The sequence below is a fragment of the Tubulanus polymorphus genome, chromosome 9 (assembly GCF_964204645.1).
Source record: "Tubulanus polymorphus chromosome 9, tnTubPoly1.2, whole genome shotgun sequence".
NCBI lineage: Eukaryota > Metazoa > Nemertea > Palaeonemertea > Tubulaniformes > Tubulanidae > Tubulanus > Tubulanus polymorphus.
Window position 1 is genome coordinate 820,580 of NC_134033.1, and position 144,179 is coordinate 964,758.

At 40.5% G+C, this 144,179-nt stretch overlaps 6 protein-coding genes, 4 long non-coding RNA genes and 1 pseudogene across 14 annotated transcripts; 4 read left to right on the top strand and 7 right to left on the bottom strand.

The window, feature by feature from the left end:
* Nucleotides 1-792: 792 nt before the first annotated feature.
* On the bottom strand, nucleotides 793-13,388 carry LOC141910814 (uncharacterized). The gene is made up of 9 exons (XM_074801646.1): nucleotides 12,431-13,388; nucleotides 4,360-4,455; nucleotides 4,187-4,277; nucleotides 3,716-3,828; nucleotides 3,549-3,630; nucleotides 3,384-3,452; nucleotides 3,039-3,105; nucleotides 2,756-2,918; nucleotides 793-2,023 (listed from the first exon to the last, which is right to left on the bottom strand). Exons 1-9 carry the CDS (start codon nucleotides 13,199-13,201, stop codon nucleotides 1,886-1,888), a joined length of 1,590 nt encoding a protein of 529 aa, XP_074657747.1. The 5' UTR covers nucleotides 13,202-13,388; the 3' UTR covers nucleotides 793-1,885.
* Nucleotides 13,389-17,682: 4,294 nt separating this feature from the next.
* LOC141911183 (leukocyte elastase inhibitor-like) lies at nucleotides 17,683-18,740 on the top strand (annotated as a pseudogene).
* Nucleotides 18,741-19,606: 866 nt separating this feature from the next.
* Nucleotides 19,607-26,242, bottom strand: LOC141911171 (secretory phospholipase A2 receptor-like). Its single transcript, XM_074802150.1, has 8 exons — nucleotides 26,180-26,242; nucleotides 25,898-25,960; nucleotides 23,759-23,911; nucleotides 23,176-23,255; nucleotides 22,441-22,582; nucleotides 21,332-21,481; nucleotides 20,667-20,743; nucleotides 19,607-19,987 (listed from the first exon to the last, which is right to left on the bottom strand). The coding sequence occupies exons 1-8, from the start codon at nucleotides 26,238-26,240 to the stop codon at nucleotides 19,841-19,843; spliced, it is 873 nt and encodes a 290-aa protein (XP_074658251.1). The 5' UTR covers nucleotides 26,241-26,242; the 3' UTR covers nucleotides 19,607-19,840.
* A 1,841-nt stretch (nucleotides 26,243-28,083) lies between these two features.
* LOC141911375 (lysosome-associated membrane glycoprotein 1-like) lies at nucleotides 28,084-38,763 on the bottom strand. 3 transcript variants are annotated; one of them, XR_012620027.1, is made up of 9 exons: nucleotides 38,635-38,763; nucleotides 37,679-37,965; nucleotides 37,074-37,266; nucleotides 36,437-36,619; nucleotides 35,677-35,864; nucleotides 34,863-35,109; nucleotides 34,324-34,494; nucleotides 31,044-33,500; nucleotides 29,235-29,374 (listed from the first exon to the last, which is right to left on the bottom strand). XR_012620027.1 is itself a non-coding variant. In XM_074802374.1 (8 exons), exons 1-8 carry the CDS (start codon nucleotides 38,678-38,680, stop codon nucleotides 29,226-29,228), a joined length of 1,464 nt encoding a protein of 487 aa, XP_074658475.1. In that variant the 5' UTR covers nucleotides 38,681-38,763; the 3' UTR covers nucleotides 28,084-29,225. The 3 variants fall into 3 exon arrangements, 2 of the variants coding, with proteins under 2 accessions (XP_074658475.1, XP_074658476.1); XM_074802374.1 differs by lacking the exon at nucleotides 31,044-33,500 and having other exon boundaries at nucleotides 28,084-29,374; XM_074802375.1 differs by lacking the exon at nucleotides 31,044-33,500 and having other exon boundaries at nucleotides 28,084-29,374; nucleotides 37,679-37,794; nucleotides 38,635-38,755.
* Nucleotides 38,764-39,215: 452 nt separating this feature from the next.
* On the top strand, nucleotides 39,216-40,550 carry LOC141911073 (COP9 signalosome complex subunit 9-like). The gene is made up of 3 exons (XM_074802037.1): nucleotides 39,216-39,357; nucleotides 39,491-39,563; nucleotides 39,933-40,550. Exons 1-3 carry the CDS (start codon nucleotides 39,271-39,273, stop codon nucleotides 39,968-39,970), a joined length of 198 nt encoding a protein of 65 aa, XP_074658138.1. The 5' UTR covers nucleotides 39,216-39,270; the 3' UTR covers nucleotides 39,971-40,550.
* A 2,612-nt stretch (nucleotides 40,551-43,162) lies between these two features.
* Nucleotides 43,163-54,911, bottom strand: LOC141910715 (transmembrane 9 superfamily member 2-like). The gene is made up of 17 exons (XM_074801450.1): nucleotides 54,692-54,911; nucleotides 54,241-54,308; nucleotides 53,193-53,286; nucleotides 52,515-52,642; nucleotides 51,691-51,820; nucleotides 50,958-51,100; nucleotides 50,420-50,537; nucleotides 50,027-50,103; nucleotides 49,490-49,598; nucleotides 47,794-47,926; nucleotides 46,873-46,992; nucleotides 46,269-46,326; nucleotides 46,013-46,172; nucleotides 45,731-45,882; nucleotides 44,929-45,040; nucleotides 44,226-44,397; nucleotides 43,163-44,126 (listed from the first exon to the last, which is right to left on the bottom strand). The coding sequence occupies exons 1-17, from the start codon at nucleotides 54,842-54,844 to the stop codon at nucleotides 44,059-44,061; spliced, it is 1,995 nt and encodes a 664-aa protein (XP_074657551.1). The 5' UTR covers nucleotides 54,845-54,911; the 3' UTR covers nucleotides 43,163-44,058.
* A 2,782-nt stretch (nucleotides 54,912-57,693) lies between these two features.
* LOC141910844 (uncharacterized) lies at nucleotides 57,694-91,994 on the top strand. 3 transcript variants are annotated; one of them, XM_074801689.1, is made up of 12 exons: nucleotides 57,694-57,811; nucleotides 59,523-59,802; nucleotides 60,581-60,679; nucleotides 61,109-61,273; nucleotides 61,710-61,979; nucleotides 62,321-62,511; nucleotides 62,929-63,106; nucleotides 63,500-63,599; nucleotides 87,645-87,751; nucleotides 89,664-89,795; nucleotides 90,225-90,326; nucleotides 90,407-91,994. In XM_074801689.1, exons 1-12 carry the CDS (start codon nucleotides 57,723-57,725, stop codon nucleotides 90,419-90,421), a joined length of 1,728 nt encoding a protein of 575 aa, XP_074657790.1. In that variant the 5' UTR covers nucleotides 57,694-57,722; the 3' UTR covers nucleotides 90,422-91,994. The 3 variants fall into 3 exon arrangements, with proteins under 3 accessions (XP_074657790.1, XP_074657789.1, XP_074657791.1); XM_074801688.1 differs by having other exon boundaries at nucleotides 90,225-91,994; XM_074801690.1 differs by lacking the exon at nucleotides 57,694-57,811 and adding an exon at nucleotides 58,445-58,495 and having other exon boundaries at nucleotides 90,225-91,994.
* Nucleotides 91,995-93,568: 1,574 nt separating this feature from the next.
* Nucleotides 93,569-95,385, top strand: LOC141910845 (uncharacterized). The gene is made up of 2 exons (XR_012619930.1): nucleotides 93,569-94,784; nucleotides 94,871-95,385. It is a non-coding gene; the product is annotated as an uncharacterized LOC141910845 (long non-coding RNA).
* Nucleotides 95,386-100,012: 4,627 nt separating this feature from the next.
* Nucleotides 100,013-102,496, bottom strand: LOC141911334 (uncharacterized). The gene is made up of 3 exons (XR_012620018.1): nucleotides 102,445-102,496; nucleotides 101,232-101,661; nucleotides 100,013-100,221 (listed from the first exon to the last, which is right to left on the bottom strand). It is a non-coding gene; the product is annotated as an uncharacterized LOC141911334 (long non-coding RNA).
* A 1,021-nt stretch (nucleotides 102,497-103,517) lies between these two features.
* On the bottom strand, nucleotides 103,518-105,926 carry LOC141911287 (uncharacterized). The gene is made up of 3 exons (XR_012619999.1): nucleotides 105,875-105,926; nucleotides 104,708-105,137; nucleotides 103,518-103,697 (listed from the first exon to the last, which is right to left on the bottom strand). It is a non-coding gene; the product is annotated as an uncharacterized LOC141911287 (long non-coding RNA).
* Nucleotides 105,927-106,751: 825 nt separating this feature from the next.
* Nucleotides 106,752-108,889, bottom strand: LOC141911286 (uncharacterized). The gene is made up of 3 exons (XR_012619998.1): nucleotides 108,802-108,889; nucleotides 107,793-108,145; nucleotides 106,752-107,127 (listed from the first exon to the last, which is right to left on the bottom strand). It is a non-coding gene; the product is annotated as an uncharacterized LOC141911286 (long non-coding RNA).
* Between the last annotated feature and the right edge of the window lie 35,290 nt (nucleotides 108,890-144,179).

The following is a 144,179-nucleotide window of genomic DNA, read 5'->3' on the forward strand; positions in this document are numbered from 1 at the left end:
CCTGACATGCGGTGGCTCACAGGACCGTAGCAAGAGTTCGACCTACAGTGAGTTAACTCATATTCAAACTGGAGCACGAAATTGGAACCCGAATTATAGAACTGGTTCCTGAATCGAGTGGCAAACGCGACTATGCTTACAAAGGCCATCTAACGGATCCACCAGGTGGCTCTAGTAAAGTAGGATTTAAGAATTTGTTTAAAAAGCCTAAAAGCGATTTAAAGTTTATGTATCACTAAAACTCATCACGATATTTTTTAACCATCCAAAAACTGCCACGCGCCGAAAATAACTCCAACAATTATTATCAGATTCATCCCGTAGATGGCAGCACTGTTACAATAGTTGAAATTCTTGCAGCATTTCATCTCGAGTTTAGTTCCTTCGCCATACCGCGTATTGATTTCTGTTTCGTCACATGTCACATGGCATGCAACCCCGTACAAAGTGTACATGGGTTTTAGGGTCGGACATTTCCTGAAATGGAGAAGGTTTGTAGGTTGGAAATCCCGATGAAGAAATGGCTTCACAATTCGTCGTCCAGAGGTCGTCCTTCATCAGTCAATTAAGGATGCGAACTCGCTAAAGCCGTTCCGCGAAGCAAGTTCGGGGAGCGATATCGGACCCCTGGCTAGCGAGGATGGTCGAGAGTTCATCGTCACAATGAAGCGGGCGGGGTGAGATTCGTTGCAGGAATATCCGTTCTTCAAACTAATTGTGACTTCATAAAAAACCGTTACAATAATGTTTATATACATTGATACCTAGTACGGGTTCTCAATGAGTCGATGTGTTCTACGTCATCAATATTGTCGTTTCAAAACCATCACAATCGTGGATTTCGACGTTTTATTTTGCGCACTAGCCCGCGATATCGTATTAGTTCGTAGAAATTCCGCTAGACGACCGTACGGTGCTGCCACCTCGCTAGTAGAATAAGGATTGACAAACGATTAGGTGTAATTTATGAATGTCTTTATTAATTAACACGTTTGAAAGTGGAAATTTTTCAATATTACACCGATTCATTCATAACCAGCTGAGAATGTTGCATAGATTTGTACAAAGTGAGAGAAAGAGTTTACAGTACGATGTAACAACGATTTTCTTTCTTTTTACATCGACGCACGCGAGTTGTAACGAAGATTTACTTTCTACGCGACGGAAAACACGTCTGCTCGACCATGCATAACATATTCCATTACAAAAAACAGATCAATAATCGTATTTACAACAAGACAAGGCACTCATAATAACGTTTATACAGAATAAACCGTATCTCTTCCGATTCAAAAATCCTCCGGGACGATTCGAATTTCCGATAAATCTTAATTTTTTTCATACAATCAAAGTAACTTTGAACAATGTTAACAAACAGACAAACAAACAAATGCAACGTTGTGTGAAGAACGATCCTGAACCTTCATTCAAACACATTCATTAATATCTACAAAATAGAGCAGTGGCTCCCTCTGTTAAGAAAGGGTCGCACAATATTTACAATTTCTTTTAACGAGAAACTTTAGGAAAGACATTTTAGTTCAATTTTATAATCATCATCAGTTTAGTAATTAAAACAATTCAACGAATTCATTCACACCAGGCACGCGCATCCTGCGCACTAGGTTTAGTAGTTATAACTACAAAAGAAAGGCATATTGACAAGGCGCCTGTGGCAATGGAGGATCCACCAGAGGCGCTATAGTATAAGCTCATTGTTCATACGTGTTATGTACAATACTCCTGGTGGCCAATCGAGAAACCAGTTCCACAATATAGACACACTTAGATCTAACTCCATTATAAGTGCGTTTTGATGATATTTACATCGAAAGATTGGCCATAGTACAGCGGCTATCTACAACAGTCCACCTCGAGTGTGGAATTACACAATTCCTCCACCAGCCGCCATTTGTATTTTGACAATTTGGTCGTATATTTTCAGCGCTGGTCCTAGTTTTAACGACAATCCGGTGAGAACGTCGTTTCGTTTCATTAACAGCAACGATTTACCGTCGATCTCCTGAAATTATAATATAATCACAATATTCAGAGGTTCCGATTCTTTACTCTCGGGGAGGTTCCGATTCTTTGCTCTCGGGGAGGTTCCGATTCTTTGCTCTCGGGGAGGTTCCGATTCTTTACTCTCGGGGAGGTTCAGATTCTTTGCTCTCGGGGAGGTTCCGATTCTTTACTCTCGGGGAGGTTCCGATTCTTTGCTCTCGGGGAGGTTCCGATTCTTTGCTCTCGGGGAGGTTCCGATTCTTTACTCTCGGGAAGGTTCCGATTCTTTGCTCTCGGGGAGGTTCCGATTCTGTACTCTCGGGGAGGTTCCGATTCTTTGCACTCGGGGAGGTTCCGATTCTTTACTCTCGGGGAGGTTCAGATTCTTTGCTCTCGGGGAGGTTCCGATTCTTTACTCTCGGGGAGGTTCCGATTCTTTACTCTCGGGGAGGTTCCGATTCTTTACTCTCGGGGAGGTTCCGATTCTTTACTCTCGGGGAGGTTCCGATTCTTTACTCTCGGTTGGGGTAAGGCGTGATGCTGTTGCATTCGCTATCGGTTCTGAACGGCAGGGACCGCAGGGGCAACACTTCAATGACTGGGGTGTCGTCGTGAGGTTAAACGAACAATCCAATAGGGGTTAAAGTCTGGGAAACCAAGATCCAAACGAAAATGAATTAAGTTAACCCACGAGTTAAAGTTAATACCAGTCTACAAAACCGGGTCCAGGTTCTTATATCTTATATCTGACCTGATCTCTGAAGTTTTCTGCCTGCACCGTGAATCCGACCTTGGCGATGAACTCGGCTACGTCATCGATCGACCAATCAGCGATTGACACGTGGCGCAGACGTTCGACGTCGATTCGGTTTAAAAGTTCGTCGATGAATTTCTGTTCGGGTCGCGCTTCAACACTAAACATTCAATAAAACACACGTCCGAAATGAGATCACGCATTTGTCTACGACAGTTCGGAGAAGTTATAACAGAAATAACATACCCGCAGAAATAATATCCCCGCGAACTTTACTTACCTGTTGTTTTTTATTTGGAAATTAGTGGGCGAGTCACAGGGAGTCAACAGACACGAGGAACTTGCAGCTACGAAGAAAAACAAACGATTTTTATTTTTTGATCTTCTTTAGATTCAATGCTAAACTGAGAATTATGGAACTGAATCTTGATCTGTAGAACTTGGTGCAGAACTGTGGAACTGAGGCCTGGTCTGTGGAACTGGATCCAGAACTGTGGAACTGGATGCAGATCTGTGGAACTGGCTCCAGCAACAGTAGAACTGGAACTGGATGCAGATCTGTGGAACTGGCCTCAGTAACTGTAGAACTGGATTCAGGAATGCGGGATTGGGTCGCGGGTTTTACCTCCGTTACTGTCCGTGGTCTCCATCAGATCACATCCTAATTCTGAGCAATTCTTACAAACCCACTGCCCTGAAATAACGTTAAGTCAATTTCATTTATTCAATTAATTAATCTTAGATGTGAAAATAGGCTGGAATTACAGCGTTTGAACGACTTGTTTCTGACCTGTCGGGTTTTCATCGATCTTTGGTTCATGGCATTGCATATGATAACCTTTATCACAGGCATCGCAGAACAACAACTCGGCCTAGAATTTAAAAAAAATACGATTTCTTTGAGCCGCAAATCAGCGATGGATTGATTTTAAGGGGGGTGTTGGATAAACTACTGACCGCATCGCCAGCCTCTGAACAGATACAGCACGTTTTACAGTCGTAACACTGCCACGGTGAGTCACGTGCTCTCCTCGCTAGATCTTCACTGTAATTCATACATGTTGGATGCACTGAAAAAAAACATAAATAACATTCAATAATCAATAATCCAGTTTCACTTTTGATAAAATAAACATCAGTTGAAGCTTATTGTCATAATCAGTTCATTTTCTGGGATCCAGTTCCACAGTTGTCTGGGTTTTATATCAACCTAGTTCCACAGTTGTGTGGGTTCAATTTGACTGAACCCAGTTCTACAGTTGTGTGGTTTGATTCTGAATTCAGTTCCACAGCTGTGAAAGCTTTATGTGACTGTGTATCCAGGTCCACAGTTGTGTGGATTTAATCCAACTGTGGATCCAGTTCCACAACAGCTTTTGATTTTAAGAATTAAAACTAAATTTAGTTTTCAGATGACCAAATCTCTACCTTCTGTTTGACAATCGGAACAGGTTAACATCTGTTCAACAACCCCGAATCGATTGCATTCCGCCGTCAGGAAACACAGCCGACATTTATCCTACAAATATATATTACAAAAACAAAAATTTAAATGAGATATCTGTTTGATCAAATTGGCCAATAGAGGGCTCTGCACTCACCTCGCCCGTGTCGACAGTCGCAGGCAGATTTTCGGGTAGCTGTGATGGAACGATCTTTCCAGATACCTCCCCATTTTTCTTCAAATTTATTAACTTCTAAAAATATGAATGTAAAATTAAAGGCTTAAAAAGTGTTGACCCGGCCGGCCGTTTATGTATGTACCCTGTACATTACTTTTTAAAAATCATGATCAAGCTAACAATAACAGACCCGGCAGTTATAGAAATGAACTGATTACAAATTTTATTGCAGTCTTCAAAAGTGACCCGGCAGATTAGGAGAAACGATAAGAAATAATTTTCTTGCCTCAAAAAGATGTTTCTAAAAGTTTTGGACACATTAGAAATATCGCGTGAACCACACGACACATTTTATATATACGTGTTGATATTTTCAGAACAAAAAGAACTTAACGCATCAAACACAAACCTTATTAATGCCCTTATAGAAAACAGATCGATAAAATATGGGAGAGAGAGATATATAACTTCCGGTTTGCGTTGAAGCGCAGACACAGGCTGCGCGCGCGGCGCTGAAATTACTGTATGTTCTAACTATCAGTCAGCGAGCGAGCGAACGTGTACCGTGTGTTTAATTCGATTCGATTTTATCACCTTATCACCACGTGACGACTTAGCCTAGTAATAATTCAATACACAAGAATATAGATCTTAATAAGATATAGCTATCTATAGATAAAATAAAGAGTTCCGTCTCCCTAAACATGGTACTTCTGAATCAAGTCGACATATAACATAAGTTCTGTCCACCCTACTCGGTACTGGTCAAGTTCTGTCCACCCTACTCGGTACTGGTCAAGTTCTGTCCACCCTACTCGGTACTGGTCAAGTTCTGTCCACCCTACTCGGTACTGGTCAAGTTCTGTCCACCCTACTCGGTTCTAGTCAAGTTCTGTCCACCCTACTCGGTACTGGTCAAGTTCTGTCCCCCCTACTCGGTACTGGTCAAGTTCTGTCCCCCCTACTCAGTACTGGTCAAGTTCTATCCCCCCTACTCGGTACTGGTCAAGTTCTGTCCACCCTACTCGGTACTGGTCAAGTTCTGTCCCCCCTACTCGGTACTGGTCAAGTTCTGTCCACCCTACTCGGTACTGGTCAAGTTCTGTCCCCCCTACTCGGTACTGGTCAAGTTCTGTCCACCCTACCCGGTACTGGTCAAGTTATGTCCACCCTACTCGGTACTGGTCAAGTTCTGTCCACCCTACTCGGTTCTGAATACTCGTAAATCAATAAAATTCAACGCCAAGAATAGAAAGTCTGAAATGTTTCCTTGAGCTAATGTAGTTGATTCAACGTTTCGACTTTATCCGAATAGTAATCTTCAAGTTTACCGTGTATTCGAACTAGTGTAGTTTCGACTAAAGTTTAATTCATATACAGAATTCTACTGAATTTTCAGTCGTCTTGTTAGTATACAGGAATTTTGGGACGGGGATTTAAGCCATTACAGCGCGCTAGTAACAACCGGCCTAGGCCTATTATTATATATATATATATATATATATAAATACATTCGTACATAAAACCGGGAAAATGAAAGTTCTAACAGCGATATACACCGTGCGTGGCGTATATAGATATTATTGAAACAGCGAGTACAAGTTGTTGTACTGCGAGTCTCTACAGTGTCAGCACAGTTATAGAGAACCCGATCATTGATTGGTATATAACCGCTATAAAACCGCTTCTGGTTTTACCTCCAGAACATATCAGAATAAAACATTTGGAATATCTATCGGAAAACACTTCCACCGGACGGACCTAATTTCATGAATTTATATACAGGGGATGCCGAGGGGTGGGGGTACGCAAGGCCCTCCCCCCCGCGGCCCGGAAATCCGCACGGTCATTGCGGTCAATTCGCCCACAGATCGGCGATATTGTAGCTAGCTCCCCAAATCACATCCCCGCTTAGACATTCCCCGAAACATATATACAACCGAAAAATACTACCCCGCCCAGAAATACAACCCAGACATAACATTATGCGTCGGTTGTATTTTTGTATATCTGATAATAAAGGCTAAATATCGGGGATATTTTCGAAGAAGGAGTTCATCGTTTAAACCGCTAAAATAAAAAAAAATTAAGCGTATTCGAAAACAGTTTAAAATTTCTCGGTTGAAGGCGAGGCGCGAGCCTCTCCGCGCCTCTCCGCGCCTCTCCACGCCTCTCCGAGTCTCTCCGCGCCTCTCCGCGCCTCTCCGCACCTCTCCGAGTCTCTCCGCGCCTCTCCGCGCATTCCCAGAAATCAGGGTTTTATTTCTGAGCAGCGGCTTTACTCAATAGATTGAATTCAAAAACCTCGAACCTGACTGGAAAAATATCGAAATAAATCGGGGGCGATATTTCTGAATCCCGATTCCTGACTCCAATATACGAAAAAACCGTGGCGAATAATTTAATATCTTCAATTTATTTTTCCATTTCAACCTTGGGCTGCGGGGGGTGCTGCACAGAAACACCGTAACAAACACGTTCGATCTCGGAAAAATTGTCACCGAAACAGCATGTTTCTTGTTTCCGCGCCGTTGATACGACCACCACACGACGGGTAGAAGCATTGTAGCGGAAACATTGTTTCTGTTTCCTGTTTCTGCGTTTCCCCGCGTCGAGTGCGTTAGTTTTTATACCCAAAAGGCGGATCTCAGGATTCTTTGAAGTGGACCTTTAAATTTGGTACCTTATTTGAAAAGGGCACATAATATGGCAATACGAGGGCAAGCAAAACATTGATGGAGGTTCTGGTGGTCCCCCCCCCACGGAGGATTCTGGACAAACAGAGGCTTTTCTCGCCCTTATCTCTCATCACGGCCCATCGGATTTATTTGTTAGTCTTTTAAAATTCTTTTGGCCGATCACCTGCTTCATATCACGCGGAATAGTTCGCCGCGGACTTTGCCAACACGACAGACAGCGCTCCTTGTTGTACAAAGACCGGCCGCATAATGTGTTGTAAAATTTAAAAAAAGCTCGATTTTATAGACGCGCGACACAGACGACTTCAGCTTGTACGACGCGTATATACCCAGCGTTCAGAACGGACTGTAATAGTGCGCGTCATAGCAATGAGTAAAACATGCGTCGTCAATTCGCATATTCCCTCAAGAGAATTAAAAAATAATCCAACTGCAATAATTCCTATATATCACATTCCTAATTCCCCTCACTCCCTCACTCCCTATTACTCTCCCCTTCCCTAACACTCTCCTCCCCCAACACTCTCTCCTCCCTATTCACCTCTCTCTCTCTCTCCTTTCTCTCGCCCTTTCTCCTTCCCCCTCTCTCAGTCTAGCCTCCTCTCCCACTTTCTCCCTCTCCTCTCCCCTCTCCTCTCCTCCCTCCTCTCCCCTCTCCTCTCCCTCTCCTCTCTCCTCTCTCCTCTCTCCTCTCTTCTCTCCTCTCCTCTCCTCTCCTTTCTCCTCTCCTCTCTCTTCTCCCCTCTCACCTCTCTCCTCACTCCTCCCTCCTCTCCTCTCTCCCCTCTCTCTTCTCCCCTCTCACCTCTCTCCTCACTCCTCCCTCCTCTCCTCTCTCCCCTCTCTCTTCTCCCCTCTCCTCTCTCCTCTCCTCTCCACATTCCACACTCACCGGGTATACGAATCGACTCTCGCATTATTTATATACTTAATTATTAAATCAATTTTTGAGAATGAGCGCATAGTAAAAATAAATCATACATAGGCTTTTTTAAAACGAAAATGGAAAAAACCAAATCGACTGCCAAAACATCCCCATAGTGTTGCGGGTCAGGTTCGAGAGATTATGGGTTGTTTTTCTCTTGTCGTCATAGCGTCAGCGTCATAGCGTCTGTCGACGCTTTTCAATATTTCATATACACGCGCGACGGTGCTTTATTTCGTTGTTTTTTTTTTTGCTCGGCAATGCAACGTGACAAACATCCGCGACTGAAGAGTTGTTTTATCACCCGCAGACGTAGTCATCGTTCGAAAAGGAGAATTTCAGCGCGCTGCGCGGCGATAGAAAAAAGGCATTTCGTGAATATTAGAAATTCGAAATTTAGGGAATAAAAATAAGTCTTCGACAAAACTCCCGATTCAGACAAGATAATAATAACCGAACGCACTATAGTTCGGTCGTAACGTATTTCACAGTGTCGGCCATCTTGAAATCGGTGCGAACTACAGCGATCGCGCTCGATCCCGTGGTCGAGTATTTTCGGACTATTATCACAGTTCCGACTAAACTGACATTCGGTTTCATTGGGGAACATGCAGAATTCACGAATTCGGCTATTTCCTCGCGACGTGGACTTGTGTCGTTCAAAAACAGTTGAAATAACAACTCGAGCCGCACTCGAATGTGGTTCATTATCAGATTTATTGGTGTCATAATATGAAATCAATCGATGAAATAGAATGAGGGAAATTGTTATCATATTCTAAAGGAGGTATACAACAGACTTCATATAGGCCGCATGAATATCTGCCCACGTCGCGGCGAAATAGCCAAAGTCGTGAATTATAAATGTTCCATTTCGTCGACTTCGCGGTTCCGATAACCGAAGTTCGCTCGAACTGTTGAAACTGGGGAAAACCCAATCGTCTATACATAAACAGGACCCAGTTGTTGCACAATTGCTGAGTTTACGTTAGACCACAAATTCTTTAAGACTTAACGTGTTGGTTTTGTTGTAAGGGACACCAAACCAAAACGAAATCAAACGAAATCTACTTAACAAATACTTAACGGGATCCATCCCTATTTTCAGACCAAAAAGTAGCTAAACTCATAGAAAATGAAATGATTTCGGCAACTCTGGCGAAACACTCGCAATTTCTACTCGAGAGTCCGTTGCTCGTATGGTACCACCAAATCGAACGGAACAGTTTTCCTATCTTTTTTTTTTCTCGCGCATTTCAAAACGGCGGCCGAAATCGGGGACGAATAATTTCGAAAGTATTTTCGTGCGACCGTTCTTTTTTCCTCGGTTGTCGTAGAGAGTATATATATATATACGTGTAAGCTAGGAAAGCGACGGCTTTTAACACAGTATATAGTTTTAGTATCGGCGGAGTTCGAGAGCCAGCGATATCGTACACACCACGCGTATAGGGAGTGCATGTATTGTACACGGACTCGTATAGGCTTTAATAGGACGACTTATCATTTACCAACCAACAGATTCTTATATATCAGCGAATATAGAAATCCCATACTAGGAAAGTCCGCAATTCATACAGTCAAGTCTCTATGTATAATTTCGGAAGTGATAGTAAAGATGTTACGAATGACAGAAAAAGTCGGCAATAATTCCTTGAGCAGAGTTTAGTTCAATTAAATTTATGGTATAATTTATAGCCACGTCTATTTATTTTATAGATAGTTTATGTACTGCCGAAGCTAGTACATTTTGGTAGATTTTTGTTTTGATTTGGTGTTCCGTACAAACCCACCACGACACCACGCACGAGTTGGTAACTAATATTTGCCCATATATTCAAGTATTCACGCATTTATATCTGATGAGTTTTTTCTGCGCTCCAATTGAGGAAGCGTCTTTACGCCGAGCAAAATCAAACTAAATCCTCTGAACTTTAGAATAGGCCACCTTACTCAAACGCGCTACAGTCAACCCCCAGATTTACCGCCCACATCGGCGCAGAGCGATTTTGGCGGTATAGAGAGTATGGCAGTATATCGGGGGTATTTTACTATTGAGATGTAGCCTAAATTAAGAAAACCTCGTGGTAGGCGGGGTGGCGGTATATGGCAGGGTGATATATCGGGGATGACTGTATTTTGAAATAAAGCTTCTCGCTGTTAAAATTGTTAGACTTTATATACAAGTTAGAAAGAGAATTCATTCATTCAATCGAATTAAAATTCAAAAACACGCAACGTTTCGATCTAACGCTATATAGAGATCGTCGTGTCAGGTGGAAGTGTATATAGTGCAGGCTTTCATCTTAATCACTGATTTTCGACCGTTCAGGAAATACTTTTGTTACGGAATAACGGATTTTTAAATGCCCAAAACAAAGACGCTGATTGCGTAATAAGATTTGGACACAAACTAGGGGTAATTTACAACTTAAAACAGTTACATATTATATACTAACTAAACATATTAAGAGCAGAGTCAAGCTATAGGGTATAGGGGGATACTCTTATATACACTCTAGTGCTGAAAACGTGTTGTAAAATTCAATGAAACGTTGAATTATAAACAGCTTGACGCGGGATTCTATATACCATTTACAACACGGACTCAGAGTGTTTCATCAATGGTTATAATGAGGACAACATCAGTATTCCTGAAGATGACTATTATGATAAATTTAAATATATATATAATTCTAGAATGGAAACCTTAAACATAGTCGAATAAACTACACTAGCTCAAGGAAGAAATTTCATAGTCTTTTTATTTTCAGAATGGGATCGTATATTATTTAAATGTATAATTCTAAAATGGAAACCTGGAACATAGTAGAAACGTCGAATAGCTCAAGGAAACGTTTCAGACTCTTTTTATTTTTTTATTCTTAGCGTGCATGGGTTTCATATTAGCTTTACAACACAGACTCAGAGTGTTTCGTCAATGGTTATGCTTGTTTTTTTCACAGAAACTATCAAAACTTAAAGATCCTACGCCCGCAAACCAGCTCCCCGACCTCTAACCCCCCGCCTTTAAGATCAGGTAATCCGGGAACCAGCAAACATTTTCTATTACAAATTTCAAACTAGTTACATTCATGAAGAGAATCTTATGAAGAATGTAAAATTGATTTAACACTGGACCCAGTTCCACATGTGGGTTAAAGAATTTTAAAAATTAAATCATTTTAACTCTGACGAGTCCAGGATAATTCACAATACAGTGGAACTGTTTAGAAAAAAAATATTCGTAGCGCAATATTCATATGAAAAGGAAAAACCCAACGGGATTTAATTGCACATTTTGCGGTGGTGTTGTGAGGTTTGAACGAAGACCAAGGTATTTCGATTCAAGTACGAATTCAACCCCCGGCTCAAGAATTTTGTCATTTTAGAATTTTTTTTTTGGGTTTGAACTCGTTCGCGACGACAGCGAAGTCGAATTCAAAACCGATAACTGGGAAACACACTGTGGTCCATTGTCAAGTTGGTTCTAAAAATACCGAACTAAATTTCGTTCGAGTTTCGCTTTTATATTTTTATAATTCAATCAACACATTTTCACCAAAGTTCATGTATTTTTATCTGGATCCAGTTCCACTGCCACTCAAGGCCGATTCTTACTAACAGCGAATTTCAGCCGAATTCTGCGGTGTATTTAGTAGGCCAGTTCCACGGGATTTGTGAGATTTGTATCAAGTGTTTTTTTAGTCCTGTTTTGTTAACAAAGATAATTAAATTGGCACATTCAGCGTGGGAGTTCACCTAATACTGACTTTTTGGACACAAAAGTACCCTTTTGGAATGTGGCAAGCCCTCCGAAATTGGCCTCTAATGATCCGCCCCTTCGGTGGCTTTTCCCTGTCCAATATTCAGCTTAACAGACGGTCCATTAGGCCCTTTTCAAATCAAAATATTACCACTTTGGAATAAATCAGTTTTGAATATAATCAGTTTGGAAAATGCCTCATATAATTTAGTCAAAAAACGCTAAGACCCTTTTTGATTGTAGAGAGGGTATAATCAAATAATCTTTTAGTCTATTTCGACGATTGACTGCATTTGGATATTGCTGCCCCTAATCCTTGAGTGTCTGCGTTGGCAGAAATCTTCTACAGCCAAGAAGACACGCACGCAAAGGCCCCGATAGTTTGTCTTCATTTTCGAGTGATCGTTCTTCGATGTCTAAATAATGAATTAGGATCCAGTTCCAAAGTTCCCAGTTAACATAGAGTTAAAATAAATTGATTTCAAATAAACTGATTTTAACTCAGAGTTAACTCACAACTGTGGAACTGGATCCTGCGTTCAGAGTTAACTCACAACTGTGCAACTGGGTCGAACGAATCAGTTTTGAATAGCATTGATTCGTCACTATTTTCTTCATATAATTTGCGTGTGCAGTTTTTTTTCCCGGTAAGATACGAACCTTCTTTTTACCTGAGCCCAAAGGGCGGCCTTTTTTACCCGTGGTCAACTTCCTCTTGAAAGCGGTGTTGGCGGTCGTCGGCGGCATTTCAAGTTGTTGTATCGAGTCGTCTGCCGCTGGTATTGTTTGTAGCGGTTTGTCTGGCTCGGCTGCTGGGGGAGGAGTTGTCGGCGGAGCTGACGGAGTTGCCGGTAGTTCATCGTGTCGCAATACGTATCGGTCATTCGCTAACCGTTCGATGTTACCGGACTCGACCTCGCGCGCCAGGGCCATACTCAAATGCGTTTTCAACCAGGACGAACTTTCCGCGTTGCCTTCCAACCACTGTTCTATTTCTGAGTAACTGGCGCCGATTTCTTCCTCGTGACGGTTCGCGTCGCGATCCGGGCCGGCGTCCGGGGGATCCGACCCGATCGCATCCCCGCCGTCGTCGTCAACAGACATCACTTTACCGTCGCTAACAATCGCTTTGATCGCCTGATACAAATCAGACCGAGTTTGAGTCGAGTTTATTTTTTCGTCGGCCGACAAATATTTTTTCTTCCATTTCGCCGCATTTCTATAACTGGCGCTGCCCTTGTAGTCGACTTTTATCGCTAAACCGAGCGAAACGAGCGATTCTATCGCGTTCTGCGTATCGACGAAACTCAATCCGTACCGACGTTGAACAAACCGAGAAATGTGTTCCAAGTCCGGTCGCGCTTTTCTATTTCGCAACTGGTCAATAGCGCCCAGAATAAACTCTTGCTGTTTCGTCGGTTGCGGCGTCATCTTGTTCTGTATCCGCGGATTTTTTTCGGCGTTAAAACCGTCGCAGTTTTTAGCAAGGCGACTCGTCACAGGTCCGACAGTATTTACCGAGAATGCGCGGCTCTCGTTCTATCAATCTGCGTTGTATATCTTCGATACAGGCACAAGCCGCGGTGGTTCAATGCCTGTGTGTGTGTGTGTCTGTGTGTGTGTGTGTGCAGAGTGTCTGTGCGAGGCGTATAGCCAGCTCTAGCTTTACTCATGTAACGGAAGATTGGCATTGCGCACGCGCATACGCGGTTATCGTCTGCTGACGGCTGTTACACGCAGACACATGTACGCGCGTACGTACACATATACCGATCATTAAAAAGTCGATTTTTGATCCGCAGTTTAGTCGGATCTGCACCAGGAAGCAGGCCACTTATTTGATTGATTCTGTTTGCGAAATAATAGTAATAAGTCAGAGAGCTATGTGTCACACCACGGGGAGATATACAAGACACGGACACGCGTCTCACTCACCCGCGCCGCGATCTGCATAGGTATATTTAGACTTTTCTCTCCGCGCGTTTCAAGTCGTCGACGCTCCATATTCTGAATTGTCCCTTATCTTTCCTTTTATCGCGAGCTGGCGGTGGGTTTTATTTGCTAAAATCTCTTTTCATCGTCTCGACGCGATCCCGGTTTGTATGTACGTACACCCGGCCTCTCGGATCGGAATGTCGAAGGGTGCTCGCGGATCGCGGCATACCCGACACCGACTGTTTTAAAACATCGCTATAATAAACCAAACATCAACTCACTATATCCGACATTCTACGTTTCGTTAAAAAACGAGGAAGAAAGAGTCTATTGAAAACAAAACGAATCGGTCTAAAAAAAGTGTCGATGTAATTCGATTTTGGAAAACTGATAGAATATGTTTGAGGACCTCTTTGTGGATGGATGGATGTTGAGAAACTCGGAGACGTTGCTGAATGAAATAAAACGAATATAACTTTTAGAAAAAATACACCATTTATCAACTTGACAATAAAAATATCGATTATTCGTGCATAGAAATATATACATATCATTTGAGGTATGATTATCCTATGCTTGAAAGTTGCGTATTGGTAAAAAAGGATTTTATTCGAAAAAAAACTTATTTTTTATTTTCTACTTGTAAAATATTTTTCTAGAAAAGATTCTCGCGACTCGCGGCGGTTTATTTTTTATTTAGACGAGAGTCTCCAGTAGACTGGACGACCGATCCGCTGACGTCACTGCGCTCAAAACGATGACGTCACTACTATCCGAAGCCGATCGATGATGATGATGCACGTCAGCCACTGACGTCACTATAGACCGTTCCAGAAGTTCGATAGCCTCCAGCGAGTTGGAACCGGAGTTACCGGAGCCACCCGCTCCCCGAGTCAACATCGTTCTGACTCCACCGCGTTTACCGGCGATCATATCCCTGATCTTCGACGAGCGATCGCGTGCGCGACCTTTACGCTTGCCGTCTGCAATTGCCAAGGTCACCGCTGCGGCGATCTGCTTACCGGAAGTGTGCTCGTCAGCGCCACCTGTTTGTTTAGTAGCTAACTGTTTAGGCGGGCGCAGAATTTGCGCGGATATCGACGAGGAACTGGACTCGCAGGGTATCGAATACTTCCAACTAAGCAACTTTCTCATCAACAATAATTCGAGTTTTTCAACTGCCTTTTTATGTTTCAATAAATCCTCCATCAGCCGATTCCCGTCGTCTTGTTTTTTCAGTTTTCTGTATCTGCGCAACAGGTCCGACGACGATAGATTTTCACCTACGAATTTCTCAATCGTATTCGCGTCTGAAATAAACATGATATGCACATTGATTAATGCCTAAGTTGTTTTCGAATCAAAATATGCGCGAAGAAATGATTTCCTCCCGCGAGAACTGAATAAAATATATATTAGGCAGTGAATTCTGTGACGCCAGTTTCTTTTCACTCTCGCTGTATGTTACATCTTTATAGATGGATTTCCGTCAACCCACACCTGCACAGGATTGTGTCTTATGGGTCTACGTTGTGATAAGTGAAAATACTGTAGTCAAGTACTTTTGTTACTATCGGTTCATATGAGACTTACAGTCTGTCACACCTACTCTCCGTGCGACGTTTTGGTCCGTAATTTCGTTAATAACCGATTTATCTACCTTTATTATGCATCAATTTGTTCAGTGAGGAATTTGCATTCAGAAATAAACAACAATTTTCACTTAAGTTGTTTTTGTTTTCATTTATGAGCGATAGTTTACTCAGCATACGCTCGCGTAATGCTGAAAAATCCGCTCCGCGGACGCTCGGAAACGTTACAGTGACGTCATCACCTGCTCATTAGCATATCAAAATACAGTAGGTGGCGCCACGTGACGGGCCATAAAAGCCGTTTTTCAGCATTACGCGAGCGTATGCTAGGTAAACTATCGCTGATAGAAGAAAACACAAACAAATTTCTGCCAGTTCATGATTTATTTCTGAATGCAAATTCCTTACTGAACAAATTGATGCATAATATTTACAGATCAACCGATTATTAACGAAATTACGGACCAAAACGTCGCACGAAGAGCATCTTACATGTTTAAGACCGATCTAAGCTCATTCTATTTCAATAGCCAATTCAAAAACTCAAGCCCAGTCTATTCCTATTTTGATTTGACAGCCTATCTAACAACTTAAGACCAATCTTAGGATTCAAAAAGATCATTTTTTATCTTAAGTATTGACTATGGAACCTGGCCCCAGTGATAAAGTCTGCTCTACAGATAAATTTGGCTCATAAGACACGTTGAAAATCAGCCAATAATAACGTATTAACTCTACAGTCAAACTTTACCGACACACACTGTTGATGTATATCAGATTAGAATCTCTTATTACCTGTATCTATGGTTTTAGCGATTTCGATGTGGGTTGTTTTCTGGTCTAGTTGTACCGCTAATATTGATCGGTTTACGAGGTTCATCTGTTGTACGACCGCGCCCAATTCCTTGTGCAACATTTCAAGGCGTTTTTGTTCTTGCGACAATATGTTACAACGACCCCTATATTCGAATAGAAAAAATAATGTTAGGCCTACCCTTTCTATCTTTCACTTCATCGCCCTTTTTCATGAATCATGATTTCAAAAATGAATCTGAAAAATAATTTTGCAAATCTTGGATTGCATACTTGAACGATTCTAGATTTTTGTCGAGGCACTTTTGAGCCGCTGCCAAATCATCTTCCAGTTTTTTCAAAATCGATCTAATTTCGGGATTTTGTTCGGCTTCGAGCCAGTTGTAAATGGAATCGTTTTTTATCGGGTCGACTTTAACGCCTCGACGATGATGATCCGGACTCTTTTTCTTCGCGTTGTCCTTTTTGTTGAGCAGCATATTCTGGTTAGTATTCGACTTTAAGGTTAACGTCGGAACGCGGGAGCCTGGACCGCAGTTTAACCACCTGAATTGCTGCAGAAATTCCATTTCTAGCCAGAACCGTTTTTTGGTTTGGTAAAATTGAGCCTGCTTTCGAAGGGAAAACAGTCTTCAATTGTTGAATATTGCAAATTATGGAAACCATGGTTATTCACTATGGCCTGAAAACTTTGGAGGCAGCTCCAATAACGTCAACAATAAAAGTTATAGTCCATTCATGGTGAAGCTGGTCCGTCAACTCCATTCGTGGTCAATATACAGGTCAAATACTGCTGCGTCTTTGGTCAGTAATTCTTCATCGTGGAAAGTTATTACAGCGTATAATATACACATTTAATGTTTTGAAATTGCAATGTGGACACATAATAAAGTAGAACAATATGATACATACAAGTAGCTGTTTTTTTAATGATTTCATATCAGATTTATCGGGCAGTCACGACATTTATTTTCAGATAAATTAATTTCATATTTACAGCAGTTTTTACATCGCGCGGTGTAGACACGATCGAGAAGCACCCGATACACCTACTCTATTACTGTACTCTAGTAAGTAATCGCACATTGAAGGAAATGATGTCAAAATACCCTTTTTCAGTATAGGCTTCTTCGTGTCATTTTGAAAGTCTGGGCTGACCACATCTTTGTGCGTAGGAATTCACAACCTGGGCGGTGTGTCTCGTGACCACTCTCCCAGTCTGGACAGTGTCTCCTGGTGGATAGGAAACCACTCTTCCAGTCTTGACGGTGTCTCCTAATGGGTAGGAGACCACTCTCCCAGTCTGGACGGTGTCTCCTGGTGGATAGGAGACCACTCTCCCAGTCTGGACGGTGTCTCCTAATGGGTAGGAGACCACTCTACCAGTCTGGACGGTGTCTCCTAATGGGTAGGAGATCACTCTCCCAGTCTGGACGGTGTCTCCTAATGGGTAGGAGATCACTCTCCCAGTCTGGACGGTGTCTCCTAATGGATAGGAGACCACTCTACCAGTCTGGACAGTGTCTCCTGGTGGATAGGAGACCACTCTCCCAGTCTGGACGGTGTCTCCAAATGGGTAGGAGACCACTCTCCCAGTCTGGACGGTGTCTCCTAATGGGTAGGAGACCACTCTCCCAGTCTGGACGGTGTCTCCTAATGGGTAGGAGACCACTCTCCCAGTCTGGACGGTGTCTCCTAATGGGTAGGAGACCACTCTCCCAGTCTGGACGGTGTCTCCTAATGGATAGGAGACCACTCTCCCAGTCTGGACGGTGTCTCCTAATGCATAGGAGACCACTCTCCCAGTCTGGACGGTGTCTCCTAATGGATAGGAGACCACTCTCCCAGTCTGGGTGGTGTCTTCTAATGGGTAGGAGATCACTCTCCCAGTCTGGACTCCATCAATAAATGGGTCGAAGAAAAAACGTCCGGTAAAATCAAGGACCTAATCCCGCCCGTTGCGCTACCCGTATTCACTAAACTCGTCTTGGTGAACGACATCTTATTAAAAGGTAATTGGGACAAGAAATTCGAGGTCTGGGCCACGCGTAAAGGCGAGTTCAAGGTCGACGGTGCCGAATTGAAATTCGTCGATATGATGAATAAGGAGGATCGATTTCCGTTCTGGTTCGATCGTGAATCCGGATGTAAAATACTGGCTTTACCGTACATGAAAGAGGAGCTCAGCCGGAGGCGGCCTAGCCGACGTGGAGCGCCGCCTAACGGTCGAATTCTTGAACAGACTGGCGAATAGCGTCGGTGCCTGGAAAAGGAAAGTGAAGGTCTCGCTGCCGAAATTCAAATTCGAGAAGAAGGTTGCGTTGAATGACGTGCTGGATGCGATGGGGATCAGGAAGTTATTCACGGAGCCGACCTGAGCGGTATGGACGGTACTGACAACTGTTTGTCAGTCGCGGCATTCATAAAGCGTTCATTGAAGTGAACGAAGAAGCGGAGGCCGGAGAACCGTTTTTATAATTACTAGTTATTCCTTGCCGCCTGAATTCAGAGCTGACCGTCTGTTTATGTTCTTCATTCGTGCAGGGAAGTGTGATGAGATAGTGCTGATTCGTTATAGTCGCACGAAGGCCTTACTGTTTATGGGAAGAGTGACAGACCCGACTGCTTAGAAATATCTAAACCAATCCGAACCAGAAATTTATCAGCCTAAACCGATATATAATTCACATTGAACAATATCATATCAAAGCTTTGATGATAAGACGACCTAAAATGAAATTGTGCCGAAAAAATGGATAAGACTATCACGGTTCTGATTTGGGGAGGGGCCTGACTCGCGAAAACGATTGATTGACGCGTAATATAACAATGCGAGACCAGGGGCTGATTGAGTCTGTTATCCTGAGTTTGAAGACATTATCACAGCACCATTTTTTTCTACATGATTGTGGTCGTATTCGGCTCCAGATTTGTTTGCTGCTTGTAACCAGTGTATGACTAATTATTGTTTCATTCTAAATAGATATATAAATATATATATATATCAAATAATTTTGATATATCACATCGATTATGAAAAGAGAAGATGATGACTGATTGTAACCAATAAAGCATTCCATAAACATTTGTTTTGTCCGATTCTTTTAGAAAATCTTAGTTTTGTTTGGAGATCGTTGAAGAAAACGTCAGAACAGCAGCAAAAATGACCAAAACAAAAACAACAGGACCCAGTTCCACAGATCTGAGTTAAGATTTGACTCTGAGTTAAGTCATTGAAAATTAACTAATTCTAACTCAGAGTTAAGTCTAACTCACAACTGTGGAACTGGATCCTGAAAAGCAGTAAGAAATGACAAAAAAACAACTCTTGAGTTTAGAATGATTTTTTAATTCGTGTTTCTTATATTTTTCCTTCCAGGGCATTTTTACGAGTCACTCACTAAATCACACGTGTATAAGGTATATACCATAAACCATTCCGTTAATGTACCCTAAATTAGTGAGAGATAACCACGCCCCACCCCCCCCCCCACCGTGTCAGCTAAGAGAGAAATAAATTGAAATCTAACCCGTGACATTTGAATTGAATATTAAAACCAAACACGAAAATTGTAGTTCTAAGTGTAGGCAGACTTTGAAACCATGTAGTAACGTTATGAAAAACAATTAGGCACGATGCGTTAGATCGAACTACCGAATTGTAATTTTGTAATTTCGACCAGAATAAAGCTTCTCTCCACTAGGGGGCGCTTGTGCCTTGGGTTTTTGATTATATCTTCAGCGGGTATGAACAGAATGATACCAGCTTTGTGCAACAACTCAGGTCGTTCCACTCCCCGACTTGTCTCATCTCCACGCAGTCCTCGTTACCTCCGCGATTGTTCGGTGCATTCCGCGCCCAGTTGGTGTACCGATCCTGCGTGAGATTTGAAATTAACATCACGAAATTAGGGTTCAAGTCGTTAGGCTACTGGCTGTTTCGTTCTAGAGTCGAACCTCGTTAAAACGACCTCACACATACCGATTTAGCTGTTTCTACAAATCACTCGTCCAAAATCGCACAATTCTAATAATTTCATACTGAATTTAAACGAACTATCAGTTATAACGAACTGATTTTCTGGTCTCCTGAAGTTCGTTGTAACGAGGTTCCGCTGTATATAGAACTATCAGTTATAACGAACAGAATTTCTGGTCTCCTGAAGTTTGTTGTAACGAGGTTCCGCTGTATATAGAACTATCAGTTATAACGAACAGATTTTCTGGTCTCCTGAAGTTCGTTGTAACATCGTAGCTCCACGAAAAGATCTCGGCGTTATTTTCCCTCACGACCATCAGTTGACTGCCAGTGCAGAATTGGACACAGTCAACCAGTTTAGGTTGATGTGGGACATAATTTTTGTAGTTAATTCATGGCGAAAAAGGATTTGACATCCTTAAAATATGGTTTTTTTAAGTCGCGTAATTTCATAGTGTTGTGCATGCCCAAATAAACTCAAAATCTCATAAACTCAGGACGTTATGAACTGGGGAACTCGGGAACTCAAGATGTCGTCTCAGGGCTTCCATACTCACGTTCTAAAAGCGATACTTACAGCGATTGTAAAATGACCCTCGTTTACGATGTCGTCCAACCCGATTCTAATGTGGTGTCTTGCCGGCTTTTCGAGACCTTAAACGAGAAAAGCGGAAATGAGGCACCGGCGCACCGCTACTGTGGTAAGCGAGGATTATGTGAGCATCTTCCAGGTGTCGCTAGTGGCACTGAATTAGCACGCTTCGATTTCTTGCTAACAAACTTGACCATAGTCATCATCTCTCTATCTATCCAAAAATTAGAAAGGGCACTTTTTGAAGGCGATGTATTTCCAACAGAAAGAAATCATTCTTCAGGGCCTGGTTTCATAGACTGAGTATCAAAGTTATCCCTTGGGGTAAATCCTCAATCTGGGTGACAACCACCATAGTAACAATGAGAAACTATGGTAATAACTGACAAATTTCAAAATGTTCCCAGAGACTATTTTTCTTCCACATCTATGAAACCAAGCCCAGGATTTTATCTTTATTGCCTAGAAACTACATCTCAATGCGTAGAAAGTTGCGCCGGGACTTCATTCATTGCTTGGAAATTGCACCAGAAAGCAGTAAATTTCCAAATGTCCTGGGAAGGACCACCAGACCCCCTCGTTTGTCGTGGATTATGTCATTAATAAGTTCTCCTAACCTCAACACCGGAATCTGTCCCTACTTCACTTACTTCTAATTAACGCGTCCTCTTCAGAGCTTTCTACCTCGACGATGCGACCTAACTGTTTTTTACAATTGGCCCGAGCGGCGCTGTAAGTAGTCAGAGCCGGGAACAGTTTCAAACTCTTCGCGCCGTATTTCACCCAACCGGGCCGTTCACCTGAGAGCGAACAACAAGTATAAAGTCTATTTATTCGATGTAGAAAATGCCTTTTTTCCAGTGAATACCGGGACCCGTTTCTACAGTGAGAGTTTAGTTAAAATCAGTTCATTTTCAATTTCATATAACCCTAAAGACAAATTTAACACAGAACTGCGGACCAGGATTCTGTCTTAGATGCAGAGGCTATAGTATAGACCAGTTTTAACTCAAAGTAACCCACGGGCTAAGGGTAATTCATTCACTCGACCGGGAAGTTTTTATTTACCGGGTGCCATTTTGAAGCGGTCCCGCGGGTCCCGCATTGTCGGAGTTATAACGCTAAAACGTTCAACGCGATTAAATATCGTCCAATTAATGGAAATTTATTCAGATTGACCTAAATTGACGTATAAAGGACCGATTCAGGACCCCCTAATTCCACAGCTTGGTTCGCAGAATCCAGAAGTTTTAGGGCGAAGTGCCAACTCAGTCCCCTGCAGTATAGCCGATCTCATTCGGGACTGAACTTTTACTCCTCACAGTCCTAGCAGACAAATTAGTTCAAAGCTCATTAAAAATTATCCCTTGTGCCAGTGTTTTATAGACTAAACTTTGAAATAAGTAACGAGACAAGTAGATTAGAACTTCATCAGGTAAATGAAGCTGATCAGAAGCTTCTATACATTAGTATAAATTTAAAACCTCGAATTTTCGATTTCATGCTGAAAAGCATTTTCACTCTTGAAAATGGTTTTTAGCATATAACCGAAAATTCGAGGTTTTAAATTCAATTTCAATAGTTTTGATGTTTTAAAATCTTTTTCGATCATGTGATTGTGGGACTTATATTTCATTCGTCTCTCCCGATTCATTGCATAGTTTTATCTATCATTTATTCTAAACCCGGTAAACACCAGGCTACTCTACGATGGACCAAACTTTAGAATTTTTAGTCCATGGCGTCATATACAACGTACCCCATATCTGACAAACATACGGGTATTTTCCGTTCACGTTGATGTCATTCCATTTCGCAGTAGTTAAAATATGAACGGAGTCTTCTACGTTTCCGAGGTTATTCGGTTCACCGCGATTCCATTGCCCGATGAAAATGTTACCCTGGAAATAGAATCAACATTAAGAGATTCAGGCGCGGATCCAGGATTTTTTCAACGAGGAATAAAGAGTGTTTATGTTGAACCGCCGTCTAAAATATCTGATGCCAAACATAAGATGATATGATTCTGATTATTTGGGACTGTTCGCCCGTTTTGTCTTGAGTTCATTCCTTCAAGAAAACGATTAAAAATTTTTTTTGGTGGCCGAGCAGGGGATGGGGCACGACCCCTGAACACCCCCACTAGATCCGCGCCTGGAGATATTCAAACAACTCGAACCCTACATTGTTACATAATATACTGGACCCAGTTCCACAGTTGTGAGTTAGAGTTAACCCCGAGTTTAAGTTAGTTCATTTTCAATGAGTTAACTCAGAGTTAAACTCTAACTCACGACTGTGGAACTGGGGCCGTGATTTGAAACTATTGATTGAGTTCAGAGATCTCAAGCCCGCTTAATCTTAGTTCCTGGTAAAGCGGGCAATAGATTATCTGTACGTCCTATATCTGACTATCTTATCCCTTACGAGTCAATTTACCCTCAAAACCGTTGTGAAGACCGACTATAGTGTGCCCGGATGTAAGTATATTTACCGCATTAGTGAATGTTCCTTCCTTGTTTTTATCATTGAACACTATCCACGCTGAACCGGCATTGTTAACAACTAATGTGCCTGAAACAAATTCATTCATTCATTCTAAACACGCCCGTATGTTGCGCATATTTGGGAGTATGGTTTAAGCCCAACGCACACGGCACCGACGTTTTCGATGTTTTTTGTTGTGCCGTGTGCGGGGGAGGCAAAACACAAAACGCCGAACTGATATTCGTCGTGGATTCGAAGTCCGCGGGCAAGGCACTTATCCTCATTGCCTCTTTCCACCCAGGAGTAAATGGGTACCTCATGCTTTAATAGATGACTCCTGAGCGCCTAGCAGCAGCTCGGTGTTACTTCTCCCCAGGGAGAGATGACTGATATATTGACTAGAGTTATAGGCTGGAGGTCATAATACCAATTATTCATGGATAATTCCGTTGCACATTTTATCACAGTGAAAAGGGCGCTATATAAATTGAATAACTTAAAATCCCTAAATAAACAATATCTGGAGGGGAAGATGTCGTGTTGTTCTATAGAAATGCAGTAAATGCCCTCAATGTTGGATATTATATTACCTTGTAATGCCTCGTGTTCAATGAGGCTGCTAACCCGTGCCAGTTTAGCCCCGTAACGGTGACAACTAAGAGCCGCTTCAGCGTTCGACATCTTCCTCTTTTGTAAGAGGAAACATTTATTGCCGGCGTGGAACCAACCGGCCTTACACCCGGCTGGAAAAAAACAACAACATATAAGAACATCACAACCTCATGGAGTCGACGAGGACCAGTTCAAACTGATTCTAACTCTGAGTCAGGCCTCACTGTACAGAACTGATTCCACGAGGACCGGTTCAAATTGATTTTTACTCTGAGTCAGGCCTCACTGTACAGAACTGATTCCACGAGGACCGGTTCAAATTGATTTTAACTCTGAGTCAGGCCTCACTGTACAGAACTGATTCCACGAGGACCGGTTCAAATTGATTTTAACTCTGAGTCAGGCCTCACTGTACAGAACTGATTCCACGAGGACCGGTTCAAACTGATTCTAACTCTGAGTCAGGCCTCACTGTACAGAACTGATTCCACGAGGACCGGTTCAAATTGATTTTAACTCTGAGTCAGGCCTCACTGTACAGAACTGATTCCACGAGGACCGGTTCAAACTGATTTAACTCTGAGTCAGGCCTCACTGTACAGAACTGATTCCACGAGGACCGGTTCAAATTGATTTTAACTCTGAGTCAGGCCTCACTGTACAGAACTGATTCCACGAGGACCGGTTCAAATTGATTTTAACTCTGAGTCAGGCCTCACTGTACAGAACTGATTCCACGAGGACCGGTTCAAACTGATTTTAACTCTGAGTCAGGCCTCACTGTACAGAACTGATTCCACGAGGACCGGTTCAAACTGAATTTAAATCTTGAGTCAGGCCTCACTGTACAGAACTGATTCCACGAGGACCGGTTCAAACTGAATTTAACTCTGAGTCAGGCCTCACTGTACAGAACTGATTCCACGAGGACCGGTTCAAACTGATTCTAACTCTGAGTCAGGCCTCACTGTACAGAACTGATTCCACGAGGACCGGTTCAAACTGATTTTAACTCTGAGTCAGGCCTCACTGTACAGAACTGATTCCACGAGGACCGGTTCAAATTGATTCTAACTCTGAGTCAGGCCTCACTGTACAGAACTGATTCCACGAGGACCGGTTCAAACTGATTTTAACTCTGAGTCAGGCCTCACTGTACAGAACTGATTCCACGAGGACCGGTTCAAACTGATTTTAACTCTGAGTCAGGCCTCACTGTACAGAACTGATTCCACGAGGACCGGTTCAAACTGATTCTAACTCTGAGTCAGGCCTCACTGTACAGAACTGATTCCACGAGGACCGGTTCAAACTGATTCTAACTCTGAGTCAGGCCTCACTGTACAGAACTGATTCCACGAGGACCGGTTCAAACTGATTTTAACTCTGAGTCAGGCCTCACTGTACAGAACTGATTCCACGAGGACCGGTTCAAACTGATTTTAACTCTGAGTCAGGCCTCACTGTACAGAACTGATTCCACGAGGACCGGTTCAAATTGATTTTAACTCTGAGTCAGGCCTCACTGTACAGAACTGATTCCACGAGGACCGGTTCAAACTGATTTAACTCTGAGTCAGGCCTCACTGTACAGAACTGGTTCCACGAGGACCGGTTCAAACTGATTTTAACTCTGAGTCAGGCCTCACTGTACAGGACCCAGTTCCACAGTTGTGAGTTAGAGTTAACTCTGAGTTAAAGTTAGTTCATTTTCAATGTTTTAACCCAGGGTCAAATCTTAACTCAGAACTGTGGAACTGGATCCAGAACTGTTTCCACAGGTACAGATCCCTGTGGACAAGCGAGACTCTTGTAAAATTCCATCAACTTTTCGAGTGCCATTTTCTATTTTTTCAACAACGGTGATTAATGTATCTCAGTGCAGGGTGCACGTGATATTGTCTTTTTGGACATCAAAGTGCCCCTATGGGATGTGCCAGGTCCTTGAATTACTATCAATATACAAGTCCTTCAAAATTGGCCTCTGGATCCACAACGCTGCAAACTGGGTCCTGAACCGCGAACTGGGTCCAGAATTTCTACATTTTGCGACATATCTTTTGTCTCAAAGATTAGGCCTAACGAAATGGTCTTTGAAGAAAGGTTTGGAATCTTACCTCGCGCGACAGCAGCCAGTGCGGCCACAAATACCAGAATAACCAACTTCATTCTGTAACTTCCTAAAATTGAATAAAAACGCAACGCGATATGATGAAAACGCGAAGGAAGAATTCGCCCGAAAAATACTGAATATTATATTTCCTTGATTCCAGTCAGAACGATTCAATTTCCTCGAGTAGGAATTTCTCTGCGGTTAGAATATTGAGTGTAAATTAGATTTTTGAAGCAGAAACTGAATTCCTGGATCCCGGAATGGAAAGAATACGAATAGAACTTACTGTTTCGACAGCTGAAGTGAGACGGGTTGGGCGTAAATAACAGATTTATATAGATACACATATCTGGAGTAGACAGCCGTTAAATTCAAATATTCGAAATAAAACCGGCGGTTATAAACGTTTGAACTAATTCCGACGCTCAATAAACTGATAATTAATAATTTCAATTTTGTAATTCGGTCAATTTTGATATCGCTGTCGCACGCGGCAATGACATTAATCTTACTATCATAAAAAACGGATATTTTTGAAACGGTAGGCCTAACATCTGTACAATAAATAACGTTTTGCATATAGTGTCAACGTTAGTTTCATTTTATTGCCAAAACATTCTATAAACCGAAAAAAAACGTTTTTATCAACACAAGGTCTAGGATGTTTCATTAAAAACCAGCGGAATTTCCCGAGCACCCTCAGCCCAGACCAGCGATGACTATGTAGCGATGACTTGGGTTAGGCCTATTTCAATAATTAAATTTCTAAAAATATATCCTCATGTATTCTCAGGCGTGGATATATCTCAAAAACAACCATGCGAATCACACATTGTATTAGTTGCAGACATTTTTGGAGTTTGAAGTTCGAAAAGTATGGAATGCGTGAGTCCTTTCTTTATAACGCTACTGTTGGGGCCGATGTACAGCATGTCGTTAAAAAGACATTTGGCAAAGTTATTTAATAATGATAATTTCATTGATTAGGCAAATTTGTCCTCTGAACAATGATGTTATCGTTTTGTGAGCAGTGACATTACGGACGGCAGCTTTACAGGACTTCGTAAGGGTAAGCATGGACCAGGGTTCACCACAAGAGCCCTTGTGTCTGATGATGGTGCCACAAGACAACTTGAGAGCGATGCCTGTCTCATCGCTGAACAGCGCATCATTTTTGTATCTTAATTTTATCGTACTAAAATCAGCTTTATCCTCGAACAAATATAATGGACAAACACAAAGCGTCATAAGGTTAGTGTAGATAGTTTATTCAACAAAATCGGTTGGTTATTTGCCGAGATGTTGCAGTTTGAACACTGCCTACCGAACAGCAGTCACGCGGAATGTCTGGGCGCGTGGGTACACTAGGATCGTAGAGAGCGACTAAGATCACTGAGGAGACATCCACACTGCGCCATCAGGACTGAGTAAAGGACCAGCAGGGTAGCTCAGCCGTTTTTTGTTCCAGCCGCCAAACCTCAGTTGACAAATTGCAGCAGGTTTGGGAGAATATTCCGACGAAAAAAACAACCCCAAGTGAACTGAAGAACTATCTGTTTTTTCATGTACAAGTCTTGCGTATTTTTTATTATCGAAAATCAACGCGCAAAGAAGCCACAGAGTGAGATTAATATTAATATTCAATTATTATTATTATTTACTATAAAAAAAGTTTACCTCGAATAATAATTCTCGATCAATATATCGATCATAATTACACATCTTTATCACAAAATATTCAAACTTGGATCCGGTTTCACTGAAGCGACTCCCAAGAGTCATCATGCATTAGTTTATCGACTCGGTCCCCGACTCCGAAGAGTCATCGGCGTCGACTCAGAATCGGATTCAGTTCCTCAGTTTCAGTCGCGTCCGAGTCTTATATGGAGTCGAAATAAGTTTATTGTCAATGGATCCGACTCAACTCAGGATCCAGTTCCTGAGTTAAAATCAGTTATTTTCAATCAGGGTCCAGTTTCAGTTCGGAGTTAACATTTGACCCCCGAGTTAACTCATTGAAAATGAACTAACTTTAACTCAAGAGTTAACTCTTAACTCGCAACTGTGGAACTGGGTCCTGGGTTATAGAATAGAATACTTTAACTCAGAATGGCAGAATTGGGGCCCGGGTGGTAAAATGTTCAAGCGAATTTAACCCAGAAACTGATTCATATTGTCAGTTTATAAGTGTTAACTCAACTAGAGGCAAATATCACCAGTAAAACTGGACTAAAAAACTCAATGACTCTTTTTAAGTCAAAATGGGTTAATTTCCGATAAAACGACTCCGGGAGTCGCCAAATAACCACGAAACCGGATCCGATGAATTGTATTACGTATTTGCGAAAATCCTAATTACAAAATCCATATCCGCGTTTTTAGGTTTTCAAGAAGTCGCGAAAAATACGACGATTTCCCGTTCGGCAAAAATGTACAGTTTATAGTTTTCTCCTCCCCGTAAATATTTCCACCACACCGCCGCCGACAAGGTCAAGGTCGACCGAACTGGAAATAATTTTTTCGGAATTTTTGAATGACTTTGTTATCGTACATTGATTCTGTTATATATTATTAAACAATTAATTGCCTCTCAATAAGCTCAACCGTTTTCAACAGTTAAACACATTCCCCGGTTTCATGACAAATATTCGATATAACCACTTAACCTCCCCCCTCCCCCCCAGACACACAGTAACACATAAATAACATCTTACACGTGAAATCATTGCAAATTTGTGCGACAAAAATCACCGAACAGAAAAACATCCAAAAACTACAAAATCAGCGACATTTTTTTCGATTATCGATGATTTAAACTTCTTATTTTTTTCGAACTCAAAACTTCATGTAAAACATTTACAACATCGAAAATTGTCCCAATTACGCTCAACCCTTTCAGTGCGTCTACACCGCAGTGCGGTGTATAAATCAGCGATAGAGTTCGCTGGTACACCGCACTGCGGTGTATTGATGTAATTAGTAAATTAGTTTTTATCTCTATTCAAAGATGGCAGCACGTGTCTAATGTAGTGAAATACTAGTAACTAACGATACACCGTACTGCGGTGTAGATGTGATGTAGCGGTATTCCCGTTATTCAACGCACTAGGGCGGAATTTCTCAAAATTTTCAAATCATCTCCATCACTACAGGGTATTAATTTTAAGTCAGCGCTGAAAGGGTTAAACAAGTTCATCAAATAAGGAACCAAAAACATCGCAGCAGAATTTAATACAATCTTTCGTCGTCCACCAATCAAGAGGTACATCCGGTTTCCGCACTCTCTCGACCGATCCGGGGCAGACGGACTCGCTGGTCGTCGTCGCCGTCGGTTACACGGTTTCGTAGCTGCTCTTGGATCGGCGGCGACCGATGATGTAAGCGATCAGCACGATGACGACCAGAACGGCTAGAGCGATTCCGACAGCTATCGGTACGATATTACTCGTTTTATTTTCAGCATCGGCCGGGCATATTTGATCTGTCGGAAGAAAAAAATAATCATTTGATCAAAAATCATAAATTCAATTCCGCTTTGAAACTATCCTTTTCAACGTTTTACAAACTGCCTCTTAATCTTGAGGAATCAAGGTTTGTTTTTTTTTTTTGTACGACAAAAAATTGCTATTCTCATTTTTGGCGAAAGACATTTTACTTGAATGTTCACATTTTTAAGAAACTAATCTAAATTTAGACGAAATATGAAAAAGTTTTAATAGCGTGCGTGTGAGTTTAATAGAGAACGGATCGTGAATTAAAGAGGCTTGAAATAAAAACAGCTTAAAACTAAAACTATCAGTTATAATTTCTAAGACTCTGAAAATAGAAGCAACGGTTATAAATAGAAATGACAGTGAAACTCGCAGCTGCGACGAGATCATTACGTCGACGACATCAAAACGATTGATTGCGCTTAGAATTGAAATTAGAATTTAAAATATTTAAATCGAGGTTCAAACGTAGAGATGACTTCCGTTAATGTGACGACTTTTCAAATGAGTTTCACTGTACACACAGCAAACGAAGGAAAAATCCGAGACCACATCAGGGGCCCAAACATGATACACAGAATCTAGTTCCACATTTCCGGACCCGGTTTCACAGCTAATCTACCCAGTTACACGGTAGTTGGTTAAGTCGGACTGTTAAGTCAAAATTAGTTCATTTCTGGATCCAGTTCCACAGTTCTGAGTTAAGATTAGACTCCGAGTTAACTCATTGAAAATGAACTAACTTTAACTCACAAATGTGGAACTGGGCCCTTATGTTTAATTAATCCTAGATTCAAAATCATAACCAGAACCGTGGAACTTGGTCTACAAACTGTGGAACTGGATCTACAAACTGTGGAACTGGATCCAGTATTCTAGGGTGATATGTTTGGACCCCGAATCAAGTCAAACGAAATAAATGTTAATTTATGTTAATGAATGAGCGATTTGCATGCATAATTTACAGTGAGTTTCATAAAATTCGACCGCGGACTCTTTGAACCCACAAGACTTCACTTAAATGGACTCAAACAATTTACCAGGGTAAAAGAGTAATTATAAAGACTACCCACTATTAGATCATGCATGCAACATCACCACGAACACAATATAACAGTAAACACAAGCGCATTACATTTCAATTCAGTTAGAAATCGTATTTTTGGAAGTGAAAAAGTGGAAAAATTCATCGAAGATTTGCACGAAGTGTCGCTCAGAGTTTATCAGCAGAGTTTACTATACAAAAGTACAAGACAAACAAACGACAAGAACCGTAAAACAATAGTTTAACAGTTCACAGTGTCTACTACTCCACAGAGACTACAGTAGGGGTTCACATTAGGGGTGGATCCAGATACTGTAGGTGGTATTAAACTACACCTGAAATATCAGGCGCTTTTTCGAAACCAGCTTGGTGCCATTTGGATTTGAGTACTTTAAAATTTCATAAACGTTTTCCCTTGGAGAATGGAATGGAGGATATATGGTTTGTGTTGGAGGACTGGATCCGCCCGGCTGAAACCTGTATTATTGAGTTATAGATTTAAGAAACACACAAATAACATAAACATAGAAAATAAAGCGAAGCAGCAAAACTGAATACGGACAATTAGAGATTGATATATTGTAGATAGATATTTGAGGGGTTTGGATACCTACCCGAGCTGTGTGTGGTGGTGTGAGGGGTTTAAACACTGCGATCGGGAGATATACGAGAGACTAAAACTATTGTATTTTACAATATTCTCGTGCTGCATGTCGCACAGTATGTCAGTGCATACTGCTGCATGTAGGAGCATGTTTCCGCATACTGCTGCATGTAGGAACATGTCGCCGCATGCAGGAGCATGTTACCGCATATGGCTGCATGTAGGAGCATGTCATCGCATACTGCCGCAATGAAGAGATAAATTACTAACGAAGCTCTTTAAAATGAAATGGAAATTAGTGGCAAGTTCTACAGTAAATAATATCAAATAAATCGTAATCACTCAGAAATAAAAATTAAATGGTTCAGTGGGAAATAATATCAAAACAGCATCACAAGATGTGGGACTGGGTAGTGAGTAACCTGTGGAACTGGTTCCACAGCTTACTGTAAAATAAGGTGCCTTGCATATGAGTTTGTAATGGTAGTCTGGTAATTCATACTATGATGAACTGATAATCGACCATAATCTGATGACATCAATTCTATTATTATTTCAGGTCACCTGCTATAATTATAAATCATTCTAGATTGAATCATCTATTCAATGACTCCCGTGTGACTGACTGACTTTCACATGACTCCCACGCGACTGACTGACAGTCTCTCACTTGAGTCAATGAGCCAACAGTCACATTTTAATTTTAAGTTTGTGATATATCTGCGATAAAAAGTCCGAAGCAATTCTTAACATGAAAAAGCGCCACCTACGCAATATTTACAAAAGTTTTGAAGAGCAAACGGGCAAAATTTGCCCTTGACCTCGTTACAGGCATTCACCTAAACGGAATAGCCAAGGTCAACAGCTCAACCAATCACATGTGTCAAGAAATTATATATATCATTATATTATCATTAAGCGCTTTGTCATTTTATACAAATTTACAAAAAAATTATTTGTGTCGTTTATTACTTGGGAGTTATTGTCAAGATAATTACTCCAAATTCATAGCTAGCACATTTTTGAAAATATGGGGGCCACGCGTGCTTAAAATGTGCACAGGAGTAACTACCGTCTGTTTGTACCTATATTAAATGTGTTCTTAGAAAAGTGCTCGAAACAAATAATCCTTTCTTCATCAAAATAACCAACAATCTAAATTGAGTTTCTAAAATCTGAATTAATATAAACTATTGGAAAAACCGGCCCGCCCCCCAGATCCAGTCCGACTAACAGGTATTAGCTAAGCTTGGTTAGAAAAATAAGTTCATTTCAGCTGAAATTCTAACCTTACAGTAAAATCCTAACCCAAAACTGTGAAAGCAGATCCTGAATTGAAATCATAAAATCCCCTATTTCATTTCAACCAAAACCCTCCCATAAATCCCCTAGTTTGCTATTTCGACCCAAACCTCCCGAACCGCGTCTGTCAATCGCAGTTCGGAATTTCGAAATACGGCTTGATTTTTAGATCGCACACTCGACCGAGAATGTTTTCTAATATCGACCTATCCTATGACCAAAAACGTTATCGCACAAAATATTCGAAAACTCGATACGTAAGAACTAGAATTCGACCCCTAAACAGGTTAAAAGGTTTCTATATAATATCTTATCTTCACCGTTTAAAGTTCAGTTGCTTTTATCTATCGAAGTGAGTCGCCAGAATATCAAGCGTATGAAATACATGTATTATCATCTAGCGCATGGAGTTCCTCAAAATATAAAGCAACCTAAATGAACGACGTACTATTATTTGTTGGGCAATCTAGCCAAGACTTATATATAAATTATTATCGCCTAAAGACTGCCCCCCCCCCCCCAAGCAAAACATCTGATTTCAAACTGCTGGCCGCGTCATTAACTTATAAAACAAAGTCAACAAGTAAAATTAATATTTGATTTTCAAGTGCAGGCGTCCTACTACTATTAACCTGGGAAAACTACAGGAGCCAGTAGCACAGAGTCATGGCTTACGATTTACTGGTCCGGGACCAACTTAGTTCCATATAACAACTTGGACCAATCTTTAGATTAAGGACCGATTTTGGACTTAAAGAGTCATGACTCAACGACTGACTCCTGGTCCCGGTTCCATAGTCAAGACTTAAGACCGAAAGTGGTATTAAACCTTAAGATTGGTCCAAGTTGTTAGATTGGCTATAGAACTAAGTTAGTCTTAAACCGATCTTTAGTCTAAGCCTTGACCATGCAACCGGCCCCTGGTTTCACGAGCATGATCTATATCTAATGAGGTTCTATTCTCAGATCTAAATTCTACGACGCCGACAGCGATTGGGGAGGAATGAAATTAGCGGAATGTTTTAAAGAGCTTCGTAGCCGGTGTATTTTTTCCGACGACCGATCAAATAAGCGACGAGCACGATGACAACGAGCGCGGCTAGGGCGGCTCCGACTGCTATCGGCACGACGGTGCTAGTCTTTTTATCTCCCGCGCAAACTTGTTCTGTAAATCAAGAGAAAAAATAGAAACGTAACGATTTTAGAACGGGATCGAATCCGAATTCGATTCGACGGTTTTCCGTTTCCATTCAAAAATGTTCGAAACGCAGATTCAGAAAACTGTCGAAGCGGAATTCGTTATTCTTTTCGCGGTATTTGAATCGCTTGCAATGATCATCGCGTACGAAGGACGGGTTGAATTTCAGGTTGTAAAGAATTTCGCGACGAAAGATTTCAGTTGTAAATTTCGAGTAATCAAAGTTCATTTCGACTAATTACGCGGTTTGATTTTGAGGGATGAAAAAAAATGTTTTCCGTAAGATTAAAAACACAACAATTCTGGAATATTCACATATTCGTGAGAAGCAAAATTATCGGTGCAAAATTATCTTGGCGAGATAAGATTTAACCAAATTTCTTAATTTCTTCGTCGACTTGTCATACAGAGGCTGGTTTTGATTTCAAGACCGGTATTAACTTTAACCGGGGCTGGAAGCGGCAACTCAATTGTAAATGAAAAGTTATCCCGGGATTAGTTAAAACCAGTCTATAAAACCAGCTCTGGGTGTTAAATTTAGGGTCAGAGAATCAGCTCATTTCCAATAATTTGACCAGTCAAATCGACCAACTGAGTCCAAAACCTTCTCCAGTGGAACCTCCGTCAGAGGAACTCGGATAACCACAAGTTTAAGAAGACAATTTTGATAATTGGGTTAAAACCGATAAGAATTCGCTGGTTCCACTGCTAAACCGCTTGCGGACCCTAGCGACTTGCGCCCGGTTTTTTCGCGCAACCGGGAAATACAAATATTTCGAAAAAAACTTACTTCCGCCGGTGAAAGTCGTGCTGTTGTCCGTTTTGAAAGCCTGTGCCGTTAAATTGAACGTATCCATTTTAACGCCGTCCAGTTTGATTTCAGTTTTCGATACGCACGTGAACGAATTCGCGACGCCCGTTTTGAATTCGCCGAGGTTTACCGCATTCACAGTTCGTACACCTGTAAACCGAACAATATATTATTGTAATCCCCGATCATTTTTTTAACAGATTTTCTGATGATTTTAATTTTTTCATGGAACCCCAAGGAATTCAGGAACCAGTCATATCACTAACTGCCAATCAATAGGTAAGACATAGACAGAAGCTGTTCAATTTCACCCGCGATCTAATAACAATCGAAATAAATGTCCCTAAAGTTTATTTTTCAGCATTCATTTATACAAAATTCCCGGCGACGTTCTCCAAGTTTGAATATTTCCCTGAATTCCAGGAAGGTGGCCCCGGCAACCTATCATTATGAGCATGGTATACATCTGATGGTCGACGTGAACCGATATCTAAGCGCTCCCGCCGCCCAAACCTTACCTGGCGATTTAGGGTCCTTGAATCTAGTCGCGTCGACGACGTACGTCATCGTGATATTGTCTAAAGCGTACTGTTTCGCGGTGGCGCCAGCGGTCAACTGATCAGTCACGACCTCTCCGAACTGTAGCTGTATCGACCATTTATTGTCGAAGAATTTCAACACGATAGTATCGGTGGAATTACCGCAGGTGCCTCCGGTGACGACCGCTCCCTTCGGTAGATTGACGATCGAGGTCGAGTTCGTGCCCTGAAAATAGTGTCAACCGTCAGTTAGTTATCGAGATGAGTCCAATCTTTCTGGATCGTAAACCACTTTCATTCTAAATATGTATTCAAAAACATTTTCTAAGGAACAATTTAAGAATTTGAGGGATATACCTCAGAATTTGAAGGTTTTTGTACTCGAATTCAATTTTAGAATATGAGGGTTGGATTCTATGGATTTGATCTTCTTAAATCTTGAGACTGGTCTTAAGTTGTAAGATCGAGTATAGAACTTAGTTGGTCTTAAATCTAAGCCATGACTATGCAACTGGCCCCAGGGTTCCACTGAGTCTGACGACCCGTGGATATGGATCCATGTCTTTGGTTAAATTAGACGAAAGAGTTTCGCAGAACTGAATCCAAAAACTAAGCAAATTATCAGAGAAAAAATAAGTCCCATGAATTATTCGGTTAATTTCCGATGTTTCGCTTGATTGAGTGAGACTATTCGATCCATTAAAATTCGAATCATATTTTTCTGTTAGCCAGTGAAAGGTTTTCGATCAAGTCGTGATTAAAACATGGTTTCGGACTGCGCGCTTGATTATACCTTTGACGTGACGTAAGGAATGGTGAATTGGGCTCCCATCTCTAGCACCACGCAAACGGTTACGTTATCGTCAGCCTTTAAGCTCCAGTGGCCAGTAGGGGGCGTCGGTGATGTCGTCGGTTTAGGTGTAACAGTTGTGACGGGTGGAGGTTGAACGGTAGTCGACACGTCCTGATCGCATACGGCCTCTGGAAAAAACACGAGATCGGTCGTAACGATTCCTTCACGATCAATGACAATGAATATCTGAATTGAATTGAACATAATAATTCTACCGAAACACTATCAACACAACTTCCAAAATCCAGAAACTATCGGGTGCTCACGTGAGCGGCCTTTAAAGCTCCGCGCAGCCCGTGTGGAGAAATGCTCTTTAATAAGAGTTCGCGGTCATTTTAAACGGTCATTTCTTTTACTTTTCTATGAAATGAATATCGAATTGAATCGCGTTAAGTTTAACTGGCTGAATATGTAGAAATTATTTTCGAAAAACGATGACGGATAGCAGTATTGAAAATAAACTGTTATGATGTGTCGTGTATTTGTGGCCTAGTGAACTGTGTGGCAATGTTAAATTTCAGGATTCCCCCGGAATTCCCCGACCTTCATCACATTCCCGGATTTCCCTGCAGGGAATTCATTTTCACCTCTTTATTTTGAATCAAACAACTTAAGAACGGTTTAAAGATTTGCGGTTGTAAAGTCCGTTCCGAGTTCGTTTTCATCCGAACAATTCAATCCTAAAAATGTTAATACTCACTTTCTTTACTGTAGGTATCTTTTTTCACGTTATAAACCTGTATTTTCAGTTTCTTGAAGATGATCGATCCGGAATCAGAGTTCGAATCGTTCTGTAATTTCCGCGTTATCGGGCTGTTACATTCGAAATACTGCTTCGGGGTGGACATCTTTAATTTCTGAATGCCGCTCGCGTACAACATTTCTACAATAAATAACATGGAATTAGAGATCAACGTAATAAAACATTTTCCCCGGAAAAAAAAAAACATGATATTTTCGAGTTTTCGTGAATTATTGAATGTCCTTCTGCACACTAGCGACACCTAGTGGATCCTCACTTGCCACAAGCGGAATCATTTATTGCTGCAGTAGTTGATGTCCTACTGCACACTAGTGACATCTAGTGGATCCTCACTTGCCATAAGCGGAATCCTCTATTGCTGCAGTAGTTGATGTCCTACTGCACACAAGTGACACCTAGTGGATGCTCACTTGCCATAAGCGGAATCCTCTATTGCTGCAGTAGTTGATGTCCTGCTGCACACTAGTGACACCTAGTGGATCCTCACTTGCCATAAGCGGAATCCTCTATTGCTGCAGTAGTTGATGTCCTACTGTACACTAGCGACACCTGGTAGATACTTAAGTACACTTACTGTTTTTTGCGTCAGTTGGAAGAGTCATGTTGAGGGACGCGTCAGTCAGGTACGCGAATCCAGTTTGTTGATCGAACATCAACGTCAGAATATTATTACCGAAAACCAACTGGAATTCAGCCTTGGTAGAATTACCGGCGGCGCACGAACCGGGCGCGTTATCGCCAGCAGACGCAGGCATGGCTACCGTCGTCTGTAAATAGATTCTAACACGTCAACCACAAACCCTGTAACTAACTGTTACCCTCTAAGCCCTAGTCGACCTGATACACTAAGAACTCGCTGGACTGCGCCCAGATTTCTATTCTATCCATGAAATAATATGTTACATGGTCCAAGAATATTTCAGGGAAAGCCTGTCTATTGATGCTTTTAAATACTATCTCATAACTTACATTTTTAGAACATTTGAAGCATAATTTTTTTAAATATATCTATGTCTTATCTGTTAAATGTTTTTATACTTTCTAAAGCACCGCAATTAAATCAAATTCAATCAGTATGGCACTTTATAAGAATATTCATTATTATTATTATTATTATTATGATTATTATTATTACTTACTGTTTTCGTTGTATCTATTATTATTATTATTATTACTTACTGTGTTCGTTGTATTGGTTTTAGATTCGTAAGTCGCGAGAATTGACACTTCTAGATCCGCGATCAAACACACTTTTTTGCCATCTCTAATCTCGACGTGGATCGACTGAGACGTAGCTGTAGGAGAAGGAGAAGGAGAAGGAGGAGATAATGTGGTTACGCTCGTCGAGGTAGGAGTTGGGGTAGGAGCCGATGTCGGAGTTGGGGGAGGAGCCGATGAAGGAGTCGCGGGAGCTGCAGTAGTTTCAGGCGCCGCTGCGGTGCTGGTGGTATTCGCAGCTGATGCAGCTGAGGGATTTGGATAAAGGTAGCAAGCAGCGGGAATGTGTGCAAAAAAGAAAACAGAGATAAATCATGCATTTTGTGTTAGGTTCATGGTTACATAAACTGAAGTCACTCCTAAAATGGTTAAAATTAAATCGATGAAGAAGATTTTAGGGTCTGGGGAAAAATAAACAAAAAAACAGTACAGTACACAGTGCAGGGGGCCAAGTGAGGTATAGAAACTAGAGTTGATAGTGGTGTCCAGGAATTTTGACAAGTGCAGGGCTCAAGAACCTGGAATTTAGGGGGGGGGGGTCAGCTGAATCTTGACAATAGCAGTGCCAAGATCTGGAATGTTGATTTTGTCAGGGGTCCATGGGAATCTTGACACGTGCAGGGCTCAGGAATCTGGAAAGTAGGGTGTCCAGCACACTGCACAGCAGGAATTGACAATTGCAACACTCTGATCTGGATCCCAGGATCCCAGGATCTGGTGGATCTTGAGTTTGACAAGAAGTGCCCAGATCCGGATTCTTTTCCACACATTGATAGGATAGGCCTACACAAATCCGATTGGGCCTAATCCGAAATCGAAAATGTGAAGTCGAAATTTGTAAAAAATCGAAACAATGTCAATGACACGTTAAAACAAAATGACAACCGTTGAAGTAAACTTGAAATGAATGAACTTACCGGCCAGACACAGCACTAACGCGATTAGACTCCTCAGGTGTTGCATTTTGCTGTTTTTTTTACGATCTGTTTCGGGATTTGTGAGGCGGATCTCTATGAAATTGTGAAGCTGTTACACCGACTACGGCAGTCGAGTTCACCCCGCCGAAATCTCCCGGAGTAATCGACGAAATGCGCTTCAATTTCAAAAAAGGAACGACAGTGATATTCAAAAATTAGAAATATTTCTTCCGAATCTTTAGAAATTATCAGCTATGAAGATGAAGAATATTTTAAATGACGGATTAAACATTTTTGGAGGAAATAGGCGGGAGGACAATCGTAGGAATAGCCGCGAGTCATATGACTGTCATGTGGTGTTCACCGCTAGGTGGCGATAAAAACCCGGAAATGTTGCGTTAAACTGTAGAGAGTTCGAATCCCGATTTGATTTATCTATTTATTGAATTTGTAAATAATCTAATCATTGCTGATAATAAAGGCTATTGTTGGTCCAACTGCGGTTTTTATTTTGATTTTAAGATTTCCGATTTTCTGTCGACTAAATATTGAATTGAATTGAATAGACGCCATCTTGGATTTCATCGCTAGTCTGTGTCAACTTTCTATTCTATTTTGTGCGCAATTCTTCAGAAAATGAAGCCAACGTCGAACCCTCCCGTCCCCGATGAGATGTTCCCAGAAGGAGCCGGACCCTATATGGATATTGAGGAAGTTATTGAGGTTCGTTCGCGTTTCATTTCGTCATTTAACTCTGGTCAATTATTCCTACTTCAAATTCAATTCAATGTTTCTTTATTGCGTCGAATAATCATGAGCGCGGTAATAATTGTTCTATATTTGTATTGAACTGTAGGCTGGCGGTTCAAGCGCGTTGCTGATGGATTTAGCAGCTAACGAGAAATCAGTTCATGCAGACTTTTATAACGGTAAGAACTCGACGTCACAAGAACTTCAAATTCAAATTAATTAATTATTTATTGGCCCCTAAAATCAGCGAAACAAAATTGGATAATCTAGGTCTATAATTCTGTAATAATGAAGTCAACAAGACAAACAAGAAACATTAAGATTAAAAAAAGACAAAAATAGTCATCACAATACAAATACGATGGAATCTTGATATTGATTATGGCCCTCATTTTGACGTCGAACTTCTCGTGAAATTTAATTACTAACCGATGATTTGGGGGTAGCACGTAACTGTACCACACAACACTGGAGGCGCAGGTTTGCCACACGAAGACTTGCCAAATGGCAAATTTGCCCATTCTTAATTTTCTCCCTTATATTTTCAGATTTCGATGATCTTTTTGATGATGAGGATTTACAATGAGGACTTACTCTGCTGGGGGCTTAGTGTGAGGATTTACTGTGATGCGTGGATCAAACATTTTTAAGGGTTTAATCTGTCCGAATTCGGCAATGTTTCACTCGGTAAATAACATTTTATGAGCAGCCATTCAATCTAGTTATCCGCGATGCTTCTTCTGTTTCTCGTAACCCAAAAAAATTGTGACCGCATTTCGAATTTCGACTCAGGCATTTCTCAGCGCGAGAAGGCGCTTCAATTGTTACCATCAGGAGGAACTCTTAGCAATAAAAACAAAATCGGCTCAAAAAAGGGTTTCCATGAAAAGGTTTTATATATGATTGTGTTTAAATGCCAGTCACCAAATAAACCTTAAAACTAAAATTTTGTTTGTCGCATCTAAGTCTGGCTCCAGTTTCACAGTTCACAAAAAATTGAACTCTTAAGAAAACGATTCTCTCCTTAAATTCAGTTTATCTTTTAATCGATTTAAAAGTTAGTGAAGCTGGGCCGGGTATAATTCTGTAAATATTTCATCTGCCTGTAAATACTGTTGTTTGTTGTCAATAAAACATTAAGCAATTTAAAGCTAAATGTAATAGAACATTTGTTCCATTTTACTTTATGTTAAAGAAGAGGCAGTAGTGAAATGGATGACCGTACAGTGCTGCCATCGGCGGAATTTATGTGAACTCGCAATCCAAAATTACGTAATTTCCACTTTAAGAAGTTTCTACCAGGGACGACGACTGTGATTGTGATGTAACAGACGTAACAAGCAGCCAGGGCCAAATTCGGTGTTCATGATATCTAGTAGACTTAGACTAGTGGTTTGAAACCAATAACCAAATGCGCTCGAATGAAGTTCCGACTATTAACTGGCATTCGGTTTCAGGTTCGACTTTACAGTCGCGACGGTCGAATAACTCAGAAGTTGGTCTCTCGTCGAGAAAAATAAACATTTCAGTCAAATTTTCAAACGAAATGATTTTAGATAGAAATATAAACTTTATTCAGAAGTGACAGGCTGTATGCACATATATATATACATGACACCGAGGACCTTCTGAAACATACAAAACACAAGAGAGAGAGAGAGAGCAAATTAAACACACCCGTTCGACCACTGTAATTCCACATCGATGATCCACTTCGCTTTGTTTAAGCATTGTTTAGTATCGAGTGAGTGGTTTGCGTGTGAACGCGTTCTCTAATTAGGCACGGGACAAATTTGGCCCGAGCCGGATACGGGCCAAACCGTCTCCGTGTGATCGCGGCTATAGACTCTATCGATAGTTTCGACTCGAAATGAGTTTGTTTCCAACAATAGATCCGCAGGCGCATACAATGGATCGATAGTAGTGTCACGTGTGCAAACTGATGAATTTGAATATAACACTTAACACTGCTCACTTAAACACCAACAAATAGGCCTACAGGGTCCGATCTAAACACTTGTCCGATTGCCCGGGACAAGTATATTATCATAAGGGCAAGTAGATTATCATTATCACTTGTCCGCCGTGCTAGTGCAATTTTATGTCTCAAAGCATGCGATACAACAGTTGGACCGCTTGTGTAGGGCAAGTAGATTTTTGAGGGGGCAAGCGAAATTTCGGATATGCTTGCCCCCGGGCAGGCGGTTCTTATTCCTTAGATCGGACCCTGAAATATATAAATGTAAAATACCACAAATCGTTGAAAGACTAAAAAGTTTATTTCAAATACTAGAATTATTTCGGATGATGGTTCCTTATACTTTTAGAACTGAAGAAAATAAATTTTTAAGTCGTTTTAACTTATTCTAGGAATTTCACATTTATTCTTTTCATCGTGGATATTGTGATCTAACGCCGATATTTTTTAAAGAACTAATTGATATTTCGACACGTTCTAAGGTGGAACCTTCAGGGGACCAGGTTCGTTTTAAATGATAGTTCACTGTACTATGAACTTAATTGATGTTGTCATATATTGGGACAAAATTCTAGTTTTGTAATAACCCGACAAATCGTCCAAACGAGGTTCCACTGTTTATAGTTTTTACAGTTTAACGATCTCGAAAAATGTATTTTTTTTTCGCGCGAAAACGAAATTTCGGCGATAAAAAGACGATTCCTAGTGAAATAAACACGTAGCGATTCCTAGTGAAATAAACACGCAGTGAATCAACCATCGAAGAAATAAATGTAATTTTCAAACGGTTGATTTTGAAACCTCGTCAGAATCAACTATTCTCTCTAAAATTCGCAGAAGTGTAGTCTATACAGTGCAAAGCGTGCAAATTAAAATCGTTTTTAAAAATCGTCTCTTTCATCTCCGCATAAATTGATAGTGAATTAAATATATATCTATTGATTACACTATTTGTGCTTGATAATAATTTATATATATATATATATATATATATATGCAAATTCATAATTCTATTTACAATTTTATTGTTCGCAAAGACATATATATCACCTTAATACCAGATGGACATTTAGGGTACCTTAGGGAGGGGGGTTTGAGTTGCAGGTGAGCCAGGGGGAGGGGGAGGGAGGTGCGGGGAAACCAAAACCCTGTGAATGAAAATCCAAGCAGACACTAGTGATGGAGGGATTTGACAATGATACGCGTGAACCATAGCTTGAAACCAGTTCCACAGTTGTGTAAGTAAGTTATATTTCAGCTTGTTGGGGATCCAGTTCCACAGTTCTGGACCCAGTTCCACAGTTCTGGACCCAGTTCCACAGTTCTGGACTCAGTTCCACAGTTCTGTGTAAAATGGTACACGATGAAAATTATACAAATAATCTTTTAGATAGCCAGAGATGTATTAATGATATCATTGATTGGAAATATAATATTGTTGTTAGATTTCACTGAAATCAAGCGTTGTTTTTTTTTTTTTCTATTTACATGCGCAGATAAAATAAATATCAATATTAATAAATAAATATATATCCTATAATGTAGAGGGACTTATATCGATCAACCTTAAATTCCAAGTTTCTGCAGGTATTTATCTACAGCCTGTCCCTGCCTGCACCCCTCGAGGGAGTTAGCCTGACCCTGCCAGCACCCCTCGAGGGGGTCAGCCTGTCCCTGCCTGCACCCCTCGAGGGAGTTAGCCTGTCCCTGCCTGCACCCCTCGAGGGGGTCGTGGGGGTACGCATGGATACCGAATTCAAATCTTTATTTAGGGAAAGAAATTGTTTCGTGCTATTGAAGAAAAAAAAAGCAACTCAATTAAAATAACAGTTATTTACATTTCAGCATTGACGAACATTTAGACAAACCGGCTTAAGTCACGAGTCGCACAGTCGTGACTACAGTCCAAAAATGGTCTGAAACCCTAATCTTGGTCTAAAAGCCGTTGAATCGGCTTTAGAACTAAAGATGGACTCAAAGCCATGACTATATAACTGCCCCTTAATGTAATGATGACTGTTGATTTACACCAAGTAAATTGAATTGCAAATAAATGTATTTACTAAATATATTTACTATTTTATAAATTAGCATTAAAAAATAGAGATTACTTCAGTTATGTTACAAATTATCCAAATGATGACTTAACCAGGTTTGACTGTACAATTTGTTTCTAAAATTACAATGTCACCACGACTAAGAAAACGTAAATATTTGTGTAACTATTTCAACAGCGAGTGACGTTATTTCGAAATAGCCCGATTGAATCCAATTTAAAATGGTTAACGTTGATATGACATTAAAATTGAGACCGAGGTTTTCAGGGGTGGGCCCAGAGGCCAGTTCTGAAGGATTTGTCACATCACAACAGGACATTGCGAAGTCCAAAATGGCAATAAAACACACCCGCAATGTAGCTATTATCTTTTTCGACAAAAAAGGGCGCTCAAAAAAATTTCGATGGTTTTGAACAAGTCTCAAAAGTAACCTGTATTCAGGAAATTCAGAATAAATTCAAAAATTTGAATTCTTACTCAATCCTAACCGCAAAATTTGAAACTTAAAACTTGAAACTGGATTAAGAACCGGTACAAAGAAAGAAATTTCACAACGGGCAAAATGACATGGACAGATTATAGCATTGTGTCTGCTCACTAGGGGGCGTTGATAGGCCGTCTGCTCATCAGGGGGCGTTACTAGTCGACTTTCACGACGCTGTATATTTTGCTGACGAACCAGAAACACGCGAAAAATCCGATCGTTCCTGAAGAAATGAGAGAAATTCCGTTAAAATTCTGAACGTCGGTTACGTTTCGGTTAAATTCGAAAATTCTAACTCGGCGACGACGTTTTTTTTTTTTACCTGTCAACAGGAAGAAACAGAACACCATAATCAACGTGTATCCGAAATAAAGGAATGTACTCGCGGCGCCCTCTATCTCGAGTTTCGCGACGAAATAGTGGATGCAATAAACGAACAGGTAGAACGCGGTGAAACCGCTCGTCAGAAACGAACGCCACCACCAGTGATAATCCTGCAAAAATAAAATCAAATATTAAATATAGCCGCAAAGCAGCGATAACGGGTTTTCTGCTTTATTGATATAATCCTTCAAATGAAATATAGTGGCAAAGCACAGAATGGCCAGTTTCCAGTCTTTTACAAATCCCTTTTTCCCTGATTTTTCCATGTTTATTACACAAAATTCCCCGAGAGTGAATCGGAGAAATTTCTAGGTTTGAAATGTAACAATCTATTCATTTTTCATTGAATCCCGTACGTGGCCAATAGCATTATCCGAAATCCTGGAGTTTTACAGGTTTTTGGTGAAATTTATCAATTTCCAGGAGTTTTCCCAGATTTTTTTGTTTCCTGGGTTTTCGAGGTCAGTGGCGCCACCCTGAAGCAGCAATAATAGGTTTACTATTCAATAGATATCGCTGAAATATTCAATGGTGAAAGATACAATAGAATCAGATTGTAGAGATCCCCGTGGTGGCGAAATATCTTAATGAAGTTTTCGCAGTCCGAAGTTTTTTTTTTTTAGAAGGCAAATGACACTCACCTCGGCGCAAAGATGGAAATAGCAAAGTAAAATGGTCGCTTCTGAACAGGTTATAATTAAAATGATGAAAACTAGAAACAGAAATCCGAACATGTAGTACATCTGATGTGACCTGAAAAACATTTTAAAAAAACGCAAAAATGTCTTAGATATTTTTTTATCCAAACTCATCGAGAACAATTAAGACCCAAGTTCTCCTTTCGAAGATAGCAGTGAATTTTCGCAAGGAATTTCAAAGACTTAAACAACTTAACCCTTTCAATGCTGACTAATCAATACCCTTTAGTGCTAGAGTTAATTTGAAAATTTTTAAAAAATTCCACCCTAGTGTGTTAAATAACGGGAATACCACTATAGTGCGTCTACACCGCGGCGCGGTGTATCGTTAGTTACCAGTATTTCACTATGTTTGACAGGTGCTGCCATTTTTCAAGAGAGATAATCAATGATTACATCAATACACCGCAGTGCAGTGTACTAGTAAAATCCATCACTGATTTATACACTGATTTATGTAGACGCACTGAAAGGGTTAAAACATTATTGCCCTGATTCGTGACTGGATAAATGTATTTTTTTTGCGATTCCGACTGAAAAAGCAACTTAATTTTTAAGAAACTTTTCTTAAGAAACTTTTTGAAAGACCCAAACCAATAAACAAATACAGTCGACCACGCTGCACATAGATTAGGCTCAGTTACTCTTAAGCTACTAAGAAAAACATGGTTTTAATGTCACTCGTGCGTCGGATGACTTTTAGTTATTTTCGGAAAACCGGGACCCGAGATTTTGAGACGCTTACCATATACTATTGAGAATGAAGAATAGCTGAATGAAGATACAGCCAAACGGTAAAACTCCTCCCATCAGTATCCCTGGTAACGGTTTAGTGTAAAACGATTGGTCGGGAATCTGTCGCGGAATCTGATTCGTTCTCACCGGATGTTCCACTTGCTGCAAATCAACATACATTTACATACATTTACATACATTAACATACATTAACATAGATTTACATAAATCAGGCATCGAAATTATTCACAGAAGCCGAAAATCGTAATTTCGAATCGCGAATAGCGCTCACCCGTCTCTTGAAACCGAAATACGCGCCGACGAACGTGAGCGGTACCGACACGCCGAACCACAACGCCAACAGCGCCACCAGCGTACCGAACGGTATCGCCGCCGAGCTACTCTTCGCCCACAATATCAAATTCATGATGAAAAAGTCGACGAATACGAGACTGAAAAAACGTAACGAGAAAATTTCATTCGGCGATTATTCCTCGCGTTAAAACGAACGTTTTCGATTCGTAAATTCGATGAAGTTTATTATTTACCCCGGACAAAAGAAAGCCGTTAATATCACATTACTTTTCCACTTCTCACCTCCAAACACTACAAATACATATACAATATTATTATTATTATTATTATTATTATTATTATTACTTTTATTATTATTATTATTATTATTATTATTATTATTACTTATCATTATTATTTTTATTATTATTATTATTAGCTTTATTATCTTCATATGTAATTATCACTTAGTTTAGTTTATTATTTTTTCAGGGCAATCCCCCTTTCAGGCCCAGCCCCTAGGGCTTGGGGTTGTCCTTCTTATTTATGTACCTATTTATCTATAAAATTATATCCAAAGAAATTATGTCTAATTATCTTGGACGTATTATAAGTAAATAAATAATTCATTCATTCATTCATTCATTCATTCATTCATTCATTCATTCATTCATTCATTCATTCATTCATTCATTCATTCATTCATTCATGCATTCATTCATTCATTCATGCATTCATTCAATCAATCAATCAATCAATCAATCAATCAATCAATCAATCAATCAATGTACACATCGAAATCCCGAGACTGGGTGTTCTCTGGAACAAATTCCCCCTATGACATCATTATTGACTTACTCTTATAGACGCGTGCTGATATATATCCAGCTGGAGTTCCTAGACACACATACAGAACAATAACGCAAGTCATCAGAGCGCCGCGATTGTTCGGAGATAAAAATCCGAAACACGCAAAACCTACAAAAACAACAAATCATAGATAAACATCGACGTAAAATTGACACATCAGCAGTTGATACAATCAGAGGCGGCAGACGCTCAAAAAATGGTTAGATTTAACCGGTGGATAGTTGACATAGTCCGAAAACAGGTTCAAAAGATGAGTTATCATCCCGTACACAGCCCCCATCTTAGGTAAAATCAACACATCTGCGGTTAATACAATCAGAGGCAGACGCTCAAAAAATGGTTAGAGTTAACCAGTGGATAGTTGACATAGTCCGAAAACAGGTTCAAAAGATGAGTTAGCATCCCGTACACAGCCCCCATCTTAGGTAAAATCAACACATCTGCGGTTAATACAATCAGAGGCAGACGCTCAAAAAATGGTTAGAGTTAACCAGTGGATAGTTGACATAGTCCGAAAAGAGGTTCAAAAGATGAGTTAGCATCCCGTACACAGCCCCCATCTTACGTAAAATTAACACGAACCAATCAGAGGCAGCAGACGCTCTTAAGTTGGTTAGAGCAAATAGTTAACACAGTGACAATTATAAGTTCATCGTTACTACGGTTTTTAATATATACCGGTTATTATCGACCAACTGGCCTCAGGAAGGATTATAACCTCATACTTAAAGACAATTTTAAAATTCATAAATTCTGAACTCCGCTGTATACGGCATTAAAAAAGGGGATTGAAATATTTCGAGACATTTTTCGGTTTTTTTTTAAGATAACAATATCTAATAAATACAATAGATTAGGCGAATACAAAATTTAAATTCTAAATCGATACTAAAATCGTAGATATTTTACCTAATGTGATGAACGTCATGCAGAGTATTTGAACTCCGCTGCCGAGCAAAACCGACAACATCATTCCTTTACGCGGGGGCCGGAAAACATCTCCGTGAACGAGTTTCCATCCGAATTCCTCCTGAGCGTCCTCCTGTAACCGCGGGAAACGAGACAACAGAGAGAGAGTTAGAATGATTGATACTGAGACGGCAGCATTTCTACAGATCACTCATTCCTGGATGTAAGAAGGAGTCTTCGAGGAGTTATATATAAAAAAGAAAATTTAAGGAATGCCCACAATCACTTTCATATCCTAATCACTGTAGACACCTCCTAAATCCGTGTACACGGCCTATTTCGGTAAACCTATATTCTGTAAGCTAATTTCAATCCTTAACACAACCTAAATTTGGTAACCGATTGATAACAAATAGATCCTGCTTAGAACTGTATGGAGTTAGTCTAATGCACTTCTTTCTGCAGAATCTGATTGCTGCCTATTTCTCAAAATTGAAGGTGTTTCTAGTGTCATTTCGTTAAAACCTAAGGAGTTGTAGATAGTAGCTAGTTTGGCCGCAGGGCGGGGAATTGTAGGGAGTAGCTAGTTTGGCCGCAGGGCGGGGAATTGTAGGGAGTAGCTAGTTTGGCCGCAGGGCGGGGAATTGTAGGGAGTAGCTAGTTTGGCCGCAGGGCGGGGAATTGTAGGGAGTAGCTAGTTTGGCCGCAGGGCGGGGAATTGTAGGGAGTAGCTAGTTTGGCCGCAGGGCGGGGAATTGTAGGGAGTAGCTAGTTTGGCCGCAGGGCGGGGAATTGTAGGGAGTAGCTAGTTTGGCCGCAGGGCGGGGAATTGTAGGGAGTAGCTAGTTTGGCCGCAGGGCGGGGAATTGTAGGGAGTAGCTAGTTTGGCCGCAGGGCGGGGAATTGTAGGGAGTAGCTAGTTTGGCCGCAGGGCGGGGAATTGTAGGGAGTAGCTAGTTTGGCCGCAGGGCGGGGAATTGTAGGGAGTAGCTAGTTTGGCCGCAGGGCGGGGAATTGTAGGGAGTAGCTAGTTTGGCCGCAGGGCGGGGAATTGTAGAGAGTAGCTAGTTTGGCCGCAGGGCGGGGAATTGTAGAGAGTAGCTAGTTTGGCCGCAGGGCGGGGAATTGTAGAGAGTAGCTAGTTTGGCCGCAGGGCGGGGAATTGTAGGGAGTAGCTAGTTTGGCCGCAGGGCGGGGAATTGTAGGGAGTAGCTAGTTTGGCCGCAGGGCGGGGAATTGTAGGGAGTAGCTAGTTTGGCCGCAGGGCGGGGAATTGTAGGGAGTAGCTAGTTTGGCCGCAGGGCGGGGAATTGTAGAGAGTAGCTAGTTTGGCCGCAGGGCGGGGAATTGTAGAGAGTAGCTAGTTTGGCCGCAGGGCGGGGAATTGTAGAGAGTAGCTAGTTTGGCCGCAGGGCGGGGAATTGTAGGGAGTAGCTAGTTTGGCCGCAGGGCGGGGAATTGTAGGGAGTAGCTAGTTTGGCCGCAGGGCGGGGAATTGTAGGGAGTAGCTAGTTTGGCCGTAGGGCGGGGAATTGTAGGGAGTAGCTAGTTTGGCCGCAGGGCGGGGAATTGTAGGGAGTAGCTAGTTTGGCCGCAGGGCGGGGAATTGTAGAGAGCAGCTAGTTTGGCCGCAGGGCGGGGAATTGTAGGGAGTAGCTAGTTTGGCCGCAGGGCGGGGAATGCGGTTCGTACTTACAGCATTATCCATCTGATTGTATCTAGCGATATCTTTATGTAACGTCCTCAGCAGAATCATAGCGACCATACCGGACAGGAACAACACGATCACTAACGAGTTCATTATACTACAAAACAATTAATATTCAAATCGTTAATTTCTCTGATCAGTCATTTCCGGATATATCTGCGTCATTTTCATATCCTTCCTAAATCGGTACGGGTTATCTCGGTAAACATTTTATTCGATGGTTTTGTAATCAAAGTTTCGTTCTTAAGACTAACTAAACTCTGTTTCTAATTTGGTAACCACCTGATTGGGTAAAAACAAATCCCAACTGGTACGATAACCACACTCAAACGTGGTGAACAGATGATAAGAGAAAAACCCACTATTTAAAAATTCAAAGAAATCTAAAATCGAGAATTTATCAATTGAAACAATCTAAAATATAAAAAGTTTCTGGCATTTTGCTCAAATTGAGAGTTTCAAGCCCCTCATAGGACGTATGATATCATAGGACTTGTAAGGACCCTGTTAGTTAAAGCGACTGACCTGAACCACTGGATGTTTGTATGAGGCATCGATTCCAGAATGTAATCCCATCTCGACGACCATTTTATATTCGTCTCCTACGAACAACAAACAAAACCGTTAAAATTCGAATTCGTTTTAAATAGATGGATTTCACAAGTATTTCAACTACTGGAACCGGGTTTTAAATCACGAATAAAACCACATGCCAGTCCGAAACTAGAACAGTTAAACCGTGTCCTGGTTTGTTCCTAGGACCAGTACAACAGTCAGGACTTAGCTTTAAGACCGATCTAAGATCATCCAGGACTATAGCCACATTCTCTGACAACTTTCTAAGACCAGTGGACTAAACACAGCGAAACTATGCTATGTGCTTTGGATAAAGATTTTTTGGTCTAAAATCAGACTTACAGTAAAAGAGACTGAGTAAGTGTATTTGATTTTCTCATTCTTCGAGAATTTAGAGTCTATAGCCATCGGAGCGGTTCCAGCATTACATCCTTCAGGACCTTCTTTAGTGTGTTTGATACTGAAATCATCAACAAAATCACTATTAGTTACATGTTAGTTCAGATTCCCAGTCACTGCAGAGGACTTTTCAAGGAGAAAATTTCAAATTCCGAGGAGTGTATGCATCACTTTCATATCTCAATCACAGTACCACCCCCCCCCCCTAGTTTGGTCAGGTTTATCTCAGTAAACCGTTAAATCATTGTAATCTGTACGTATAAGGCCTATGACTGCTAACTAGGCCTAAAACCTTAAAATTTTCTAATGGCCAATTTCTCAAAATTAGAGGAGTTTCAAGGACTTCCGGGCATTTTGCTCAAATTCAAGGATATTCAAGGACGTTGAAAATCATTTTTGGTTTAGAAGAGTTTTCAAGGAATCAAGTAGTCGTAGGGAGCCTGTAGTTGTATGTGGAACTGTATAATGAATCAGTACGTACCTTTTTGGTTCCAGTTTAGCCGATATTAAACGTCCACTTTTACCGGACGGCGACGCCCATTCTTGACCGGTACTCGGATGATATCCGATCACTATATTCACGTGGTTAAACACGTAATACGTATCGGCTTTACTGAAATCAGACTGAAAATAAAAAACAATATAGAATCATTTAAAGGGTAAACATTGTCTGCCGACCACATTCTGGGTTCTAGAGATTGTCTGCCGACCACATTCTGGGTTCTAGCTGTCAGTTTAGACCTTGACTCTTCTTTGACTGTTGAAAATGAACTATCTTAAAATAGGTTTTAACTTTTAACTCCACAAGTGAGTTCCACAGTACAGACTGAACCCAGTTCCACAGTTCAGACTGAACCCAGTTCCACAGTTCAGACTGAACCCAGTTCCACAGTTCGGACTGAACCCAGTTCCACAGCTGAGAATGAACCCAGTTCCACAGTTCAGACTGAACCCAATTCGACAGCTGAGACTGAACTCAGTTCCACAGTTCAGACTGAACCCAGTTCGACAGCTGAGACTGAACTCAGTTCCACAGTTCAGACTGAACTCAGTTCCTCAGTTCAGACTGAACTCAGTTCCACAGTTCAGACTGAACTCAGTTCCACAGTTCGGACTGAACCCAGTTCCAAAGCTGAGACTGAACTCAGTTCCTCAGTTCACACTGAACCCAGTTCCACAGTTCACACTGAACCCAGTTCCTCAGTTATACTTACACTAGTGACGCACGCATCTTTTGCTTTGCCATCTTTAGTTACGAAGCAACCCATCGGAAATCCGGGTGAACAGTATTTCTGATTACCTTCGACATCGTAACACCAGGTTACAGGCATGTTATCTATAATCCTACAAAAACAACAACAACAGATCAGTCATTCCTAGATATAAGTTTTAACAGGGTCCTTACAGATCGGTCATTCCTAGATATAAGTTTTAACAAGGTCCTTACAGATCGGTCATTCCTAGATATAAGTTTTAACAAGGTCCTTACAGATCGGTCATTCCAAGATATAAGTTTTAACAAGGTCCTTACAGATCGGTCATTCCTAGATATAAGTTTTAACAAGGTCCTTACAGATCGGTCATTCCTAGATATAAGTTTTAACAAGGTCCTTACAGATCGGTCATTCCTAGATATAATTTTTAAGGGCATCCGAACAGATCAGTCATTCCTGGATTTAAGGAGTTTTTTAAAGGAGCAAATTTCAAATTTCTACATAACATTCATATCTCGATTACAATAGACTCCTCCTCAAAATCAGTACGGTTTATCTCTCCATTGGATGTAAACCATTAAAGAATTCAAGGAAATTGAAAAACATTTTTGGTTAAGAAGGAGTTTTTAAGGAATCTAGGACCCTGTAAAGGAGAAAATTGACAATTTCAAGGAAGCGTCTGCATCACTTTCATATACTATTCCTAATTACAGTAGACTCCTCCTAAATCGGTAATGTTTATTTCAGTAAACCATTTAATTCAGTGGTATTGGTATAGGGGTTAGGGTTAGGGGACTAACTCGATAAACCACAGTGATATTTACCAGTGATGTTGATAATTCATCAATATTCCCTTTTTAATAAAAGCGAGCGACGTCGCTGATTTCGCGTCTCCTATTTTATACTCCTTCGTGCACAGCGTTTTACATTTCTCCGCTTTCAAAAACTCGATCTAGAAAAAATCGAACAAAAATCGGTTAAACAGGTCTAGAAAACCGCGTCTTACCCGGACAAGGTTTCCAGCGGTGAGGCCAGGGTAAAAAGAAGTACTAAGACGGACTTTTTCGGCAATTTTAACCCCAAAAGGAGGGACTTTTTTGCTCGGAAAGAAGTAATTTCCAGTATAATGAGGGCCCATAAGGGTGCATTGCTTTTGCCGGAATACTAGTCATGTAGACCAGTCATACATGTCAGGGTAATTCCATAGCACTTTCCTGTAGATTCAATCTTACTGATAATTGAATTACCAGGTCTGAGTAATAAAATACTTCAACGGTCGAATACGCGTCAAAATTGCGCGCGAAAATACATAAAAATTAAATTTGGAAGGACTTTTTTATCAAAAGCAAGGAAATAGAGTAAAAAAGATGACGTTTGTCCAAACTTTTTCCAAAACGACAACGAAGCACTTGGTGAACCGCAGAGAGACGCACTCAAAACCGGCGCCCTTGGACCAGTACCCGCACCCCCCCCTGCCCCGGAGCTCGCTGATTATCATTTACCTGGTAAGGTGACGATTGAATTCTCTCTCCGAACACGACTTGACCCAAATTCTCAACGGGAGTCTGAATCGTTTCACTCGTACAAAAATCAAACCTGACCAAAAAAAAAAAAACAAAAACATTCAACATGCGACGATCATCGAAGGGATTAATCTAGAACAGGGTGGCGCCACTTTCCGGTCATTCACAAACACCCAGGGCCCGGTTTTATAGACTAGTATTAACTTTAACCCGGGGGCTAGAACTCGATTCATTTTCAAATGAGTTAACCCCCGGGTTAAAGATGATACCAGTCTATAAAACCGGCCCTAGTTTTCCAGGTTTCCAGTTAAATCAGTCAAATACTTGAGTTTCCCCAAATCTTTTCCTAGAATTTTCTAATTTGCTGAGTTTTGCAGGTCAGCAGCCACGGGAGGGGGGGGGGGGTTAATAAGAAGAACAATGTCTCGAGGGAGGAACAGGGAAGGGGAACAGTGTCAATCCGTCAATCAGTCGTAAGTCTAATGTAAACAGCTGGCGTCTCTGATTTATGAAGTAACATTGATTTCAAAACCGTATTTGAAGCTGTAATTCGAGCGACACATGTCGACCGGGGGCGAGTGAGTAGTGTGCGTGTGACATGTTGAAATCAATCAATATGACTATGTACTGTTACTGGCTAGAAGGTAACACTGACACCTTTCTGATTCCATCGACACATCACTGAAGTCAGCTCTATTTCTAAATACCGAACAAGGCTAAAACCACAATTCTCCTCAAATCAAATTTGTCATTACAGTCAAAGCTTGTATCCCCTCACTTGACCCTGGGATACCCACTCCCCGGGGGTACTCACTTCTCGGGGGGTACTCACTCGTTTGAAATGACATCCCTCACTCCCTGGGGTTCTCACACTGTAATGGCATTCCCTCACTCCCTAGGGGTACTCGCTCCCCGGGGGGTACTCACTAATTTGTAATGGCATCCCCTCATTCCCCGGGGGGTACCCACTCCCCAGGGGTACTGACTTGTTAGTGATGGCATCCCCTCACTCCCCAGGGGTACTCACTTGTTATATTCATATGGTATTATTGATTCCACTGAATCCAATCTATTCACGAATAACTTGATTTCAGACTGAAAAATAAAACGACGAAGACTTTCAGATGTTTATCCAAGGGCAATAACAACAGTCCGACGGAATGAAGGAGGGCTCCAAAGCAAAGGAAGGCTCCACACATACTTAAAATAGCCATTTCGTTACACGTGGCAACTAAACCCAACATGTCCAAACCCTCCTGTCTGTCTTAACTTAAACTTGTCTTGGACTTAATAAGATTTGGTTTGACGACTCCAAGCAGCAGAGTGGAGGGCTCCACTTACGACTTACTGCTTTCGCTATTCCTATTCATCCAGGTTCAACCCCCCTTCTTCACCGTGAAACCCATGAGAATCATAAACCCCAGTCCCTCCCTCCCTCCTCCTCCACTTTAAGGAAAGCAATAAGTCTGAACACGTACTTTGCAGTTATTCTTGTTGGAGCCAGACGCGACGGCCGTCGCAACTTCTTTAGCGCAGTAATTCACAGGAGCCAGCCCCGGTAAATAGAATCCGTTTACTGCAGCAGCTCCCAGCATTAACCAACAACTCAAAGCTGCGATCAAACGATTCATAACTCCGTTCGATCAACCGTTAATCTCCTAAAATAGTCAGCGATAAATTCCGCAAAATCTGCGCCGGTGACAACCTGAAAACAAGATGGCCGACACGTCATCCGTGTGCATTCTGGGAGCGTTTAGTAATCAATTTTGGAAAAAAATTGAAATTTTGCTTTCGTTGAAATATTCTACGGTCGATTAAAAGATAGAATCTGATTCTAAACCCGAAAAAGCGGGTCTTAGCGGGTCTTAAATCCGATAGTAGATCGGGTTAGTTCGAATCCCACCAAAACCATTTATTTATTTTGTTAGTCCTATATTTTATTCAGTCTAATTAATACGAACCAATTGAGATTTTTACGAACAAAGCATATTTTTATTCCGTTCCAATAAAATAATCGAGTGTGGTTTATAGGTCGTGCGCTGTGATGTCGTAATACCTCAAAATGGCGGACAATTGAAAACTTTTGAACTCAAACGGTACTTTTTGGATTATTTCACAACGTTGTAAGTAACAAATTGATTTCTAACGGTGGTTTGATTTAACTTCGAACTTCATAGTAAATGTTGAATTCGGTAGAATTGGATGACATTGCTCGAATTGAACGTATTTTTGGCAGTAAAACTTGAATCGAGGTCGGCCCCCTCCCCCACCCATCGCGACAGACAGTCTCCTCCTCGCGCACGTATCGTTTTTGACTGATATTTATTGTGGATGCAGAAGCTTCATTTTTTCTAACCTGGAAGGTATATCCTAGATATGGTTTTTAAATGATCTAAGTTTCAGTCTATTCTATATTGCCAGGTTTTAACTCTACACTTGATCAGCACTGGTCAGCTGGGACAGTAGTATGCAGCAGATTGACCAAATGATTCATTTGCTAACCCTAACCCTAGCTTCTGATTGGTCAGAGCTGGTCACCTGGTATAAACAAACAGACCAGAGGCTTAACCCTAACCCTAGCTTCTGAGTGGTCAGAGCTGGTCATCTGGTATAAACAAACAAACCAGATGCTTCATGCTTAACCCTAACCCTAGCTTCTGATTGGTCAGATCAGGTCACCTGGGATGCAATTTGACCACTAACCCTAACCCTAGCTTGTGATTGGTCAGAGCTGGTCATCTGGTATGCAAATCGACCACAAGCTTAACCCTAACCCTAGCTACTGATTGGTCAGAGCTGGTCATCTGGTATGCAGATTGACCACTAACCCTAACCCTAGCTTGTGATTGGTCAGAGCTGGTCATCTGGTATGCAAATCGACCACATGCTTAACCCTAACCCTAGCTACTGATTGGTCAGAGCTGGTCATCTGGTATGCAGATTGACCACTAACCCTAACCCTAGCTTGTGATTGGTCAGAGCTGGTCATCTGGTATGCAGATTGACCACATGCTTAACCCTAACCCTAGCTTCTGATTGGTCAGAGCTGGTCATCTGGCATGCAAATTAACCACTAACCCTAACCCTAGCTTGTGATTGGTCAGAGCTGGTCACCTGATATGCAGATGGCTACTAACTCTAGCTTCTGATTGGTTAGAGCTGGTCATCTGGTATAAACAGTGTAGCATGGTCACCTACAATACAATTCCAATGTTTCATCTCCATATCACACCTACAATACAATTCCAATGTTTCATCTCCATATCACAGTATATACCATCAGATACTCTATTTGATTAAAAACCTTAGAAGGTTCATATTTCAGGTCCCCTTTCAGATTATCTACAATTATTGTACAACTGATATGGTATCTGAACTCGGGTATTTTCAAATCGCCCAGTTTCACATTTGAACACATACCAAAACATATAATATGCTACATCTAAATCTTGTGACTGAAATCATTGTTATTCATGTATTATGAATAATGTGGTGTCATCAAACATAAATCTTTACAAGTTTCACATGTATCACGTGAATTATGAGGAAAATGAGATAAAGTCCATGAGACACATAAAGCACCGCCCGGGTGGTACGTAACAAGAAGAAATATCTGTCCTTCCTGAGGTACAAACTCTCGATGCCTGGCGTCCAAGGCAGACGATCTACCGCTGAGCTAAAGAGTATATTCCCATTAGCTGAGCTAGTAGGAACCCGGTCGTACAACCTGCCACAGGTATATGCGTGTATTACATGTACTATGATTACCACTATTATACCATTTATTTTCTACATAACACCTAATGATACCTAATATACATGTCAATGAATGTATGGTTTTAAAAAAGCATGGTTTTAGATATATATATATATATATATATATATATATATATATATATATATATATATATATATATATATATATATATATATATATATATATATATATATATATATATTTATATATATATATATATATATATATATATTTATATATATATATATATATCCAGGGCAGTGTTAACCTATTCGATCATTTGGTTCCAAGATAAATGATCAGGACCAGTGTTTATGTTTCTATCGTCAAGTCTATGCGCAATTGGTCCATTGGTCCTTGTGGTTACGATAAGTTCTATCGAAATATGTTGCGGTCATTTAATAATGAGAAGGTCGTCATTCGTAAAATCGTAATTTTACTGAATCGTTGAAGTCATTGAGAATGGAAATGTGGTCATGAATAATGAATCATAATTTTGTTTACTGTATCTGAACCCTGAATTTGTGTAAAGTTTTGATCATCTAAATATCTTAGATCGGCGCCTTCTTCCTGAAGCGCGTAAAATTTGTAAGCGTAATATTTTGATAAAAATCTCAAGTAAAATGATAAGTGAGTCAGGTTATATTGATAATAAATAAAACACAGTTTTATATCAAAGTCTATTTTAACGGTAGTGTTTATTACTAACTCGAGGTCCCGGCGTAAAATCACTAATTTTGACATTTTCTCACATGACATTCGAGTCAGAGCAAGGAGGTGCGTTTATGATCGAAATGCAACGTCAAACACCGAGCTCTGAATTTGGGGATACGGATCAAATGTAAGTTCAAGAAAATTTCAAAGATTATTTTACACAGCTTCGTTAAATCGGTAAATTATTTAGCCTACTGGAAAGCTTGGGTCAATATTGATATACTGATGCGATCGATGGCTCCAAGATTCGGGGAAAAGTGGAAAGATTATTTTAACAGGCCTCAGTTTGACAAAACTGAATTGAATTTCGCGATTGTAATCGTCTTTTTCAAAACGCTAATATTGATGTATGCACGTAATTCACATCCTCTCAAAAATAATTATCAAATTTTATCGAAAATAAAATAATAGTTATGAAGAGTTCACAATTGTAAATGCTGTTATTTCGAAACGCCAATATCGATGACATAGTGCACGAAACCTCTTAAACAACGCATACTAGGTATCAACATATGTCTAACATTTTTAACATGTTTGAGACTTTGTTGTTGGCTAATCGTAAATGTTAGATATATGATAACATGGCTCTATGGCAGCCATATTGAACTAGATATTCGTAATATGTGTTTCCTATTTGAAAAGGGTGTCAATTATAAGTATTGGAACTGGCGTTGATATCAGTGTTTATAAGTTCAACTGATAAGACGCAGTGTTCTGTAAGACATACGGGGGACCCTCTCTCTAACTCTCTCATTCTCGAGTTAGATAGATAAATCATTAGTTTGAATATGCTTCGTGGCTCTCAAGTCAGGTAACTTTTTAACGTTTTCTAGTTTAAACGCGGAAATAATGTTTGATTCAACCGAGTCTAGTTTCACGGTTTAGATTGTAAACTTACTAAGACAAAAAGCCATAGAGTTAATAGTTTTATTAGTAGTTTAGACTATAACAAATTAAAGACTTATATGATTATTCAAGTCAGTAATTGTGAAACCCCAGGGGCCAGTTCCATAGTCGAGACCTACGACCAAAATGGTCTTAAATCTTAAGTCTGGTCTTAAGTTGTTAGATTGGCTATTGAACCAAGATGGTCTTAGACTGGTCTTGAGACTAAGCCCTAAACATGGAACCGGCCTCTGGTCCAGTTTCAAGGTCCAGATTTTATCTCTAAGGCTACACAAAAACGATTTGAAAAAAGGGTAGATAGGCGGCCAGTCGTGTCAAGTTTTAAGCTCAGCAGAGCTGAGAAAAAAGGTATCAATTTTTTTTGCCGAAAATCTATTTAATTTCATCATCAATTCACGGTACTGTAAATCAATTTTGGAGTTTATTAACCAATTTGTCAAACTGTGAAATGAATTTTATTGTGTCTTTTAAGTCATCTCATTACACCAGGTCTAACTGTGGAAATCTGAGGTCAATTCTTTAGGCAAATCAGTTAAATTCAAGTTTCAAATTCGATTAACTTCTAACACGACTGTCGTGAACTGATATCAATCTCGGTCTAGAGTTACTAAAACTAAAATGATTTTAGTTTCTCTGATGGTGGGGTTTAGAAGAAACCCCCGAAACACTGATAGAAAATTAACATTTCTATCGACTGTAATATAATGTAATTTATTTCATCATCAATTATAATTACAAATAAAATGTATAACAAATAAGTAGATTGATGATGAGGGACCTGAACGGAGCCTTAAAGGCTGTACAATCACTAGGACGTTCAGGCCCCCTAGAAAAAAAAAAGAAGATTGATGGTAATCAGTTGATTTATTTGTGGGTTTTTATTTGTTGATTTGTAACGCGTTTTTCATCGGTTTTATGCTCTATTTTTCCAGTCTGTCTGAATTCCCAGTCGTTGATGTGAGCGATAAAGCAAAAATACTAAAAAACAGAATGGAATTTGACGGCGTGAAAGAAGGAAGCCAGGAATCTACGATCGGCGTCGATGAGGACCGCGATGCGGACCCGAATAAACTCCACGTACAGTATTCACCGCACAGGGGAAAGAGATCGGGCATTTTAACATCCGATGAGATATCGGATTCGAGCCTGGGACGCTCGAATCCGTTACAAAATAGTTCAGGAGTTTTGGACAGTGATTGTATTAAAGTAGAGGTAAGAAGGAAATATCGCTGCTTTGCTGCTATATTGAACAGGAAAACTAAGTTTAAAGTATATCGACCCCTTGAAATATAAAACAAATAGTGCTTAATATTCTCAGCAATAAATAATATAATTATAGATTGAATTATTTCAAGAATTAATTAAGTTAGACAGTGATTGTATTAAAGTAGGGGTAAGAAGGCAATCTCGCTGCTTTGCTGCTATATTGAACAAGAAAACTAAGTTTAAAGTATGTCGACGCCTTGAAATATAAAACAAATAGTGTTTAATATTCTCAACAATAAATAATATAATTATAGATTAAATTATTTCAAGAATTAATTAAGTTAGACAGTGATTGTATTTAAGTAGGGGTAAGAAGGCAATATCGCTGCTTTGCTGCTATATTGAACAAGAAAACTAAGTTTAAAGTATATCGACGCCTTGAAATATAAGACAAATAGTGCTTAATATTCTCAAGCAATAAATAATATAATTATAAATTAAATTATTTCAAGAATTAATTAAGTTATTTTGGAATTGAAGTCCAGCCCTGATATATTGATGACATATCCTCTCAAAATGATTATTTAAATTCATCCAATTGAGTTATGAAATATATTTGATTACAAAATTCATAATTGTGATAGTTATTTTGAAATTCAAATATTGATGGAGAAGTGCACATCGACTCACAGGGAACCCCTCATACTAGATATCAATGTATATAAACATTATTGTTACGGTTTTTACGGCATCAAAAAATGTTTTATATCGAATTTATTTACAGATCACGGATATTCTGGATGAGAGTATTAATATGACGACCACCGCTCTGAGGAAATGTAAATCGCAAGTATTGCGGCCATATTGGAAATTATTGGTCTTCGTAAGTTTCAGCTCAATTCCTAATTCTTCCTAATGTTCAAAATATAGTCATTACTGCGGTGACTTTTTCGAGATATTCTAGATCCAGTTGCTTTAAAAGTCAAAGTTCATTAAAATTTCCACAGTTGTGAGTTTGAGTCTGGAGTTAAAGTTATTTTAGATGAACTGATCTTGACTATAAGATTCAAAGTCAATTTCTGACTCATGTGGAACAGGTTCTAAGCAATGAAACCGGGGGATATAGGTTGTTCAAAATGGCAACACATTGTATGGATATCGGCAGGTTTGTTGTTACCAGAATTCTCTTCTGGCTCATTCGTTTTGACCAGAATACACTCTCAGGAATAGTGTAATCTGTACACCTGATAGAAGGGGCCGGTAGAGTTTTAATCGACAAAACTTTAATGAACAACGTTTTAATTGTTTTCAGGTTGGTTGGCGTGGTTTCGGTCGAGAGTCGATTCAACCGTCTGCCCTAAAATGGAGAATACTGAACACGTTTTACGCTGTTTTTGTATTCAGTTTATTGATTTATGGTTATATTTACGAGGCTTTGTGCTGCCAATGGAAGCTGAATGTTAAACTAGATATACATGTAAGTGCCCCAGGACCCCAGTTAAAGGACTGCCCCAGGACCCCCAGTTTAATGACTGCCTCAGAACCCTACTTTGTTGGCTGTACATGTGTCAATATTTGATCTTTTCTATAAAAAGTCAGTACAGGATTTGATGATGTCATGGGGGATTTATGTTGGTAGCCATCTTTTCCTATTCCAACTGCCCCATAATTTGCTTTTCTCATGCAAATCAATTGTAATTGTATGCAAATTTATGCCATTTGCAGCTTAAATTTGTCATTTTCAGCCATTGGCGATGTCTCCTCCATTTCATATATGCAAATCAATTCTAATGTATGCAAATTTATTCCATTTTCAGCCTAAATTTGTCATTTTTCAGCAATTTGCGATATTATCTCCTCCATTTCATATACGCAAATCAATTCTAATGTATGCAAATTTATGCCATTTTCAGCCAATCACGATTTCGCCCCCGATAATTCACAATCACACGCGCCACCACAAACATACGACGACTTTAAGTTATTACACGTTGGGTCCTGCAGAGACGAGACCGACATCCAGTTCGAATCCGTTCGATAACAAGAGTCATGAACCGATCTGTCAACACGTCGTCACGACGTACATCATACCGAACATGCTTCACATGGTCGCGTACATCATGGGATTCGTATTCTTCCGTTTGAGAGACAATCACGAACAGTTGTACGCTTTGATGGAACGGGTAAGTCAGCCCGGCGCCCACGCCCCCGGGCACAAGCCCAAGTTCAATTAACCAGTCAATCTGCGGCGCTTAAACCCTGTACCCCTCAGACATTAGACACATTTTATCAGCGCATTTTCAAAAACTGATTGTATACACTTAACACTATACATGTAATCAAAAATTCTGAAATTTTGATGTAATAGCAAATATCTGAATGGGTGCCTCCAGGCAGCAGATTGTCAGAATGGGTGACTCCAGGCAGCAGATTGTCAGAATGGGTGGCTCCAGGCTGCAAATTAATACCTGCAAACAATAGTAGACGATGTGTTATTTGATTTCCTACTGTTTCTCAATTTCAGGTATTTTTGAATATGACGGCTCTACAAGGCCGTGCGATATCTCAGGCTAAAATGATCCGTAAACTGCGGTTATATTTAGTACTCGGTATAATGTGGGTTCTTCTCACGGTGGGTTTGTTGGTTCTGTTCCTGTTCGCGTTCGGTATCAACTCGATGTCGTCTGTTCACGCATGGAACATGAAACACGTCAGGTAGGCGCATCCGTCCTCGCTTACCAGGGGTCACTAACAGTCTCACTCAAACCAAAAACATTGCACTAAATCATAGAAAATTAATTCATAACTGTTGAACTGGACCCAGAACTGTGGAACGGGATTCAGAACTATGGAACTGGGTCCACAACTGTAGAACTGGGTCTAGTAACTGTAGAACTGGGTTCACAACTCTGGAACTGGGACCACGTGGAACTTGGTTCAGTATCTGTGGAACTGGGTCCAGTGCTGTGGAACTGGGTCCACAACTGTAGAACTGGATTGAGAACTATGGAACTGGGTCCAGTGCTTTAGAACTGGGTCCGCAACTGTAGAACTCACAACTGTGGAGCTGAGTCCAGAACTACAGATCTAATTCACGTTTGATATCAATAATGAATTGTTTTTTTCTCACAGTGTCGTCGGTAACTGGATAATGTTCTGTATACAGATGTTAGCCGAGATAATGATCAGCTCGGTGGCGCTAGCGGTCACGTTAAACTACGTTACGCAATGCGAGATCATTATATTCTACATTCAAGGAATCCATATGAAGATTTTGGATCGAAGCAGTGATTTAAAAGCGATCATGAAAGTAAGTCGCCTCATGAGGCATATGATACAACGATAATGACAACCGATGTGGATAGATGGCGTATGGGTGTAGACTGCAGATATCAACTATGATAGATAAAGGGGGTAGCACCTTTTGGAGGTCAAACACCCGGGCTGGTACTGTGACTTATAATGAACATGAAGAATTCAGCAACGGTACAGTATAACAAGCGTTCAAGGATTTCAGACTTGTTTAACTGTTATAAGTTATAAGTAACTTGATAGTTCAACCCCTATGCTTTCACCGTTAAAAATTGTTACAAATATTTTTCTTGATTCTTGTTTTCGTTTTAGAAGATAATTCTAAGTTCATTGTCACCTCCTAGTAGCCGGTTTCTTAGCATTAAATTATTTTCAAGTTTCTATTTCTAAGGATATCACCGGTGTGAGACATTCGCTCGAATTGTTGAACGGATTTATGAGTCAAATGACATCACTGCTGACCTTCACCTTTGCCGAACTCGTAGTTCTAGGTAGGTCAAGGCCTTTTCTATGTCTTAACTATACATAATTTATGATGGTGATTACAATGGAATTCCTGCCGGGCCAATGGTTTGTACACGGTTTAACTATGACCTACGTTAGACCAGCTTTAAATTTAAGATCGGTCACAAACCAAGGGCTGAGTCTACAGTCATGGATTAGACTTAAGACAAGTCTAAGACCAACTTAGTTTTATAGCCAATCTAACAACTTGAGATTGATATTACTATGTAAGACCACTTTTGGTCTTAAGTCACAACTATGGAACTATAGCCTTACTTAAGGCAGGTCTGTTAAGTCCTCTCGGATGATCTCGGGTTTGAATAGTTTTCAAAGCAGTGTTGCCCTCTTGAGGTTTCTATTCGAGTCGCGGAGTGACGATGGTTATAGATTCGATACGTAATTACGTACACGGTAAAGGAACAGAAAAATAATCCATGGGAATTCTGGGATCGGTTTTCAGCTGTTGCCAATGACAACAAAATTCCATTATTGCAGTACGCAATGAATTACGAGATTTCTAATCTTGACTTCGAGTCGAATGGTCTATGTAGAGTGGAGACTTCGATATTAGACCAGTTGAAGACCGTTTTAGTTCTTTAAACCAATTTAACAGCTTGAGACCAGTCTTGAACTTAAGATACACTGGGTCCTGACTCTAAAGACTTCAAATCTTGGGACTCCAACTGTTGAGACTCCAGTTCTCTGAACTATTTGGCTGATAGCTAGTTCTAGATTGATTTAGTTCACACTCAAAACCAATTTTGAAATTCATGCGTCAGAGTTCTAACAAACACTGACGCAGTGGCTCTTCAGTCTCTGCCTGAAGACTCTGATGACTCTCTGACTGACTCCTGAGTGATGACTCTGACTGACTTATCAACTGACTGACTCTCTGACCGACTCTCTAACTCTGACTCTGACTCTGAATGATCCTGTATAAATAGAATGATGTTTAACGGGTTTTCAATTTCAAGATCAGATGAAAACGACTGTTTTTAGCTGGCAGCCGTTTATATTGACAGACGGACGTTATCATCGCCGTGGAGACAATGAAATATCCAAAAATATCACCTCGACTTCTGATGTGTATCGATTTCAATCTCAAATTTCCGGTGAATATTTGATGAAATATCAATGGATTTTCAACAATTTCCAATGAATTTTATAATGGATTTTTCTATATTATTGAAACTCGGTCGTCGTCGTCGTCGTACGTCGTGTCAAGTATCATTTAGAAATGTTTCTCTTGAAGTTTGATTTTTGAATTTCGAAATCTTCTGTCAGTTATTACCATGGTTACTGTTCGTTACGTATTTATGGTCACCGGGTACCGTAATGATGAATCTTGGGTAAATATCGTAATGAATTGTGGGTAAACCTGCTCGGAATGAAATGAAAAAAGGAACGTTTTTCTTTATGAGACATTTATTGAAACGTAGGTTTTTGTAAGCCCTGAATCCCTGGCTACCCCTCCCCCAGTCCCTCCCCCGGCTACCCAGTCCCCCTCCCCCGCTACCCCTCCCCCCACTACCCCTCCCCCCGGACTCACACAGCCGGAGTTCAAACAGGAATGATTGACAGTCATGGTATTGAATACTAATTATTGATTTTAAAATGTACCGATAAAGAAAATGTCTGCCCTCATCGGATCCCCCGATGACATCACTAATCACCGCATACTCTTGGGTACACTGCTTATGAGACTGACAGATATCAACTCGATGATGTCATCGGGGTATTTCTGGAGACAATAAATAAAATGGATTCATGGTTTTGTTGATATTAAACTGAAGAGGTAGGGAGGTATTTGCATCACTACTCTGCTATCACGTTAACAATATCAAAAATTCAACTTTCACCAACATTTTTTTTTGGATAAAGTTTAACTTCTTTTTGAGTGATTTAAATACTTGATTTCAACAACGAGCTCCGCGACCTTGCTTCCACGTAGTCAGTGCACCTGGTTCCACAGTTACTGGATCCGTTCCATAGTTCACGATCCACTTCCACAGTAAGATAAGTTAATCTTCAATGTTTTAACCTGTACCTCACGGTGCGGTGTATAATGCACCGATTCCCTATTGTATTTACACCACAGCGCGGTGTATCCTTACAATTATTATTTAGTTTAAATCTTTATTGAAAGATGGCAGCACCTGTCAAACATTGCGTTATCAATGAACAATAATACACTGCACTGCGGTGTAGATGCACTTGAGTGCAATGTGATGTAGAGTAGAAGCTCTTTATCTGCCGCGCTTTTTCAAAATTTTCAAATTATCTCCAGCACTTTGAGGCATAAAACTGTTAGTACTAATAGGGTTAATTAAATTCAAGAGTGGATTGAACTGTGGAACTGTGGATTCAAGAGTGGATTGAACTGTGGAACAGTGGAACTGTGGATCTAACTCTGACTGATGTCAGTATTGTCGCGGCCCCCGAGAGAGTTTCTCTGAGCGATCGTTTCATCTTTGTTTTTCTCTTCTCTATTTTCATCACACGCGTGTTTCCGATATGTCGTTGGTCGGCGTGGTAACCATTGTTGTTACGGGCGACGGTTGTAACGATCTCGGCACCGTCCACTCGTCCAACGAACCCGACGACCAATCATTGAGCGTTATCTGCGGCCGTAGCAACGGTTGCCGGGTGGAATCGAGCGAGCTGTTCGTCGACGACGATTGTTGCGTACGCGATTGTAATTTGGGTTTGCGTCGTTCCAACAATGGCTGCTGCTGTTGCTGCTGTTGGCACGGCGACGAATCGATTCCGTTTTTCAGGAACGTACGCTCGTCCCAGCTGACCGATAACTGGACCGGTCCTTGTTTTACGGATAACAACGTTCCGAATTCGAGTCCGAGCGAGTCGGTCAACGATTGTTGTTTACTCGGCGTTTTCATGATCGAAGGAGGTGGCGCCACCTGCTGGTGACCGACGGGTAAATCGGGTTTGAGCGTGGATAGTTTGCGGCAGGATTTTAACGGCAGACTATCGGCGCGTACGAACAACTGCTGTTTGAATAATCCGCTAGAGATAATAGCCGGCTTACGACTCGGGACTCCGGAAACGCTGTCCGATTTTGTAAACGACAAACGTTTGTATTTCAAACACGGTTTTTCGCCAATTTTCAAATATTGTTCGTCGGTTTGCGCGCCGACGACGGTGCCGCCACCTGTCTGCGATATCGAATCCGATTTGTTGAACGAGCGATATTCGAACGGAGCGCCGAACGGATTGTCGCCGCGGTTCAACGACAACGGATCGCTCGTTTTATTGTACGCCAGCGGTGGTTGATATTTCGAGGGGCTTTCGATCGAAGAACTTTCCGAGTCGACTAGCGCTTTTTGTTTGCAGAGTACGAGCGGACTGGTGCTGCCGCGTCGGAATCTCCGTCTGTCCGTCGTCGTCGCGGTGGCAGACGCCGCCGTGTACATCCCGTTATCGGATTTAGCGAACGATTGTTGGTTGCAGATTCCGAGCGTGTATCCGTCTGCCGGTCGCGACTCCAGCGGAGACTTCGCGAGGAATGCTCCGATTATCGGTCGGTCGCTCGTCACCGCTCCGAGCGAGTATTGTTTCGGTAACCGCGGGCGATGCTGCTGCTGTTGCTGCTGCGTTTCGGTCCCGAGCGATCCGAGCGAGATGGTTTCGCCGCGCCGGAACGGAGTCCGCGATAACGATCCTAGCGATACGCTTATCGTGCGGTTTTCCGCGGTGATCGGCTGTTTACAAACCGAACACGTTTTTCTCATCGGCGGTCGACCGCAATCAGTCGACGGTCGACAGGTGGTCGATTCAGTCGAGGTTAATGTCTCGCTCTTGGCTAGCGACCGACCACCGGCTGATTCCAACGATTTGACGTCTTTCGTCAGCGGTGGTCGCCACGACGACCCACCGCCCGAGGAGTAAGTCTCGGCGCGCGTGTAAGGAGGGCGCCACGACGACCCGCCTGACGATACGGTATCGGTTGCCACCAACGGGGGGCGCCACGATCTATACGACGCTAACGAAGAGTACGTCTCACCTTTCGCTAACGGAGCTTGTTTAAACGAGATGGCGTCGTCGAAACTTCCGCCGGCGTTAAACCGATTAAAAACGCGATCTTTCCCGACGTCGGTGGTTACTTTACTCTTTGCGCGGATAATCTCGCGCCATTTCTTCCACTCGGCGCAGAGACGACGCTTGATTTTGTAATACAGTAAACACAGTAGGAAGAGTAGAAGCATTGCGCTGAGAGCAGACGCCGTATAAACACCCATCATCGGGTCGTAGATCAGAGTGTATTTAGATTTATACGATTCAGTCGGGCGCGGGCGTCTTAACGGTGCGGGCGCGATCATACCCAGCGCCTGTGGCTCGTTCGGGCGCGGGCTTCTGAACGGTGCGGGCGCGATCATACCCAGCGCCCGTAGCCCGGATGAGCTGGTAGGTCTGTACAGCGCGGTCGCGATGATACCCGGCGCCCGGGGCCTGGTTGATTCGGTCGGGCGCGGCCCTGTTGTACAGTTCAATAATTCGGCGGTTATTTCGTTTATTTCGTATCCCTGAGTTACGCAAACGGGTATTTTAGATCGGGCGCGATCGAGATTAGGGTGGCTCCGGTACCAGACTATGAATGGAAGTATGTCACAGGTGCACGGCAGCGGGTTCGCGTCCAGGTTTAAAACGCGCAGCTGCTCGAGCCCGACGACGTCGCCGTCGACGACGAAACTTAAATCGGAAATCCCGTTCTCCGACAGATCGAGCGTTCGTAACCGTGACAACCGGCGGAAAAATCCCCGAGGAAATGCGCGACCGGTTAACGAAGTATTACGAGCGTTAAACGTGCGTAGTTGCGGTAGATTGACGGCGTCTGCTCGTTTCCAACGTAACGACGGATTGTTGGATATATCGAGGTAAACAAGCGTTAGCGGCAGACGTTTCCACGCGATCGTCGTCAATCTGTTAGAATTCGCGTCGAGTCGCGCGACTTGGTCGTTTTCTAACCCGACGACCGTCGTCATGTCGACCAGGTTATTGTGACTGACGTCAATATCTCGTAGGTGGTGCTGTTCGGCGAACGTGGCGCCGGCGATCGTTTCGATTTCGTTACGTCGTAAATCGACTCGTCGTAAATTCGTCACTCGCGCGAAGTCGGTCGTTTTTAAAACGCGGATTCGATTCGCACTCAGATCAAGGACGGTCACGTTGTCGGGGATTCCCCGGCGTGGCACGGTCGTCAGTCCCGCTCCGCTACAGTTGAATACTCCGTCATGACGATCGTATCGACACGCGCTATGCGAGGAGGAGGAGGAGGTCACATGACTGATCATCGTTAGAAGGTGAAGGACAAACAGCGTTGAATCGCTGTTTATTGACATCATGTATGTCACATGACCCGAATCAGCCTCATTTTCAACGGTGTTTTCCGTTCGTCTGCTGCCTTTATCTTCAATAATCAACGCGACCTGTTTCTCAAGAGAGAGAAGTTTGTTTCATGTTTGATTTGTATCTAGGCCTCTATTCTTCGGTTCGTCCGTCTGTTCGTCTGTTCGTCCGTCTGTTCCTCCGTCTGTTCGTCTGTTCCTCCTTCTGTTCCTCCGTCTGTTCCGCTGTTCGTCTGTCAGCCTGGAATAGAAATAAACATAGATAAATTATTAATATCAGAATTGATTTATGAAATCAGATACCATCTACTTTCGCTCCTAGGGAGATGAAAGGGGGGATGAGAGAGGGGATGAGAGAGGGGAGAGATCAGTTTCATGTTTAACCATTGTCTTATTGATTTACGATCATAAGCAGTAAGTGCTTAAAAATAGACGATAATCAATATAGTGATTTCTGGATTGATTTTGTTATCGTTTTTGTTGCTGGTGTCAACGGTCTCGCGGTTGTTGAGGCGTGCGTGCTGTGGCTCAGTTCGAAGTGTGGCCATTGACCTATCAAACTAAGAAAATCTGAAAAATCTCAGGCAATCAGAAGCCCCTGGGCACAACACTGCGAGTCCCTGGGCACAACACTGCGAGTCCCTGTGCACAACACTGCGAGTCCCTGGGCACAACACTGCGAGTCCCTGGGCCCAACACTACGAGCCCCTGGGCCCAACACTACGAGTCCCTGGGCCCAACACTGCGAGTCCCTGGGCACAACACTATGATACAGCTTTCATTTATCATTGAAATATAAAGTATGTAAACTACAAATTAGAGTTGAATATTTTTCCTGAAATCGACCCCTGACATTTAGCTCCTAGTATTTCATCGACCGTTGATGAAAAACGTGTTTCCTTTTGATCAAGTTTCAAATGAATATCGCGTTCGTTGCCGAAGAGCTAAAATTAACGTTGACACAAACAAACAAACAAACGTTGTTTTGAACGGAAAATGAAACTTCGGTTTGAAATTAAAACGACGAAATATCGATCGAGAAATATCTTTAGATTGAAGTGTTTGAGATCAGAGAAATTACTGCCATCAGAAAATGACGCAATTTCAAATCAAACGGATCGATTGCATTGATTCTGATCGCGAATTTTAAGGAGTCTTATTACATTTCTGCGTAAGTCCGTCATAATTTTTAACATTTTAACCCTTTCAGTGCGTCTACACCGCAGTTCGGTGTATAAATTAGTGATTGATTTTTGCTAGTACACCGCACTGCGGTGTATTGATGTAATTAGTAATTAGTTTTTATCTCTATTGAAAGATGGCAGCACCTGTCAAACATAGTGAAATACTAGTAACTAACGATACACTGCACCGCAGTGTAGACGCACTACAGTGGGTATTCCCGTTATTTAACACACTAGGGTGGAATTTCTCAATTCATCTCCAGCACTATAGGGTATCAGCACTGAAAGGGTTAAAGATATTTCGTTGTCAAAAAGGGGCGTAAATATGTTGTCCGAAATCCCGGAAAGGAGAGATTAGAAAGAGTATTTATCTGTCAATAGGGGGCACTCCTGTCAGCATGGCGGTCATATTCGTATTACCCCTGGAGCCTGTGAAACTGAACTTCGAGATAAAAATTGCGTTCGGAATCTCGCTGCATCTAAGCTCCGCCCACGGCAGTTGATTGACGTGGCAATGAATAACTGTGATCTGTCGACAAACTGAGAGAAAGATGGAGATGAATTGTAGTCAGCGGTTGATATCATATCGTAACACATTGTATGAACGCAGTATATCAATGAGTAACTACCGGTACTGTATTACATCTGCAGGTGTTCGACCTCTGTGCTCCCTCTCCCTCCCTCACCTCTACTGAACTCAACGTGCAGGTGTTTGACCTCTGTGCTCCCCTCCCTCCCTCACCTCAACTGAACTCAACGTGCAGGTGTTTGACCTCTGTGCAGGTGTCAGTCAAATGACTCCCGGTATGCTGATGACTGAGGAGTCAAATGACTCCCGGTATGCTGATGATCTCTGTGTAATATTTCTTCTTCTCTACGGTGGAATTTTGTTTGAAAAATCTTATCAGACAGGAATAGACTGTGGGTCTGTTAATCACCGAGTGCCTCATTATTTACCTCGTCACGGCGTTGTGCCGTCTGTCCGTCTGCCGCGTGTGTCTGTCGTGTCCGTTACTTTGATTTTTTTAATTCTCATCAAACTCTAGTTAGGTCTGATAAGAATTCTAATCAAACCAAACGACAGACGACAGACGTTACTCACAGAAAAATAGAGACAAACGATGATCCAGTAGAAAGTAAGACAGACAATAACAACAAAACCGCGGGGTAGCGTTTTAACTCAGTTTCAATAAGTCATGGATAGACTCCGACTTGGTTTCCATAGACACTTGTTGACTGTTCATAATCCAATTGAAGGAAAACTCAAGAGAGTAGTGACGTTTAGACTCGATTCTATGAGACATTTCAAAAACTAAGAGAGTAGTGACGTTTATACTCGATTCTATGAGACATTTCAAAAACTAAGAGAGTAGTGACGTTTATACTCGAATCTATGAGACATTTTCAAAAACTAAGAGAGTATTGATGTTTAGACTCGATTCTATGAGACATTTCAAAAACTAAGAGAGTAGTGACGTTTATACTCGAATCTATGAGGCATTTTCAGAAACTAAGAGAGTATTGACGTTTAGACTCAATTCTATGAGGCATTTTCAGAAACTAAGAGAGTAGTGACGTTTAGACTCAATTCTATGAGACATTTTCAGAAACTAAGAGAGTAGTGACGTTTAGACTCAATTCTAAGTAGTGACTTCAGCCAACAGCCAGACTTGTCATCCAATATGACGTGCGGTCATGTCAGGTGTATATTTCCTCCATACAACACTGATGCGCGCACCTGTTTATACCAGGTACCTGATTAACCCTGAAAATAATTCATTTATTACCTTGTAGTTTTAGGTGATCCTAGAGAAATCCTATTAACCCTTTACAACCTATTCATAGCCTACATCGAGGCTAATTTTAGTATCCATTTGTATTTTATTTCCTTATTAGTAATTTGTATGTGATTTATCAGTTTATAAATATCTGATGTAATTAAGGATGTTAGGATTACGGTAGTGACGGGATTACGTTGTGTTGAGGATTACGCGGCGCACACCCTCTCTCTCTCTCTCTCTGGGTCTCCAGTCAGGTATCTCTCTAGCAGACGGATTCACACAGATTACCTACAGAAACGAGCTGAAGATTTTTACTGATCATCCTATAAATGTCACCAGTGCGTTGGTCTATCGTGCGGTTATTGTGCTTACATGGGTTCAATCAGTGAGAGGATAGTGAGTGAGAGAGAGGGGGAGAGAGAGGGAGAGAGAGAGGAGAGAGGGAGTGAGAGGGAGACAGAGAGGGATAGGGAGAGGGAGAGAGAGACAGAGAGGGGAGAGAGAGAGAGACAGAGAGGGGGAGAGGGAGAAGAGAGTGAGAGGAGAGAGGGGGAAGAGAGGGGGAGAGACAGAGAGAGGGGAGAGAGGAAGAGAGAGAGAGGGAGAGGGGGAGAGACAGAGAGAGGGAAGAGAGGAAGAGAGAGAGGGAGAGAGAGGGGAAGAGGGAGGATCCTAACTGCAATCTGTTAGTGTTAATGCGTAGATTTTCCGATCCTGTCGAAGGCTAATTTCTTGCTAAGTCTTCTGTCTGATCTATCTCTGCCCACTCATCCTGTGATTGATGTGCTGTTCGTCGTAATTTTAGAGGTTTCAGATACATTTCTCCATTGTGGTCGATGTAGAGTTGGGTGAGAGAGGAAGAGAGGTGACGGAGAAATGAGAGAGGATTGGAGTTAACCAAGGGGATAACGTATGACTTGATATATTTAGAATTCTAAAAATAAGCGAACTTTCATTTATATTTCATGGCTGTCAAACAGCAGCCGAGGGGGAGCAAGGGGAGTAGAAGGGAGTCGAAGGGGAGTGCAGCAATTATAACGAGATAATTGAACTGACGTTTAATTACGTTTGATGTTGAATATTAGGACTACACGATATTTCTTCATTAACCGATGACAGTGTCGTTACCGGGGTTGAACAGTATCGAGAGGTATCGCGCGATACACCGACGTATCGGGTACGTATCGGGTATCGGCGTAATCTAATAAACCGGTATTGACAATTTTGTTCTTTTCACGCTCACGTACCTCTCATACAATGGATCACTGCCTGCGTTTTAGTCATTAGTTTTTTGTGCTGCCTCTTACCTCACAACCTCCCTCTCTCTCCCATTACCTCCCTCTCATTCCCTCACCTTTATCACCTCGCCTCTCTCTCCCTCACCCTACCTCTTACCTCACAACCTCCCTCTCTCACTTCCTCTCATACTTACCTTTATCACCTCTCCTCTCACCCTACCTCTTACCTCTCACAACCTCCCTCTCTCATCACCTCTCTTCCTCACCTCTCTCTCACCTCTCTCCCCCTCTCAGCTGCCTCGCCTCTCAGTTCTATCAGTCAGTGTTAATTCAATACGCGTATGTCGTCCCTCTCTACGAGCGTCTCGTAAGGTGCAAAATTGATCACAATTTTTCCGTGAATGCGTTGGATCTAAATTCAGATCTGGCGGTAACCGATAACAACTCGTTCGACTGTGAGAGAAAATAATTTGAAACAATCGCCGCGGCAACAACCGCAACACACAAAACCGTTACAACTCTCAGGCAGACGCTATTGGTGATTTCATTATTTAATCATTCCCCTCCCTCCCTTCCTCCCTTCCCCCTACCTCTCAATTCTCTCACCTCCCTTGTTTCCTTCTTCCCTCTCTTCTCTCTCGCCTCTTCACTTTCATCTTTCTCCTCTCCACTCTCTCCTTCTCACCCCTCTACCCATCACAGTGGGCTACACCCAAAATCAATAATAAACTCAGGAATTACTAACTCATTAAGAACTGTACAGTAATGCCACCTACAGAGAAATACTCAAACTATATTTCATGAGTTTTTCGTGAATAAAATTCAGTCACCAACAGACAAGCCTCATGTTTTACTGGTAGCTGTGTTCTGTGCTGGTAACTGGATCTGTTTGATTTCACTGATGCTAAAAAACGATCAAACACTACGAAAATTATCACATCAAAGCAATCGTCAAATTTCAAGCCAGATCAAAACTGACAATTTTCCGAAATATTTAGATTTAGATTCTCCAGTGACGTGCGGTGTGTTGTACGCGGAAGTGAGGCTGTTGTCCGCCCGCCGGGCTGATACCGGGTTTAAACGTGTGCCCGCCCTGCCCTCGGGCAACAGGTTGAACAAATGAGTAAACTATATTCCCATTGGAATATAATTAACAATATCTACAACACAGTGGAACCTTACACTCCCCCCAGAGGGCGCCGTGTAACTTGAGGAGGTTTGAATTATGATTAGTTATTTATAAATGCCTTCTCATTTTCAATGACTTCAACGATTCAGTAAAATTATGATTTGTTACAAATGACAACCTTCTCATTCTCAATGACTTCGAAAAGTCACTTGATCCATAATTAGCTTTTGAAATGATTTCATTTAATTGGATCTTTCCCCATGGAAGGAAAATAACTCCCTACAAGCTAAGTGAGGAGCTATATCAAATCAATATATCATTCCTCTCTCTCTCTCTCTCTTTCTCTCTCTCCCTCTCTCTCTCTCTCTCCCTCTCTCTCTCTCTCTCTCTCCGCCTGCACCTGCCACAACCATCATCATATTTAATCAAAACCGATCAAAATATCATCGCCACAATAACGGTCGGTTGATATTTCATATTTGACATCACCGTGGCGATGGAGCAGATGTGCGCAAATATTTCATATCAAATTCTGACAAGTTTTCGTCGTAACGTTGATGAAATTGAGTTGAGCATGAGTTGAATCTGGTCCCAGAGAGAGTTTCAACTCTTAAACATCAACACTACGCGATCTTCGAGCAAATTTTCATCCACACAATTCTTCTCGAGTTTATTGAAAGCCCCTCAGCCTTAGGGAGTTAGGAATCTGTTATATTCAAACGCGCCCAGTTCCACAGTTTTGGAATCTCAGTTCCACAATTCTGGATCCAGTTTCACAGTTACCGTGGACCCAGTTCCACAGTAATTGGAATCAGTTCCACAATATCTGTGAACCCAGTTCCACAATAACTGGACTCTGATCTACTGTAGTTGGACCCAAAGGACTAACTGACTACGTGACTAGTCATTCATTAGTCATTTGTAGTGAAACTCTACAATCGCGATCGTAGTAAACGTATTGTTAAAATCGAATCCGTTTCAATAATGAAAGCGGTTATTTGTTTGAATAGTTGCCGAGCGCTCGTCAGTGAGTGTCAGCAGACGGATGGAATATTGTCATCGTCGTCGTAACTAACGACCCTGGATCTAATAAACTTAGTTACAATTGATCTCAACAAGCGTGAGAGCAGAGAGAGAGAGAGAGAGCAGAGAGAGAGAGAGAGGAGAGAGAGAGCGCGCCTCTAATCCCTGTCATTGCTTTCACTTTTTCGTGTCAATAAAGCTCTGCGCGGCCTTGCAGTTCCACATGACCTTGCAGGTCATTAATGACGATCAATCCATCCGTTCCTATTTTCTATTAGAAAAGATGGCCGCCTCCATTAAATCACCCTATGACATCATCAAATCGGCCTTTAATTGATTTGAATCGATCCTAATAGAAAAGATGGCTGCCTTGATGAGTCCTCCTATGACATCACAGATTGACCCAGTCATATAATATTATTAGCAAGATTTTTCTGAAAAGATGTCTGCCTCCATAAATCCCCATATGACTTCATCAAGAACTTCAGTATCTGATGTTCGGTTACTCTAGGGTTGTATAGGGATATAGGTCACTGTGGAGACAGCCGGGACTTGGTGAAACATGTGCAGACTGATCTCATTAACACTTTCAGTGCGTCTACACCGCAGTGCGGTGTATAAATCGGTGATGGATTTTGCTAGTACATCGCACTGCGGTATATCGATGTTATTAGTAATTACTTTTTATCTCTATTGAAAGATGGCAGCACCTGTCAAACATAGTGAAATACTAGTAACTAACGATACACTGCGCTGCAGTGTGGACGCACTATAGTGGTATTCCTGTTATTCAACACACTAGGCTGGAATTTTTTTAAATTTTCTAATTATCTCCAGGACTATAGGGTATTGATTAGTCAGCACTGTAAGGGTTAACGCGTTAATTAGTGAGGTTTAAATTATTAGAAACGTTGACAACTCAAACATGTCCTGAGAGTTGAGAGACCTCGAGACCGGGTGGGTGGGTCGGTGTGATAGTGTTTATACAGTAGAGTGAAGGAGACTGCTGCGAGTGAGGGTTGTACAAACACCCGACACATGAACACAGACACATGATCCAATATCTACACACTCCAATCCGTGTACAATATAAACCATCATCGGACTGGTTACCTGGTGTGTTCACTCGTTTGTGTGGAACCAGTCAGTATGCTGGACTGGTTACCTGGTACGTTCGCTAATGAGGAACCAGTCTTATATTGGACTGGTTACCTGGTATGTTCGCTCACGAGGAACCAGTCTTATATTGGACTGGTTACCTGGTACGTTCGCTCATTGGTGTGGAACCAGTCTTAAATTGGACTGGTTACCTGGTCCATGCGGGTGTGTGTAGCGTGAAAATGAATGAATGAATGTGATAAGATTATGTGATAAAAAATTGTTTATTCAATCAGTGGACCACATTATCTATCTCCTCTAGTTTCTCCCTCTCTCCTTCTTTCACTCTCACTTCTCTCCCCCTCCCTACCCTCCTCTCTTTTACCCCTCATCTCCCTTTATCCCTCTCCCACCCTACCCTCCCTCCTCTCACTTCCTCGCTCTTTTCCTCTCCTCTTACTGTCTCCCTCTCACTTCTCTTACTGTCCCTCACTTCTCTTTCTCCCTCTCACTTCTCTCTCCCTCTCACTCTCTCCCTCCTCTCCCTTAATCCCTCTCCCACCCTACCCTCTCCTCCCTCTCACTTCCTCGCTCTTTTCCTCTCACTTCTCTTTCTCTCTCCCTCTCTTTTCTTGTTCCTCGTCCCTCTTTCACTCTCATTCCTCAGTTAATGTGAAGCAGTAATTTGAAGACGTTCCGCTGCTGCGTAATACAACAATTAATGATGCAATTATATCCGATCTATAATCAATACTCTGAGACCTAAATACGTCTCAGAGATTTACGAGCTGTCTTATTACCGTTTGGGGAGGGGGCAGGCAGGGGGAGGGGGCAGGCAGGGGGAGGGGAGGGAGGTGGGCACCTAAGGGGAGGTGAGGGGGGCACACAACCATCTGATCACACTTCCATCTGTCCACGTGATCACACCTCTGTCTGATAGCACCTCTGTTTGATCACACCTGTGATCACACGATCACACCCCCATCTGATCAAAGTTGGTATAATCTATTTTAAGACGTGTGTCTCTGTCTAATTACCCGTTCAGGTGTTTGATACTGGTTCATTAGAGATGTGTGTGTTAGTGCCTCGCCCTATACCAGAAACCAGCACAGCTACCAACAATCATCATAGCTTCCCTTAAATACACTGTCCTCGCCCTAAACCAGAAACCAGCACAGCTTCCAACAATCATCATAGCTCCCCTCAAATACACCTGTCCTCGCGCTATACTAGAAACCAGCACAGCTACCAACAATCATCATAGCTTCCCTTAAATACACTGTCCTCGCCCTAAACCAGAAACCAGCACAGCTTCCAACAATCATCATAGCTCCCCTCAAATACACCTGTCCTCGCGCTATACTAGAAACCAGCACAGCTTCCAACAATCATCATAGCTTCCCTTAAATACACTGTCCTCGCCCTATACCAGAAACCAGCACAGCTTCCAACAATCATCATAGCTTCCCTCAAATGCACTTCAAAACAATAATGATCCTTTAGGACCATTTCAGGGCCACAGTCAGGAATTCACAAAATGGAGGGCCCAAAACTTACTAGGTCTAGTTGTAATTATATATATATATATATATATATATATATATATATATATATATATATATATATATATATATATATCTTTTAAGGTGAGTGTCTTAGGTGGTTTCATGGAATTTCCCGTAAGGGAATTTGAAAATAAGGATCATTTTCGGAGTGATTCTAAAACAGAATGACAGGCGAAGAATAGGGGACCCCCCTAAATCACCCCGCGTGTTTCAATCAGGGATGGTATGTACTACGTGCCTATAGTCTTGGTATTAATGATCAGTAATTTCAGAATCACAGAATGACTCACGATTTCACCGGTTGCTAACGATGTCAATGTAGTAATTAATGCGTTATCATTAATTAGTGAGAGCTTCGTTAATATTGTGTCGAGTTCATTCAGTAAATATTCAGTAACGTATTGAACGCACTTTAGTGACGTGTGAGACCTGGCCTCAAATGCTACAAGGAATGTTCGGTTTGTACTCAAGGTGGCGCCACCGATCTGGAAAACCTGGGAATCAGAAAAATCATTGAAAACTAAATCTGGGAATTCAGATAATGATATTGACCACATGTTTCTTAGTGATTAGTAACTGATCATAATTTTACTGAATCGTTGAAGTCATTGAGAATGAGAAGGTCGTCATTTGTAACTAATCATAATTTTACTGAATTGTTGAAGTCATTGAGAATGAGAAGGTCCTCATTTGTAACTAATCATAATTTTACTGAATTGTTGAAGTCATTGAGAATGAGAAGGTCGTCATTAGTAACTAATCATAATTTTATTGAATCGTTGAAGTTATTGAGAATGAAAAGGTCGTCATCAGTAACTAATCATAATTTTACTGAGGAATCAAACATTTTTAGCAACAGGCTATGTTTGATCACTGTTACCATGGTGATTTTCTGAAAGGTATAATAACATTGTGACATGTTTTCCCAAAGACTGCTGTCGGGGTTGGATTGGTCCGGGGTTGATCGGTCCCGGGCTGATTGGTCCCGGGCTGATCGGTCCCGGGTTGATTGGCCCAGGGTTGATTGGTCCCTCGTTGATGATTTACATTCAGTGTTCAGCTTTCTTCACGTTCAGCGCTCACAAACTGTTTAGTCTTGTTTTGGGGTCAAGGCCGAGGCGGTTATCGGATAAAGATAAAAAAATGTGAGGAACTTGATTCAAGGGAACTGGTGATTCAAGGGAACTGGTGATTCAGGGGAACTGGTGATTCAGGGGAACTGGTGATTCAGGGGAACTGGTGATTCAGGGGAACTGGTGATTCAAAGTCACATTTGATCGGCGTCTCGTAATTAAAAAAACTAGTTTCATGGACACAATGGTTGCGGAACTATGGAACATTAACTGTGATACAGGTGAATGATCATGAAAGTGAAGGGGAGATATGCATAGCCTTGTATGTTTGTTGTAAAACTGTTAATTAGCACCTGTCATTAGAATGTGTCATCTGCTCCTGTGTCTCCAGTGCCTTAATTAATAATCACATCATAAACAGTTTCTATATGTTACAATATACGATTAACTTCTTTAACAGGGAGAGGGTAGAGAGAGAAAGAGAGGAGAGAGTGAGGGGGAGAGAGAGAGAGAGGAGGAGAGTGAGGGGGAGAGAAGAGAGAACAGAGAGTGGTGAGAGAGAAGAGAGAGAGGGGAGAAAGAGATGGGAGAGTATGGGGAGAGAGAGGAGGGAGGAGAGAGTAAGGGGAGAGGGAGACATGGGGAGAGGGAGGGAGGGAGAGAAGTGAGTAAGGGGGAGAGAGAAGAAAGAGAGAGGGGTGATGGAAAGAGTATGGGGAGAGAGAGGAGAGAGAGGGGTGATGGAGAGTATATGGGGGGAGAGAGAAGAGAGAGAGGGGTGATGGAGAGAGTAAGGGGGAGAGAGAAGAGAGAGAGAGGGGGTGATGGGGAGAGTATGGGGAGAGAGAGAGGAGAGATGATTATAGAGTTGAAAATAAAGATGATGCATGTTTTTTGTAGATCAGTAGATAAACATTACAAACCGATTGAGTGTGAGTAATTATAGAGAGTCAGTGAGTGACACAACGTGAGGTCTCATTATATATAAGTTTTACTGGTCTGTGGTTTTAGCTCTCTCCCCGTACGTGCGAGCGAGAGAATGAAGGCTAATTGTTTTTAGCGGAAACGTTGTTCCAAATATACTCAAGAATTCACACGACTGATTCATAGTCGGATTTCTCGCTCTTCTGACATGGCAATATTTTCTTGACCTCCTTGTACAGTATACACTGTACACTATACACTGTACACTGTACACTGTACACTATACACTGTACACTATACACTATACACCTGTATTGATAATGATGATTGAACATATGAAATAAAGGATTCTAAAAAGCTACTCTGGAAAGGGTTATTGTCCGCAAAGGGTCATAGTCCTGATAGTTACTGTGGAACTGGGTAATTGTGGAACTGGTTTCAGAACTGTGGAACTGGCTGGGTACAGGACTGTAGAACTCGATCCTGAAGTGTGGAACTGGGTAAAGCACTGTGGATCTGGATCCAGAAATGTGGAACTGGATCCTGATTTGTGGAATTGGGTTCAGAACTGTGGAACCGGGTTCAGAACTGTGGAGGGTTCACAACTGTGGAAGTGTATGTTGAACTGTGGAAGTGGAAGTGGATGTAAACTGTTAGTAGAGTTTGTCTGTGTGAAGGTGTTGTTAATATCTCTAATGATTGCGGTTTGTGTTTATTGATTAAGTGAAACCGGAACAAACTCTTTCTTTCTTTCTCTCGTCTCACGCGTTAAACCAACATCAAGCTGCAGCAGCAGCACCAGCAGCACTAGCAGCACCAGCAGCAGCAGCAGCAGCAGCAGCACGCGGCGCTAGCGAACGCGCAAGACAATCATAGAAACTATTACACGTTGCTACAGGCAACGTAGGTGAACTATTAACAGGTGCAGACGACGCGGTGGACGACGACGCGCTGTTCGTTCTGATTGTGTCAAGTGATGAAATTTTAATTTTCTATTTTCTATAAATTGACACTGTTAATGAATAAAGCGAGAGAGAGTTAGAGAGGGAGAGGGGGAGAGAGAGAGGGAGAGGGAGAGAGAGTGATAGTGAGTGGGGGAGGGAGGGAGAGGGAGACCAGAGGGAGAGGGAGAGGAGAGAGAGGGAAAGGGAGAGAGGGAGAGGGAGACAGAGAGGTTTAAAACTTTAGCCAGTTCCACAGTTGTTTGGTTTTAGGGGAGACACCTGTAGAGAGTCTATGACTCCGGAGTCAAGCAGACACCTGTAGAGTCTATGACTCCGGAGTTGAGCAGACACCTGTAGAGTCTATGACTCCGGAGTCAAGCAGACACCTGCAGAGTCTATGAATCTTTTTGTAGTAATTTCGCGGCTCATAAAAAGTCATCGCGGAACAAACGCAGGTATTCGTCGCCATAGCAACGTTATATGAGTATATTATTATCTGATGCGGAATCCACGCGTTTTTTATATCAAAAAATAAAACGGTATTTTTTATTTTCCGCGTCTTTGATTAATCCGAGAATAACGCGATGTCGGTCTGCCCGTGCGTTACCGCTGGCGACCAACAGACGTACATCCATTGTTATTGATATGATCTGCTGCATCAATCGACGGGTTGCTGGAGTTCGGAGGATCTCACGACCGATCCCGCGACCACTCCCGGGCAAACTAACAATTATTCATTATTAATATTGTTTTCGTTAGATGAATGGTTTTTTACCTCAGGGGCAACTTTTACTGATATTCAAACAATTCACTGTGGAACTGTGGAACTCTTGTCTCCTCCTCTCTTCTCTCTTCTCCCTCCGTTCTTCTCTCTCCTCTCTTCTCTCTCCTCTCTTCTCTCTCCTCTCCTCTTTCCTTTCCCTCTCTCTCCTCTCTCTCCTCTCTCCTCTCTTCTCTTTCCTCTCTCCCTCTCCATTCCTTTATCTCTTCTTTCCCTCTCCCTGCTCTACTCTCTAACCCACTACTTCTTGCTCCCTGTCTCTAACCCACTAACTCTCCACTCCTCTCTCCGCAATCTGGTTCTATAATTCTGATTTATTGTTGAAATCCGCGACAGATTACAGTCTCCCTCTCTCCCTCTCTCCCTCCCTCCCTCCCTCCCTCCCTCCCTCCCTCCCTCTCTCCCTCCCTCCCTCTCTCCCTCCCTCTCTCCATCCCTCTCTCCCTCCCTCCCTCTCCCTCCTCTCTCTCCCTCCCTCTCTCTCTCCCTCCCTCTCTCCCTCTCTCCCCCTCTCTCCCTCTCTCCCTCTCTCTCTCTCTCTCTCCCTCCCTCCCTCCCTCCCTCCCTCTCTCTCCCTCCCTCCCTCTCTCTCTCCCTCCCTCTCTCCCTCCCTCTCTCCATCCCTCCCTCCCTCCCTCTCCCTCCTCTCTCTCCCTCCCTCTCTCTCTCCCTCCCTCTCTCCCTCTCTCTCCCTCTCTCCCTCTCTCCCTCTCCCTCCCTCTCTCCCTCCCTCCCTCTCTCCCTCCTTCCCTCTCCCTCCCTCCCTCCCTCCCTCCCTCTCACGCGCGCGCGCGCTATGGCTGATATCCCTCACTCTGCCTATATTATTAGCCCCCATCACCGAGTCGGAGTGTGTTTAGAATTTTATGCTCAATTTAACGATTTGGGATTCGGAATTAACTCCTAATGTTACGCAGCAATTTCACAATAGATCAAGCAGTTTTATTGTCGCAAGCGAAGCTATCTATTTTCATTAACTCTGTAATTTGAATAGTGCCAACCAGATGATAAACATGGCATTTAGCGATTTCAACCCTAACGCACCCCTCCATAGAAATCGTCTGCCTCCACAAATCTCATTTTGGCATCATCAAATCAAAAATCAAGGAATTAACGAAATGAAACCATTCTCTTCTAAGGGACAAGAAAAAATGTCCTCTTTTGTAAACTAAATTAACCTTTCCATCTAAGATGTCTTCCTCCAAAAATCCCCCTATGACATCATACAGGAGATAGAAGATGGAAACCAGAATATCTCGAAATTGCCTGCAGTTTCAACATTTAACTTCATCTAAAGATGAATGAAAACCAACTTGAAAACTTAAGAATTGATTTCAATGAATTCATCTCATTCAGGTTACAAAAATTTCTAAACGAAAACTCAATATTTAAACAATGCTCTGAAATAGTTTTTCTGAACGTTGAATTTATGCCTGAGTTGTATCATTTCGAATAGAATTATCACTTTTAATTTGAAACATAAATCTTAGGGACGTGTTGATTAGATTATAGTTCAGTAGTGTATGTGTTAAATGTATTTATCGGTCTGGATTCAGTTCCATGTTTGTGAGTTGAATTTGACTCCGAGTATACTTTGAACTCATTTCCACAGTTGTGAGTTGGAAACAACTCTGAACTCAGGATCCAGTTCCACAGTTGTGAGTTAGAGTTAACTCTGAACTCAGGATCCAGTTCCCTAGTGGTATGTTAGAGTTAACTCTGAACTCAGGATCCAGCTCCACAGTTGTGAGTTGGAAACAACTCTGATATCAGGATCCAGTTCCACAGTTGTGAGTTAGAGTTAACTCTGAACTCAGGATCTAGTTTCACAGTTGTGAGTTAGAAACAACTCTGAACTCAGGATCCAGTTCCACATTTGTGAGTTAGAGTTTACTGTGAACTCAGGGTCCAGTTCCACAGTTGTATGTTAGAGTTAACTCTGAACTCTGGATCCAGTTCCACAGTTTTGATTTAGAGTTAACTCTGAACTCAGGATTCAGTTCCACAGTTTAAGAGTAAACTCTGAATTAGAATTAGATCATTTTCAATGATTTAACTCTGAGTCAAATATAACTCACAGCTGTGGAACTGGATCCCGAATGAGTCACGATTTATTTAAGTTTGTAGCATTGGGTCTAACTGTAGCATTCAACAGCATGAACAATTTTTAATCTATCATTTTTAAAAAGTGTTAGTTTTAGAAACAGTTGCCGAACGCAGGTGCCGTTCAGTGCACTCAGGTACAGTTTACTACAGTCAGGTGCAGTTCAGTTCATTCTATTATTTTTACCTGAAAGTGTCGTTTTCCGCGCGCTATAAATCCCGAGTGCGCGCCGTAACCGTGGCGATATATTCCGAGATAATGCGAAACTGAATCAACAATTTGTAATTGTCATCGGTGCACATGTGTGTTGAGTAGCGTTCTGTAAGCTGTGCGTGTGTGAGAGAGTGATGCTGCGGGCAACAATGATCAAACCAAGCCGCAAATATACGCAACCTCCATCTGTGGGGAAAATCCAGAACTATTTATCCTTATACTGAGTGTCCCTACTTGAGTCGGAGTTTGTGAAATACAGTAGACTCTGTCTCTTACTGCGGTAAAGTTGAGACTGGTAAAATTCTACCCCGAGTTTGTGTCAAATACTGAGTAAGAGTTTGTGAAATACAGTAGACTCTGTCTCTTACTGCGGTTAAGTTGAGACCGGTAAAATTCTACACAGTGTCAAATACTGAGTAAGAGTTTGTGAAATACAGTAGACTCTGTCTCTTACTGCGGTAAAGTTGAAACTGGTAGAATTCTACCCCGAGTTGGTGTCAAATACTGAGTAAGAGTTTGTGAAATACAGTAGACTCTGTCTCTTACTGCGGTAAAGTTGAAACTGGTAAAATTCTACCCCGAGTTGGTGTCAAATACTGAGTAAGAGTTTGTGAAATACAGTAGACTCTGTCTCTTACTGCGGTAAAGTTGAGACCGGTAAAATTCTACCCCGAGTTGGTGTCAAATACTTTGTAATTGTTTTGGTGTCAAATATTCAATGGTCTTTATTCATTTAAACTGAATAAGGAATCTACGTATGGAATCGGTATCTACACCTCTGTGGTGCGAGGAATCGGTATCTATACCTCTGTGGTGGGAGGAATCGGTATCTACACCTCTGTGGTGCGAGGAGGTCGGTATCTACACCTCTGTGGTGCGAGGAATCGGTATCTACACCTCTGTGGTGCGAGGAATCGGTATCTACACCTCTGTGGTGCGAGGAGGTCGGTATCTACACCTCTGTGGTGCGAGGAATCGGTATCTACACCTCTGTGGTGCGAGGAATCGGTATCTACACCTCTGTGGTGCGAGGAATCGGTATCTACACCTCTGTGGTGCGAGGAATCGGTATCTACACCTCTGTGGTACGAGGAATCAGTATCTACACCTCTGTGGTGCGAGGAATCGGTATCTACACCTCTGTGGTGCGAGGAATCGGTATCTACACCTCTGTGGTGCGAGGAATCGGTATCTACACCTCTGTGGTGTGAGGAATCGGTATCTACACCTCCGTGGTGCGAGGAATCGGTATCTACACCTCTGTGGTGCGAGGAATCGGTATCTACACCTCTGTGGTGTGAGGAATCGGTATCTACACCTCCGTGGTGCGAGGAATCGGTATCTACACCTCTGTGGTGCGAGGAGGTCGCATCAATCTGTAGATGTTTATGTATTGTATCTACTCTAATCGTGTTATCGAACTTTAATTGAGAGGGCGACATTTCTAGTGTCTTAATGGACGATATTTGTCGACATTGATCGACATTTATACCGAGGGAATGTAAATCATTTCGTCAATAAAATTCCGTCCGTCGTCAGCTGTTAATAGCGGGGACCGTCTCGAAATATTGAACTGTCGACTGTTAGTAGCGGGGACCATCTCAAAATATTGAACCAACCGCGTCAGCATTTCAGATATGGCCCCCTCCTTAAAAGCAGACATCGAAATTAAAGTTTCTCAAACACTTGAATTCGAATGAACGTCTACTTTTAAACGTTCACGTTCACCGTTTGATAATTGACGTTCGCGAGAACCGATCAATAAATCAATATCGAAATCAAACGTTCGTTCGTTCGTCCCAAATTTAGCCATTTTGCGATCGATTTAGTTTTCGCCCCGAAGGTTCAACGGCTCTACGCGGAATTCGTGTAGAATTGAAATCGTGTTTTCGCGACTCAAAAGGTGACGTGGATTTCATGTTGAAATGCTCACGAGTTGTTGTTGGCACAATGCCAGTGAAATTGTTATTTTTGATACATTTATTTTGATACTCTCCAGTGTCGAGTAGAATAGTAGAATAGCCACACACTATTTCACACATCACGATGAAGTTGAGTCTTTTTAATTCTTCATTTTTGCGCTTGTGAAGGGAAACATTTTCTAAGTGTTTATTTGAATATTAATCCAGATTAATCGAGTTTAATGATAACATTTAGAGCTAGAGTAGTTTATTCAATGTTTCGACTTTATCCTAATAGTCATCTTCAGGAACACTGTATTCCTGAAGATGACTATTAGGATATAGTCGAAACGTTGAATAAACTACACTAGCTCAAGGAATACAGTATTCCTGAAGATGACTATTAGGATAAAGTCGAAACGTTGAATAAACTACACTAGCTCAAGGAATACATTATTCCTGAAGATGTCTATTAGGATATAGTCGAAACGTTGAATAAACTACACCAGCTCAAAAAAATATTTTTGGATTTTAATATATAATGTGTTTGTTATTATTGGAGGGAATAATTCTATATTCTCGTCACAATTCGGACTCATAGCGTTTTATCAATTGTTGTTTATTTCACCGCGGATTTCTCGTGTCTCAAATGATGCGCATAGCACCGGTTGTTTTAATTGGAGAATGCCAGCGTTCTAATATTTCCTCCAGCGCGCGTGTGCGTGCGTGAAGTGATAGAGATTTCACCTCCGGGCGAGATTTCATTGCCCACTTGAGATTCTCGTGCGTCTCTCCGTATGGTCGTCACCGGTGGTGCTATTATCCGCATTCATTACGGTCGGCTGTTGTCTTTCAGCGTCGAGATCTCGCGTGTAATTGCTTTGACATTTAAAATCGGATAGAGAATCTCACGATTCGCCGGCGATGGAATCTCCTCGATTCACGATTCTACGTTTATAACCGACGCTTTTAACGTCGTCTAATCGTCATTCATCGCGATGTTGTTGTATCCATGGTGATGACCTTGTTTCGAGGTCGTTCGTTTGCGTTGACGTCATTTCGTTCGTCAGAAAAGTTTCAGAAAAAATCTCTTCGTAAAACATCAAAGAAAAAATGTTTTCTCCTCTCTTTCATCCCTCTCATCTGTCCCCTCTCTGCTCTCTCTCCCCTCTCCCCTATTCTCCCTCCTCTCCCCTACCTCTCTCCCTCCTCTCCCATTCATCTCTCCCCTATTCTCTCCTCTCCCAATCATCTCTCCCTTCTCTCTCTCCTCTCCCCTCTCCTCCCTCTCTTTATACTCTCTCCTCCCCATTCACCTCCTCTCTCCCTCTCTCCTTTTCCCCTCTCTCGGTCTAGCCTCCGCTCCCCTCTTTCGCTCTCCACTCTCCTCTCATTCCTCCCCTCTTTCTCCTCTCTCTCCCCTCGTCTCTTTCCTCTCACATTACTCTCTCCTCTCTTTCCCTCCTCCCTCTTCTCTGCTTGTTTTACTGTTAAGTGCTGAATTATCATGTGCTAAGAATAAAAGGGATAAAATGTTTGTCCAAACAGCAACTGAATTTCTGTAAATCTGATTTTCCAGCTGACCATTTGTGAAACACTGGAGTAGTTTGTGAGGGAGAGTCCCATACACTGATATAACGAGAAGAAGAAGTCTAAAGTCCGATGTAACTTCTTACTGTATTTTCACTCTTTGTTTCCTGTATATTTTCAGGTTGTTTTATTTTGGTAATGAATGAAAGCAACGAACCGAAAATGTTACTCTACAGAATTTTCTTTCCCGTCATTTTTTCCGTGATGTTTCTTTGGCCTCTTCTTCAGGTAACAAGCGAAAAAATGCTGACCTAGTTTTATCTGCACCGTGTACCGGGATTCCCCTCACACATTTTATCAGCACACTTTCAAAAACTGATCGTCCACACTTCACTTGTGTTCAGTGCTTCACCCGAGACATTTTTGATTGAAAATGAACTACAAACACCAGATATTAGACATTTTATCAGCATATTTTCAAAAACTGATCGTCCACACTTCACATGTGCTTCACCTGAGACATTTCTAATCGAAAATGAACTACAAACACCAGATATTAGACATTTTATCAGCACACTTTCATAAACTGATCATCCACACTTCACATGTGTTCAGTGCTTCACCTGAGACATTTCTAATTGAAAATGAACTACAAACACCAGATATTAGACATTTTATCAGCACACTTTCATAAACTGATCATCCACACTTCACATGTGTTCAGTGCTTCACCTGAGACATTTTCAATTGAAAATGAACTACAAACACCAGATATTAGACATTTTATCAGCGCACTTTCAAAAACTGATCGTCCACACTTCACATGTGTTCAGTGCTTCACCTGAGACATTTCAAATTGAAAATTAACTACAAACACCAGATATTAGACATTTTATCAGCGCACTTTCAAAAACTGATCATCCACACTTCACATGTGTTCAGTGCTTCACCTGAGACATTTTCAATTGAAAATGAACTACAAACACCAGATATTAGACATTTTATCAGCACACTTTCAAAAACTGATCGTCCACACTTCACATGTGTTCAGTGCTTCACCTGAGACATTTCTAATTGAAAATGAACTACAAACACCAGACATTAGACATTTTATCAGCACACTTTCAAAAACTGATCGTCCACACTTCACATGTGTTCAGTGCTTTACCTGAGACATTTTCAATTGAAAATGAACTACAAACACCAGATATTAGACATTTTATCAGCTCACTTTCAAAAACTGATCGTCCACACTTCACATGTGGTCAATGCTTCACCTGAGACATTTTCAATTGAAAATGAACTACAAACACCAGATATTAGACATTTTATCAGCACACTTTCATAAACTGATCGTCCACACTTCACATGTGTTCAGTGCTTCACCTGAGACATTTCTAATTGAAAATGAACTACAAACACCAGATATTAGACATTTTATCAGCACACTTTCAAAAACTGATCGTCCACACTTCACTTGTGTTCAGTGCTTCACCTGAGACATTTTTGATTGAAAATGAACTACAAACACCAGATATTAGACATTTTATCAACACACTTTCAAAAACTGATCGTCCACACTTCACTTGTGTTCAGTGCTTCACCTTAGACATTTTTGATTGAAAATGAACTACAAACACCAGATATTAGACATTTTATCAACACACTTTCAAAAACTGATCGTCCACACTTCACTTGTGTTCAGTGCTTCACCTGAGACATTTTTGATTGAAAATGAACTACAAACACCAGATATTAGACATTTTATCAACACACTTTCAAAAACTGATCGTCCACACTTCACTTGTGTTCAGTGCTTCACCTGAGACATTTTTGATTGAAAATGAACTACAAACACCAGATATTAGACATTTTATCAACACACTTTCAAAAACTGATCGTCCACACTTCACTTGTGTTCAGTGCTTCACCTGAGACATTTTTGATTGAAAATGAACTACAAACACCAGATATTAGACATTTTATCAACACACTTTCAAAAACTGATCGTCCACACTTCACTTGTGTTCAGTGCTTCACCTGAGACATTTCTAATTGAAAATGAACTACAAACACCAGATATTAGACATTTTATCAGCACACTTTCACTAACTGATCATCCACACTACAGTGGTGAAGGGGTGCAGGTTGCAGACTCAGAATTTGCAGGTTCCAGTTTGATAACTGTATGTATTTTCAGGCTGGTCGTATGAACTCAGTTTGCGCTCGATTCAAGCGTCTGGCGTTGGATATGAGAGTGTTTGGATTCCGTAACGCTTCAATGATTGAATTGGATTCATTTGTTAGTTTCGTCGGTCAAACTCATTTAAGGGTAAGAGAATCAAATAGATATCTACTGCTTCAATACAGGAAATAAAATTGGGGAACTTGGACGAGAATCAAGGATTTTAACTTTTCATATAATATGTACCCTACCCTAAGCTACTCAATGTTAATAATCCGTAAACCCTAACCCTTACCCTCTCGATATTAATCCTTTTGACCCTCAGCTCTGATTGCTTTGATTGAAAAAGCCGCCATTTTGTTTAGAGCTCACGGTTATAGGATTTACCCCTATTCCGAGGGACCGTTTGCATAGTCAGGGCTTAGACTTAAGACCGTACTAAAACCAACTTAGTTCTACTGCCAATATAACAACTAAGGACCAGTCTCGAGATTTAAGACCACTTTTCGCTCTTAAGTCTTGACTATGGAACCGGTGTTAGTACTCTAACTTACTGATAGTAGTTTCTATTTTCAGGCGAAGATGTTTCACATTCCGGTTCGCACGTCGTATATAGCCGGTATTAGCGTCGTTCTCTGCTTCATCGCTTTGATATTGTTACAACTCGGTAACTTCGGAAATGGTTACGTGTAGTTCGGCCGCCCCCCCCCCTCGGGCAATGGTTACATGTAGTTCGGCCGCCCCCTCCCCCCTCCGGCAATGGTTACGTGTAGTTCGGCCGCCCCCCTCCCCTTGTTTACATCTGCTGGCAGATCAGAAATTTGTGTTGGTACTACGAACTGAATTTGACCTAGCCGTGACTATTGTATGGGTAACTCTAGGTGAAGCTGATTACCCATGAAATTAGGGTTTAACTGTAGACCAAACTAGTCGGGCATCATCGAACTTATCAAACCTAGGATATTGTTGACTGATTGTTCGTCACCAACGCGCTACGAGACCAGCCCTGGGATTTCTGGGCCCGACCCAGTCTGAGACTAGCCCTCAATATCCAGTCTATGAAAGTGGCCCTGAGGTTTCTGGGGGTAACACCATAGACTGGGTCCTGTGATTTCCGGGGCATTACCCAGTCTTTGAGATGAGGGACCAGTCGCTCAAAAGTTGGTAAACCGGTGGATAGTTGACTAAGTGGCAATTGAATGTTCATTGTTACTATGGTATTTATCCGCCGGTTGTCTTTTAACAAACTTTTGAGCAACTACCGCTCCCTGGCGAATAAAGTTGAGTGAAAAGATCGAAAATTATTGATGCTAAAATTGCTCTCAGACTTTTAAAATCAAATGCATTTATTTATGTAAAATTTCCATACAAAACGGATTGATATTATTTATAACTGTATGTACTAATGATTATTGAAATATTCGCATGGTAATCCTTCGCCCCACAATACTGTAGAATTCGATCAGATGCCCCAGACTCTCCATCAACGGTCCATCGTCGAGGTAGTGCATGTTCCCTTCCTAGATATACCAGTTAAGCTTACAACGGCTCGACACAAAAATGGCTCGAATATGAAAGAATGTTATAACTCTGTTAATCAGGATGGTTTCTGCAGCGCGAACTGGAGTTGGGGTAAATGAAAGTATTATCACTGGCAGAGTCTACTTTTTTACAGCTTAGATTGCATTGTCTTGTAAAAACAGGCAATATTGTTAATGTGTACATTGAATGTTGGAACTTTTTCGCGGGGGAAAAAATTGTTACGTATTGTAGAACTCAGTCGAACGTTCTCAAATTGTCTTCCAGGATCCAGTTCTGCAGTTGATTAGTGTAGTGTCAAAACTAGTTTTATTTGTTACTGGTTAACCTCTGTACCAAAAACTGTGAAGCTTTAGTCAGTCGAAGACAATCTTCTGGAAATCTTTGTAAAATCGTGTTAAAATTCACTGCTGATTATTTTCTTCTATTGTTTATATATAAAAGTCATGTCTTTTTTCAACTGCTGAAATTTTCCGAGAAACCGTTTACTCAAAAATTGTTAATTTTTCTATGTGATTTTTTGAATATTTTTGAAAACTGGTATCATTGGCTATCATCAGCTTATCAAGAATAGAATATTTTTGATCAAGTTATCTAGTCTTTTTTATTGTTGATAGAAGTTAGAATTCATTGTCAGCGCTTGTTCGTAGCCCTAGTTTTTTAACGCCTCAAAATTAAACCCACAGGTCCCCTGTATAGTTTCCGGGGTGAGACGAGAGCCACAATCGCCTATCATCGGTTCAGTCATTACGATTTTCATTTTAGCGAATCAACCTGTCACCTGAGGTCCAACCTGTTCAAGTTCAAGTTCAAATTTATTTCACAGAAAGCATGACAGGCTACGTACACAGGTTGAGAGAGAACAAACAATAAAATTTACAATTTTTTTAAACAAAGCACAATTTTAAAAAGCGGGATTGAGAACAGTAGCTTTCACAGTGTGGGCCAAGCAAAGCCTTTAGGCCGCTGTCGCAAGCACCCATGGAAAAAACGAAAGGGAAATGAAGAAACAAAGGGGAAGGAAATGAGAGTTGTTGATATTTTGATAATTTCAGGAGAGTTTATATGAGTAAGCTAGAGGGTTCAGGAGAGTGAGCAATTAGGGTTATTACATTGATGGATGGATATCATTGTAGGTGGAGGTGAGATATGGTCTGAGTTTACGTTTTAAATTTTGTTTGCTTGTTTGTAGGATGTCATTAGAAAAAGGTAGTTTTCGCCAGATGTTTGAAGGTCTTGTCATATCAGGTCTTGGGCCCTGACATGACAGGTTCTGGAAACTCTTGCAGACAGACCTAAATCAAAGATTAGCTTAGTTGAATGAATCTTTTATTAGGAAGGTAACAGCACAGTATGGTCAAATTCAATGCAAATGTACTATATTGAACAAGGAAGTGCAGCAAGCGGGTTCGAGGTGGATGCTGCTCCGAGTTTTAGAGCTGGTAAGCGTTTATAATACATCACTCACTACTATATAAATCATAATATATATTTCTAAATGTTACTAAGCATTGAAGTTGAGACGATATAGCTAATTCCAGTCGTTCAGTCTAAGAAACGGACCAAGGAAAGAAGAGTGTCTTCTCAATCGATTCGAGTTAAGATTGAGTCTACTGTATTTCAGTTTGCTATAACTAGGGTCCGTCATCTATTTGACTAATCTTAAACCTAACCTAACTTTCCTAAACAATTCAAAATTTCTACTCAGTCGTTGGGTTCGAATCCTGAAACGAAGGGTTCATCGCGTTGATACGGTTGCACAGTTGCGAGTTAAAGCTAAATCCGAGATAAATACAAAGCAAACAAATTAATGAGCAATTCGGTGGATTTTACCGGATTTGCCAGACGCAATAGAAAAGAAATTCTGCAGTTTGCTGATGTAATTAAGCCACTTTTCGTCAACCAAATATATCTCGATAAAATACAGCATCAGATGACGTATGAAATCAGTTGCATGAATCAAATTTGAAATCGATGGTTACATGTACATGGTACATGTACATGTAACATGGTTACGCGTAGTTACATGTTAGAATGTTTTCCTATCACAATCGGGCGGACCGGATGGCTTAGTCGGTCGGCGACTAGCGTGTCACCGCTGTGGCCCGGGTTCGAGTCTCGGAGGAGGCGGGTCAGGATGTGGCAAATGATCTCCGGTAAGCGGGCGAGTCGAGAGTACTGTCCTCCCTGGAATGAGGTTGCTAATGCGTGAGTCCTACAGAATAACTGGTGTGGGGTAAATTATGTTTAATTCAGTCGTTTCTGGCTGAATTATTTATTTATCCCACAATACCGGTCCAGGTTGCGGAGTAATTCCCCCAGGGACCTTCGACTTTTTTACAATATTAGTTTGTTATTTTAAGTTTAGTGGTGAGGGTTTGGGAAATTTTTTTATATTTATTCAATTCCTCGAACTGAAATCCAAGCATTCGGTGCAAGCAGCGCGCGCGGTGATCAATCACAGTTCTTTCTCAACTGATGATAAAACTTTGATAATTTTTTAATTTCACCAGATTTCAGTTAAAGAAGATGTGTACGCGGCGATGTCTGGTGAACTTGTGTATAAATTCGGATTGAAAACGACTCTATCCAATAGAGAATCACTGTCTGGAGACCTGTCATACGCTCTACTACACAATAGTACCGCGTCACTGCACAAACCCTTAAGCAAACTTCGATATCCTAAAGCAAAACTCGAAAATAGTAAAATTGAGCCGGTATTATAGTTCAAAACCAGACATAAATAGAAGGGAAATCTACACTAAAGTTTGTTGGATAGTTTAGATAAAATTTCAGCATACAATTTTAGGCTAAAATCGTAGCATTCGATATTTCTATCTTAAACAATATGTGCCGCTATGAATAGTCGAATTAAACTCGATGACCTGTAGGCCCCATTGAAAATGTTTGGCACGAATTGAATGGTTCTGTCGGATTAGCGTCACGGACTCGGGTCTGTCACAGGAATGCGCGATCGAGCTTTCTGATTGATCCATTCCGGTCGCATCGATGATGCACCGTCGTTGATTGGTCGACGTAGGTATTAGAAGCGCGGTTCGAGCCTCCCGACGCCAGTCCGAGAACCGATGTCCAGTGATGAAGGTCGACCCATAAGAGCTCTGCAACAAGGCGTGAAGAACGTGTGGCTTCAAGCAAACAACCTTCTAATTAGCGGCTGATGATTTTAGGAGAGACTGGAACGTGAAGGAATTTGTGACGCCTAGCGATTGAGAACGCAAGATGAGACTGGCGGCTGTTGGTGCTGACGATTGCGGAGGAGATCCCGATACTGCTGCTGCTGTTACTGTCGCTGCTGCTGTTGATGTCGGATTTCAACAACAAACAGATGACGGCTAATTTGCTGTTGTCGCTGATTTCCGATGTTCAATTTCACACACATTTATACATTATGAATATTGTGTCTTTTTAGGGTTAAACCGAAACCAGTTCGCTACTACTGACAACTACATGTACACAACTCGTTTGTCGCAACGTCCTGGACTAGTCTGCTGCTGCTGCTGCTGCTGCTGCTGCTGCTGCATTGGGAACCGCATCAACCCACATTTTGCTGTTTCGGTATCTTTACATTAAGATAAGGTAATTATATTAAACTACTCCCATCCGTACATTTTGCATATTCAATCTTCTTCATTAGCTTGACGATTATCCGATTTGTTTTTCAGCCGGCAATATTTGAGTTACATCAACATCTTCAAACCTCGAGACGCAGACTCTACTCCGACTACAGTACCATCTCCAAACCTCGAGACGCATACTCTACTCCGACTACAGTACCATCTTCAAACCTCGAGACGCAGACTCTACTCCGACTACAGAACCATCTTCAAACCTCGAGACGCAGACTCTACTCCGACTACAGTACCATCTTCAAACCTCGAGACGCAGACTCTACTCCGACTACAGCACCATCTTCAAACCTCGAGACGCAGACTCTACTCCGACTACAGTACCATCTCCAAACCTCGAGACGCAGACTCTACTCCGACTACAGTACCATCTCCAAACCTCGAGACGCAGACTCTACTCCGACTACAGAACCATCTTCAAACCTCGAGACGCAGACTCTACTCCGACTACAGCACCATCTTCAAACCTCGAGACGCAGACTCTACTCATTATTTCGTTTTGCCGCATGTTATAAAAAGTAACGTAAATAAATAAACGTCCATATATAAAATGCTCTCTTTAATAAAATCTCTTCGTCTCGGGCACTTTACCCCGGAAAGGACTCTTCCCTCTCAAAACTTCCACTTGCCCCGGAAAGGACTCTTCCGCTCACGTTCAAGGACAAAGTCAAAAAGGAAAGGAAAAACGCAAAGTACAAATCAAAGGATTTATTCCAAATTCAAAGTAGGAATTTGTTACAGCTTGTTTGCAAAAGTAAAATTCAACATTTTATTGAAACGAACAAAATCAAAATTCAACATTTTATTTAATCAACAACCAATTCAACATTTTATTTAATCAACAATAAAATATAAATATGGGATTTGAACCACCAACCATTCGTCTAGCAGTCCAGCACCTTACCCACTACGCTATAGGGACGTACTGACAGCCTGCAGGGGAACTCATATTTATCCATTGCTTAAGCAAATTTTATCAAAAAAATAATGCCATCTACCGGGCGAGACAGGAACTACATAGTTCCTATCACAACCCGGTAGATGGTGGAGAATGAGACCAGAATGAGAGAGAATGATAATAGAGAGAGATGAGAATGAGAATGAGAGAGAGAGATGAGAATGAGACAGAGAGTGAGATGAGGATGAGACTATGAGAATGAGAGAGTGAGATGAGGATGAGACTATGAGAATAAGACAAAGAGATGAGAATGAGAGAGTGCGATGAGGATGAGACTATGAGAATAAGAGAGAGAGATGAGAATGAGACAGAGAGTGAGATGAGGATGAGACTATGAGAATGAGAAAGTGCGATGAGGATGAGACTATGAGAATGAGAGATGAGAATGAGAGAGTGAGATGAGGATGAGACTATGAGAATGAGAGATGAGAATGAGAGAGTGAGATGAGAATGAGAGATGAGAGAGAGAGAGATGAGAATGAGAATGAGAGATGAGAATGAGAGAGTGTGATGAGAATGAGAATGAGAGATGAGAATGAGAGAGTGAGAGATGAGAGATGATAGAAAGAGACAGAGAGGGGATTGTATATCACCTGAACTTCTATGTTCCCCTTGTTTTCTATCCGGCAGATTGTAGATGCCGTCAGTAGTTTACAGTTTTACAGTTTTTAGTTCAAACAGATATTTATCCCATCAGCAGCAAAGTCATCACATAGTTAGTCCTCGTGGACATAAAGTTCACTATAACTGAAGTCAAGTTCTCCCAATATGTGTTCATTTGTTTGTTTATCCTCCTGGTGAGTTCTAACGCTGCCAACACATATTTATCCAGTTCATCTGATGTAGTCCTGATCATCAAATACAAACGTCAATAATTCCATCCTAATGATGCGAACAATTCTAAAAGATATAAACGAAACTTAATAGATTTGAGGCGACCAATCAGTTATACACAGTGTAAGAGTTAAGTAAAGTTACTGGTGTATCAGAGAAATGGCAATACAAGGTAGGCTACTCCCCAAAATGAGTGTCAGGGGTCAAATATTTTTTGTCTCCGATTTTGATGAAATTCAGTATAGACATGAATTCTTGGGTGCTGATCACAAATCTGAACGAATTTTTCGGATCTGAGGCCCAGAAAATGAGAAATTCGAATTATTGGGGGACCCCCTAAATTTTCAAAAGGCCTTGGACCCCAGAGTTTTCGAGATATTCAAAATCTGATTACAGATTTGGAATCAGCACCCCTGAGAATATAAAGGACTAAAATTTCAAGCAAATCGAAGAGATTCGGTTTTTTGGCCAAAAATGGCAAAAATCTAAGGTGTTAGTCCAGGAGTTTTTTTTCGGCGAAAAATTTTTTTTCTCTGATTCCTTCTAAAATTGGTAGGAATATGTGTTCTGAGGTGTAGATTCCGGATCCGCAATCAGATTTTGAATCGGAATTCATCTTCATGGGCAAATAAGGGTTTTAATGCCCAAAATATGCACCCCAAAAATGGGGTACAAAGTCAAAATTTTTTTTTGGCCCAATTCTAATGTAACTTAGTGCAGACATGTTTTTTGGGGTGCTGATTACGAATATGGGGTTATATTTAGGATCCGAGGCAACTAAAATGAGATATTCAGGATTTCGTGTTTTGACCCCCTTAATTTCGTCACAAATTTTGATGAAATTTGCCTGGGAAATTCGGCCCAAAATCGAATTTTATTCAATGATGTCAAATATTCAATTAATTTTTAAGGTAGAAATTGATGCTCTTACTAAAACCCTGTATTATAATTCCTGCAACACAATTACAGGCTGCTTCAAATAACCACATTGACAATTCTTATGAAATGCAGTAAACAGTGTTTACAGATAAACTGCTTTCTCATAATTGTTTTGGAAACTTATAAGAAATTCTACTCACACACTCACTAGCCCTTGTCTAGCAGTAATGGTAGTCCACCGAGTTCCACAAATCCACATACAGAGTTCCACACCTCCTGGAGTCCACCACAGCCTGTTTTTTATGAGTATCAATCCGCTTTAGTCCGGTTAGTTGACTAAATAGTCCAGTTAGTTCACAAATAGTCTGGTAAGTTCACGTATAGTCCAGTTAGTTGACTAATAGTCCAGTTAGTTGACTAGTAGTCCGGAAGAAGTTGACTGAAGAAGTAAAACTGTGATGAATTTCAGTTGAAGTCCACCACGTCCAGTATTCATGATGAAGTTAACACAACAACAGCCCGACAGAGGAAAACCTGAAATATAAAATTGAAATTACATTAACAGGAAGACTGACTGAGAGGTTGGGGGAGGATGGGATGAGAGGTTGGGGGAGGATGGGATGAGAGGTTGAGGGAGGATGGGGTGAGAGGTTGAGGGAGGATGGGGTGAGAGGTTGCGGGAGGATGGGGTGAGAGGTTGAGGGAGGATGGGGTGAGAGGTTGAGGGAGGATGGGGTGAGAGGTTGCGGGAGGATGGGGTGAGAGGTTGAGGGAGGATGGGGTGAGAGGTTGAGGGAGGATGGGGTGAGAGGTTGAGGGAGGATGGGGTGAGAGGTTGAGGGAGGATGGGGTGAGAGGTTGCGGGAGGATGGGGTGATGAGGTTGTGGGAGGATGGGATGAGAGGTTGAGGGAGGATGGGTGAAAAGGGAAGCAAAACAGTACAATTACTCTGACAAAATAAAGGCTGAGGCAAAAGTTTTCAGCAGTTTTCAGCACGACACTGGATTAACAGATTCTCGTTTTACACAAGAGCCCAGCCTGTGGCAGTGGGAGAAAGCTGGTGTAACTAACTGGTCGAGTCAGCTGGTCTCAACCTGCTGAACAAGATGTGGTGCCGGAGGAAGTTGAAGGTGAAACTATCGCCTGCACCATGTGCAATGCAAGCGGCTAGGGTAGTGCGGCCCGTGTAGGCTAGAAAGTGGTTTTTGGCACCGAGTGAGGTCCCTGTTAGTCTAGTACCTAGCTGTCGTTCCCTAAACAACCCGGAACTCGTAGTAACAACGACTGACTGATTCAGACTAAATTTGAGTAGGTCCCGGCCTCACTAGTCACTGACAGTGACTGTCGAAGTGTCTGCGAAGTCACTGGGTCTGGAGTGAGTGAGGTCCCCCTAAAGTGTGTGTACCTGAGGACATGAAAATAAAATATCATGAATGAATTCTTATCTTTTTTACCAATATCAAAATTCGTACATTTAGAATCAGCGCGGCTTTAAAGTCTTTATCAATTGAGTTCACTGTAAATAAAGAATTAGCGATTGAATTGAGCCCGCTCCACAGTAAAAATAGTGCGATCTAATCTTGACCATCTAGTGCTGCCCCTATGTATAACGATAGCGTGGAAAACGTGAACTAACATAATACTCGCTTGCCAGAGTCTTCGAACGGCAGGAGTGGACGAACTAATTACCGATTTGCGGGCCGGATTCCGAGGAAAATTCTCAAACTCTGAAAACTGCTCTGAAACGTTCGAACCAAACAATTTTTCTATAAATGAATGAGCCTTAAAAGAGTTAATTTGAATCGGGGTATTTCTAGTATGATCTGGGAGAGAGCGATAGGTGTTTGTATGTTCCCTGTTTATTTGCGCGCAAATAGACTTTATCGAAGAAAAAATATGGACATTTTGTCAATTCTGATGATAAATTATCATTAAAAAATGAAAATGAATAATTTATTCAGTGTACAAATACTATATTAATTGATAAGTAAGTGAATTTTAGCTAAAAAGAATTAAATATGTTACCTAAAAAATAAGGAAATATCATACAAAATTCAGAACGTATTCATAGTATCATATTTAATCAGAATTAGACGACACACTGGTCCGTATTGTACGTAATAAGGACATTTAAATTCCGGCGGTAAATATGCGCTATTTTAGTTCGCAGAAATTCCGCTATCGTTATTCATAGGGGCAGCACTGTACGGTAAATATTTAACTCAGCCTCGCGATCTTACTGTGGCATGCGAGCAATACAGATATTTTTCTTAGCCGAATTTCGTTGATTATCTAATACGATTCCATTGTATATGAATAATTCTACTATCGTTTAAGGTTTTTTGAAGGGGATCATCTTTTTAAAACGAATTTTAAACCATTTTTGATAGAACTCTTTTGTCTGCGGAATGTATTAGCATCCGGTAAAGCGGTAGGCTCACATGCCAAAGGAAGAACTTCAAGCAAATTAAATTTTATTCTCTAAAATAGTGCATTCAACTACCACTAACACTGTAACCAGAAATAATGCTCGGAAACTATTAAAGAATAATGCTTAAGAGTAAATTTGAAGTCAAGTTCTCCCAATATTTGTTCGTTTGTTTGTTTATCCTCCCGGTGAGTTCTAACACTGCCCACACATATTTATCCAGTTCATCTGATCCTGATAATCAAACTCAAAAAGTCAATAATTCCATCCTAATGATGACAAACATCCTAAAAGATATAAAAGAAACTTAATAGATTTGATGCCACCAATCAGTTATACACAGTAAGAGTTAAGTCTAGTTACCGGTGTATCAGAGAAATGGCAATCTAAGGTAGGCTACTCCCAAAATGAGTGTCAGGGGTCAAATATTTTTTGTCTCCGATTTTGATGAAATTCCGTTCAGACATGTATTAAGGGGTGCTGATCGCAAATCTGAACGAATTTTCCGGATCCGAGGCCCAGAAAATGAGAAATTCGAATTTTTGGGGGGACCCCTAAATTTTCAAAAGGCCTTGGACCCCAGAGTTTTCGGGATATTCAAAATCTGATTACAGATTTGGAATCAGCACCCCTGAGAATATAAAGGACTAAAATTTCAAGCAAATCGAAGAGATTCGGTTTTTTGGCCAAAAATGGCAAAAATCTAAGGTGTTAGTCCAGGAGTTTTTTTTCGGCGAAAAATTTTTTTTCTCTGATTCCTTCTAAAATTGGTAGGAATATGTATTCTGAGGTGTAGATTCCGGATCCGCAATCAGATTTTGAATCGGAATTCATCTTCATGGGCAAATAAGGGTTTTAATGTCCAAAATATGCACCCCAAAAATGGGGTACAAAGTCAAAATTTTTTTTTGGCCCAATTTTAATGAAACTTAGTGCAGACATGTTTTTTGGGGTGCTGATTACAAATATGAGGTTAGATTTTGGATCCGAGGCAACTAAAATGAGATATTCAGGATTTCGTGTTTTGACCCCCTTAATTTCGTCACAAATTTTGATGAAATTTGCCTGGGAAATTCGGTCCAAAAAAGAATTTTATTCAATGATGTCAAATATTCAATTAATTTTTAAGGTAGAAATTGATGCTCTTACTAAAACCCTGAATTATAATTCCTGCAACACAATTACAGGCTGCTTCAAATAACCACATTGACAATTCTTATGAAATGCAGTAAACAGTGTTTACAGATAAACTGCTTTCTCATAATTGTTTTGGAAACTTATAAGAAATTCTACTCACACACTCACTAGCCCTTGTCTAGCAGTAATGGTAGTCCACCGAGTTCCACAAATCCACATACAGAGTTCCACACCTCCTGCAGTCCACCACTGCCTGTTTTTTATGAGTATCAATCCACTTTAGTCCCGTTAGTTGACTAAATAGTCCAGTTAGTTCACTAATAGTCCGGTAAGTTCACGTATAGTCCAGTTAGTTCACTAATAGTCCGGTTAGTTGACTAGTAGTCCGGTTAGTTGACTAGTGGTCCGGTTAGTTGACTAGTGGTCCGGTTAGTTGACTAGTAGTCCGGTTAGTTGACTAATAGTCTGGTAAGTTCACTAGTAGTCCGGAAGAAGTTGACTGAAGAAGTAAAACTGTGATGAATTTCAGTTGAAGTCCACCACGTCCAGTATTTGTGATGAAGTTTACACCACAGCCCGACAGAGGAATCCTGAAATATAAAATTGAAATTACATTAACAGGAAGACTGACTGAGAGGTTGGGGAGGATGGGGTGATGAGGTTGTGGGAGGAAGGGGTGAGAGGTTGAGGGAGGATGGGGTGATGAGGTTGTGGGAGGAAGGGGTGAGAGGTTGAGGGAGGATGAAGTGAGAGGTTGGGGTGAGGTTGAGGCAGGATGAGGTGAGAGGTTGAGGGAGGATGGGTGATGAGGTTGAGGGAGGATGGGTGAAAAGGGAAGCAAAACAGTACAATTACTCTGACAAAGTAAAGGCTGAGGCAAAAGTTTTCAGCAGTTTTCAGCACGACACTGGATTAACAGATTCTCGTTTTACACAAGAGCCCAGCCTGTGGCAGTGGGAGAAAGCTGGTGTAACTAACTGGTCGAGTCAGCTGGTCTTAACCTGCTGAACAAGATGTGGTGCCGGAGGAAGTTGAAGGTGAAACTATCGCCTGCACCATGTGCAATGCAAGCGGCTAGGGTAGTGCGGCCCGTGTAGGCTAGAAAGTGGTTTTTGGCACCGAGTGAGGTCCCTGTTAGTCTAGTACCTAGCTGTCGTTCCCTAAACAACCCGGAACTCGTAGTAACAACGACTGACTGATTCAGACTAAATTTGAGTAGGTCCCGGCCTCACTAGTCACCGACTGTCGAAGTGTCTGCGAAGTCACTGGGTCTGGAGTGAGTGAGGTCCCCCTAAAGTGTGTGTACCTGAGGACATGAAAATGAAACATAATGAATGAATTCTTATCTTTTTTACCAATATCAAAATTCGTACATTTAGAATCATCGCGGCTTTAAAGACTTTATCAATTGAAGGAATAGTTCACTGTAAATAAAGAATTAGCGATTGAATTGAGCCCGCTCCACAGTAAAATAGCGCGATCAATTCAATCTCGACCGTCTAGTGCTGCTGCTATATATAACGATAGCGTGGAAAACGTGAACTAACATAATACTCGCTTGCCAGAGTCATCGAACGGCAGGTGTGGACGAACTAATTACCGATTTGCGGGCCGGATTCCGAGGAAAATTCTCAAACTCTGAAAACTGCTCTGAAACGTTCGAACCAAACAATTTTTCTATAAAAGAATGAGCTTTAAAAGAGTTAATTTGAATCGGGGTATTTCTAGTATGGTCTGGGAGAGAGCGATAGGTGTTTGTATGTTCCCTGTTTATTTGCGCGCAAATAGACTTTATCGAAGAAAAAATATGGACATTTTGTCAATTCTGATGATAAATTATCATTAAAAAATGAAAATGAATAATTTATTCAGTATACAAATACTATATTAATTGATAAGTAAGTGAATTTTAGCTAAAAAGAATTAAATATGTTACCTAAAAAATAAGGAAATATCATACAAAATTCAGAACGTATTCATAGTATCATATTTAATCAGAATTAGACGACACACTGGTCCGTATTGTACGTAATAAGGACATTTAAATTCCGGCGGTAAATATGCGCTATTTTAGTTCGCAGAAATTCCGCTATCGTTATTCATAGGGGCAGCACTGTACGGTAAATATTTAACTCAGCCTCGCGATCTTACTGTGGCATGCGAGCAATACAGATATTTTTCTTAGCCGAATTTCGTTGATTATCTAATACGATTCCATTGTATATGAATAATTCTACTATCGTTTAAGGTTTTTTGAAGGGGATCATCTTTTTAAAACGAATTTTAAACCATTTTTGATAGAACTCTTTTGTCTGCGGAATGTATTAGCATCCGGTAAAGCGGTAGGCTCACATGCCAAAGGAAGAACTTCAAGCAAATTAAATTTTATTCTCTAAAATAGTGCATTCAACTACCACTAACACTGTAACCAGAAATAATGCTCGGAAACTATTAAAGAATAATGTTTAAGAGTAAATTTGAAGTCAAGTCTTCCCAATATTTGTTCGTTTGTTTGTTTATCCTCCCGGTGAGTTCTAACACTGCCCACACATATTTATCCAGTTCATCTGATCCTGATAATCAAACTCAAAAAGTCAATAATTCCATCCTAATGATGACAAACATCCTAAAAGATATAAAAGAAACTTAATAGATTTGATGCCACCAATCAGTTATACACAGTAAGAGTTAAGTCTAGTTACCGGTGTATCAGAGAAATGGCAATCTAAGGTAGGCTACTCCCAAAATGAGTGTCAGGGGTCAAATATTTTTTGTCTCCGATTTTGATGAAATTCCGTTCAGACATGTATTAAGGGGTGCTGATCGCAAATCTGAACGAATTTTCCGGATCCGAGGCCCAGAAAATGAGAAATTCGAATTTTTGGGGGGACCCCTAAATTTTCAAAAGGCCTTGGACCCCAGAGTTTTCGGGATATTCAAAATCTGATTACAGATTTGGAATCAGCACCCCTGAGAATATAAAGGACTAAAATTTCAAGCAAATCGAAGAGATTCGGTTTTTTGGCCAAAAATGGCAAAAATCTAAGGTGTTAGTCCAGGAGTTTTTTTTCGGCGAAAAATTTTTTTTCTCTGATTCCTTCTAAAATTGGTAGGAATATGTATTCTGAGGTGTAGATTCCGGATCCGCAATCAGATTTTGAATCGGAATTCATCTTCATGGGCAAATAAGGGTTTTAATGTCCAAAATATGCACCCCAAAAATGGGGTACAAAGTCAAAATTTTTTTTTGGCCCAATTTTAATGAAACTTAGTGCAGACATGTTTTTTGGGGTGCTGATTACAAATATGAGGTTAGATTTTGGATCCGAGGCAACTAAAATGAGATATTCAGGATTTCGTGTTTTGACCCCCTTAATTTCGTCACAAATTTTGATGAAATTTGCCTGGGAAATTCGGTCCAAAAAAGAATTTTATTCAATGATGTCAAATATTCAATTAATTTTTAAGGTAGAAATTGATGCTCTTACTAAAACCCTGAATTATAATTCCTGCAACACAATTACAGGCTGCTTCAAATAACCACATTGACAATTCTTATGAAATGCAGTAAACAGTGTTTACAGATAAACTGCTTTCTCATAATTGTTTTGGAAACTTATAAGAAATTCTACTCACACACTCACTAGCCCTTGTCTAGCAGTAATGGTAGTCCACCGAGTTCCACAAATCCACATACAGAGTTCCACACCTCCTGCAGTCCACCACTGCCTGTTTTTTATGAGTATCAATCCACTTTAGTCCCGTTAGTTGACTAAATAGTCCAGTTAGTTCACTAATAGTCCGGTAAGTTCACGTATAGTCCAGTTAGTTCACTAATAGTCCGGTTAGTTGACTAGTAGTCCGGTTAGTTGACTAGTGGTCCGGTTAGTTGACTAGTGGTCCGGTTAGTTGACTAGTAGTCCGGTTAGTTGACTAATAGTCTGGTAAGTTCACTAGTAGTCCGGAAGAAGTTGACTGAAGAAGTAAAACTGTGATGAATTTCAGTTGAAGTCCACCACGTCCAGTATTTGTGATGAAGTTTACACCACAGCCCGACAGAGGAATCCTGAAATATAAAATTGAAATTACATTAACAGGAAGACTGACTGAGAGGTTGGGGAGGATGGGGTGATGAGGTTGTGGGAGGAAGGGGTGAGAGGTTGAGGGAGGATGAAGTGAGAGGTTGGGGTGAGGTTGAGGCAGGATGAGGTGAGAGGTTGGGGGAGGATGGGGTGATGAGGTTGTGGGAGGATAGGTGAAAACGGAAGCAAAACAGTACAATTACTCTGACAAAGTAAAGGCTGAGGCAAAAGTTTTCAGCAGTTTTCAGCACGACACTGGATTAACAGATTCTCGTTTTACACAAGAGCCCAGCCTGTGGCAGTGGGAGAAAGCTGGTGTAACTAACTGGTCGAGTCAGCTGGTCTTAACCTGCTGAACAAGATGTGGTGCCGGAGGAAGTTGAAGGTGAAACTATCGCCTGCACCATGTGCAATGCAAGCGGCTAGGGTAGTGCGGCCCGTGTAGGCTAGAAAGTGGTTTTTGGCACCGAGTGAGGTCCCTGTTAGTCTAGTACCTAGCTGTCGTTCCCTAAACAACCCGGAACTCGTAGTAACAACGACTGACTGATTCAGACTAAATTTGAGTAGGTCCCGGCCTCACTAGTCACCGACTGTCGAAGTGTCTGCGAAGTCACTGGGTCTGGAGTGAGTGAGGTCCCCCTAAAGTGTGTGTACCTGAGGACATGAAAATGAAACATAATGAATGAATTCTTATCTTTTTTACCAATATCAAAATTCGTACATTTAGAATCATCGCGGCTTTAAAGACTTTATCAATTGAAGGAATAGTTCACTGTAAATAAAGAATTAGCGATTGAATTGAGCCCGCTCCACAGTAAAATAGCGCGATCAATTCAATCTCGACCGTCTAGTGCTGCTGCTATATATAACGATAGCGTGGAAAACGTGAACTAACATAATACTCGCTTGCCAGAGTCATCGAACGGCAGGTGTGGACGAACTAATTACCGATTTGCGGGCCGGATTCCGAGGAAAATTCTCAAACTCTGAAAACTGCTCTGAAACGTTCGAACCAAACAATTTTTCTATAAAAGAATGAGCTTTAAAAGAGTTAATTTGAATCGGGGTATTTCTAGTATGGTCTGGGAGAGAGCGATAGGTGTTTGTATGTTCCCTGTTTATTTGCGCGCAAATAGACTTTATCGAAGAAAAAATATGGACATTTTGTCAATTCTGATGATAAATTATCATTAAAAAATGAAAATGAATAATTTATTCAGTATACAAATACTATATTAATTGATAAGTAAGTGAATTTTAGCTAAAAAGAATTAAATATGTTACCTAAAAAATAAGGAAATATCATACAAAATTCAGAACGTATTCATAGTATCATATTTAATCAGAATTAGACGACACACTGGTCCGTATTGTACGTAATAAGGACATTTAAATTCCGGCGGTAAATATGCGCTATTTTAGTTCGCAGAAATTCCGCTATCGTTATTCATAGGGGCAGCACTGTACGGTAAATACTTAACTCAGCCTCACGATCTTACTGTGGCATGCGAGCAATACAGATATTTTTCTTAGCCGAATTTCGTTGATTATCTAATACGATTCCATTGTATATGAATAATTCTACTATCGTTTAAGGTTTTTCGAAGGGGATCATCTTTTTAAAACGAATTTTAAACCATTTTTGATAGAACTCTTTTGTCTGCGGAATGTATTAGCATCCGGTAAAGCGGTAGGCTCACATGCCAAAGGAAGAACTTCAAGCAAATTAAACTTTATTCTCTAAAATAGTGCATTCAACTACCACTAACACTGTAACCAGAAATAATGCTCGGAAACTATTAAAGAATAATGCTTAAGAGTAAATTTGAAGTCAAGTTCTCCCAATATGTGTTCGTTTGTTTGTTTATCCCCCCGGTGAGTTCTAACACTGCCCACACATATTTATCCAGTTCATCTGATCCTGATCATCAAACTCAAAAAGTCAATAATTCCATCCTAATGATGACAAACATCCTAAAAGATATAAAAGAAACTTAATAGATTTGATGCCACCAATCAGTTATACACAGTTAGAGTTAAGTCTAGTTACCGGTGTATCAGAGAAATGGCAATCTAAGGTAGGCTACTCCCAAAATGAGTGTCAGGGGTCAAATATTTTTTGTCTCCGATTTTGATGAAATTCCGTTCAGACATGTATTAAGGGGTGCTGATCGCAAATCTGAACGAATTTTCCGGATCCGAGGCAAAATATGCACCCCAAAAATGGGGTACAAAGTCAAAATTTTTTTTTGGCCCAATTTTAATGAAACTTAGTGCAGACATGTTTTTTTGGGGTGCTGATTACAAATATGAGGTTAGATTTTGGATCCGAGGCAACCAAAATGAGATATTCAGGATTTCGTGTATTGACCCCCTTAATTTCGTCACAAATTTTGATGAAATTTGCCTGGGAAATTCGGTCCAAAAAAGAATTTTATTCAATGATGTCAAATATTCAATTAATTTTTAAGGTAGAAATTGATGCTCTTACTAAAACCCTGAATTATAATTCCTGCAACACAATTACAGGCTGCTTCAAATAACCACATTGACAATTCTTATGAAATGCAGTAAACAGTGTTTACAGATAAACTGCTTTCTCATAATTGTTTTGGAAACTTATAAGAAATTCTACTCACACACTCACTAGCCCTTGTCTAGCAGTAATGGTAGTCCACCGAGTTCCACAAATCCACATACAGAGTTCCACACCTCCTGGAGTCCACCACAGCCTGTTTTTTATGAGTATCAATCCGCTTTAGTCCGGTTAGTTGACTAAATAGTCCAGTTAGTTCACAAATAGTCTGGTAAGTTCACGTATAGTCCAGTTAGTTCACTAATAGTCTGGTTAGTTGACTAGTAGTCCAGTTAGTTGACTAGTAGTCCGGAAGAAGTTGACTGAAGAAGTAAAACTGTGATAAATTTCAGTTGAAGTCCACCACGTCCAGTATTCATGATGAAGTTTACACACGACAGCCCGACAGAGGAAATGCTGAAATATAAAATTGAAATTACATTAACAGGAAGACTGACTGAGAGGTTGGGGGAGGATGGGGTGATGAGGTTGTGGGAAGATGGGGTGAGAGGTTGGTGGAGGATGGGTGAAAAGGGAAGCAAAACAGTACAATTACTCTGACAAAGTAAAGGCTGAGGCAAAGTTTTCAGCAGTTTTCAGCACGACACTGTATTAACAGATTCTCGTTTTACACAAGAGCCCAGCCTGTGGCAGTGGGAGAAAGCTGGTGTAACTAACTGGTCGAGTCAGCTGGTCTTAACCTGCTGAACAAGATGTGGTGCCGGAGGAAGTTGAAGGTGAAACTATCGCCTGCACCATGTGCAATGCAAGCGGCTAGGGTAGTGCGGCCCGTGTAGGCTAGAAAGTGGTTATTGACACCGAGTGAGGTCCCTGTTAGTCTAGTACCTAGCCGTCGTTCCCTAAACAACCCGGAACTCGTAGTAACAATGACTGACTGATTCAGACTAAATTTGAGTAGGTCCCGGCCTCACTAGTCACCGACTGTCGAAGTGTCTGCGAAGTCACTGGGTCTGGAGTGAGTGAGGTCCCCCTAAAGTGTGTGTACCTGAGGACATGAAAATGAAACATCATGAATGAATTCTTATCTTTTTTACCAATATCAAAATTCGTACATTTAGAATCATCGCGGCTTTAAAGTCTTTATCAATTGAAGGAATAGTTCACTGTAAATAAAGAATTAGCGATTGAATTGAGCCCGCTCCACAGTAAAAATAGTGCGATCTAATCTTGACCATCTAGTGCTGCCCCTATGTATAACGATAGCGTAGAAAACGTGAACTAACATAATACTCGCTTGCCAGAGTCTTCGAACGGCCGTAGTGGACGAACTAATTACCGATTTGCGGGCCGGATTCCGAGGAAATTTCTCAAACTCTGAAAACTGCTCTGAAACGTCTGGCCAAACAATTTTTCTATGAAAGAATAAGCCTTGAAAGAGTACTTTTGAATCGGGGTATTTCTAGTATGGTCTGGGAGAGAGCGACAGGTGTTTGTATGTTCCCTGATTATTTCTGCGCAATTAGAATATATCGAAGAAAAAATATGGACATTTTGTCAATTTTATCATTCAAAAATGTAAACGAATAAGTTATTCTGTATATAAATACTACATTAATTGATAGGTAAGTGAATTTTAGCTAAAAGAATTAAATATGTTACCTAAAAAATTAGGAAATATCATACAAAATTCAGAACGTTTTCATAGTATCATATTCAATCAGAATTAGGCGCCACACTGGTCCGTATTGTACGTAATAAGGAAATTTAAATTCCGGCGGTAAATATTCGCTACTATTTTAGTTCACAGAAATTCCGCTACCGTAATTCATAGGGGCAGCACTGTACGGTAGATATCTAACTCGGCCTCGCTATCTTACTGTGGAATGCGAGTAATAAAGATATTTTTCTTAGCCGAATTTCGTTCAATGTTTAATACGATTCCATTGTATATGAATAATTCTACTGTCGTTTAAGGTTTTTTGAAGGGGATCATCTTTTTAAAACGAATTTCAAACCATTTTTGATAGAACTCTTTTGTCAGCGGAATGTATTAGCATCCGGTAAAGCGATAGGTTCACATGCCAAAGGAAGAATTCTGAGCAAATTAAATTTTATTCTCTAAAATAGTGCATTCAACTACCACTATACTGTAACCAGAAAAAATGCTTTGAAACTATTAAAGGAACAACTTTCTATGAAAGAATTAGGCTTAAGAGTAAATTTGAATCGGGGATATTCCTAGTTTCGTCCGGGAGAGAACGACAGGTTCTAGATGCCACACAGTTTTTTTTCAGTTGCCCTGTTTTTAGTTCAAAAGCAAATCGGTAGTGTCACATATTTAGTCCTCGTAAAGTTCACTATAACTGACGTCAAGTTCTCCCAATATTTGTTCGATTGTTTGTCTATCCTCTCGGTGAGTTCTAACGCTTGCCAACATCCAGTTCGATGTAGTCCTGATCAACAAACAAAAATGTCAATATATAGTTCCTAATGATGACAAACATCCTAAAAACAGACATGACAGTCATTTTGGCCAAATTTTCATCTTCAGGAAATATGTGGTAATGTATTCTGATGGTGAAGAGTAAGAAGTGAATGGTGATTGTGACCAATTCTTGCTAAACCATTCCAAATTTAGACACATTACTTAGAGCTTCAAATTTCCACTCAGCAAAATTGATCCAAGATGGTTTAGATATCGTCATACATGTATAGATCCCTCCAGTAGTGTATAGTAAAGTATCTGTATATTTTGTCAATAACTTTCATGTCACCAATGTTTTCAAAATGTTTTTATTTCTATCTCGATTAACAAAATTATTTTTCCCCATTTACCATGTAAATGGTAGGCGAGTAATGGAATTATCTTGGCGATCTGGTTTTAACTACTCTTCTGTTCAAAATGGTTTTAGCATTATATTTTTTTTTCACTTTAAACATTTCAACCAGTTCACCATAGATCAACAAGGGAGAGGAAATTCAGGATAAGCTCTATAGAGAAGGGAGGTGCTTGGGGTCTATATCCCGAAGTGCTGGAGTTACATCTTCTTTCTTCACTTTTCCAAGATAAAACCAATGAATAAAAAGAAATTCATGGGGTTGGATCATTCATAGCTATTGGATTTTATCCTCTTTCATTCATTTTTCACCTTCTGCTGTTCACAAATAAAATCCCGTTTTGAGAACAAAAATCCAAATGAACAAACAACAAATATCAAACAATCATAAAAGGTCATGTTTTTCCAAATGAATTTAAACATATAAATACATCTCTATCTACATTTTTAGAACACACGTGTTTATATGTAATCGTGTTCAAAATTATATACACTCTAACTCTTCAAATGAAAATGAAAACATACAAAGTTTACATGACTTAATTAGACTTTGCCTGTTTAACATATTATAAAAATGAGATCATATGAAATCGCAAGTAGCTATTTATTATCACTGCTAGTTTCTATTTAATAGATTGAATACATAACCCGAGTAACCATCATCAGTATCAGTGCAAATCACAAAATACTGATAAAATCTTCCAACAAAATCACCCTCACGATTTTTATAAGTTTTATCTTTGTAACGTAGACAAACCTGGACTGTGAAAAACTGGAATGTTTCAGAAATCATCAAATTTTTCCCTTTACGGTTTTAATATAATTATACAACAGTTTATCAAGATCTTTCTGTACCACAAGAAAAATCACACAAAATTCATCGTATATTTCCACATCAAATACTTCTATTTTATCGCTTGAACAACCTGAGTTATTATATATCAGCACATATATATATATATATATATATATATATATATATATATATATATATATATATATATATATATATATATATATATATATATATATATATATATATATATAAAAATATATGAAAATATCTAGTGGCACTGAATGCAATTCACAAAATAGTAACATTTTTCAACAAAATCACCTCACTGTTCTATATCTTATTCTTGTAACCTAAACCATATTCCTATGCGGACTTTCGTAACCTGACCTCGAAACCTTAACTGAGGAAAATTCTTATAACAAGAAAAACGGGAATGTTTCATAATCACAAAAATCATCATAGTACTTCCGCATTTAAATCTATTTATGCCACACCACTGGAAAAACAGGAATATTTCAAAATCATCAGATTTCTTCCTTCATGGTTTAACACTGTTTAACACAGTATCTAAATCTATTTGTTTCACAAAAAAGTTTCCTATATTTTCACGCACAACAGTTTATCAAAATCTGTATCAAAATTTCTTTCAATGATTATTCCATTTCTTCATTTTACAGTTTTAATCGTATATCGCTGTGTTTATCAGAATTTTTGTCAACTCTTTTCTTACAGCTACAAAACATTTTTCGACCAACACAAACTTCACACAAGTAATTCATAATCTCCTTTTCAATGAAATATCTATACCATAGATTTCTATAGTCTATTCAAAATTTCTATTACTCTATCTAGGTTTCTTCATTTTTCAGCAGTTTTTCACCGATCGACTCAAGAATTAAAGTCAATCAACTTCGATCAAACATTAAAGATTATTTGATAGATATTCAACCACACTAAAACAACATGAAACGCTTTAAATCAATCTCTTGAATAGAATCGTATTCATAATTCGACAATTCAGTTTTTTTTTCAGTTATTCACTTATCAATCAATACTTACCTTTTCTATGTCCAGTCCATCATAATAAATATTCTAACTTCTAAAATTTACTGATTTACAATTCAATTATTCACCAAATATCCTAACAATCTCTGAACTCAAATTATTGACAGATTAACAGTTCAGTAATTCATCTACGTTTGTCTAAATCCTATTTCAGTGACTTATCAAATATCACATATAAACCTGCACTAGATTATTCTAAACTTGACTCGACTGTTAACTACCTGGTATTCGATTTATGTTTGTATTATTCAAATCTGTTAACTCAACTGCTTCTTCACAATATTCTTTTCTAATTGTCTAAGATATTTATGCCTTATTTTCTTAGAAATTTTTTTTTCTTTTCTCACAATAATATATCTTTTCTTTTCTTACAATAATATATCTTTTCTTTTCTCACAATAATATATCTTTTCTTTTCCTACAATAATATATCTTTTCTTTTCTTACAATAATATATCTTTTCTTTTCTCACAATAATATATCTTTTCCTTTCTTACAATAATATATCTTTTCTTTTCTTACAATAATATATCTTTTCTTTTCTTACAATAATATATCTTTTCTTTTCTTACAATAATATATCTTTTCTTTTCTTACAATAATATATCTTTTCTTTTCTTACAATAATATATCTTTTCTTTTCTTACAATAATATATCTTTTCTTTTCTTACAATAATATATCTTTTCTTTTCTTACAATTTATTTTTTCTTTTCCTACAATAATAATATATTTTTTCTTTTCTTACAATAATATATTTTTTCGATAATTCAAGCTTTAATGTTATCTTTTAGGTTTCTCAAAATATGTTTTATGTTTAACATATCTCTCTTTATGTTTCCTACAATTTATTTTCTAATCATCTAAAATATCAATCCAAGTTTTTTTTTTTTCGAATACAAATATTTTTCAACCACTAAAATCCTATAGTCGTCGTTGCTGAAGTTGTCGTCATCGTCGATGAAGCGTTTACGAATTTTAAAACGAGTCTAATTACGCGAAGTAACCAAACGTAGTAACGAACGAACGAACGAGGCGATTCAGCTCCTTTAACTCCTTCCACTACCCGATTACACAACGTACACTTTCAACCAAATTTTTCTTTCTGGAAAATATCTCGAGATCGCAAGCGAGAAGGAACGCTAGCGAGTTATTTGTGCACTGGAACGTTTGTGATTCGACCTGTTTCGTTATTACTCGCGATCGTGACGTATTGGACTATATACGACAGCCCTATGACAGATAGCGGGTTACTGAATCTACGACGGATAGCGGGTTACTGAATCTACGACGGATAGCGGGTTACTGGATCCATGACAGATAGCGGGTTACTGGATCCATGACAGATAGCGGGTTACTGGATCCACCACAGATAGCGGGTTACTGGATCCACGACAGATAGCGGGTTACTTGATCCTTGGTGTCTCAACTCAGTTCGTCTCGTTTCTTTGTTACTGATGAACATGACGTATTGTATCATATAAGCCTTTTCGCTGTGGGTATCATTCAACTTTCATACTCGATATCGCATTGTATGAGACGGTCCCGTAAGACTGGATAGCATAGCAGGTGACTCTCACGCATTTATATCAGATAGTCTCTTGACTGATAACAGCAAACCTGATGTTTCGATAGATCGAATTGTTTCTATGTTACTTTACATCGCAACATTGATGTTTTGTAATCACATTGGTTTGGTACATTTTTTTCTGAATGCGATTTTTCACACTGTTCGGCACATCCTGCTTTACAGTTCATATCATAACAGCAGCAAATTGTAGAAACTGAAAAACAACAAAATAATCAAAACATAAATATAGATTTCAATCCAATCAAAATGTTACAAATCTATAAAGTAATTCGAATACAAGGAATTATGAGAAAGAAATATTTACCTGATTTGCTTGAGTTGTTTGTCCAGTTGATGGAACTGATAGCGATACCGTCCACGAGACGCAACTGATAGCGATACCGTCCACGAGACGCAACTGATAGCGATACCGTCCACGAGATGCAACTGATAGCGATACTTTCCACGAGATGCAACTGATAGCAATATAGTGGATTTTGATTGATCAGATTTGTTCACACTGTACGACGTTGTTTTTGCGAAGCAGTGTTTTCCGGTTCATAGTAACAACAGCAAATTGGAGAAACTGAAATAAAACAAAATATAAATACAGATTTCAAACACATCAAAATATTACACAAAACTACAAATTTTAAAGTGAGAAGTGATGAGAAAGATAATTACCTGATTTGCTTGAGTTGTTTGCCCAGTTGACCGTTGAATGTTGGTGGAGTAATAAGACTGAATGACTCCAAGATAGAATTGACATTAGATCTGACCATTGAGTCGACATTTAGCCGAGAGTAGCGTTGACCGCAGTTTGAGTTGACAGTACTGAGTTGATCGCAGGGTTAGATGACCACCGCGCGTTGACGGTAAATGATAGCAGTGCCAGTCGATCGCGTGGTGAGTTGACAGTAGATTCAGTTGACCACTGCGCGTTGACGGTAAATGATAGCAGAGCCAGTTTATCACGCGGTGAGTTGACAGTAGATTCAGTTGACCACCGCGCGTTGACGGTAAATGATAGCAGTGCCAGTCGATCGCGTGGTGAGTTGACAGTAGATTCAGTTGACCACTGCGCGTTGACAGTAAATGATAGCAGAGCGAATCAATCGATAGCACGGAGTTGATCACTGACATTAGATCTTACCGGTATTGAGCAAGTTGACAACTGAACGTGTGGTCATAGAGTGGATGTTGTATCAGGAGTTAACGGAGCCAATTAGTTGTTACTATGGTTACTATTGTTGTCCATCATTGCCATTCCCGTTGTTGTCGTCATCGTCGTTGTTGATTTACAATATATATTTTTTTCTTACAATATATTTTTTTTTCTTACATAATTTTTTTTCTTACATGATTTTTTTTCTTTCATTACACAAACGTTTTTTTCCCTTGTTCGAACCCGAGTCGACTGAAATGTCGAACAATAAATAATCGTATAACATCGAGATTTTTCATAATTTATTTTGATGAAGTCACATGAGACTTGAAATAATGTTTACAGGTTCGGTCCCTGAAGATACACATTATTTCTACTAAACTGAAAAGTGTTAAAGATTTTATCATTTCTAAACACTTCGGGTTCTTTTGAACCGAGCATCAAATGCAAAACATGGAAACTAAAACATACATGATTCCATGAATAAGAAACTCCTTTTAGGATTTTACTTTGATGACAATAAATTTCACAAAAACTTCCCAACAAATTTTCCAAAGTTGAGAAGTTCGATATCAGGTTCAGTTTATGAAGTTATGAATAAGACATAACTTCATAACTGTTGTAGTTTTCGCTGAAAATGAAAGTATTTGATACCAAAAATAGCAGATTTTGATATCACACAAAACTTGGTAATTTTATAGTGACAGGTTCGGTCCCTGTAAGCAGAGAAATGTTAGAGATTTCTCCTTAAAATTTTTTTACTTGTTCAAAACCAGCATCGAATACAAAACATGGAAACTAAAAAGAAATTCCAACAGGAAAATCCTTTCAGTTTCAATAATTCGATGACGATATCTGTAAGAAAAACGAATGCCAAATTTCAGAAGTTCAATATCAGGTCCAGATCATGAAAATCTGTGAATAAGACTTAACTGATACTGTAGTCGTTTTTTTGCTAAAAATGAAAGTAATTTGACGTCAAAAAATGGCAATTTAATCAAAAATGATGACGAAATTATCCAGATTTAGAGAGCATTTTGACTGTTGCTCAACGTTGTTTAAAGTTCACCATCTGGCTCATTGGTAAGAGTAAACCAGATATAATAATCTGTGCAGTTTCAGGTTCGATTCCTGATGACAATTTCTGAAATTCGAAAAATTTCACAAAGTGTTTCCAACGTAGACACGAGATTTTATTCGCGTGTTTCACTTGAGCTTTTCATTTCAATAAAAATAGGATTCTATTCAGGTAAAATTCCCGAATAATGAATGCCTCAAAATAATTTGGTCGTTTTTCAAAAGGCAATTCATTGGAAATCATAGAAGTTTCCTTTGTTAAGTTCAGCTTCGTGAGTTCGAAGACTCAAATAATCAAATCTTTCAACTAGAATTAGTAATTAGTACATTGCTTACGCATGATTTAACTTTTTGTGTTAAATCTGAACTCAGAACCCTATAGAACTGCGTCCTGCCGTTTAGTAATACATCATTATCATCCAGAATGATTTATCCATTTACAGGTTCAAATCCTGTTGGCAAGAAAATTGAATTAGGCAAATAACTGAGATTCCATATTTAAATTCTGAAGGAAATGATAGTTTCACGGATCATGGATCAATTTGGTCTCGATTTCAAAGATTTGATAGACAATTTTGATATTTCAATATGGAACATTTGATCTCAATTTCATAGGATTGAGACGCACATTTGATCATTTTGGTCTCAATTTCACAGATTTGATATCCAAAATTCTTTGAGTATCAATTTCTCTTGAGTATCGACTTTGCGCTTCGACTGTCCCATATCATAACAGCAGCAAATTGTAGAAACTGAAAAACAACAAAATAATCAAAATATAAATATAGATTTCAATCCAATCAAAATGTAACAAATCTATAAAGTAATTCGAATACAAGGAATTATGAGAAAGAAATATTTACCTGATTTGCTTGAGTTGTTTGTCCAGTTGATGGAACTAATAGCGATACTGTCCACGAGACGCAACTGATAGCGATACCGTCCACGAGACGCAACTGATAGCGATACCGTCCACGAGACGCAACTGATAGCGATACCGTCCACGAGACGCAACTGATAGCGATACCGTCCACGAGACGCAACTGATAGCGATACCGTCCACGAGATGCAACTGATAGCGATACTGTCCACGAGACGCAACTGATAGCGATACCGTCCACGAGACGCAACTGATAGCGATACTGTCCACGAGATGCAACTGATAGCAATACTGTCCACGAGATGCAACTGATAGCGATACTGTCCACGAGAATCAACTGATAGCGATACTGTCCACGAGACGCAACTGATAGCGATACTGTCCACGAGATGCAACTGATAGCGATACTGTCCACGAGACGCAACTGATAGCGATACTGTCCACGAGAAGCAACTGATAGCGATACTGTCCACGAGATGCAACTGATAGCGATACTGTCCACGAGATGCAACTGATAGCAATATAGTGGATTTTGATTGATCAGATTTGTTCACACTGTACGACGTTGTTTTTGCGAAGCAGTGTTTTCCGGTTCATAGTAACAACAGCAAATTGGAGAAACTGAAATAAAACAAAATATAAATACAGATTTCAAACACATCAAAATATTACACAAAACTACAAATTTTAAAGTGAGAAGTGATGAGAAAGATAATTACCTGATTTGCTTTAGTTGTTTGCCCAGTTGACCGTTGAATGTTGGTGGAGTAATAAGACTGAATGACTCCAAGATAGAGTTGACATTAGATCTGACCATTGAGTCAACATTTAGCCGAGAGTAGCGTTGACCGCAGTTTGAGTTGACAGTACTGAGTTGATCGCAGGGTTAGATGACCACCGCGCGTTGACGGTAAATGATAGCAGAGCCAGTTTATCACGCGGTGAGTTGACATTAGGTTCAGTTGACCGGCGCGCGTTGACGGTAAATGATAGCAGAGCCAGTTTATTACGCGGTGAGTTGACATTAGGTTCAGTTGACCACCGCGCGTTGACGGTAAATGATAGCAGAGCCAGTTTATCACGACGTGAGTTGACATTAGGTTCAGTTGACCGGCGCGCGTTGACGGTAAATGATAGCAGAGCCAGTTTATTACGCGGTGAGTTGACATTAGGTTCAGTTGACCACCGCGCGTTGACGGTAAATGATAGCAGTGCCAGTTTATCACGCGGTGAGTTGACATTAGGTTCAGTTGACCACCGCGCGTTGACGGTAAATGATAGCGGTGCCAGTCGATCGCTACTTTAATCAAAACGTAAACGTAAACGATCATAAGCGGAATATCGCGATGGTGATGAAGCGTTTACGAATTTTAAAACGAGTCTAATTACGCGAAGTAACCAAACGTAGTAACGAACGAACGAACGAACGAACGAACGAACGAACGAACGAACGAACGAACGAACGAACGAGGTGATTCAGCTCTTTTAACTCCTTCCACTACCCGATTACACAACGTACACTTTCAACCAAATTTTTCTTTCTGGAAAATATCTCGAGATCGCAAGCGAGTAATTTGTGCACTGGAACGTTTGTGATTCGACCTGTTTCATTATTACTCGCGATCGTGACGTATTGGACTATATACGACAGCCCTATGACAGATAGCGGGTTACTGAATCTACGACGGATAGCGGGTTACTGGATCCATGACATATAGCAGGTTATTGGATCCATGACAGATAGCGGGTTACTGGATCCACGACAGATAGCGGGTTACTTGATCCTTGGTGTCTCAACTCAGTTCGTCTCGTTTCTTTGTTACTGATGAACATGACGTATTGTATCATATAAGCCTTTTCGCTGTGGGTATCATTCAACTTTCATACTCGATATCGCATTGTATGAGACGGTCCCGTAAGACTGGATAGCATAGCAGGTGACTCTCACGCATTTATATCAGATAGTCTCTTGACTGATAACAGCAAACCTGATGTTTCGATAGATCGAATTGTTTCCATGTTACTTTACATCGCAAGATTGATGTTTTGTAATCACATTGGTTTGGTACATTTTTTTCTGAATGCGATTTTTCACACTGTTCGGCACATCCTGCTTTACAGTTCATATCATAACAGCAGCAAATTGTAGAAACTGAAAAACAACAAAATAATCAAAATATAAATTTCAATCCGATCAAAATATTACAAAGCTACAAAGTAATTCGAATACAAGGAATTATGAGAAAGAAATATTTACCTGATTTGCTTGAGTTGTTTGTCCAGTTGATGGAACTGATAGCGATACTGTCCACGAGACGCAACTGATAGCGATACCGTCCACGAGACGCAACTGATAGCGATACCGTCCACGAGACGCAACTGATAGCATACTGTCCACGACACGCAACTGATAGCGATACCGTCCACGAGAAGCAACTGATAGCGATACTGTCCACGAGATGCAACTGATAGCGATACCGTCCACAAGACGCAACTGATAGCGATACTGTCCACGAGACGCAACTGATAGCGATACCGTCCACGAGAAGCAACTGATAGCGATACTGTCCACGAGATGCAACTGATAGCGATACTGTCCACGAGATGCAACTGATAGCGATACTGTCCACGAGATGCAACTGATAGCGATACCGTCCACGAGATGCAACTGATAGCGATACTGTCCACGAGATGCAACTGATAGCGATACCGTCCACGAGATGCAACTGATAGCAATATAGTGGATTTTGATTGATCAGATTTGTTCACACTGTACGACGTTGTTTTTGCGAAGCAGTGTTTTCCGGTTCATAGTAACAACAGCAAATTGGAGAAACTGAAATAAAACAAAATATAAATACAGATTTCAAACACATCAAAATATTACACAAAACTACAAATTTTAAAGTGAGAAGTGATGAGAAAGATAATTACCTGATTTGCTTGAGTTGTTTGCCCAGTTGACCGTTGAATGTTGGTGGAGTAATAAGACTGAATGACTCCAAGATAGAGTTGACATTAGATCTTACCATTGAGTCAACATTTAGCCGAGAGTAGCGTTGACCGCAGTTTGAGTTGACAGTACTGAGTTGATCGCAGGGTTAGATGACCACCGCGCGTTGACGGTAAATGATAGCAGAGCCAGTTTATCACGCGGTGAGTTGACATTAGGTTCAGTTGACCGGCGCGCGTTGACGGTAAATGATAGCAGAGCCAGTTTATTACGCGGTGAGTTGACATTAGGTTCAGTTGACCACCGCGCGTTGACGGTAAATGATAGCAGAGCCAGTTTATCACGCGGTGAGTTGACATTAGGTTCAGTTGACCGGCGCGCGTTGACGGTAAATGATAGCAGAGCCAGTTTATTACGCGGTGAGTTGACATTAGGTTCAGTTGACCACCGCGCGTTGACGGTAAATGATAGCAGAGCCAGTTTATCACGCGGTGAGTTGACATTAGGTTCAGTTGACCGGCGCGCGTTGACGGTAAATGATAGCAGAGCCAGTTTATTACGCGGTGAGTTGACATTAGGTTCAGTTGACCACCGCGCGTTGACGGTAAATGATAGCAGTGCCAGTTTATCACGCGGTGAGTTGACATTAGGTTCAGTTGACCACCGCGCGTTGACGGTAAATGATAGCGGTGCCAGTCGATCGCTACTTTAATCAAAACGTAAACGTAAACGATCATAAGCGGAATATCGCGATGGTGATGAAGCGTTTACGAATTTTAAAACGAGTCTAATTACGCGAAGTAACCAAACGTAGTAACGAACGAACGAACGAACGAACGAAGGAACGAGGTGATTCAGCTCCTTTAACTCCTTCCACTACCCGATTACACAACGTACACTTTCAACAAAATTTTTCTTTCTGGAAAATATCTCGAGATCGCAAGCGAGTAATTTGTGCACTGGAACGTTTGTGATTCGACCTGTTTCATTATTACTCGCGATCGTGACGTATTGGACTATATACGACAGCCCTATGACAGATAGCGGGTTACTGAATCTACGACGGATAGCGGGTTACTGGATCCATGACATATAGCAGGTTACTGGATCCATGACAGATAGCGGGTTACTGGATCCACGACAGATAGCGGGTTACTGGATCTACGACAGATAGCGGGTTACTGGATCCACCACAGATAGCGGGTTACTGGATCCACCACAGATAGCGGGTTACTGGATCCATGACAGATAGCGGGTTACTGGATCCACGACAGATAGCGGGTTACTGGATCCACCACAGATAGCGGGTTACTGGATCCACGACAGATAGCGGGTTACTTGATCCTTGGTGTCTCAACTCAGTTCGTCTCGTTTCTTTGTTACTGATGAACATGACGTATTGTATCATATAAGCCTTTTCGCTGTGGGTATCATTCAACTTTCATACTCGATATCGCATTGTATGAGACGGTCCCGTAAGACTGGATAGCATAGCAGGTGACTCTCACGCATTTATATCAGATAGTCTCTTGACTGATAACAGCAAACCTGATGTTTCGATAGATCGAATTGTTTCCATGTTACTTTACATCGCAAGATTGATGTTTTGTAATCACATTGGTTTGGTACATTTTTTTCTGAATGCGATTTTTCACACTGTTCGGCACATCCTGCTTTACAGTTCATATCATAACAGCAGCAAATTGTAGAAACTGAAAAACAACAAAATAATCAAAATATAAATTTCAATCCGATCAAAATATTACAAAGCTACAAAGTAATTCGAATACAAGGAATTATGAGAAAGAAATATTTACCTGATTTGCTTGAGTTGTTTGTCCAGTTGATGGAACTGATAGCGATACCGTCCACGAGACGCAACTGATAGCGATACCATCCACGAGACGCAACTGATAGCGATACTGTCCACGAGACGCAACTGATAGCGATACCGTCCACTAGAAGCAACTGATAGCGATACTGTCCACGAGATGCAACTGATAGCGATACCGTCCACGAGATGCAACTGATAGTGATACTGTCCACGAGATGCAACTGATAGCGATACTGTCCACGAGATGCAACTGATAGCGATACCGTCCACGAGATGCAACTGATAGTGATACTGTCCACGAGATGCAACTGATAGTGATACTGTCCACGAGATGCAACTGATAGCGATACCGTCCACGAGACGCAACTGATAGCGATACTGTCCACGAGACGCAACTGATAGCGATACTGTCCACGAGATGCAACTGATAGCGATACCGTCCACGAGACGCTACTGATAGCGATACTGTCCACGAGACGCAACTGATAGCGATACTGTCCACGAGATGCAACTGATAGCAATATAGTGGATTTTGATTGATCAGATTTGTTCACACTGTACGACGTTGTTTTTGCGAAGCAGTGTTTTCCGGTTCATAGTAACAACAGCAAATTGGAGAAACTGAAATAAAACAAAATATAAATACAGATTTCAAACACATCAAAATATTACACAAAACTACAAATTTTAAAGTGAGAAGTGATGAGAAAGATAATTACCTGATTTGCTTGAGTTGTTTGCCCAGTTGACCGTTGAATGTTGGTGGAGTAATAAGACTGAATGACTCCAAGATAGAGTTGACATTAGATCTGACCATTGAGTCGACATTTAGCCGAGAGTAGCGTTGACTGCAGTTTGAGTTGACAGTACTGAGTTGATCGCAGGGTTAGATGACCACCGCGCGTTGACGGTAAATGATAGCAGTGCCAGTCGATCGCGTGGTGAGTTGACAGTAGATTCAGTTGACCACTGCGCGTTGACGGTAAATGATAGCAGAGCCAGTTTATCACGCGGTGAGTTGACATTAGGTTCAGTTGACCACCGCGCGTTGACGGTAAATGATAGCGGTGCCAGTCGATCGCTACTTTAATCAAAACGTAAACGTTAACGATCATAAGCGGAATATCGCGATGGTAGCGGATCCGGGTTCGACGACGACGACGAATCGAGACAAGTAAAAGGATGGTCCGGGTAAAGCCTTTTACGAAATATAATCGAACAAAAACCATTTATGATTACAATAAAGCTCCACTGCGGCATAAAAATCCCTCAACTAACCCGTGGTATATCCCTGAACCAAATAAACAAGAATCCTATATTGGGCGGGTAAAATGTGATAATATGAGAGGAACAAGTTTATCGCGATATCAATATTAAAAAGTAAACAGGGTAAAACATTTCTTCACAGGAATGTTTTCATGTACAGTAAAAATACCAAGGTTACGCCCTCAGTTACAACTGATCTAAACATTAAGTCAGTTTGTATTATTGAATCTATTTACATAAGATGGCAGTTATACTGCGTAATGAAATCTGGTTTCAGTAAAAAACGGCGAAGGTATCTTCAGAAGGGAAAAAAATCTCAATGAAATCTGGTTTCAGTAAAAACTATAGATCGAAGGGAAAAAAATCTCAATGAAATCTGGTTTCAGTAAAAACTGCAAACCTTCAGCAATCTATTTCATCGCAAAATATCAGAGTACAGCAAAACTCTGTATTCAACATTAGATCAGATTTTAAGACTTTTTACATAAGATGGCAGTTAAACTGCTAATGAAATATGGTTTCAGGAAAACCATAAACCTTTAGCAATCTATTTCATTGTGAAATAGATGAAAATATATATAGTTGACCTCATCATCACATTGTTATAACGGGTGGGTGGGGCCCCCCAAAACATTTTGAAGTCCAAGGGCCCCCAACTAGATCTAATTGCCAAGCCACATAAAGATCAGTAATAATATATATAAAGACCATCAACGGTCCACAGTTAAAGTGTCGCAACACTGCAACACATATTCGGATGATAATAATTATCATCATTATCCCGAGGCTCACGCCAATTTATCGAGTTCAAAAAAGTGACTTGGCAATGTTCCGCAGCGGAGAAAAAATCGATAAAAAACATCCCGGGACCCACCAAAAAAATAAAAGGGTACTTACTGGCAAAAGCAGACGCATACAGTCGACAGAGGCTCAGATCACAGCGCCGCAGCATAAACCGTGGAACAGCGCAGAAGCAGTGAAGCACGGACAGAGGAGAGCATGGAAGAGGCGAAGGTATCTTCAGATAGATCGAAGGCAAAAAAAGGGTAACCAGCAGCAAAACACACGTAGTCAACTAATTTGACCTACGAAATAACGAATGAGTAGTCGTATACTTGAACTAACGAATGAGTAGTCGTATACTTGAACTAACGAATGAGTAGTCGTATACTTGAACTAACGAATGAGTAGTCGTATACTTGAACTAACGAATGAGTAGTCGTATACTTGAACTAACGAATGAGTAGTCGTATACTTGAACTAACGAATGAGTAGTCGTATACTTGAACTAACGAATGAGTAGTCGTATACTTGAACTAACGAATGAGTAGTCGTATACTTGAACTAACGAATGAGTAGTCGTATACTTGAACTAACGAATGAGTAGTCGTATACTTGAACTAACGAATGAGTAGTCGTATACTTGAACTAACGAATGAGTAGTCGTATACTTGAACTAACGAATGAGTAGTCGTATACTTGAACTAACGAATGAGTAGTCGTATACTTGAACTAACGAATGAGTAGTCGTATACTTGAACTAACGAATGAGTAGTCGTATACTTGAACTAACGAATGAGTAGTCGTATACTTGAACTAACGAATGAGTAGTCGTATACTTGAACTAACGAATGAGTAGTCATACTCTTTGAACTAACGAACACACTTAGTTTTACATCCAAGATAAAAGCTTGGTTTAGTTGTAGTGAGTATGTTGTAAACATACTTACATCAAAAATATTGAAAATATTCCTGGATAAGATGCAGAAAGCGAGTGCAACTTCATACATAGAGAAAGGCTAATGCCTGAACTTTTAACATGAATAACTGCATCGTACTGTAAACTCATTAACAATTACTACCAATTAATGAAACGAATATCTCGGCATTTTTATATATAGGGGATATAGTTTATCTTACCCCAAAGTGAAGAAATGATTCTTGTGGAGCTTATCTTACTCCAAAGAGAAGATCCATGTATTACTAAATAAATAGGGGTCATATTCATCTTACCTCAAAGTAAAAGATTCTTACAGGAGCAGCTTGTCTTGTATTTCTTATGTTATATTTATCTTACCCGTAGGAAAAATGAGATTCTAACAGGGGTGGCTTATCTTACCACATAGTGAAATGATTCTGACAGGGGTAGCTCATCTTACCCCAAAGTGAAGATTCATGTATTACTAAATAAATAGGGGTTATATTCATCTTACCCCAAAGTAAAAATTTCTCACAGGGGTAGTTTATCTTACCCCAAAGTAAAAGATTCTTACAGGGGTAGCTTATCTTACTCCAAAGAGAAAAGAGATTCTTACAGGGGTAGTTTATCTTACCCCATAGTAAAATGATTCTTACAGGGATAGCTTATCTTACCCCAAAGTAAAAGATTCTGACAGGGGTAGTTTATCTTACCCCAAAGTAAAAGATTTTTACAGGGGTAGCTTATCTTACTCCAAAGAGAAAAGAGATTCTTACAGGGGTAGTTTATCTTACCCCATAGTAAAATGATTCTTACAGGGATAGCTTATCTTACCCCAAAGTAAAAGATTCTTACAGGGGTAGTTTATCTTACCCCAAAGGTAAAAGATTCTTACAGGGGTAGTTTATCTTACCCCATAGTAAAATGATTCTTACAGGGATAGCTTATCTTACCCCAAAGTAAAAGATTCTTACAGGGGTAGTTTATCTTACCCCAAAGGTAAAAGATTCTTACAGGGGTAGTTTATCTTACCCCATAGTAAAATGATTCTTACAGGGATAGCTTATCTTACCCCAAAGTAAAAGATTCTTACAGGGGTAGTTTATCTTACCCCAAAGGTAAAAGATTCTTACAGGGGTAGTTTATCTTACCCCATAGTAAAATGATTCTTACAGGGATAGCTTATCTTACCCCAAAGTAAAAGATTCTTACAGGGGTAGTTTATCTTACCCCAAAGAGAAGATCATGTATTGCTAAATAAATAGGGGTTATATTCATCTTACCCCAAAGTAAAAGATTCTTACAGGGGTAGTTTATCTTACCCCATAGTAAAATGATTCTTACAAGGATAGCTTATCTTACCCCAAAGTAAAAGATTCTTACAGGGATAGCTTATCTTACTCCAAAGGTTAAAGAGATTCTTACAGGGGTAGTTTATCTTACCCCAAAGTAAACAGATTCTTACAGGGGCAGTTTATCTTACCCCAAAGAGAAGATTCATGTATTACTAAATAAATAGGGGTTATATTTATCTTACCCCAAAGGTAAAATATTCTTACAGGGGTAGTTTATCTTACCCCAAAGTAAACAGATTCTTACAGGGGTAGCTTATCTTACCCCGAAAAGAAGATCGGGGTTTGAACTCACAGACTGAGCTCAAACTAGTAAGCCTTACCTCTCCTCAAGGATAGCTATACATAACATACACCAAGCTTATCTTACCCCAAGTGAAACATTTTTACAGGGGTTGTAGCCTATCTTACCTCAAAGTGAAGAAAAGATTCTGACAAGTTTTTCTTTTATTAATAATGTTATATTTATCTTACCCGTAGGAGAAATGAGATTCTAGGAGTAGTTTACCCCAAAGTGATATGATTTTTACAGGGGTAGCTCATCTTACCCCAAAGTGAAGAAAAGATACAGGAACAGTTTGTCTTGTATTTTTACGATGGATATTTTTCTAAGAAATGTTGCTGCTTATGAGAGAAATGAGATTCTAACAGGGGTAGTTTATCTTACCCCACAGGGCAAAGAGATTCTAACAGGAGCAGTTTATCTTGCCCCAAAATGAAAACATTTTTCCAGGGGTAGCTTATCTTACCCCAAAGAGAAGAGATTCTTACAGGAGCAGTTTGTTTTCCCCCAAAATAAACAGATTCTTACAGGGGTAGCTTATCTTACCCCCAAAGAAAAGATTCACTGAATAAACAGGGTAGTTTATCTTACCCCAAAGATACTCACAGGGGAAGTATGTCTTACCCCAAAGATACTCACAGGGGAAGTATGTCTTACCCCAGAGAGGATTGTTTAGGGTTTGAACTCATCTAGTTAGCCATACCTCTCCTCAAGGGTACTTAACATACATCAAGCTTATCTTACCCCAAGTGAAACATTTTTACAGGGGTTACATTTATCTTATCCCAACGGAAAAAGTTTCTTGCAGGGGTAGTTTATCTTACCCCAAAGTAAGAAAAGATTCTTACATGAACAGTTTATCTTTCCCCAAAAAGAAGAAAAGATTCATGTATTACTAAACAAGGGTTGTAGTTTATTTTACCCAAAAGGTAAAAAAAACACTTTTACAGGACTATTTTATCTAGGTCAAAAGCATATATCACCACAAAGTACAGATTCATGGCTTACTAAACAGGGTTTGTAGCTTAACCTACCCCAAAGTAATAAGATTCTTACAGGGGTAGCTTATCTTACCCCGAAAAGAAGATCGGGGTTTGAACTCACAGACTGAGCTTAAACTAGTAAGCCTTACCTCTCCTCAAGGGTACATAACATACACCAAGCTTATCTCACCCCAAGTGAAACATTTTTACAGGGGTTGTAGCCTATCTTACCTCAAAGTGAAGAAAAGATTCTGACAAGTTTTTCTTTTATTAATAATGTTATATTTATCTTACCCGTAGGAGAAATGAGATTCTAGGAGTAGTTTACCCCAAAGTGATATGATTTTTACAGGGGTAGCTCATCTTACCCCAAAGTGAAGAAAAGATACAGGAACAGTTTGTCTTGTATTTTTACGATGGATATTTTTCTAAGAAATGTTGCTGCTTATGAGAGAAATGAGATTCTAACAGGGGTAGTTTATCTTACCCCACAGGGCAAAGAGATTCTAACAGGAGCAGTTTATCTTGCCCCAAAATGAAAACATTTTTCCAGGGGTAGCTTATCTTACCCCAAAGAGAAGAGATTCTTACAGGAGCAGTTTGTTTTCCCCCAAAATAAACAGATTCTTACAGGGATAGTTTATCTTACCCCAAAGAGAAGATTCACTGAATAAACAGGGTAGTTTATCTTACCCCAAAGAGAAGATACACTGAATAAACAGGGGTTGTAGCTTATCTTACCCCAAAGATACTCACAGGGGAAGTATGTCTTACCCCAGAGAGGATTGTTTGGGGTTTGAACTCATCTAGTTAGCCATACCTCTCCTCAAGGGTACTTAACATACATCAAGCTTATCTTACCCCAAGTGAAACATTTTTACAGGGGTTACATTTATCTTACCCCAACAGAAAAAGTTTCTTGCAGGGGTAGTTTATCTTACCCCAAAGTAAGAATAGACTCTTACATGAACAGTTTATCTTTCCCCAAAAAGAAAAGATTCATGTATTACTAAACAGGGTTTGTAGCGTTTATCTTACCCCAAAAGAGAAGGGATTCTTACTCTTACAGGAGCAGTATATTGATCTTTTACCCAAAAAGATTCTTGTATTACTAAAATAAACATGGGTAGTTTATCTTACCCCAAAGAGAAAGGAGATTCTAACAGGGGTATTTCGTCGTACCCCAAAGAGATTCTAACAGGTGGTCACCCTAATAATAAAAAGATTCTAACAGGGGTAGTTTATCTTACCCTAAAGAGAAGAGATTCTAACAGGGGTAGCTTATCTTACCCCAAAGTGGAAATATTTTTACAGGTGCAGTTTATATAGGTCAAAAGTGAAAAGCTTATATTAGCACAAAGTACAGATTCATGTATCGCTAAACAGGGGTTGATAGCTTAAATCTTACCCCAAAGTGATTCCATCAGGTGCAGTTTATCTTACTTCCAAAAGAAGATTCTTGTATTACTAAACTGGGGCGGTATTCAACTTATCCCAAAGTGAAAAAAGATTCGTATGATAATAACCGATGGATCATTAACCGGGTATTGATACAAAAATAAGTGTTAGATACGCACATTCTCAAATTATAGACACCACACAAAAACCATAAGATTCTACCGCATTTGAATCGAACTATAACGTTGTCCGCCCTTCACGGAGGAAATAGTAAACGGCGCAGAATTCATACAGAAAACAATAGTTTCAACGACAGTCTTAATAACGACACAGCTAAATTCAGGGAAGTAAAACCCATTTGGAAATATGGTTATGAACGTCCATTTCAATCGTAATCTAATTTTGCTAGATTTTAATCTAAGTTTGCTCCGATTTCAATTCTAATGAAATAAATCATTTTGCAAAATTATCGAAGTCTAATTATACTTTTTCTTCCTACGTTATAATATGGCTGCCTCCTCTTTACGCTTTGTTTTAACTAATTATCGCGCTCGCAACTTCTGCACGTTGAATGACAGAAGAAACTAAGCTATTTGTAACACAGCCGAGACGACTCAATGGTCACCGGGAAGAGCCCAGATACACTTCTCTATTCCCTAATAAAAATTTGGGTGCGGGTAACAAAGTTATAATAGGAAAAGGCCGGCAGACTTAAAATTGGCCGACCTGAAGGAAAGAATTCTCAATGTCACCAATTGATGCAGATCTCTAGATAAACGAATGCAGACCCCGTTCCAGCTGCTGCCTTCCCAGTTAGGCGCCCTAGGCAGCGGACCCTCCGGCAGCCGCACCCTGCTGCGCAGAGGTGGTCCCGTCGCGTGGACGGGCGGCTGTGGGAGGGGGAGTTACGGGAGGTAAGCATCATCTCATCGAAAAGAGCCCGCGTTGGTGCCGTGAAAGTAAGTTTGATTTGCGTCAAATCATTTTAAGTTCGATAATCTGGGCAGGGTTTTATAGACCACATCATTTTCTCCTAGGGGTAAATCCTCAACCTTGGCCCGATTTCATAGACCGGGTTTCAATGTTGCCCCTAGCGGTAAATCCTCAACATAGGTGACAACCACCATTGTAACAATGATAAACTATGGTAATAACTGACAAATTTTTAAATGTTTCCATTTCGAACCACTTTTCAAGTGATTTTCGCGTCTCTGCACCCACAGTTCATGGTTATTCATGAAGACTTGACCATTATTTCCTGTTTTTAAGTCATGTAGATTATTATCATTGTGGTTCACCAATGATTATGAGGATATTTTATTGTTTTCAAAATTTGCATCGGAAAAAGAATTATCCCTGAACCTTTCCGGTCCTACCGAGCTATTCACATATAGAATCCCTGAATCTCTCCGGTCCTACCGAGCTATTCACATATAGAATCCCTGAACCGAGCTATTCACATATAGAATCCCTGAACCTTTCTGGTCCTACCGAGCTATTCACATATAGAATCCCTGAACCTTTCCGGTCCTACCGAGCTATTCACATGTAGAATCCCTGAACCTTTCCGGTCCTACCGAGCTATTCACATGTAGAATCCCTGAACCTTTCCGGTCCTACCGAGCTATTCACATATAGAATCCCTGAACCTTTCCGGTCCTACCGAGCTATTCTGATACCGAATTCTCCAAACAGTAAGAAATCATTTAATGTTTCGATGATTTAATCAATGTTGATCGTTTTGTTTTTTCCAGAGAGACGAGATACCGCAACTGCGCCGCTCCCCGCGGCTACAATGCCGTCGAGTAAGTTTGAATTATTTACTGAGTTAGTGGTATTCCAGATCTGATAACGACTTTGAGAGTAGTGCCTCCATTTTTAAGAGCTTTGAAATATCAAAATACTTTCAAGATCACAATGATTTCTAGTTGTGGTTATTTTTCGATCTCTTTCATCTGAACCTTGGCAGTGGGAGGGGGAGTTACGGGAGGTAAGCATCATCCTAATTTGTTTATTTAACAATCATTGAAGAGATTAGGCGGAATATCGCCGTGGATCCGCGGTATTTAGTTAATTTTTTGACGCGATGTAAGTACAACTTTTTGCACTTATATTAAACTCTCTACTTTCTCTTTTCACTGATCACATCATTTTTCATCCCCCGCTCGTGTTGAGATAAATATCCTCAACGTATATTGAATAAAGTACTGGCTGTAATGGTGTAAAACTATCTCGCTCTATCCGTTATCAATTACACTTTCCTGTTCGACCGATAATCAGAAGATTATGTATCAAAAGAAATCCTAAATTATCTCAAATACTGACAAAACTTGAGAGTGAGAAGCAAAAAACATTTTCATGCTGGTATCACGGTTCCCTCAGTTATATGAATTCAGAATTCCCAAGTATTTCATGGGTGATTTTTCAATTTTCCCAAATGGCAATGAACACATATCGTCATGCAACAGTCAACATTTTAGCGGTGACTGGTTGATAAAGGTGATTTTCAAGGGAAACTGCTGAAGAAAGTCGCCCTTGGCAAATTACAACATGTGAAATATAATGAATTTCCCAAGTATTTTCCTGATATAAGGAAAATTTTTTTCAAATTCCCAAATATTTCCAAACCGGGAATTATTATTACAAAATTCCCAAGTTTTTCCCAATTTCCCTGTTCTGTGGGAACCATACGGTATAATCCGCACATCGTAAACGGATGCATAGCAAAAATCGAAAAAAATAATTTGGTGTCTATAATTTGAGAATGTACCTTTATAAGAATAACTAAGTATACATGTGACTAAATATACACATAACTAGACATACACAAACCTAGACATACACAAACCTAGACATACACATGCCTAGACATACACATGCCTAGACATACACATGCCTAGACATACACATGCCTAGACATACACATGACTAGACATACACATGCCTAGACATACACATGCCTAGACATACACATGACTAGACATACACATGCCTAGACATACACATGACTAGATACACACATGACTAGACATACACATGACTAGGTATACACCTGACTAAGTATTCAGGTGACTAGTCAGAGACTGCATTCGTGTTTTAATAGTTGTTATCATTGTTTCCAGAGGGTTGGAGAAACCTCTGGGGAGTTACTGGACATATCCCGTGAATCGTAGCGGTCTAACCAGGAAGATGACCATATCCAGACCAACCAGAATACCCGCTTTTGAAAACCCTCTTACATCTTCCCATATTGCTGGCTGAATGCGTGCTCGCGGCGCGTGTTGGGCGTAAATTCTTGATATCTGCACCGGCAACGTGGACCTGAGTAAAAGCTCAGCAACAATTTAGAGGGGAGTGGGTAGACCAGGGAGGGAATAGGGCAGGACTATGGGAGAATTTGGGAGGGGAGCAGAAATGGGAGTAAGAGGGAGATAGAAAAGAGGTAAGGAGGAGGGCAGAGTATAAAGAGGATATGAGGGAGGGAGGGATGCAGGGAGGGAGGGAGGGATGCAGGGAGGGAGGACAAGAGGAAGTGAAAGAGGAGGGCAGAGCATAGAGAGAAGAGATTAGGGCAGGGTAGGGAAGAGGATGTGAAGAGGAAAGGGAGAGAGGGAGGATCAGGTATGGGAGAGGATGAGAGGAAGAGGGTTAGGGTAAGGAGAGGATGGTAAAGGAGAGAGGCAAGAAACGTGGAAGGGAGGAGGAAAAGAAGAGAGAGGAGGAGCAGGGTAGAGGGTAGAGGAAAGAGGGAGCCAAAACTAGGGATGCAATATCCAGTTATACTAAGTGAAAATACCAAGAATCTACGTGCCAAGATAAATGAGGAGGGCCTACAAAAAAAAGTCTAAGAAAAAAAAACCTAAGAAAACGAAATACCTAAAAAAGTGTTTGGAAAAAAATCAGGAATTTCTGAAAATATTGTGACAAATTTTGAATATTTTTGCTATATGATTTTTAAGAATGGTCTAAAGAGCAACGAACCCAGTTTCACGAAGTATAATTTGACAATGATTGGTTCTAACTCAATCCTAAACTGAATATCTTCGTGAAACTGGGCCCACATAGGAATACCAACCACCCCCACAACCCGAACCCATCCTCAACCATGTCCCTACACCCCATCCCAGGGTTTAATGGGTTCAGACGACACGCGTGAAGAACTAACAATCATTCTCGCAAAAACAGAACCAACATTCACTGTATACAACATTCACACACACACACACACGCACACACATACTAAGAGAAGCTTCGTAATTGAAACGTTGAAATTAATTTCGAATATTTCATTCAATTAATGGATTCACAAAAAAGTATCAACTCCTTAAACGAGTTTCCAAACGTTTTTGTTTAACTTTGCCTAGGATCGAAACATCACGAATTGTTATGAAATCCGAACTCCAAATCTATTTCAAATTTTCAATTACGTTCTTCTGAGAAAAAACAAAAGAAGACCAATCTTAATAATGATTATTTCAAAAATTTTCTAAAATATCAAAACATTCTCAGTAGTTCCCGACGCAGAAAAAATTTTGCCTAGAATTTTGCCTAAGTTAAACCTAATTTAACCTAATATATTTTGTCTGGGATCGATTTTTTCGGATATTTCCTTGAATCATTTGAACACTTGCCTCAAGTTGGGCTTAAACGACAAGTGAAACTGTGTACTCTGAATAAAACATTGTTTCTTATAATCCATTTTACACTGTATCGAAGAATTGTCAACAAGTCTAATAGGGAGAACAATAGACTCAATTTTTTTTAAATAAATCGAAAATAAATTAAGTTCAGAAATTAGCCTACACCTTTCACGCCTAAATACTGAAATATTTTCCAAATGATCAAAATTATAATTTGTCGGCTTGAAAAAATTGGAAACACATTGTTAGAAATGAAAAAAATGGAGTCTCTTGTCTCTTATTCAACTAGAGTAGATTCTTTTTCTATCTTTCAATACAGCATAAAATGGATATAAAAGCTAGTTCATTTAGACTGCACCGTTTCACTATCATATCAAGACCAAACTCGAGGCATGCGTTCAAAAGATTGAGAAAATTATCCCGAAAAATCTACCACAGACAGAAAAATATAAGACTTATGTTAGATAAGAAAAAAAAAGAAAAAAAACCGAACTCCTTAAAATTGTAATAATAAAGCCTAAACTATCACTAAACCTAAACTATAAAAAAAAGGTAGGAAGAGGGGGGCCAAGATCTCGGCACAGCGAGCCAGGGGGGTTAGTGCACATCCTGCGCTCGCTAGGAGGGTACATGACCACCCTCCCGCAACCTCGGGAGGACCTCCTACTGCAGCCTCGGGAGGTCTTATGCCTCGTGCTACAGCCTCGGGAGATTTTATACCTCCTATTCCGTCACTTCCGACGGAAATACGCCATTGCCAGCTCTGGAAGAATGGGATGTTTCGTGCGAGTTTATCTCCGGAAGGCCCGGATCTGCGGCCATCAACCCAGCACCGTACGATTCATATCGAGATATGACTAGTAACTCCGAGAGGTAGCCCAACCATAGAAACAATGATAGCAACTAGTAAAACAGAATACAGAGTCTGACTAGTCACAAGAATACCTAGCCACGTATATACCTAGTCATGTGCACACCCAGCCATGTGTACATCCAGCCATGTGCACACCTAGTCATGTGTACACCCAGCCATGTGTACATCCAGCCATGCGCACACCCAGCCATGTGTACAACTGGTCATATGCATACTTAGTACCTGAATACATATGTACCAAGCACCTAACAGCACCTGCACCTAAAAGGATCTGCACCTGTACCTGAGAGCATCTGCACCTGTACCTAAAAGGACCTGCACCTGTACCTAAAAGGATCTGCACCTGTACCTTATAGTATCTGCACTTGGAAAATTGACTGCAATTTTCGCAAAGAGTAATTTTTACTCAAATTGCTGAAAATTAGAAAATATGGACGAGGCGAACACGTCGAAAAAACGTTTGACACGCAAAATATTGTTTTAGAAAAAATCGGTTTAAGAAAATGCCGAGATATCGATCGACGGTTTTTCGAATAATCTGAACTCAATTGAGCTGATTATCAATTTATCGACTGATCGACTTTCAACTGACTACTACGACCGAGTCACTGACTTATAAAGACTTACTGACTACTACTGAACATGACTACTGTGATTGAGTGACTGCTACAGAGTCACCAATACTATTACTATTAATGACAAAATGACTACTACGAGTCACTGACTACAACTTAGTGACTACTATTAACCAAAAAATGACTACTACAACTGACTTATAAAGACTTACTGACTACTACTGATCATGACTGCTGTGATTGAGTGACTGCTACAGAGTCACCAATACTATTACTATTAATAACAAAATGACTACTACGAGTCACTGACTACAACTTAGTGACTACTACTAACCAAAAAATGACTACTACAACTGACTTATAAAGACTTACTGACTACTACTGATCATGACTGCTGTGATTGAGTGACTGCTACAGAGTCACCAATACTATTACTATTAATGACAAAATGACTACTACGAGTCACTGACTACAACTTAGTGACTACTACTAACCAAAAAATGACTAGTATGACTGCGTAACTTGACTGAATGACTACACTACTACTGCTGATTAACTGACTACCATGACCGATGAAAAAAACTGTTTCGTTGAACTGCTGATTACCCGGATACAGGAAGCAGTTGAATCGTAAATGACCCAGTGAAGCAGTGAACAAACAAGCCTACCTCGTTACTGGATCATTTACGATTCATCTACTCCCTGTACCCACGCCTAAACAAGACCGATTTTAAATCATGTAAAAGAGCCTTTGATCTATCCGAAGATAGAAGCTCCTCCCACGGTCCCACGGAACCGCGAGCCACCACCCGCACTTCGGCGCGGCATCGGTCGCTGGACAGAACTCTGTCCAGCGCCGAAACCGGGGCAGCGGCCAACGGCTCCACGGGGGCAGGAGGAACCCCTCTTACCTCCTCAACCTCCACGACCATCTCCTCTTCTACCGGTTCCGGCTCCGGCTCCGGCTCCGGGACCGGTTCAAACACCGGTTCCGGTTCCGGCTCCGGCACCGGCACCGCCTCCACCACCTCCGGAACTACCACGACGCCGATCTCCTCCCCTCCGCCACCGCGTCGCTCCCCCTCGGGAGGCGCCACACCACCGCGACGAACCGCCGGACGGCGTCGTCTTCGATGCCGAGCGGTGCGCGTGCCCGTCTGCAAAAAAAAGAAAACATTCATTTACTAAATGATCGGTTGAAAAGTGATTTTTTACAGAAAATTTTCGGATCAGTAACCGAGCTGAAATAATGAAACAATTGATTACATATAAACAAAGAGATAAATCGTCGCGATCTGGGAAACAATATTCTAAAGGGTTAGAAAATAAAGCAAAAAAAAAAATGACGATGGCTCGCTGAAAATGAAAGTATTATTAAAGAAAAGATATTATAAGTGATTCATAAAAACTGTTCGTGTGAGAGAAATTCATTCGAAATCAAAACTGAGAGAAATATAAAAAAACAGTTAATGTTGAGATGATGCTTACCTCCCGTAACTCCCCCTCCCACAGCCGCCCGTCCACGCGACGGGACCACCTCTGTGCAAGAGGGTGCGGCTGCCGGAGGGTCCGCTGCCTAGGGCGCCTATCCGGGGAGGCAGCAGCTGGAACGGGGTCTGCCAGCTGGTCATCCAAGACAGGACCAAGGTTCAAGTGAAAGAGGTCTATGGCCTCTTTCACGTCCTCCGGACCATCCTCCACCGTCTCAATTAATATTGGTTCCACTGTAAAATATAAAATAGAAAGAAATACATTAACCATCAGGAGAAACAATTAATATATCAAGGGCGGATCCAGTCCCCCGCCTTTAATATCTTCAGGTGCCCTCAAGATATTTTTAGGAATTTCTTTTTCCATTTTATAAAGAAAGATAAAGTATTCTCTCATGATGGCTATCGAATAGCCTCGTGCAACAAAATTTCAAAATTTTCTGGGGAGAAACACTTAAGACCCCTTTCATCCCTTCACGAGTGCTCATGTGCCCTTCAGTAAACCTTCCAAAAATCCTGGCTCAGCCCTTGTAGATTTACAGTGAACCCAGTGTAGCTAGTAATCTCATTAATACAAAATGGCTGACTTTCCACTTGAAGTGTGATTGGTTGCCAATAATTTGTGACATCATCATGCAGCAGAATGTGGGATGCGGAAAGAATACAATATCAGTCTCGATGAGTGACATTGATGGGCTGGTTGAGAATTTAGGGGTTGTCGGGACAGGGTTACTACAGTACAGCACAGAAGTAACTAAACATTGTATCATTGTATTGTTCAGTCACATGAACAAATAAATAGGTGTCATACCATCAGCGAACCATCACTTAACCATCAGGTGAACCCCTGCCATAACCGCAAACCATGATTCATGATGATTTGAAAATAATTCTAAATGGTAGGCATGGAAACTTGTTAAAATTGATCTAGTTCATAAAATGCAGTCTATTTTCTCTGATTCAAATCAGTTCAAGAAGACTTTTTTGGCAATGCTTCAATTAACAGCGTAAAATGGATGCAAAAACGATGGTTTATTCAGACCGCGCGGTTTCACTGGTCGTATTTAAACCAAATTTGATGCGGTATGTGTTTAAAACAATGAGCGACATATGGTATATGGAGTATATTACTTCATGCCTTGCCAAACACTAATTACTTACTCACCAAATCACTCAATTAACCTGTTCTTATCTATATATATATATATATATATATATATATATATATATATATATATATCCGTATATATATATCCGTTTTCAGTCAATATCTCACACCTGACGATGATCTCTAGGGTGAGATCGAAACGTCGTGTTCTTATGTTTTAGATTGTTTCCATAAATAAATTCTCGATTTTAGAATTCTTTTAATTTGTAAATAAAGTTGGTTTTTATCTTATTAACCCTTTCAGTGCTGACTGATCAATACCCTATAGTGCTGGAGATAATTTGAAAATTTTGAAAAATTCCACCCAAGTGTGTTGAATAACGGGAATAGCACTACAGTGCGTCTACACCACGGCGCGGTGTATCGTTAGTTACTGATATTTCACGGTGTCTGAAAATGGTTGACGCCACACGAAAATAAATAGGCTTCTGTTATACAGAATTCTGTTGTAAACAGAAAGGGAACAATGATCTCGTTTTTCGATTTCAATTATTTCTAGGATGTACCGTCAATAAGACCCGGGGCTTGATGAGGCAGTGGCTGCGTTACTGTGGCAAGCGAGGATCAGCTAGTGGTTACTCCTCAATTACCGTGCTTCAATTTCGTCGACACTTCCCGATTGAACTGTAGCCGACTCATCGCTTTATCAATACGCGAAAGTTCACGATTGGTAGAACACTATATCCGTGTTGACGCGATGAGGAGAGAATCCCACAATGATAATAAAAAGTCCGAAAATGAAACTTCGATATAGTCGAAACGTTGAAATAAACTACTATCTCGAAGTTTCATTTTTGGACTTTTTATTATCATTGTGGGATTCTCTCCTCAACGCGAAAGTTGCTCGAACAAAAATTCGTTTGATTATATTTGAATTTTGTAAGCGAAAATCGAGTTCGAAAATAAACTAATTTCATCGCGTATCAACGAGTGTATTTTTGCGCCATCTGTACGCAGCCAGTACCTTATTCAATGTACGTTGAGGATACTTAACACGAGCGGGGGGGGGGATGAAAAATGATGTGATCAGTGGAAAGAGAGAGGAGAGAGGTATAAATGCAAAAAGTTGTACTTACATCGCGTCAAAAAATTAAGTAGATACCGCGGATCCGCGGCGATATTCCGCCTTATCTCTTCGATGACTGTAAAATAAATAAATGAGAAAAATTATTAGTATTTCATTAAATCATGGACGATCAATAGGAGTTTTACGACGTGGACAATACAGTCAAAGTCCGTTATACTGCCGCCATACTCCATCAGGAGTGACATGATTTTGGGCATTTTAACGTGCTGGATCCATTTCCATAAATGAGTTAACTCTGATCTCAGAATCTAGTTCTACATTTGCGAGAGTTAATTCTGAACTCAGGATCCAGTTCCACAGATGAGTTAGATTTAACTCTGAACACAGAATCCAGTGCTACAGTTACGAGTTAAAGTTAACTCTGAACTCAGGATCCAGTTCTACAGTTACGAGTTAAAGTTAACTCTGAACTCGGGATCCAGGACCCAGTTCCACAGTTGTGAGTTACAGTTAACTAAATTAATCATCAGTTATCAACAGTAAGGCGCTCAGTAACATCTTTCATATTTCTGTTCAAATCAGAGACAAATTCAGTATTTCTTGTCATAAAATAGTAACAAATACCGAAAATCAGTAACAGTTTGGGCAGCTCTGCTAAAAATGTCTGGCTACAAACGGACATATCTAAATAGGATCATGAATATGTGTAGACTTACCATTTTCCGTCGCATCGACGGCGGGGGCGGCAGCTGCATTTTCTGCCTATAATATAATAACAATCATGATGTTAAGGTTTAAGAAAACAACAAAAAAATTTGTCAAAATTTATGCAGTTTTTACTAGCGTTTCGATAACACGAATCGTAATTAGAGAGATAATGGGGCCAATTCCCTATATGAAATCAAAAGCTGAAATAGAGCCTGCAAACAAGAGCATTTCAAGAGCTCAACTAATGCAGCGCAAAGTTTCCAAACAAACCAAGAAATCACAATTTCAAAGTTTTTCTTGATTTCTCTTTATAGTACATTCGCCGTTTATGTATAGCAGTTCCGGTCCATTGGATAATCCTTTCATCATCGCTTTCATGAAATTTGAACAGTAGGGAACTGGCACCCCAGCTATCCCTTCAGATGGCACCGCTTAGGTATGTGAGACAATCTAATGGGACAGAAAGTGAATTTCAGAGACGTCGTCTGCGCGACAAGTCGTCGTCAAATTAGAGCATCGATATTTTTTCGCGCATCTCTTATTGTATTAATAGTGAGCACTGGATCATATCATTACGGTTAAAAATACCCGACTATTTGATATCTCTAATTTGAGTAGTTTTCACCTGAATATATGACAGCGCAAGGGCTCTAATAACTTACTCTTCGGCGTCTCAGCCGCGGCGATCGCCTCAGCGGCGGTATCTCGTCTCTCTGGAAAAAACAAAACAATCAACATTGATTAAATCATCGAAACATTAAATGATTTCTTACTGATTGGAGAATTCGGTATCAGAATAGCTCGGTAGGACCAGAGAGATTCAGGGATTCTATATGTGAATAGCTCGGTAGGACCAGAGATTCAGGGATTCTATATGCGAATAGCTCGGTAGGACCAGAGAGATTCAGGGATTCTATATGTGAATAGCTCGGTAGGACCAGCGAGATTCAGGGATTCTATATGTGAATAGCTCGGTAGGACCAGAGAGATTCAGGGATTCTGTATGTCTTCCTGTTCATTGACGTGTCAGTTATGATCAACACATTCAGTGTATTTGATACATTATAATTATTTTCACTTATAGTTCAAACTTACATCAGCTTGCGGCGGCGGCGGCGTCGCAGGTGTTTCAGTCTAAAAAGTAAAAAAACGATATTTCCATTGGTTATAAAAACATGAAAATGATTCATTTCAACTTAATATAATAAAACTTGGTTCCACAGTTCAGGACCCAGTCCCACAGTTACAGAACCTGGCTCCGCAGTTCTGGACCCAGTCCCACAGTTACAGAACCTGGCTCCGCAGTTCTGGACCCAGTTCCACAGTTTGAAGTTATGATCTAGTAAAGAGTTTCCGATGCTGGATCCTAGTTTTCCAGCCAATGGTATTCAGTTAGTTCCGTGCGATGGTCATCAAGCCGATTGTCATAAATTTCTAGATCTCTCCCTGTCCCGCCGCCCCAGAATTAGGTATTTTTACTTTTTCTTTGGTTTCGATTTTTTGGTGCCACGAGATCCAAAGCAGAAGAATTCTACACTATTTTAATTCTTTTTCCGATGCAGATTTTGAAAACAATAAAATATCCTCATAATCATTAGTGAACCACAATGATAATAATCTACAGGACTTAAAACAGGAAATAATGGTCAAGTCTTCATGAATAACCATGAACTGTGGGTGCAGAGACGCGAAAATCACTTGAAAAGTGGTTCGAAATGGAAACATTTAAAAATTTGTCAGTTATTACCATAGTTTATCATTGTTACAATGGTGGTTGTCACCTATGTTGAGGATTTACCGCTAGGGGCAACATTGAAACCCGGTCTATGAAATCGGGCCACGGTTGAGGATTTACCCCTAGGAGAAAATGATGTGGTCTATAAAACCCTGCCCAGATTATCAATAAACTTATTTGAAATTAGCTTCACTTAAAATGATTTGACTCAAATCAAACTTACTTTGATTGGTCTGACGCGTGCCCGTTTAGGGCTAACGGGGTCCTATAAAATAAAAACAAGTTGAAATCAACATCCAGAATTTTCAAACATATTTCTGAAGGAAATCTCAATTTCAGATTATCTTAATAATCTTTGGTGAGCCACGAAAATGATAATCTACACAACTAAAAAATGGAAATGAATAACCATGAACTGCAGGTGCAGAAACGACAACACCACTTGCAAAAAGGGCTTCAACAAACTCTCCACAATCACAAGAGGCACGTACTACCATCGCGAAAATCTTGTGCCTTTTTTTCCATGCCCAAAATAGATGTTCAAGCCACTTGGAAAGTGGTTTTTTTCGCATCGACAAACTCTCGTCGCAATCACAAATCATACTTGTAGTAAGCTTAAACTTTCACAAGATCCCGTCGGCAGGCGGACAGATGGAGAGACAGGCGGACAGACGGAGAGACAGGCACACAGACGAACGGACTGTAAAATGATTTGATGAAATTCAAACTCACCGATGCCGGTACCTCGAGCTTCCTCTTCTATAAAATAAAAAATCAACTCTAGTTTAACGACGTCAACAAAAATTCAGACATATTTCATCTGCAGTCGTTTGTGTTCAACTGTAAATTCAATAGAAATGTTCACAATATTTACCGGCACATTCACGCACGTGTGGAATTCATTTCTCTACATAAAAAGAAAAACAAGAGCTCAATTTAGCATTTATGAAAATCAGAATAAATTATCTCGAATCTCGCATTTTTTTAATAGCTTGGTTGACAGGGTAGACTATTGAAATATCATTTCGGAAAATTTAAAAAAAAAAGAACTCGCTCAGCGCGATAAACACAGTTTTTGAAGGAAGAGGGAACGATCGATAGGGCAATATACATATGTCCAAAACAATGATCCTTGGAAAGTTCGAATTCGGCACACAAATGTGATCAAAAAAAGAATAAACGCGCGGTTTTCAATTTTTTCATCATTCAAGCCGGGATTCTCATTCGGCGAAGGTGAAAAACTTTTTTGCTCGTTTTCCACTGAATTTGTTCCACGGATAGGAGTAAAAAAAAATTCTACTTTTGTTTGACTTTTCTTCAAATTTCGGGAGGCGGTTCCCGTAAACCAAGCTATTTAAGAAAAAGCCTCATCTGGTGAACCATCAACAATAGTTATTATTACGTTATAGGTTGTTACTAATGATCGGATTTATGAGAACCACAACGGTATAGTGTACATTATGGAATAAAGTTCAAGTTTTTGTCAGTAGATGGCAGGCAGGTGGTATTTATAAAGTGACTGGGTGTCAACATGTGTAACTGAAATTGTCTATTGTAAACTTACGTCAATTTGCACAATACGCGCGATTTCCGATTCCTAGAAATGTAAAGAAAAAAAATTCTGAAATCAAGTTTTGAATAACTATACCACGGATCAAAGATTCCATGATCTAAATTCTTAGTTGACCCTCGATTTAGAGGCTATTTTGAGGATAATTGAACCGATGGATGCTGCGTGACATGATTTCAATATTCTACTAACTCGGTCTGAAGAATATTCACATCGATACAAAACTGTGACCGAGCCGCAACTTTTAAACATTCTTAGTTTCACTTAAAAACATTGCTTCACGCTATTATCAATACCAATTTTACGAATAATATGAACTCGGTAAGATGAATATTCGCATCGATACAAACTGTGACCGAGTGAGACTACTTTCAAACACTCTTTAGATATAACTGGCTTCAGCTGTGATTAATTTAGGACCGAAGATACTACTCTATATAGCTTAATCAGTAGCGGATCCAAACTAGATTCCATTGTATTCCGGAATATAGTCAGAATAACATTTTTTTTTTTAAAGTAACTCGATCCAACAGAATGTCCCAGATACAAGGAAATTAGAACATATTTCAAAATTCTTATTGGTTAGGACCCCTAAACTGCGGCAGCTGCAGCGGTCAGGCAAAAAATATCTTTAAGGAATATAGCCAAATTCACCAGCCCCCCACGGAACTGCCCCTAAGTAATGACATTTTATAATTGAACCCATGATACCGTATAGCGGCAGCAAACAGATCGGTCACAATTACCAGTGTTTATGTTTTCCAACAACAAATAAGCTAGCAAAAACTAGGTGCCTTTAGCCTACGAGCAAAATTGGTCGTAGCTTTAGCCAAGTTTGACCTTGGTGGAGATATGCTATGGGATCTCTTAGAACATGGATAATTCAGCAGGAAAATCAATATCAGATTATAATAATCTGGTGAACTACGAAAATAATTATCTTTTACAACTTACGATAATGGTAGGAGCCTCGGGCTCCGGCGGCGGCGGCTCTGGGAAATCATCATTCTAGTAATCAAAATAACATGAAATATCATGAAAAATTCTAGCTAACCCTAAAAGCGAGTATATATGGAGCCACCCACTAATGAAAGGGATGGCTCCAAATTCACTGAGAACGAGTAGGCGATCAAAAGGATATTTACCCAAAGGTCGTCGAATAAATTGATGTCCTATAAAAAAGAATACAAAAAATTTATTACGATAAAACGTACGTATGTTTTTGGTAAATGACACTTACTGATCACAAGTGACATATGGTCACGATAGTATCACAATTGCTTGCCAGTGAGGCTAGGCGTTCACCAGAGCCAAGTTTCATAGATGTTGGGAAAAAATAATACCAGCTGGGATCATTTCGAAATTTTTCAGTTATTACCAAGGTTTTCATTATGAAGTTGTCACCTATGTTGAAGATTTACCTATAGGCAACCAACAGGGCTGCCAACCTCTGAAAAGTGCTATCAGTAACAAATTGTAATATGAAAATAAATGTTCAAATCAATCAGTAATCAACAGTAAGACCCTCAGTTAGATCTTTCATACT

What these genes read in the sequence shown, in the direction of transcription:
- LOC141910814 (XM_074801646.1), bottom strand. Translation starts at nt 13,201, where the DNA reads ATGACGCCGCAACCGACGAAACAGCAAGAGTTTATTCTGGGCGCTATT. An exon ending in CGACTGTCGACACGGGCGAG is followed by an intron (nt 4,278 to 4,359) that starts GTGAGTGCAGAG and finishes ATATATTTGTAG; the next exon opens with GATAAATGTCGGCTGTGTTT. An exon ending in GTTCAGAGGCTGGCGATGCG is followed by an intron (nt 3,631 to 3,715) that starts GTCAGTAGTTTA and finishes TTTAAATTCTAG; the next exon opens with GCCGAGTTGTTGTTCTGCGA.
- LOC141911171 (XM_074802150.1), bottom strand. Translation starts at nt 26,240, where the DNA reads ATGTGTATCTATATAAATCTGTTATTTACGCCCAACCCGTCTCACTTC. An exon ending in GTATGTTTGTCAGATATGGG is followed by an intron (nt 21,482 to 22,440) that starts GTACGTTGTATA and finishes GTTCGCTCTCAG; the next exon opens with GTGAACGGCCCGGTTGGGTG. An exon ending in AGAGGACGCGTTAATTAGAA is followed by an intron (nt 20,744 to 21,331) that starts GTAAGTGAAGTA and finishes TTCTCGTTTAAG; the next exon opens with GTCTCGAAAAGCCGGCAAGA.
- LOC141911375 (XM_074802374.1), bottom strand. Translation starts at nt 38,680, where the DNA reads ATGCAACACCTGAGGAGTCTAATCGCGTTAGTGCTGTGTCTGGCCG. An exon ending in GTTAGTGCTGTGTCTGGCCG is followed by an intron (nt 37,966 to 38,634) that starts GTAAGTTCATTC and finishes CAAATCCCTCAG; the next exon opens with CTGCATCAGCTGCGAATACC. An exon ending in AAACCAATACAACGAACACA is followed by an intron (nt 37,267 to 37,678) that starts GTAAGTAATAAT and finishes ATCTATTTACAG; the next exon opens with ACGACGGTAGCCATGCCTGC.
- LOC141911073 (XM_074802037.1), top strand. Translation starts at nt 39,271, where the DNA reads ATGAAGCCAACGTCGAACCCTCCCGTCCCCGATGAGATGTTCCCAGAA. An exon ending in ATATTGAGGAAGTTATTGAG is followed by an intron (nt 39,358 to 39,490) that starts GTTCGTTCGCGT and finishes ATTGAACTGTAG; the next exon opens with GCTGGCGGTTCAAGCGCGTT. An exon ending in TCATGCAGACTTTTATAACG is followed by an intron (nt 39,564 to 39,932) that starts GTAAGAACTCGA and finishes TTATATTTTCAG; the next exon opens with ATTTCGATGATCTTTTTGAT.
- LOC141910715 (XM_074801450.1), bottom strand. Translation starts at nt 54,844, where the DNA reads ATGAATCGTTTGATCGCAGCTTTGAGTTGTTGGTTAATGCTGGGAGCT. An exon ending in ATTTCGGTTTCAAGAGACGG is followed by an intron (nt 45,883 to 46,012) that starts GTGAGCGCTATT and finishes GTTGATTTGCAG; the next exon opens with CAAGTGGAACATCCGGTGAG. An exon ending in CTGTTTCTTCCTGTTGACAG is followed by an intron (nt 44,127 to 44,225) that starts GTAAAAAAAAAA and finishes TCATTTCTTCAG; the next exon opens with GAACGATCGGATTTTTCGCG.
- LOC141910844 (XM_074801688.1), top strand. Translation starts at nt 57,723, where the DNA reads ATGACATTCGAGTCAGAGCAAGGAGGTGCGTTTATGATCGAAATGCAA. An exon ending in TGGAACATGAAACACGTCAG is followed by an intron (nt 62,512 to 62,928) that starts GTAGGCGCATCC and finishes TTTTTCTCACAG; the next exon opens with TGTCGTCGGTAACTGGATAA. An exon ending in TCGGTCAAACTCATTTAAGG is followed by an intron (nt 89,796 to 90,224) that starts GTAAGAGAATCA and finishes TTCTATTTTCAG; the next exon opens with GCGAAGATGTTTCACATTCC.